The following is a 144179-nucleotide window of genomic DNA, read 5'->3' as shown; positions in this document are numbered from 1 at the left end:
ATGCCCTTAATGGGAAAGGAGGATTCCCGCCCCCTCCTCCCTTCCTGTCGTCCCAAGGCCAGGAGGTTAGGCATAGTCACAGCCATCTTTCATTATGAGATCTGTACCACATGGACAAGCTGACCCTAGAGGTGGCAAAACAGCAAGATAAAGTCACGCCCGTATCACTGCCCAGTCACCTTGACTTTGGTTAGCCTTCTGGATCTTGGGAGAGAGGCCAGGTACCACTCTGTCTAAACCACTGGAGTTTTGGACCTCATGTAACAGCAATCTTTTCTGTGTCCTAACCAACACCCTGTACTTGGAAATGACCTTCAGAGTTCATGCAGACAGCAGAGTGGTTTCAGTCTAGGACACATGTACTTCTGTTTTCCAGCCACACCCATCAAGGTAGATGCTGTTCCCCAAATAGTCTTGTGTCTCTGAAAGACAAAATATGGCTCAAAGTACCACTCGCTCACTCATTCATGACGTGGAACTACAGCTGTGGTCGCCATTTTACAAATGAAGAAGTAACAGCTTAGAGAAGTGAAGGAACTGGTCCCAAATCACATAGCTGATAACTTCAGTTTTTTAAAGTTGGTATTCTCAAGTGAAATAAGTTCACATCATGCCAAAAGGCTTGCTAGGTAACCAAATCTATCCAAGTAAAGCAGAAGAGAGAAGCCCAGAGTTCAAGTCTGATGATTTCACAGACAGTGATTATAAATTCTGTATTCCCCTTGCTCCTTGAGTAGGTATTAAATTAGGCTTATTTGGGTTGGACTTGTGATTCAAAGTTTCAGTGTATTTATAAAAATAATTTTTCTAATTTATTAAAAAAACTTACATTGAGATTGTTTTCTCTGGCCAATAACAGAAACCTTTAACTCAAACTGGCTTTATTTATGGGGCTTTATTGGCTGGTGTAACAGAAAATGCTACAGGCAGAACTTGTTTCGTTCTAGCTTATCCTAGGTTAGGAACAATGTCCCCAGGACATGATTTCTGCCATCTCTCAACATAGCTACTCTGCAAACTGGCTTCAGTCCCAGGTTCCATATGATACCAAAGTGGCTGCCAGCCTTTCCAGGTCTATATCCCATCCTGTTTAATTCCAACAGAAAGGAGTCCTAACTCCTTTGGTTGATTGCTTTATAGGCCGGTTTGTCAACTAATAACCATGTCCTAGAGGCTGCCGGGCTCTGATTTTCCAAGCCACTGGCTCTAAGAGTAGAATTATGGTTCCCAAGAGGACAACCCAAGTGCTGTTCCAAAAAGAACAGGAAATGGGCACAAGCACCAGCAGCCAATGCTCACTGCAAGGTTCTGTATACTCAGAGCGGCCCCATCACCAGAACTGCCCATGCTTTGCTCCTCGCCCACACTGGCATAGCTGTCATTATTTCTCCATGGAACCGTTTGCTGATTTCCAGTCCTAGACACCCACTCACAACATGGATACATAATCAGTACACACACACACACACACACACACACACACACACACACACCCCACTCCGATGTTGTTCTAATTTTCCTAAACAGTGCTCTTCCTTGGGACTCAGGGATCTCCTGGGGCAATACTGCCCCATGAGGCTGGATTCAGATCACCAGGATTTTGCAGCCCATGACTGCCAAAAACTGGTTGTGTAATCTTGAACAGAGAATTTAGCCTTTGTGAGCTTGCTATCTCCATATAATGATGGGATCACAATCATTCTTACCTCCTTGAGCTGTGTATGTTAAACAGAGGATGTGTCTAATACTCTAAACAAACCCAAAGCCTAAATTCACAACATGGGCTCCTAGTACAGGTCTCAGCTCATTGAGCTCCTCCTTCCTCTACTCCTAATTCCTCTGAACAGTCAGGCCTGAACTACCCTTCGTTCACCTTCCATACTACTTTAAATTGATAACCATGTTTACTGGCTCTGAGGTACACACTCTCTGCCCTGGTTATCTGTTCCTCAGTAGACCAACTCTAGCTAGAAGTTGTACCTATTCACACTCTGGGACTCTCTGCTTGAAGACTGAACCTCATAGTAGATCTGGAGTCAGCCAGACTGGGGTCCAGTCCCCAGCTTTGCCACGTGCTAGCTGTGAGATCATGTGCAAGCTGTTTAACTTATGAGAGCTTCACTTTTCTCCTTTGCAAAATAGTGGCAATGTCAAACACAGTTCTTCATTGTGGTTCCAGACACACAGTGGGTACTTAATAAATGGAAGCTGTTGTTTTATATGACAGAGGCTTTTATTTTTAATCTGCCTCAATGCTTTGATTTCCCAATGCTTAATCATCCTAAGAAATGGTCAAAAAAAAAGAGTTTTGACCCAAGTCCCACCTTTTCTCGGTTGGATCAATCCCCAGACATATTTTGCAAATATCATTAGACTTATCTCATTCAGTCTCCCGATAATTCTGATTAATGCACTACTTCCAATACAGCAAACGTGATCCCACAGGATTAACTGGAGAGCTTCTCTGCTTTAATTTGGGTTATTCATACACCTGCATTCAACCAAATGGACAGGTGTCTGTAATATTCAAAATGGCTTCATCAGCAGCTCCACAGTCACTTCAGGCTATTAGCTAAAGCAGCCTGGTTCTCCCAAATGTGGCATCTCAGATGAGCCAAACAGGTTTTATTACAGCATCTTAGTTCTCAGGGGAGAGTTCCAACAGGGCAGCATCAATGGGCTAGTGATTCTCAAGCCTCAGTTTGTACAGCTCTTCACAATGGACAGCTATGTTCCATATGCCACAGTAAGTCACATGGTCAAGCCCAGAGTTAATTTAGATAAGCACTTAGACTCTACCTCTGAAAGAGAGGTGTGACATGGAATTGAGGCCACATTTTTTTTTATTACAGAGAGTTTGAACACAGTAGCATGTGGCAACCAAGTGTCAGAGTTTTGAATCAAATTCAGATGCTCCTTTTAATACACCACAATGTCTCAGAATAGACCAAGGGTAATCATTTTACCCATCATTTATATTCGTGTTTCCTTCCTGTAACACCTATTAGAGTTCTGCAATGTAGCAGGCATCATCCCTAGGTGTGGAGATGGAGAAGTGTGCAAGGCAACTGAGAACCAGTCTTCAGAAGGCTAAGGACAGGTAATATGGACGGATGAATGAGACAAGAAGACTTCAGATGGACTGGTCACAAAAGGGGTCTCTGAGGAAACCTGACACAAGTATGAGGAAATGAAGGCAGGCCTGGGAAGACTGAGGAAGCAAATTTCTAGAAAAAGTGAAGTTCCCAAGGCAAGGAGAAGCATAGTATTGGAGGGACAGAAGTAAGCCCAAGTGTCTAGAGCAGAAGAATCAAGGAGGAGAGTAGGACAGAGTCCTAGAGGTGGGGGCTAGAGCTTAGTGTTAGAGGCCAGAGGTAGGTTTTGAAATATTACTCTAATTAAAATGGGAAGAAGTTGGAGCACACTGAGCAGGCAATTGGTCTATATTAATTTGCTTTAAGTAACACCTGCTAAGACACCATTGCTATGGCTTCCATGTGCTGTAAAGATTGCAGAGGATCAGAGGGTGACCAAACTCAACTGAAGGTCAAGTTCTGGCAGCAGCCATGGGAACAGAGAGAAGAGAGAATTCTGTGACACACTTTAGTCCAAGGGTTTATAAGACCTCATAATGAATTTCTCATGGGATGGAGGTTAGTGAGGACAGAACATGAGGGATTGAGTTGGGAATGTCAGCAAATGACCCTCACTGGGGCCACAGGAAACCAACAAAGGGTGAGTCCACATAATCATGAAAGTAGATGTCTTTGATTTACCTTGTTGTCAAAGAACATGAATTGGAAACGCTTTGATTCTGTCCAAATTCCTACACGTGGCAGGTGGAAAGGACCAAATCCTTTAATGAGGTGCGAAGAAAGAAACAGATTCTGAAAGTCATCCTCTCTGACTGCTGGTGGATGCCTTAGCACCATTACTCCCAAGAACCCCCTCTGATTAGAAAGTGGCCATTCACCTGTAAACTAAAAGGCAGTCTGATCTATAGAGAGAAAAAGAGATTCATCACCCGGGCTGTATTCCACTGTCTATACAGGCACTTTGTGGACCACATATCCAAATACAATGCAGTGATCATGGCAACAATATTTTTCAATGAAACTGAGACAGACATGTTAGCTGCTCCCTAACCAACTTCCCAATCCCTACGGCTCCCAGACCTCAATCCAGTCCTTTCCTAATTCACAAAGCCTAAAATTGCTCTTAGTGCTTAAGCAAATGTGAACGTCCAACATTTTACATACACCTGTGAGCCTCAAAATCCCTAAATCACTCCATATCATTCAGGAGGCAACTACACCTTGTCAGAAAAAAAGACCTGCATCTGTATCTTGTCTAATAAATTACATCCTGAGACTTAGTTCCCTGTTGTCTGCATATTTTTCTTGCATAAAACTCCCCAAACAATAAATCATCTTTCTGTCTTACCCATCAAGGATGAGCTCATTACTTCACACATCATAATTATAATCAAGGAACAAAACTCAAGAAAGAAAATCTGAACAATGAAATGCTGCTTTTTTTCTTAACATCAGTGCAACTTTGTATGATCAAAGCCTGTATAATATAGATGAGAGATTTGCCTGATATCTGTGTAGCTCTTTCACATTTTGTAGCAACTCTTAACAGGTCCAACTACCTAAGGGGGGAAAAAAGCTCTTTTCGCCTTTAAGACTTCTAAGTCTGATTTTTTAAGTGCACAGATAACTTTAATACCTAAATTGAAAAATGAGAAGAGTATCCGTGGGGAAATAGGAGCTTATTGCTGCCTCCCTGAAGTTCATCAAATGTTGTCACATATTTCTCTAACATTTTTGACTTGGTTAAGTGCAAATTTAGGTGAACATACTCTTTTTCCCAGGGTTCACGGCACGAGAAATATAATATGTATTTTCTGATTAATGAGTGCAGTTTCCATAGTCAGAGCGCTCTTAGACAAATGGCACTTCCCGGAATCAGACGGTTGGACAAAATGATCTCTAGTTTCCATTGTGCCATGACTTAGTTGAAATTAACTTTTTTACCAGTCACTTCTATCTCCTCCTCGGGAATGTTTCTGGGACATGAAACCCTAAAATCTCCATTCTCAGAATTTAAATCATATCCTACAGTGCATTTTAACTTCCCCCATAGCTCTGTAGAAAGTTGTTAATTAAACAAATGGGAGAAAGGTAGAAAGCTCACCTTAATCTCACCAATCATGCTATTGTATCATTTGAGAAATCAGTGAATTATAGTTCACATAACTCATGAAACACCTCCATGAACTAAGTCCAAACTCCCTTCCAATGTGTGACTTGGGGCAGCCATGCCTAACTTTTGGGAACAGACCTGATCATCTTGTCAATCTGGCTTTGTTTTTCATGGTTATCTTTTCATTTAGTAAATTTTTGGTTTTGCTTTTTGAGACAAAAGAACTGTGCAGCCCAGCCTCTTCTCAAACTCATGATGCTCTTACTTCAGCCTACCAAGTGGTATGTACCACCATGCCCTGCTCACCAAGTAAAGTTTATTTGTCCTTGCTTACCTGGCAGTTGAAGATCTCTGAAAGTTCAGCCCTTTCTTGACTCTTGACTCCCATAGGCAAAGCTACTCATTTCTTCTGAACTTCCATACTTCTTTGAGCCCTTAAAAAAAGATAATCATAACTATCTGCTCAGACACTTGTCTCCCCAACTCATCCCTGACTGCTCCTTTGGTTGGGGTCTCTCCAAAGTTAAGATAGTTTCTTCTGAGTATCTACCCCAGGTCTAGCATATCTCTTTGCACACGTGAACAAAGGAATAAATTTGCTCCTGGCAAGACTTTTGGTAAAGAATTTAGGCTGGTTTTACAAATAAATATAAATAATAATAAAGCATTTTCTTAGTCTTCAGATTTTTAGAGGTTCATTTGAATCAGAATATCATCATCTTGCATGAATAAAATAATTCAATTAATGACTGCAACACCAGAGAAAACAAATATGACCAGATATTTTGTGCCTCCTGATGGATGTACTACCCCTAAAATAGCCTCCCACTCCCTCTAAAAGAGCCCAAATCACAGCAAGCCTTGTCATCTACCAATCAACACACTGGAAATTTAGGGGAAAGAGAAGCATGCTACAGGATACCATGGTGATGAACTTAACAAAATCCAGGCTGCGACAAGTTCTCCAGAGCAAACTGTGTAAGATAAATGACCAAATAGACTTCAGGGGTTAAAAAGAAAAACAATTAAAAGATGTCAACTCATTGTAACATATAGACAGTATGCATTTGGCTCCTGATTCAAACAGTAGCCACATAATAAAACATTAAACAAATCAAACACTGGTTGGAGATTTGATACTCTTGTTTGCACAGGGATTAAAACTTTTTTGAGTAATTCACTAACACCTAAAACATAAGAGTTCATACAAAATCTGTATTCCTGGGTTTTTTTTAAAAGCAATCAGAAGATCTGGCCACTGTTACCTGTGTTATTACACTATTCCTAGAAGTTCTAAGGCAGGGGAGAGACATTCTGGAAGCAGCATTTTAGGGCATAGCATGGAGTTGCATTTAAGGGAGAAGAAGATGCTAGACTCTGAAATGCTTTTAAGATATAGTATGAAATAGTGAGGTTCTGACCAATTTGAGATGGAAAGGAGAGGATGCTCATGAGCAGAAGTGGCAAAAGGACTAAGTGAAAGACTGGACTTGAGAAAGGAGGTAGGGCTGGGCACTGTGACTCACTCCTGTAATCCTAGCTACTCAGGAGGCAGAGATCAGGAGGATCACAGTTCAAAGCCAGCCTGAGCAAATAGTTCATGAGACCCTATCTCAAAAAAACCCATTACAAATAAAGGGCTGGTGGAATGGCTTAAGGTGTAGACCCTGAGTTCAAACCCCAGCACCACAAAGTAAATGAAAATTAAGGAAAGAGGTAGGAGGGTATCATGATTGGCTCCAGGTGTCCACTCCCATAACTGGAAGAATGAGGGTGGAGCAGGGTGCCACAATCACGAGAAACTAGGAAAGATGGTGGCTTTGAGCTGGGATTTTTTGGAAGAAAATGAAACAAGAGATCAGTATACAAAATTATAAATCTTTTAAATAACAGCATAGCAGTCATGTTATATCTTGTGACACTTAGAATAAAGATGGAAACAGGATTTGTGTGAGAGGCAGGAAATGTATACCATAAAAAACTGTTTAGCTATCTACTGAGTACTTCAAAACATACAAGAATCAGATATAATTATCCCTCCACTCAAGACTGCTATGGTGAAATTTCAAATTTTTTCAATGTGAAGTCTTCTAGCACTTCCATTAATATGTACAATTTTTATGTTTCATGTTATCAGTTAAAAACAAATCTAATTTAATTTTTAAAATGTCATGTTGGATTGGACGAAAGAGATGGATTACCATCAGCAGATGCCTGTGTGAAGGAATGGTGAGGATGAGAAAAGGAATGACTGTGTTCTGGGGACATTTCCTGACTGGACCACCTCTTGTACCATGCTGTGAAGGAAGAGTAGTCACAGTATAGGAAAGTCAACTCACTGTAACAAAGTCTGCACTGAGTCAGCGGGTACTTGATGAGTGCCTACTAAGTGAACCACACATGCAACCTCCAGTAGCTTTGTTCTCCACATAACACTTAACCCCAGATCAATTATATATGTGTTACTGGCTCCATTCTTCCTGTCACCCCCCAGCAAAATGCAAGCCTCATGGGAACAGGGACTTTATCTCTTTGACTTACTAGAGTCTCCTCAAGTCTTAAAACAGTCGTGAAACACAATGAGTTCTGAGTGAATATCTTAGAAGCGTCCATAGTCACATTGTTCCAAGCTGAAGATCAGAGATGGAAAGCCAATCAGGCAATTACAACACAAGGTGACCAGAGCAGCCTCAGAGGGGACTGTGGGACCTGATCCCTTCCTCTTTCTCTTTCTCCTTGGCTCATGATGAGTTGAGTGGTTTTGCTCCACCATGCACTCCTTCAGTGAGGTCAACATGGACTGTGACGTCCACAACTCTGAGTCCAAATAAACCCTATCTCTTAATAAAAAAAAGAAAAAGTTCACAAGGGTAGGGAATCCCAGAGTGTCACTCAAAATAAAAGCTATCATCAAACCCTGAGATTCTTACCTCAGGGCAAGAAAGAAGAGCACTGATATTCTTTGTACATCTATTGCACAACTGGTACTCACAGTCACAGTCACACAACCCCAAGCTACAGGGTCGACAAAAATCATACCATTTTTGACTTTCATCTCTAGCAAACACACACCTTCTAAAAAAGAAAAGAATGCTGGGTATGATTTTTCTCACTAAATTTACCCATCCCTGATGCTATTTAAATGGAGGTAGAGAGACCCAAACTGAAGATGAGGGGTTTCTGTCACTTGTGAGATGCAGGAGATCAGGTTGGCCTTGTTGGAATTAATTTAGAGCACTGGAAGTGTGTGTGTGTGTGTGTGTGTGTGTGTGTGTGTGTGTGTGGTATTAGAGCAAATTTTGCCCCCCTAGAAGGAAGTCAGTGGACAGTTACCCTGCACCATCAGAGGCCTGGGACACAGACCCTACCCCTCTCACCTCTGCTAACATCAGGGGCACAGCCACCACCTATCTGATCAAAAGGCTTTCATTACAAAACAGCAAGAACATGTCAGATACAGATGGTGATGCCGACTTTTCAATAGGGGAAAAAAAGGACCTAAATTAGACTTCTATAAAAAGAATATTGCATATTTATTTCCACAATAACACCCAGGAAAAACGTTAGTCAAGAAGCAAGCAATTGGGTGAATAAATAAGCTTGTCTTTGTTCTCATCAATTAAGTTATTACAGCAGTTGGAAAACCGGTGAATTATAATACAGATGTTTAATGAAACACTGCTGAGCCTATAAGTCAAGCTCCCATTTTGTGGTGTGATTTTGGCTGCATAGTTTTGTGTGTGTTAAACTGTATTTATTAGCTGATACCCCTTATTATTTTGAGCAAGGTATAATTCAGTTGTCAGGTTCCATCGCAGGCAAGGAGATTTAATCAGTAAGAGCCGCTTTGCTGCCGAGTATAAAACAATGTGGGTTTCATGAAGCAATCACGCCAGTGTGAAAAAATGGGATTAATTAGTATTGTACAAGAACAGGCAGCGTGCTCATTAAAACCTTGTGAGGTGGCTCTTGATAAACTGCCACTTGATAGGACCATATTAATGTGACAAGGCAAGGACTTTATTTCCAAATCCTTTCTGATTGTATCTCGCTTTTAAGTTACCTGAAATGACCCGCCTTGGCGTTTGGAATGCAAAGATCAAAATGCATGCAGCCAGCCATTCCTGAGCCACCTGGACCAAGGAAGCCGAGCAGAGATAGGGATGCTTCAAAGACAGTGTTTTTGAACTCACAGTCACACATGAATCAATAGCTGCAAATGAGGCAGCACCAGGGGTGGCAGATTTGCATTCGCACTCAGCAGGCTGGGCAGAAACTAATTTGACAATTGGCAACCCACCTTAACGAAGGCCATGTACAAGCCCTGTCTGCTGGTTTCCCCCTTGCTGGTGCTGTTTGTAAATGTGTCCGGCCTGAGGAAGACACCAGGGGCTCAGAGTGTGGTGGGGAGACCCTTGGAGGGAAAGAGGGAGACAGAAAACCCAGGCTGCTTCTTTTCCTTCCCAGCCCCTTTCCATTAGTGCCCACTGGTCAGTTATGTGGATTTTCAAAATGCTTCCTGTAGCTCCTAAAATGAAGTTATTAATTACTTTGTTGGTCTGCACATGACAAAAGCTTCGTGAGAATGAGCTGCTTTGGAAGGAGCTCTGTTGGCGTGCTCTGGATGCCTTTTCCTCTTTGAGCACCCAATCTGATTCTCTTTCAGATGTGGAACGGTTTGGGATCTGTCTCGGTGCTGCAGTCATTTGCAGGTTGGGGTGAACGTCTGTGGAAATGCATTCAGAACAACTTACCAAATCCATGGTTTCCTCAGAGGGTCTTCTCTTGCCTGCATTCCCCTCCCAGCACCCTGCTTTCCTGGTGGCTTTGGCTAGCAGAGCATAGAAGGCAGCTGTGTGCATAGCAGCTATTTGTTGGAGGTATTTCTAGGGCTAAAACAATGCTGCTCAGAAGTCTCAAAGTCCAGGGTCTGCCCCACCCCACCAAACTATTTTACTTTTTAAAAAACTAAGCTTGTTAAAACTCACCAGCTTATTAAATTAATGCTTTCTGCCATCAAGCTCAAGTGCTCAGTTCACAATTACAGGTTGTTTGCCATTGAACTTGGGTAATTCCATGGCAGTCTGTAGAGCTGAGGCTCTGGGCAGTGTCAGGTTACCTGTGCAGGCTAGATAGGATTAAGCACACTGCTTTATCAAGCGATGTGTGGCAATATTTCTAATTTAAACTCTACCATCCCGTTGCTGTGATCCGAGCAGCATGAAGCAATGCAATGCGACAGCCATGGAACGAACTGAAAACGGAACTCATCTCTCAAAATTTCACACAAAATAAAGGCACGGAGACAGACAAAACTGAAGGGGGAAAGACAGACAGATAAATACCTTTAATAGACTTTCTGTGTTTGAATGAGTGTGCCTCTGTCTGGTTGTATTTTGGTGGATTGTACAACATTAACCTGTTTGCACAGAGCACCCACCTCGCATATCATATTTATTCCTCTGGGGTACAAAGTGGTGAATACACTCCAATTTTGTTTCTTTTATTTCAGCAAGTGAATTGCACCAAGGTATTATGCTATAAGTGGAGGTTTGAGTATTACCATTTATGCATGACACAGAAATAGGAAATTTTCTGCGCCTCTTAGCCTGATGAGAACCTTTTGCAAAGACCCTGCAGGTCTTCAGGTTAGTGGCCACCTACTTGATTTATAATCTTTCAGTGGTGGGAGAGGTTAGCTGGATAATTTAAATCTCCAGACTTCACTAATGAACTGGGGTGAGGGAGAAAGCACTTTACATGGGAAGGTTTCCATTTCACCTTCCTTAGGCTCCACGTACTCTGTCTCCGAATTTTTACATTATTTATAGAAAAGGGGAAATGGTTCTCTCAGAGGAAAATGAGTGAGTAAAGCCTCTTCGCTGATAGACTTTCTCCTATAAGCCACTGCGTATCAGACGCGCTCTCTAGGGTTGCATAATAGCATATAAAAATGCCAAATGTCCAGTTGAATTTGAATATCAGATCAACACAAATAATGTACTATTTGGGGCATACTTATGTTAAATGTTATTTGTCTCGGATCTAAAATTCGGGTATAACTCTGTTTCTGGAATCCTAAAGTAAAAGGAAGGTGGAAAGGGAGGGCTGCCTTACCCACTGAGGGCCTTACCTGAAATGTCAGGAGAACGGAGCACAGAGCAGTCCTCATGCTGCAGTGGGGACATTTACATTCGGCAGGTGACCACAGGCTTCATTGAGCTTTGAAAGAAACCATTGGTCACTTTCTTTCCCCCACATGGACAAATAAGTTTTAAATGATGTTTCTTTCATATTAAGCTCAAACAGACTTTCTCTCTATATTTTTATAAAGAAAATATGCACCGGTTAAAAACCAAGAATTTCTAGAACCTTCCACCATCACTATTACAAATGCCAGATACTTCCCTTCATCTCTACCATCTGAGGTTTCAAAAACATCAACCCTGTATATACCCCAAAGAACTGAGAACAGGTACTTAAACAAATGCACGGACATGATATCCATAGCAACACAACTCACAATAACCATCCGGCTCGTAGAAACGACCCAATGAAGGAATAGATAATCAAATTGTGTGTGGAAGGACGTTATTCAGCCAGAAAAAGGAGTGAGGTACTGATGCCGTGCTGCCACATGGCTGCACCCTGAAAAGTGCCAAGAGAAAGAAGCCAGACGCCAATAAAACACCCAGAAGAGGCCGCGGTAGGAGCAGAAAGGGCATCGGTGGCTGTCAGGAGGCAGGAAGGATGGGGATGACACAGCATTGTCAAGGCACTAAATGCCCCTGAAGCGTCCACTGGACCACAGCTGGCCTTGTTATGTGAATGTCACCTCAATAAAACTCAACCACTGATCTGTATTTGAAAATGGGATGCGATAGTCTGTCTTGAGACCAATTTTGAATTTGTTGCAATGACACAAAGACCTCACTTTCTGCAATGTCTACCAACTGAAGACATTGCTATGGAAAACATGAGTTCAACTGACACCACTGAGCACCTGTAAGAGGCACAGGTAGCAATGCAGACCCTTGATGCAAATTAGAAAAGGGACTGTGCAGGCCTGCTTTCAGAGCTGAGCCCCAGGCCCTGCCTTGGGAGCCCCTCTGTACAGCCTCAGCTATCACTGTCCTAGGCAGGCCTCAGGTGTGGTGACGACTCTGTCATCGGCAGCCAATGTAGAGGCTGAAGACATGGATGCCTGGGTTGCTTACAGGTTGTATGTCATGGGCAATTGCTTAAGCCCCAGGCATCACAGTTTCCTTATCTCTGACACACGGAGATGAGTTCAGTATCCTCTTCCAAAATGCTTGGGACTAACAGTGTTTCTCAGATTTTTTTTAAATTTTGGAATATTTGCATGAGCTTGATGGAGTAACTTTGGGATGGGAAACCAGTCCAAACCCGAAATTCATTAATGTTTCATACACACAGAAGATAATTTTATATAATATTCTTAATCATTTTGTGCATGAAATGAAAGTTTCGTGGTATGGAATTTCCTATTTGGAGCGACATGTCAGGGCTCAAAAAGTTTAGGATTTTGGAGCCATTTGGTTTTCGGATATTTGTATCAAGGATGTTCAACCTGTAATAACATCTACCTACAAGGACCACTGGGGGACCAAATAAGTGAGTTTAAAGCATTAATAACAGTGTTGGCACCCACCAGAACGGCTGAAATGAAAATCAGTGCAATTAAGCACTCGTGAGGTTGTACAGGGACTGATCTTTCACAGGTTTCTCATGCACAGCATCTCACCGTAGAAATCCATCTAATAGTGTCTCGTGAAGTTTAAACCCGCCCTCCTTCCGATGCAGCAATTCCACTCCTAGAACTTTGCTCCCCAGATAGAATCATGTTTACAGAAGACTTGTTCAAGAATGTTCACTGCAGCTTTAGTCATGCTAGCAAAAAAAAAAAAAAAACAGAAACAACCCCTGTCCTTCAGCATTAGAAAAGATAAATTGTTCATAAATGGAATAATACTCAGCAATGAAAAAGAGTGAATTGCAGATCCTACACAAGTGAATTTAGAAAACACTGCAGTCCATAACAGGATCCAGCCCCTAAAGAAGAAGGACATCCTACTGATCCATTCTTATGAACTTCAAAACCAGACAAACCAATCTCTGAGGATAGAAGTTAGAGGGAAATTTCTAGGGTAATGGTTGTACCCATAGTGATTGGATAAGGTTTTCTATAAAAGGCCAGATAGAAATCATTTTTAGATTTTGAGATCCACGTATAGTCTATGTTTTATATTCTTTATCTTTTAATTTAAAATAACCCTTTAAAAATGTAAAAAAACATTCTTTTCTCACAGGCCACACAAACACTGCACAGGCTGGATTTAGCCTCAGGTAGAAGTTTGCCAACTAGTACTGTGTGCCATGATTGTTGGTTACTCATATTTATACATTTGTCAAAACTCATTGAACAATAAACTTACTGCCTGTGCCTTGTAGTGTATGTATTTCTCAATTAAATAGAGAGTGGCACCTGATAATTGACTTACTGTTAGGTAATGTCATTTTGGCTTCACCTATTGATATACTTATTAATTTTTAATTATTACCAAGAAATTGTCATTCTTCCACATTATAAAATAAATCTGTGCAATACACTTTAAGGCCTCCACTGTGATTCCTCATCCTCACACTGCTAGCTACACACCCACACTTCCATTCCCTTCCCACAAAGGGAACAGACTTATTGGGACAGTATCTCAAACCTAGCGTCACTCCACATTAAGGAAAATATTCTTAGACTCCAGGGAGTGTTGAACCATAGTCAGAGAAACCCACGCCTGCAATGGGCCAAGATTCCAGTCTTACCTGGCACCTGTGTAAGATTCAACTCTCCTTCCACAGACCTCAGGCTTGTGGTTAGCCAGCCTCTTGTCTTCCTTTGGCAATGGGCCTCCAACCTACATCAGCACTGACAGAGAACATTTTGGTGAGGGAGGGTGCACCCCATTTAAATCTAGCCAGGTCACAATTGGAAACATTCCCAAAGGCTAAGACACCATTTGGAATATTTTTACTCATTCCTCTTTACTTCCTACAAGCTGACTTCACTTTTCACGCATGCTGAGGAACTCTCCATGGAACCTGGGCTGCAAAGCAAAATTAGAAAGAAATATGAGGAAATCTTGTGTGGGAGAGGGAAGTTCTTGGATTTCCAGCCATGGAGGCCCTGGTGTTGGTGGCAAAAGGAAATATGAAGTACTCAGCTAACTGAAGCTTAAGAGGACACTGAGCATGGTGATCACACTTCAATTATCCCACTTGTTCTTAAAATTCCCATGAAAACCCTGAAGTTGAGAGCTCAGAGAGTGTACCGCTCCTAGCTAGAATTCTCTGTGACTTAATTATCCATCTTTCTGTCTCTTCCTCTTTTAATTGGAATGGGGGAGAAATAAATTGCTTAATTGATGGAATTAATGGTAAAATATGTCTTATCAATTTTTATGTCTATTATTGCCATACACTATGTAGAAGGAAAGGAAAAGAACAAAGAGGTGCTGACTACTGTCCCTGGGGAGACTCCAGTCCTGTCGGGCAGATAATGTGGGCAGCCTCACACCATCGCTACAGTGGGTATAATGCCTGGCTCCGAGCTCAGCGCTGTAAAGTGCTCTGACTCACTTCATCACCACCATGATCTCAGGAAATAGATACCATTTTTATGTCCACCACACAGATACAACAACTGAACCTACCCAACCAACATGGTCAAGATCCAACCCCAGACAGTAAGGGATGAAGCTCGCATTAGAACACAGCTCCATCTGACTAAATCTACGCTTCTAACTTGGGTCTCTACAAATACAAATCGAAAATATAAGTTCCCAATATACAATCAAAAATATAAGTAACGATGAGCCAAGTCGTAGCCAAAATCCCGGGGCCGCACCCAAGAGGACTTCAGGACCAGAATGGAAAAACTCTAAATTATGTTAAGATGTGAGCTAAACCCCAAATAGGAGTAATTTCTGAGTTTGAGAGGATAGGAGAGAATGGCATCTCATAAGGAAATTTCAGACTTATCTGGGATGGATTCCTGGAAATGTCAATAAAAAAAACATTAAATTCTCACAAGGGAACTTCATTCCAATTAAAACAGCTTCAATTCATTTGCTGTCAAGCATTATCTTTTCATAGATATCCTGATCTGTTCAAATTGATCAGAGCATGATGAATATTTCAAAAAATCACTCTTCCCAACAGTCGGAACAGTGATCAGTCACAGAATTTTGGGCAAGGACTCACATTACAGTACTACAGGGAGTGCTACAAATTTGCCTGGTAAATAGAGTCAGACACCGTGTCTCAAATACAAGCTGATGCATATTTTATGTGCATGAAGTTGACAGGGAAAGAAAGGGGCAATGGGAATGAAGAAATGCAAAACACTTCCACAGTCTAGAAAAATCTAACCGGCTTCACTGCTGTCTTCTGTGCTCGGTACCTAAGGGCTGAGCTCACTTCCTGAGCTGTGGCAGTTGTGATGCAGGTGGCAAGCCAGCCAGAGCCTTGGGAAACGCCCCACGGGCCCCCCCCCCTCTGGGAACCTCTGTGAGGACCATCCTGTGGCCAAGGGGTCCCCAGGCCTCCCCCCTGGAGAGAAGATTCTGGAGAACTAGAGGAGGAGCTGTTCCCAGTGGCTCCTGATGGCCTGTGTTACTATGGCAACCATCCCCTTTGTTTCCCTGGATCCAGAGCTGCTGCCTCATTTAGTGACTGGCATTCAGGTGAGGCAGCTGTGAGGGCGTTAGGAAAATGGGGACCCGGGGAAACAAAGCAGTCTGCACAAACACACACGCACAGCCTGGCACCGTGCAGTCTCTGTTTGGGTGAATGTCCAACTCTTTCGCCATTTTCTCTTTAAGCCAGTCTGCATCACACAATTGTGACTGCTGTGGAAGAAGATGCAGGGGACTTTGGCTTTATACTGGCTGTCTTTCCAGTGATCGCCTTTCATCTGCTCTTCCATTTTTTGTCAGACTTTGCTCTTTCTCACCCCACACAGGGGTTGTTTTCCTACCAGGCTACCTCTCACCTCCTCCCTTCACTCTTCCAGAATTCTTCTCTTGCCATCTTGCTTGCTTTCTTCAAGGCTGTGAGCTAATTCATTGATTATTGCCTTGTGTCTGTCGCCTTTGGGTGGGTTTTCCCAGAGAGATTACAAGCTCCTGGAGGGCGGGGGTGCTGCACTCCTGTGCACTGTGTTCTGTGAAATGCAAGTGATGGCAATAAATAATATGGCTGTGAAACGTGGACAAGGGAGTGAGACACTGAGTGTTGGTCCAGCACCTAAGTACCTCAGTCTCACCCTCCCTTTCTCTCTCTCTCTTTCCGCCCCGCACACACCTCTCCACTTAAATGAACAACAAGCAAGAGTCATATTACAATGAAACAACCCAGACATCACTGCACCTTGCTCTCACTGCAGCGTTGGCTTCTTGCAGAACTTTCTCATACCCACCTCTGGTATGACTGAATGGTGAAAGTGTAAGGGAAGAGACAGAGTCCCTCAAGGAATGGTGCAGAGGACCACGTGGAGCACACCTGTACCAGCTGTAGACATGAGGAAGGGCGGACCTCAGGTCTTTTAGATTCCACAAGCCAGGTGGGCAGATCCAGGTGGAAATCTTCAGCACAGAGCAGGTGACTTCAATAGACAGGGGACAGAGGAAGTGCTAAAATGAACAGCACCCTTTTCCCACCTGCATCCCGCTCTTCAGAATCCCATGGTCTTACCTCCTATCTTGATCTCGCTGCATAAAAATCTAGGGGAACGGAATCCCCTACTCCATACAGGAATAGTTTTCCAAATTTATAATGGACGTACATGAGAACTTGGATATGTTTTATATAAAAGTATATTTCAAAGGACTTTGAAGGGACTTCCTGTTTCCAAGATACTGAAACTCTTGGCCAAGCACAATGTCTTTGTAAAAACGCGTATCATTCTCCTACATGTGCAAAAACAACAGTACCAAATAAAAACCCTCAACAAAAGCTAGCATGAAAAGATCTGTGGACTCCACAGCAGCGTCACGCCAGAAGGCAAAGTTAGAGCTGAACATTATGGCGTGGCAGAGTAGCCCACTTTCCTGCCTGTCACCATTCCTAGAAGAGAGAGCCAGGAGTCCTCAGATTCCTGAGAATCCCTCGGGGACCAAACCAAAATTACTGCAAGAGCTGAAGCCAATGCTAGGTCTCCTGAGAATCAAAACCTATTTCTTACAAGATTCTCTCCTCACTGGCTGAAGCAGCCAGGAATTTACCTTTTCCTTTCTCTGCAACATTTCAGGCTTAATGGTCTGAGATGGGTGTGATTGGCCAAGCCTAGGTTTTGAGTTTATATTGCATGTCTAGCTGGAAGGGAGCAAGGAAAGCAGATATCTGGCCTTTGGGGTTTATATGTGGCGTGTGGGCTCTACCTCCCACCAAGACACATGTTAGGGGAAATTCTTAAGCCTAAAGCCGAGGTTGAGATGGTGCTCAGTTAAGATTAAGTACAAATGACACTACGTCTGGAAATATAATAGGCTGTGCAAGAACTAATGAGTCTCTTGACTCAAAAATATTGTTTTAAAAAGTTTGACAAAAAGGATTGGCTTTTCTCTGTAAAAGTCCAGTAGTCAATATTTTATGCTTGGTGGTCTCTGTAACTACTAACCTTTGCCTTTGCTGCATGAAAACAGACATAGAAAATACATAAACAAATTAAAGTGACTATGTTCCAGTAAAACTTTATGTGGAAACACAAAGGGCCAGGGGTCATCTACAATTGTAGTCTGCTGACTCACCGTCTAGAGCAGGTGTCATAGAGTCTCGTTGCCTGAGTCTGATCTGAGCCACACCCATGACTGGCTGTGTGATCTGGGGCAGCCTCAATTAAACTGTTTTCTCATCTGTAATGTATTGATCTTAAGTACTTTCTTTACAGAGTTACTGTGAACATTACAACAATGTCTGTGCAACAAATGAGACAAAACCTGACCAATCCGTAGAGAGTCCTTGGAAAAGTTCACCACGGGCTGTTGCTCCACAGGGAATGGAAGCTTGTGAATTTTTGCCTTCCACATACCCCTTTCTTTGGACACAGCCACCCTCTACCCATAGATACTCCTGCTCAATTCATATTGGGGGCATATCACCTCTTTGTTCCAAAGATAGATAACTCAGGTCACACCAGATGGATCTTTCTTCCTCTCTGCCCGTAGTAAATATCTTTGAGGGGCACGTGACTCAAACTGGGTTCCCCTGAGACTTTGTTGATCAAAAAGACTTTAATAAAAATAATATATAAGGTTCAAGCCCATGAGCCAATAAAAATACCATTTGTTACAAATAATGAGTCACAGAACCTACATAGCTATATTTCAACCAGGCCTACCTGAGAAAAGGTATTTGGGTTTTTTTTCTTTGTTTGTTTTAAGCATATACTTGGTCTACACCAAATAAATCCAAAAAATCAGTATCACAAGAGCAGGGGACCATGGTATATCTCTCTAATGAAGAAGCAGTTTGCTAGAAATACTAGACTCTTATAGGTCATTTGAACTATGTTTTAATTTTTTTATTCAGATTCCCCCCAAAAAAATGAGTACAAAAAGTAAAATTACAGAGAATTCATTCAACTGCAATTCAAAAGGTATTTCTTGTAGTAAAAAATTTATACCATAGAGGTGAACAAATAAAAGTTAAGAATGATAGAAAAGGGATAGTCATACCAGCCAGGATTTTTTTTTTTCATAGAAAGTGACAGAAAATCCATACAGAGTGGTGAAGCTAACAAGGGGAGGATTGATTGACTCAGGCAGTTGGAACTCCAGGAATAGGTGTGCCTTCAGGTGAGGTTGTATCCGGAAGCTCAAACAATGGCCTCTAGGCATTCTCTTTTCCTCTTCTGCAGGCATTACTTGCCTATGCTTCGGCCTGTTTTTCTTTGGCATGGCAGAGGAAGCTCCACACCCCTCCTCCCTAGGATCATTGCCAAGATTCATCACCTCCAATGGGAGAGGATTTCTTCTCTTCAATGTCCACTTGCTCATTCCAGAGAAGACCAAACAGGTGATCTGGTCAGTAGTTCATGCCTGGACCAAGCACAGTGACAAAGACCATGGGTCCTATGATGGAGGCCCATCCAGAGCCCCATTTCATAGAGTGGAAGAGAATAATGAAAAACCTCACCAGAATCCCTAGGGATGGGCCTCCCTCCCCATCCCTTCAAAGGGCGATAGGAAGATTTCAATACACATGCCAGACTGAGTGCCGCTGAGCGCAGGTCTTCCTTCTTTGTGCCTATGACCTGCCAGACTCCCTCGTGGATTCAGTACTTACCATAACAGCAAAGTCCTGTTACTGCTGAAGCGTAGGTCCACCTGTAAGGTGCTGGCTTAGAGCCTTAGGACAAGTCCGGCTGCAAGAGCTTTCTTCAGTCAGAAGGGAGTCTCAGAGGGTGGCAGATCTAAGTGTTCCAGACCACAGAGGATTTCTAAAGTGCCCCCTTCCATTCTAGTAAGTTTAGTCTTCTTTGTGGTAAACTGAGTCCGGCCAAGGAGCATGACTAAGGACCATGTGACTTCCAGCAGAAAACCATTCAAAACTCTTGAGCAGCATTCTGTTTAGGAGTCTGGTAAACATACCATAGAAAGATGCCATATGCTGTTTCCAAACCATCCTCCACATGAAAATAACACAACTGATGCAAATAGGTGCATTTACATGAAGGCTTCCAGCCAAGGAGCTTCACAAGATGAACTTGACACATTCGTTCTGCTGGAATGATGCCCCTTCAAATCTCTCCTATTACTACTGCACTACCACCATACACACACCAGAAGAAACCTGACCAAAAAGCAGAGGATAAGCATTTCAAATGCACGATGACAGGGAAGAACGATGTCAGGAACTGGGAGGAATTCTAACATCTCACTGGGGCAGGAACCAGAACTGCCCATCAAGCCTTGCTACCTTGGGCCACACAGGTCCAATACATAACTGGCCAACAGGTTTCAAAGATGATGGATGACATTGTAATGGTGACTGGACCCATCAGAACTCATAACATTTAACAGTGCTGAGCGCCCTTTGATTGCAGGCTCAGAGGAGAGGAGACTCAGAAGAGAGAAAACTTGGTTCCAAGACCTGAAATAGTTGCTGGAAATTTGTCCAAAACACAGGATGTATTACGAAGATTTTAAATCAGATTCAGTCTAGCCTGAATAAAATCTGAATGAGACAGTTGAACCAAATCATCAGGAAAACCCCAAATTAACTCAAGGAAATTTAACTCCATCATTTTGTTTTACAAATAAACCACAGGTCTTTTTTTTAGATTAAATTACTTGATACTATTTTCCAAAGTTTCCATGGAAAGCATGGATTTGCTTGCTAATTCACACAGTAGAGTAAAATAACACAGCTGTGATTTCAGGAGGGGATCAGGCCCACCGAGTTGGCATGCATTTATTGGACGTACACCAGCCTTTACTTGCTGAGGGTGCGAAGGTAAGCTACTCATAAGATTACATCCCTGGCCTTGTGACTCTCACATTCTATTAGATACCCCCCGCCAAAAAGCTGGAAAATAAAAAAATGCACACAAAAATTTCAAATACAAAATTCTCTTGAAGAAGTTGGCAAACTATTGCCAGCAGCCTGTTTCTGTAAATAAAGTTTTATTAGTCCACAGCTGTGCACATGCGTTTGCACTTCGTCTGTGGCTGCTTTTGTGCTGTAGTGGAAAATCAAGTTGTTGCAACAGGCACTGGATAGACCAGAAAGCCTAAAATACTTTCTCTTCTGTCCTTTCAGGAAGTATGCTAACCTCCATAAAGAACCATGCTGGGAAGCCTTGTTAAAGGGCCGGCTGGTGGGGGCTTTGCCCTGGAAAGGGCCCACCAACCAAGCTGATAGCTTTTGCTCTAAACCCCAGGTATTAAGGAAACAGACATGGAAAACAAAGTACTTTAGACAAACAGAACACTGACAGCTTTCCTGGGTCTTATTTGTTTGTTTGTGATAAACAAGTTGCCAGGCTATTGCATTAAGCAATCCTCAAATAATGGAAGGAAAAAAAAAAAAAACCTAACCCTCCAGCTTGTTTTTGTGCAAGGTGATGCAAGCATTTAAAGTCGTGTTTGTATTTTCATTTAATAGAATAGGGTGAGCTCCACGTTGTTCAACCTGCAACTCAACAAAGAAGGAAGGGTGGCACACTCCCAGCCTCCAGCCTTGACTTTCAGGGTCAACAGCAGCAGCCAAATTCTACTTGCTTTAGGGAGTCTTTCTCCTTGCCTTGCCTGGGACGAACTCATTCTCATCCCAAGGGTAATTCTCTGTCTTTGCCTCATCCATGCCTTCGTACTGAGTTGGGACTCGTGTTTGCACATGTCTGGGGATATCTTTTCCTCGAAGAGGAATTGCAGTGCCATTTGAGAAGAAGCATAGGGCTCAGGAGCAGGAAATCTACGTGAATAAGACAATGAGGAAACGCAGACACCGGTGGGAAGGCTCTTGCTTACCTCTTCCCACTCCACAGTGGTCTTTGTTTTAAGCACGGTGAGGACTGCAATGCTGGCCAGAGAGCCCTGTTCTGTGATGCTGTCTGTCTCCAGGTCTGTCACTTTTTGTGTTGTATCTCCACCAATGTCCCTTTAACTTGTAAGTCTCATGTACACTCAGAACTATTTCAAGTGGAAATCCACACTCAGCAGCCATATCTGTACCTCTGTTGAAACCTTCACGCTTCTCTTCCAGGTATTTTCACAATACTTGCAGTGGTCTTGGGTGGATAAATTAAATTTGCTTGTTTCTGCTTGCTTTGCTGGGCCCCTTTGTACTTCACGTTGTATTCCTTTCTGTTCAATACTTTTCAAAGTACTGAGAGTTTAAAGAGGTACACTAAATCCCAGATCAGGTTTTAATGACCATGGTAAGTCTGCTTGTAATATGTCAGTGAGCTGAACCTAAAAGCCAATGGGGAATAGGCCATTTCTGCCTTAGTAATTGTCTCTACAGAAAGATTTATAATGTCGTTATCTGAATCTATAAGAAATAACTCATGGAGCTGAAATACCCTAAAAAAATATTACAATTCTCTTAAAATCTAGTCATTCATAAATGCTTAATCATAAAACTTTTTTTCAAGATGTTTTATGTTAAATGTAAAACCCAGTAAAAATATAAATGCTTGTTTCTTGATCAGATTCCTCGTTCTTTATGCATCTGTTTGTAGCTTTGCTGTTCTCTGGAATATATTTATAATCTTAACATCGGACTGCCTGATTTCCCGGATGACTGCGAGAAGCTATGGCGTCTGAAAGACATCTCTAGTCACCTTTTCATCTCTGCATGATGCCAAAGAGGGAACAGGAAAAGGCTAGTTAGTGTGGCAATAAAATTAATTTCAGCAATAAAAGTCACCTTTCCCCCTAATTTCTCCATGAAAAAAAAATGTTTAACTTCCTGCCAAATGTACCACAGAGCAATTTTAAGCCTTTTCTGCAGCTTTTCTTTCCTCTTCATATCCAAAAAAAAAGGAAAGAAAGAAAAGCTCAGGCATTTCTTTTAAATAGCAGAAAACTTCCTCCCCAATTTGTCCAGAGTTTAATAAAATCCCGGATTGCCATGTCTTCTCACCTCCCTATGCCATAAAATTGAGCAACATTTATATTTTCTGCAGCTAAAATGTTCTTGGGAGTAGAGACTATTACAGCTTTAACATGACACTCAAGATGTTTGTCATAATTTGGAAGATCGTATTTTCTCCCTTTAAATACAGTAATTTGCCACAAACTTGAACTCAGAATCTTTCCAAGATCCCTCCCTTCCTCCATTAGTCTGCCCAAAGTTGGGATTTTCTTCCACATTTTTAACATCTGGGGTTGCAGTTCAACCTTTGGGGAAAGAATGTGTACAGAGAGGGTTATAAGAAACATATTTGGGAAGGAAAACAACTCTCAGGTCCCCCACACGTTTTTTTGTTTTTTTTTTACCATTTTTATTGCCACTTCATTGAGCTGACTGCCATCCCTCTATTACTTATTTTTTACAGCTCTTTCAGTATTTAGTTTCACCATATGCAAAGCAAGCTAAAGTTCCTCCCGGGATCTTGCTTATCCCTGCCCCCCCATTTCCTAAAAACCAGAAACTAGGTAGAGAGGCAAAAGATCTTATTTCTCTTTCTTTTAACACTTGGATCCCAAGGATCACCAAGAAAAATTCTACCTGCAAATATCTATTACTACAATGTCATAATTTCTCACCTGGACTACTGCAACTACCTCCCAACTGATTGTGTCATATCTACATACAAAGCAGACAGAATTGCTAAGTGGAGATGTGTATAAATAAGTTAATTTCAGGTAGTGATGGGGGCCAAGCAGCAGAATCCTGCTATGGTGCTTTGCAGAAACGAAAAAAAGAAACTGAGTTCTGAATGCAGGGAAAGGAAGAAAGGCCCAAGTCAGAGGCTGAGTGAAGAGAGTGCTCCTATTGTACAAACAAGATGCACATGTTCAAGAGAGAAGACAGTATGGCTGGAGCATTGCAATTTTGGAGCAAAGATGCCTAAAGTGAGGCAAGGGTCAGATCCCACAGCCTATGTGTAACCACTGATTTTACAAATCAATTTGATTGGCACAGCTAACTGGTAAAACACTATGTTGGAGGTATCTGTGAGAGCGATTCCAGAAGAGATTAACATTGAAATCTGTGGACTGAGAAGAAAACCACCCTCACCAACATGAGCTAGCTAGCATCCTACAATCCATCCAGGGCCCAATGAGAACAAAAAGGGGCAGAAGCACCAACTTTCTTTTCTTGAGCCAGGACACCCATCTCCTTACTCTTTTGGGCATGGAGCTTCTGGTTCTTGGGTTTTGGACTTCCAGAACTCACGGCATCTTCTCGCCTGGTTTTTAGGCCTTCAGACTTCCACTAAAGGGCAACAACACTGTCTTGGTTGGGTCTCCGGGTTGTAGATGGCAGATGGTGAGACTTCTCAGTTTGGCTTCTGTAATTGTGTGAGCCAGTTCCCATAATAAATAAGCCAATACCTCTATATCTATATGCCTATACTTAAATCAATTATAATATCTGTTACTGTGCTAGTCTGTGGAGAAGCTTAACTATGCTTGCTACACAATAGGATGTGGACTTACATACAAAAGGAAAGCACATGAAGATTTTAAGTGAGGGAACAATGTGGTCAGACTTTTCTTTTGGGAAAGTCCGTCTGCCTTTTGGAGAGTGGATGCATGAGGGCACTGAATGAAGGCCCGGGTCAATAGGAAACTCTTATAATTTGGACATAAGCTTCAATGACTTCCCATTGCCCATGGAATAAAATTCAAATTCCATCCATGACATTTCAGGCCCCTGAATCCTGGCCCTCTTCGACTATTAGGCTCACATCAGAATATTTCTTGACAGTTCTTAAGCTACCAGTGATCCCATCTTAAAGCTCCCTGGCCCCAGCCGTCAACTACTTTTTCCATTTCCCCAAGAATACGTTCTGTCTTGCACATCCCCCTTTCTCGTGAAGACTTCTGAATACACCAGACCATTGCAACCTTTCTTCCCCCTTAACAGTGAATTGTACATTTTTAAGCAGATCTACCCCTCGCCACCTCTTGCAGTTCATGCTTCCTATAATCACTTACCTTATGCACTTATTTCATTTTCCATGTGTGTGCATCTGGCTATTTCCCCAACCACAGTGTGAAACTCCAGAGGGAAAGGCAACCCTGTGTTTCTACGGATTCCCAGCAATGCCCGACCCATGCTGTGCCCAGAGTTGGCACGCAGTACATGCTATTTGGCTACAGAGGCAGCATTAAAATGTTTTCAGAACTGAGAGAAACATCCAGTTCCTGATGGCTAGGTAAGCAAATGCGATGAAAAGTGGAGGAAGATTTTTAAAAGACACTGATTCTTAATAGCTTGGTTCCTGAAAGCATCTTCCTTATAAAAATCATGTTTGACTAGAATTAGATCGGATATGGGATGTGAATTAAGCTTGACTCCTGGTTGATTGTTAGCTCTGAAATTCTAGTCTGGATTGAGCTCAAAAATTTAGATCTGAAGCCCTCAGACATGCAGCTCAAAGATGCCCTCCAAGGAAAGTCTGCACGCTTGCTGCTGCCTGGGATAAACTCAGGCAAGGTGAAGTTTAAAAGCAGATTATGGATTACAGAACTGAAGGCAGAGAGATTCAAGCCCGGGTGAAGACAGACATGAACACAGTTTTCTTGCATTGATGTGAGACCATCTGTTGTCAGAGCACTAGTCAGGCTTGGGGGAGCTGGCTCTGGTGTCCCATTCTTCACTTTTGTGGACAGGAATTTGCATCGACAGTCTAAGGATAGGATAACCGAGGGGTACAGAAGTGGTCTGACTGAATCCCAGCCACGATTATTTCTGTTCTCTAATGGTACTTTCCTGTGTTTGCCACTTTCAAAGTCTATGAAAGGGATCATGAGGACCCACTCAGGGCCACCCAGGAGACTGAATATGAAACCTGTACTTGGTGGCTGTGGGAAGAATGACATTCCTCAGCTAAGACTTCTCAAAGGGAGAAAGGCAATTCAGGATGATGAGTGGATGGAATTGCAAACCGTTGCTCTGGGATTATGAAGAGTTTGGGATTGTTTCATGGATTAGGTGTGGAGATCAAGACCACAGTGGAGCACATTATAAGCACTCAACAAATACTGTCACTATTGTTGTCATTTTTATCTGCTGACCATGGCCACGCAGAAAATTCCACACTCTGAATATCACTTTTAACTCTTTTTAAACAATTTAAATAAGAAGCTATTTTTCTCCAAGTGATGTTTTTTCACCTCTCTGCCAAAGAAAAATTAAATAGCTCCAACCATGTGATGTCTTACAGGTGAGCTCAAAGCTCTGAATCCTCTTAACCTCACAATACAAATAACTTGGGTGTTAAGGAAATCTTCTGTAATTTGCTTTCCTTTAAAAAGGAGGTGGGAGAAGGAGGACGCTCACTTTTCCTCATCTTCAAGTCAGTTTTCAAATGAAACAGTGGAAGAATGTCACACACAGCAATTATCTAATCTCAAAGTGGTTTCTACTTAAAGACCAGTTTTTGGCAAAAATAGCTATGGAGTGGTGAGTTTTCAATGTGAATGTTAGATTGATTGCTGAGTGCCAGGTACCAGAGGCTGAAGAGGTTCTGGCCTAAAAAATTACTTCATCATCTTTTCAGCCAAGGAACAGTCACTTCAAATCAATTAAAATAAATTATTCCTCAATATGAGCCCTGCCTTTGGACTTTCATTGTAGTCCCTAACCTGTGTGTTAGAATTAGTGGTTTTATGGAAGTGCTGAAAGTAAGGAATTGTTTTCATTTTACTTCTTCCATGGCTGATTTTGTTTTGTTTTGCTTCACTTTTGGATTGAGAAAAAAAGCTATGAATGAAAGAATATGAACGGGTCTCTAACTTGTGGACAAACCTTTTCTCTTTCATGTGAACTTCGTGGTTAAGATTGTCTCACCAATAAATACAAAATCATGCAGGTAAGCCGAGCATTTCCATGTAAAATAAATAGACATATGGAAATCCTAAAATGTACACCAAAAAACATGTATCTCTTTGTTAATGAAGATTAGCAAGGCCAGGCGTGGTGATTCATATCCGTAATCCCAGCTACTCAGGAGGCAGAGATCAGGAAAATCAAGAGTCTAGGCCAGCCAGGATAAAAAGTTATTGAGATCCCACTTTAACCAATAAAACCAGCTGTGGTGGCACTGCAACTGTGATCCCAGTTTATTTGGGAGGTGTAGATAGGAGGATCACAGTCTGAGGCCAGCTCCAGGCAAAAACACAAGATTCTATCTGAAAATAAGTAAAGCAAAGAGGGCTAGGAGTCTAGTTTAAGTCAGAGAGTAACTGTCTAGCGAGCATGAGGTCCTGAGTTCAAAATCCATTGTCCCCTACCCCAACCCAGAGAGTGACAGAGAGAGAGAGAAAGAGATTGGCAAACTTCTTCCGTAAAGGGCCAGGACCAGATACTAAAGCTCTTAGCTTTGTTGTAGCTACTCAACTTGACTATTGTAGAATAAAAGTGGCCATTGGCTGTATGTGAACAACTAGATGTAGCTGAGTCTCAATAAAGCTTTATTTACAAAACAGGGAGCCAGCTGCATTTGGCCCAAAGCTCCACCTCACACTGATGGAGGTGGTATCCCTATGAATGGATTAGTCTCAGCATCTCTGGTCTCAATTATGTGTATCTGTCCTTTCAATGCATCTAGGACCCTTTTTGTTCAAGTACCCACAGGGAAATGATAAATACGTGGAGGCCTTTTCATTTTCATATGACCCGACAGGATGATGGAGAACTGGCTCATTTTAACAAAATTATTCCTGTTTTCACAGACTAAATAAGCCTAGTATGGAGCAGCACATTTAATTTAATTTTTCTCCTCCAAAAATAAAAAGCAGTCCTATTAAGAACGCCCATCACTCAAGGCTGAGAGGAAACTCCTTCAAGTCCTCTGTGCTGTGGTAATTACTGGCAAAGAACCCCTGATGAGAAACCCTTGAGAAATGGAAAATGTACCCAAAGAACTAATAAAAACCCAGTCAACTGCTGTTAGAAATCTCCAAATAAGATGCAGGAGGAGACAGGGGGAATTACAGGGCTGCAGTCCACACCCGGCTCAGAAGGAAAGTCAGAGGGAAGGACCTCAAGATGGAGTTTGTGGGCAAAGAGCCTTGGGAGTGCAGAGCGGCGTAACAGTGTCTCCCAGGGTGAGGGTTTGGAATAGAGTTCATGGTCATGTTCCATGGAATACAGGTTACGGCCCTCCTAGCCAGAGGTCAGGGCAGCAGGAAGGCAAAATAGGAGGAAAATGCTATACCCTTGAATCGGTCATACTCATTGAAATTCTACTTTCTAGAACTTCATGGGAAAGAAGAAGGGAGGGACAGAAGTGGGGAAGGGAAGAAGTAAGGAGATAAGGAAAGACGAGAATGAAAGGCAGACAATTTGATCTGTTGGGGAGAATGGCATCTTTTCATTCACCACCACTTCTCCAAGGTCTAGCAGGACACCTGGCACCCACCTTGTGGGGTCTTGTTCCTTCGTTAAAGGGGAATAACAGTGCTCCCTGAGCAAGGCTGTTGTAAGGAGTAGAGAATAATGGATGGCAAGAGCCTGGCTCAGCATCTGAGCAGTGTGGGTGCTCAGCAAGAATGAACTCTCCCTCGTTTTTCACGGGATCGTTATTTTGGAATATCACAAGCTCTCAGTGAGTAAACTAGCTTTTGTCACTGCCATTCTGCAAGTGTTTGCAAGATAGATAAAATAGTGAATGAAGAGAAGAAAGTGAAAAGAAGGAAGGGAGGGAGTGGGTTTCATTCATTTAATAATAATATGAAATATTATTACGTACCAGTCATTAATAAAACAGATTTAATCCCTCACCTTCTGAAGTTTGCAACACAGTAAGGGGAATACATAGAAATAAAACCATATGTAACGCTGAGATAAATATTAAGAAAGTTAAAGGGATGAAGTATCGGGTAACAACTTTGATATGCCTGGCAGATAGAATGATCAAGAACCTTCTCTAACCCAAGTGACAATTAACCCAATATCTAAAGCTTACATTGTACAGTTATTAATAGTACAGATAATATCACCCAAAAAATCCAGGGTGAAGTTATAAGTCCATCATTCAAAAACACTCACGAAATTCAACTATAGCCCTAATTATTTTGCACAAAAAATTAAACTAGGTAATATCCATGGATTCAGTAAACATTTACTAAGTACCCATGTAAATGAGTTCAGCCAGCTGACAGCCTTGCATTTTGAACTGAGCTTGAAAACTGTAGGGGCCAACCAAGTTGCAGTGGTCTTTACAAGTGTCCACAGCACAAAGAACAAACATGGAAACAAGCAGGGCAGCTCTTTCCTTTTCTACTACAAGTCTTCCAGGTTTGTTTCCACCATCTTCTTTGCCAACACGGAAGTCATTAGTGTCTATCAGTAAGTGGAAACAAAAGGTTGTCAGTGCTTACTCTGCGTTTTTTCTAGTTCCCTGCACTAGAACATAGCTCTAGTTCTAATAGCACTGCCTGTTTCCCCATGGTGTCTCGAGGCTGAGAGCACTTGACACAGGCTAGGCACTCACTGAATTGCTGCTGAATGAGTGAATTAATGCATGGATAAATGTATTTGCATTTCCCCAATGTATTTGCATTTCAGAGTTGTAATTTCACACTGGGTTTAGTCAATGTTTTTTAACACACTGACACTTATAATCAAGACTCAGAGTCTTACTTATGCTAACAAATGCTGATTCTCCCAAATACACAGTATTGCTCTTCCCAGCTCAGAATATTACTTTCTCATTCAATCTTTATGACATATATTTCTGAAAAAATAAATAGGGTCCCACATGTAGCCGTATCTATTGTAAAACTGTTCACTGTCATTGTATTTCATTTAGGAGCTGGATACAGGATTAGAAACCTTCTGTGAAGTAAAAAAAAAGCATTCAATTTTACAAATGACTCTGTACAAAACCATTTTCTGACAGCTACATGGGTCTTCATGTGGCCAAAGTCCCTGGAAAGATTAAGAAAAGAAGGAGGTCAGAGGTGGACAGTGCGAGGGCTGTGACTTGGATAAAGGACTTTGAACACTGAAAATGCTCTTAAAGAATCAGTCATAGCCCAACTGTCTAGTGGCATTTTTAAGATCGTTTGGCCACAGTCCTGCCACCATCTCCTAAGTAGGTTACTTATGCTACAGCAGAACAAAAGAACAATTACTGACTCAACGAGCCCATGTAATTCTCACTTTTACATCTATCACCTTCCACACACTGTATGTGATACTTTACGAGTTCCATTAATTGTTAACTTACACCTAAGTCAAGACCTTTTATTAAGGGAGGTCATCGTTCAATGATAGCAGAGATACTGATGAATTAGTCTCCTCATCAGAAGTTGAACAACATTTCCAAGCAAGATGATGCACAGACTTTTAAAACACGCTCAATAATGTTGAGTCTTGGTCTTGTGTGCTTTTCTCTGAATGTGCACATAGGCCTCTATGTATCTATTTATCCACTTGTTCATTCGCTAGACATTCAGCCTCAACTTTTCACTCTTAGGGCTAGGACCGTAAGAGTCTTACTCATGGCTGTATGCCTGACCCAAGGAATGAGAAGACAGGAGGAGCTCAGTAGATTCTTGGGATTCAAAATAAGTGAATGAGGAGATTGTGGGATGAGTCTTCACCTGGCCCCCATGATCGCCATCTGCAGTGTCACTCTGGAGAGGACATCACCTTACATGATGAAGGAATTTGCGGATGTGAAGAATCAGAGCACTTCCTGAGCTGGGAATGGAATGAGAAGAATTTCCAAGCACAGAGGTCCCTCTACTCCTGATGGGATTACATCACTAGAACCCCACTGTAAGATGAAAATACGTTTAATACACTTACCAAACATCACAGCTTAGCCTGCCCGCCCTGAAGTTCCCAGAACACACACCAGCCTACTGTTGGCTGGCATGCTCTAACACAAAGCCTGTTCTATCATAAAATATTGGTTATGTCATGTAATTTATTGAACATGGCACTGAAAGTGAAAAACAATGATTATATGGGTATGCTTTTATACCATTGTAAAATTGAAAACTCATAAATCAAACCATGATAAATTAGGGAACTCCTGTGCCAGGAGTAGTCAAAGCACCCTGACTGGCTTTGAAGATGGAGGCCACAGTGACACAGACAATAGCCAGTAAAAAAAAGCAGAGACCCCAGTCCTATCACCATAGGGTCTTCTGCTGTCTGCTTGAGCAAGTTCATAGGAAGATTCTTCTTCCAAGTCTCAAGGTAAGAGCCACACCTAGCCAACACCTCAATTCCAACCCGAGACTCTAGGTAGAACCCACGTGGACCTCTGACCTACAGAAGTGAAATATGGATGAAAGTTCATTTAAAACACTAAGTCCATGGTAATTTGTTAAGCAGCTTAGATGACTGATACTGGAGGTGGTTTGGGCAAAATGACATAATATTTTAATCTCTCAAAATCCTAATATAAAAGCAAATGTAATAACCAAATGGCAAAACCAAAGATAACTGGCAACATATAACAAAAAAGCAAGCTAACAAGGCCCCTCTACAAAATTCATATTCCAAGTAGGGGCTTGGGATCTCCCAGTTCTCAATGGGTCATATTGTATGCAAAGAAAACCAAGAATAAATAAGGTGTCAGTGGACTTGAAAATAAGAGAAATCCTAAATAGTCAATGGAAACTCACTGGAAGGCATGGAGGCCAAGACAGCAAGAGGTCAGTGCGAATTCTGAAGAGCAGGAACTGTTTGGGCTACATGAGCCCCCAGTGGTAACAGTCAAAGTCCCCTTTCACATTGAAGAGAAATAGCTGGGATGAGAATCAAAATTAAAAGTATGGGATAGGAGGTAGTAGAATAAAAGCTGGAAAAATCTCAGAAAGCAAGCTACCATATTTGTGAATACTACATGAAAACCAAAGATGAGGAACGTGAGATTAGAAAATGAGCCCATTTCCTTCTGGAAGTTCTACATACAAATGACAACAGTGAAGTATTGAGGTCAGATCCCTGGCAAGATGACAAGAGAAAAGAGAGAACTAAGAACCAATAACATGCTTATAGAGATGAAAGCATGCCAGGAAGGTGAGCCCTTAGACAGATCAAAACTGTGGCCTACTACATTGTATGATGAAATTATTCCACATCTGAAAACCTGGCACACATTGGAATCAGGTAACTTGAAAATGAGGTAATAGAGTACAATAAGTATTTAGAAACAAAAAGTGCAATGTAAAAAAATAAATCCAAACTAGGAAAATACAGAAGATTAAAAACATAATAAGTGGGAGAAGAATTACCACAATATGACTCCTTCATATAAATACAAGATTTAAAAATGACATTTTAAAAAGTAAGAAGAAACAAAAAAAAAGCAATAAAAATGTCAAGAGAAAGTGACAAGCGTTGAAGATAAGTAAGGAGATTACAAAATTGGATGGAAAACAGGAATCCCTAAAGAAGAAAAGCAATGAAAGGGAACAGAACTGATTCCAACATCAACAATTGAAGAAAACTTTCTTGAAATTGATGTAGGTATCTTGAAAGGACACACCATATCCCTAAGAATAGTAACCTGCTGTGATAATCTGCAGATATGCTCACATATCTACTGGACTCTAAAACAAAAGTGATGTCATTTGAACATTTAAGGCAAAGAGAGAAAATGATTTATAAAAGCAAAAATTATTGTCATTGGACTTTTTGCTCAGTGACACTTTATGCCAGAAGGAAATGAAAGCCCATAGGTGAGGTAGTCAATGAAAGAAAATGCAAGTCAAGCATTTTATATCTAGCAAAACTGACTCCTAAGAATAAAGGATGCAAAGTGAGATCAACATGCAAGAACTCAGAGCAAAATCAGAACCTTGGCTGCTATAGATTTCATGTGAGAGGCTGGAGCCATGAGACCCTGTGTGAAATCAACAGAGGAAAGAAAGTGGGCATTACTATGGCTTGAATGGGTGTGTCTCTCCAAAATCCATATGTGGAAACTGTACCAAGGTGATGGCATTAGAAGGTGGGGCATTTTGGGGAGGTAATGAGGCCTATGTGCCTAGGAATAGGATTAGTGCTTGCTGTCAGGTTTGGGTGCTGCTTATCCCCTAAGAGTTCACAAGTTCATAGCTCGATCTCCAGCGTGCAGGTGTTAGGAAGTGGTAAGGAGCCTTTAAGAGCTAGGGTCTAGCGGGAAATGGTTAGGTCACTGAGAGTGCTGCCCTCTCAGGGAACTGGCAGTTTTGGCAACATCCTGGTTAGCTCTTGTGAAGAGGTTGTAATGAAAGAGTGAACCTGACCCTCTTTGGCTTCCTGTCTTACCCTGTGACGCAACCACAGACCCCCTCACCATAGCCCTCACCATGGTATTTGGACTTTGCACCTCCAAAACTATGAGTTAAATAAACCTCCTTTCCTGATAAAGTATCCAGCCTTAGATATTTGGTGGGAACAATGGAAAACAGACTAAAAGGGAGTTCTTATGATCGATTGACTAGAGGGACCTTATAGTCACTTTTGTGACTATGAGAATACAGTGAAGGCACCAAGCCCTTACCTGACATGGAATTTGCCAGAGCCTCTCTCTTAGACCTCCCAGCCTCTAGAATTGTGAACAATCAATTTCCATGGAAGAATATACACCATTGGTTTCTACTGGGAGGAAGCCAGGAATGTTCTAAACATCCCACAATGCACAAGACAGCCCCTACAGAAGGGATATGAACAGTACCACAGTAGAGAAAACTTGAGCAAGAGGGAAAAATTCACAAGTGAGTCAAACATTTTGCACATGCATAAGCACAGATACAGTATATCTTTCTAGAAGCCCAGTTGATGAGGCACCATGTTGGATTCCAAGGAAAATTAGGCCTGAGGCCTCACAACCCTAAACTGTCTGCCTGGCAAAGGCCTAGCAAAGACACAAGTTTGGTGTCCTGAGAGGTAAGCAAAGCATTAAAATTAATAGCAGGCCAAACCAGAAATGAACCTTTCAGAGTGTTCAACAATAAATCTGCTGTTTTATTTTTTATTATTTTTACATTTACTCACATGTGTACACATTATTTGGGCCACCTCCCCTGCCCCCAGCTTCCAGGCAGAACCTTTTCCACCATCTTGTTCTCCACTTTGTTGAAGAGAAAACATAAGAAATAATAAGAAAGACATAGCATTTTTGCTAGTTTGAGATAACCTATACAGAGCGGTTCCTAGTGTTGTTACCATGCACATGTGAATTACAACCCACATTGGTTCATCTCTACCTCTTAGCTACTTCCGCGTCCCCTTCCCATAGGGGCCTCTGGCAGTTTAAGATTACTTTATTCTCTCCTCTACAGTGAGCACATCAACCACATTCAAGTTTTAGTTTTCCTTCCCTTTCCCTATTTCTCCCGTGCACAGTCTCCCCTTAGTGTGTGACCCATGTCCAATAATATTACTGCATTTTTTTTAGGTCTATAATCCACATATGAGGGAGAACATGTGATTTTTGGTCTTCTGAGCCTGGCTAACTTCACTTAAGATAATGTTCTCCAGTTCCATCCATTTACTTGCGAATGACAAAATTTCATTCTTCTTTATGGCTGAATAAAATTCCATTGTGTACAAATACCACATTTTCTTAATCCATTCGTCAGTAGTGGGGCATATGGGCTGTTTCCATAGCTTGGCTATTGTGAATAGTGCTGCAATAAATACATGGGTGTGCAGGTGCCTTTGGAATAACCTGAGTCACATTCCTTTGGGTATATCTCTAGGAGTGGGATTGCTGGTAAATCTACAGTTTTAGCCAAAATGCAATTATGAATAATTTTGTTATGAAATGTGGCTGTCATGGAGAAAATAAATTTATGTAGTATACAAATGATCCAATCTATGATACGATAGCACCTGAATGGACTAAGAAGGCTGTGAGAAACTTGTGAAACAAGGAAACCTTCAGGAGTCTTGAGGAACCCAGGACAGAATGAACTCCATACAGCCAAAACCCCTAGAGTCCACTCCATGAGGACAGGGTGGAGAGGAAGCACCTGCTCACTTACAGAATTAAGGGTAAAGAAGGTTAAAGGGGAGGGTCGAGCATGCAGTGATCACATGTTCAGACCACGTAGAGAGAGGAACGGGAAGGGATGGTGAAGGACAAAGTGTGTGAACTGGCCATCTCGTCTTCTGATGGTGGCATTCGCATTATCAGTCCCGTGCTGCTGTAGAAGATGACGTAGAGCAGACGAGTAAATATGACAGTCCAACTTTATCATTCCCCTGTCCTTCAGAACCGAAGGCCTAGCGAGGAAGAGAAGGAAATAGATGCATCCTGTGAAAGAGGGCCAGCAGATTCCTGTGGTCCTGAATTCGAGGTGGTAGCATCAGGAGGAACTCATACATTATTTTATACTCTTGGCTCTGTCTATTGCAAAATCATAAAAACAATGAGGCCACAAAATGAGCATTGTGGTTCATGTCGCACATAGCTTGTGGCCCTGAAATATATTTCTAAGTCAGGTGGAGAGGGAGACTTCTTCCAGATTAAGGGCACAAGAAGCAGATGAGTTTAGACATCCTGTGAGACCAGAAAGTGAAAGACCTCTCAGATGTCAGGTCATCTCCCAGGGTCTCAGGAGCCAATCTGAAAGGCTCCCACTGGCAAAACTGGGACAATTTGAGCTTCAATAGGATAATAATTGCAACAGATTAAAACCCACCATATAGCTCATTATGTTATAATGACACTAGTAATATTATTAATAAAATTAAGTAGTCTCCTTTGGAGGACGATAGAGAATCAATTAAATACCTCAAAAATTGATAAAAAAAAAATTGAGTATTCACCTGCTTTTCCTAGATGAGCTGCAGAGAGCCCAGATGGAAGATGAGGCAAAGAAACTCTAAAAGTATTAAAAGTTACCCATAAAAAAGAGTTGATCCAATCAGAATATCCACATTTTGCAAGTGAAAACAAACGGCCAGATGCAAGCATCATGCCTTAATAGCTGTCGCCTCACAGAAAGAGAGACAGGCGACATCCTCTGCCCTCCAATGCACGAGTGCACCCTCCAATTGCCAGAAACGTTGGACCCAAGTCTGATCACGGGGTTGGGTTTAGTGCCTGATCTGCAAGAGCACACGGACAGAGGAACTTGCTCGGCTGCACCAAGGGGGTGCAAACCCCAACTTCAGGCTTCAGGGACTACAGAGGGAATGGCCAGGATCTTTTACAAAGACATGGTAATGAAAATAAGGGGGTAGAGAGAGAACCTGCAGGTTAAGCAAGATCTAAAAGACACACACAAAAAGCCAAAGCTGAACTCTAGTGTCTAAGGCTGAACACTTTAGTGAAGAGAAATATTTTCCAAACTCAAGAAAATTATCATTATGAAAACCAAGTTTAAGAGTCAGAAAACATCTCCCATAGGTCAAACAGTCTCTGTCAAAATTATTTAACTCTGCCACAGTAGCACAAAAGCTGAATGGGTGTGACTGTGTGCCAATAAAACTTTATTTACAAAAATTGGTGTCAGATCCAGGTATGGTAGAACATATCTGTAATCCCAGCTACTCAGGAGGCAGAGACAGGAGGATCATGTTTGGAGGCCAGCCCAGGCAAAAGTAGGATCTCACGATCCTACTCAAAAACAAGCCAGGTGTTGTGGCACTTGCCTGTAGTCCTAGCTACTCAGGAGGCAGAGGTAGGAGGATCACAGATGAAAGCCAGGCCTGGCAAAGTGCAAGACCCTATCCAAAAAATAAAAACCAGAAACAAAAAGACTGGATGTATGACTCAAGTGTTAGAGAGCTTGCTAGTGAGGCCCTGTGTTCAATTCCCAGTACCGGGAAAGCAATCAATTCATCAATTAAAAATAAAATGGCGTCAGGCTAATCTCTGGCCAAGATCATGGTTACCATGCGGTAAAGGGAGTGGATTGGAATTGTGATAAAATATATAAAAGTGTCTCTGGTGTGGCCAGCAGAGTTTCATTTTTGAGCTGTGGCGGGGGGGTTTTATTAGAAGGGTATTCCACTTCTATTCTATATTAAGCTATGTAGTACTTTCATGTGGTTTTCAGTATCTGCTGTTTTATTGTAAAATAAAAATGTAAAATCAAGTAATTTGTGCAGGGATTGACAAAAGACCTCTATTGGTTTTCTGGTGAATGGTGTCAATGGCCTTCCCTGTATGCAATGATGCTTTTCCTTCAAAGGAGCCAGCCAGCCATATGAATGGAGGCCCAAGGTCTCTGGCTTAGAACTTGGTTCCCAGCCTCGCCAGTTACTGTGTGGTCCATTTCAGGTGTTAACTTGCCTGGACCTCAGTACCCAGATATCTGGTCAGCACCAGTCTTAGTGACTTGTGAAGATAATTTTTAGGTGGGGTAAGCAATTAAACCTGTAGACTTTGAGTAAAGCAAATCCTCATTTAATCTGAGGCCTTAAGAGAAAAAACACAGGTCCTGGGGGAAGAGGGAATTCTGCCTCCATGTGTCCTCAGGTCCCTCAGCAACGTCACCTCTTCCCTGGGTGTCCAGCTTGATGTCTGCTCTGCACATTTTGGGCTTTGCAGCCCCACAGTTTCATGAGTCAATTCCTTAAAATAAATGTGTGTTTGTTCTCTCTCTCTCTCTCTCTCTCTCCCCCACATTCACTCAGACACACACACACACACACATCCTCTTGGTTTCTGTTTCTCTGGAACTCCATATGTATAGATAGATTCTCTTGATAGATGGATAGGTAGATAGGTAGATAGATAGATACATGATTGATAGATACAGATATCTTTATATATACATATATATAAAGAGAGAGAGATCTATATAGCTAAATATAGACAAAGCTATAAAGGGATCTCTCTATATGTGTATAGGGAAAGAAAGTAAACACTCACATATACACGCAAACACACGGGAATTCCCTAGTACAATACTTACATAACACCTGAATGAGTTACCAACCCTATCTCTGCTCCAGTTGCTTCATTGGGGAAGTGGTGTAATAATTATAGTGATTACAAAATTATTCAATTACCCAGTGCAAGTTTCCTGAGTCCGAGACAGAGCTTCCCAGGAGAAGGCCATTTAGCTTCCCCCTTGATGTGATATCATACAAAGAACGCCTGGAAGTGCAGCAGCCACCATGTGACATGGGGATGAAACCTACATGCTGAGAATGGTGAATGAGCCACGGCAAAGGAGCCCAGGTTCCTGTTGTCACCACTTTGCTTCTGTCACTGGCTGTGACAGAAAACTGCTAAACTGAGTCAAAAAACGGCAATGGTTCGAGCTCATAAATCCAACCCTAACCTTCACCTCTGTAGCCAAGCAGAAGACTACAGACAGAATAATGAGCTTGGAACAGGACCTAGAACATAGGAAGTGCTCAATAAATCTTGTTATTAGCATTATCAGTGTGTGCCATCTTTCCCTGCTATCTCCCACCACGGCTCAAAGTGGCTGCGACAACTGCCTCACGTAACATCCTCAGCCCCGAATCCAAAGGGAGGACGGTGTATCTCTCCCACAGGCATCAACAAGAGTCCAAATCTTGGCTCCCAGTGGCCATGGGGAATGCTGATCTAGCTTAGACCAATGAGGGCCCTGGCACATTGAGGACTGGAGTTTGGGGTGCCCAACTTAGCAATGGATGCTCCTGAGCTGAATTTGAATTTCAGATAGATGGAGAATGGCTTTGAGTGTGATATGGCCCAGGTAATGCCTGGAATATGGTTGTTATATAAAAAGTCATCACTGTTTACCTAAAAATGAAATTTAACTGGGCGTGGCGTATTTTATCTGGAAACCTTAGCTGAGACCCATTACACTCAAATACTTGAGCTGAAAAGATGGGGCAGCCATGATCCTTAGGTGAAAATGTGTGACTGGCCTTCTGGAGTCAGGTGAGTGACTGCTTGGAGTGGCAATACATGCACACATGTGCACCTACACACACATGTGTGCACATCCCTCAAGCCATCTCATTTTTCAAAATAAAACAACACATAGAAACCGCAAGCTAAATATTTGTAACCAAAAGATAGGTGGAGACAAGAGAAATCTGAAACATGCAAGATTCCGAGTATGTCAGGAACATACCACTTGTACATAAGGTAGTTATCATCCAATCACACTAATGTTTATGACAGACAAAAAATTCCTATTTTTCCCCCCAGTCATTCAATTGCTGGATGAAACCCCCAATAAGACATAAAGGAAATCACAGCACGAAGGATAAAGATTCAGAAAGAATATAATTATATGATAGGTGCATGTGTGTGCTGTAAGCTTGCACATATCCATCTCTTTCTTAAAACTAGATTGTATAAAGAAAGTCTCTGATTTCATGGAAAACAATAATTATGTCAGTTACACTAAGAAAAGGATTATAATATTCAGAATTTAGAAGACTTGGTAACTTGCAGTCTAGTATTCTACATATTTGTTGCAAACTGGAATGTGCAGGCATGAGATGTACCACGGTGTGTCTGTGTGTGAGGATATATGCAAATACACACACAGTAAACTGCTTGGTCTTGGATGCAAATTAATCTTAGCAAAAATCCACTCTGGAGAAATGATAGAAATTAAAACTATTATATGAATCTCAATGATCTTCACTTGGACTACTCTTAGAATACCAAGATTTGAAATCCTTTGATTTTATATAACGGACAACTTCTGCAAAACAAGGTCATCAGGCAGACTGTACAATAATTAAATACAAACAAAAGGCTTCTAGGACCGACACTATTAAACACACACACACACACACACACACACACACACACACACACACACACACACGATGCTCAATAATTCCCTCCCCTAACGAATCCCACTCACAGCCTTAGTTCTCTTGAGGTCCTCTAAGGCAAACTCCTGCCTTAGTGGTAATGGAAGCCTTGGATTCAGCTCTTTATAAAAAATGGTATTACAAACTAGATAAATGGTCTCACATATAACAACTAAAAATTATTTTTGTTTTCATCAGAATCCAGTAAGAGATCAGTTTTTAAAAGTGCAGACACGGAATGTGAAATATTTCATTCATTCATTCACTTTTCATCCAGTCTCCCAGTTAACTGAGCAGCTATTTTGTGTCGGACACTAAACAGTGGTGACATAGACAGGAACAGGGCACACTGTCCACTCTCCCGGGCAAAGACCCTCCCTCTCTGATCATTAGGATTGTTCTGTTGCCACAACCTAAGCGTCTCGTGGTTTTGATCTCTTGTCCTCTGAGAAAATGCTAAGAAGAAAAAGTGTGACTGGAGGGAGATGGATGCATTTTATGCCTTTGTTGAGGTGAGAACTACGTCCCTCTTACACACTGTTTTCAGTGCTCCCCATTACAGGGGTATCCTCTAAATTTTCTTACCTGTATTTTCATTTTTCATCAATGCAGACCTTATACCTGAGTTAGCTATTGCTACTTTCTTTCAAAATAGATTTTTAAGTTAGTTAAGACAGAGTTAGCAAAACAAACAAAAAACCGTAAGTAAAAAATAATTTAGCAGGACATGCTTGGGCAATATTTACTGAAAGTGACTCATGGCAGGGAAGCAATGCTTTCTGCAGTGGCCAAGCCTGAATCCCTTCTGGCTTGAATCCTTGGAGTGAGATTCTTCTTATCTTTTGACAAATGTTGCAAGGTGAGATTTAACAACAAATACTCCTGGGAGAAAGGCCACAGTGGTGGACGTTTCGTTTGCAGGAAGGCGTATGGGAAGAATGTAGGTCGTCCTGAGTGCACACTGAAGACCTGAAGAGTTGGGAAAAGTGCAAAGGCAGAGAGAGGAAAGGTGGCAGGGACCGCACAAGGTTCTGGAACACACAGCATCAGCACTGAATGGCAGCGTCCTACAATCACAGGGGTAATTTGAGCAACAAAGATACTAAACCATTCTTGGCTCTCCTTAAAAAGCAAAGCACTTTACACACACCACTCAGTCATCCAAAGAAATAAAGCCACGAGGTGGTGGGTGGTGTCTCAAGCCACTGAGGTGACTGAGGACACATATGCTCAGTTAAGAAACTTGCTTGAAGTTGCTTAGCCACCCAGCGGGGACCCAAATCGAAGTCCCCTAACGGCCTGTTCTGTCCTCCCTTCTGTTTCTGTTGTTTTGCAGAAATAGAGCAAGAAGTACTCTGGAAGCAGGGATGAATTGATGAATTGCACCTTATAATTCTCCCCCAGTGCTCACTGTTGTTAACCATTTACTGTCATTTTTGTCAAGAGTGTTTTCCAAGCTAATGGAAGAAAGCTCAATAGACTGACAGACAGCTGGACAATCCAACTGCAGCACACAGTGTTTATTTTCATCTTTCCCCTCTTTTCTCTTTTCATACATAGCCGCATTTCTATTCAGGACACTGTTCCACGCTTGCTATACCTCAACTTAAGTTTCAGCAACAGAACATCCCACGTTGTGAGTGTCCCTTCAGGCATTGGGCCAGCCCTAGGAAGGGCATTTAGCATTTTTCAGATAATTCTCTATTCAAGCAATAAAGCAGTGACCGTCCTCCTATGTACCTCTTGTCCCACTTCCATGAGCATTTTGGTAGAATTCATTTCAATCACTAGATTGGCTAGGTAAATGGAGAAAATGCTCACTTTAAATTTTACTTTTGATGCAATATGCCAAATTGCAATGCAACTAATATGAATAGCATGAACCAGCAGCAACTGGAAAGGAGATGTATATGGAAATGTACACACACAGACAAACCCATGTGTCTCTGCTGATGGTGCTATTGTTTTGAGATAGGGTCTCACTGTGTAGCCCAGGCTGACCTCGAACTCAAGATCCTCCTGCCCCCACCTCCTAAGTGCTGGGATTACAGGTGTATGCCACACTGGGCTAAAAGGATAATTTTAAATTAAACAAAATATTAGAAAATGAGATCCAAATAGGAAAATAAAGCCAGCAAGTGGTACTTACCTAACATTCCATGGTTTGCAAAATTCCCTCAACACTTCCCAGGTAAACTTGTCACTTGATCTTACTGATGAAAGCATTTTCTTTTGCATCCTGGATCCCAAAGTGAGACAGGAGGTTATAGCATAGACTAGACTTCACAATGATGAAAAGAGGACCCAAGCCTCCCCATGGCAAAACTGTGATAAAGAGTTTCTGTGTACCCTAAGGGAAAATGACGAGGCCTTGCCAACATGGAAGAGGCGACTGGCAGCCTGTCACCAGGGCTTATGGTTTGTTACCAATTGAGTACAGGTAAGCAGTACTCAGGAGACTCTTACTTCAGAGAACAGGATTTTATTCAAAAAAATCCACATGGCACTCTGGCATGGATCCTAATGCCTGTCCTCTGCTACCCTAGCCAGCCAGGAACTCACTCCAGCCTTCCCCAAGCCTCGCTCACCGTGGGACATCTTCTCAGCTGATGAGGGGAGTCCAGCCGAGCTCTGGGGAATCCTTATGGCGGATCTCAGTTGCAGGTCCAGTCTCGCGGTCCACCAGTGACACCCAGTTGTCAGGAGAAAGGGTGCGCTCTGCAGCGGCAGCTGCCTCTGCGTCGGAGCTTCGGGATGGGCTCTGACAGCATGGTCTCCAGTGTTCGAAGGCCAGCGATGAGTGGTAGCAAGGCTCAGGTTTTTATGCTTGGTGGTGACCTCATAGTTGGTGTTATCAGTCTAATCACCTTAGGGTTGGCTTATTTGCATATCGCCCTGTCATTCTCTGGCTTGGTTTCTTAGTCCTAACACACACAAGCTAATAATTCTTATTACAACAGTTTTCCATACTTTAACACAATACAATTAATCAATACAACAGCAATCTTGTATGTGTTCACCACACAGCCTTTTAGAGCAGGTGCATGTGTGTTTCATATTTAGTGCCTTAAATACTGTTTTTTCTTGGACTTGCAACTGATTTGCCAAAACCCAAGTTGCATTCTAAAGACCTGACAAAGTTTGCATCACTTGTTCAAGCATCGGGATCATCAATCTGAGTTGGTGTGATTAACCAAGATGGTTATATTTGGGTGTATTCTAGGCATTTTGCTTGTTTTTATTTATTCTTCACTTTTGTTTTTGGTGGGACTGGGGTTTGAACTCAGGGCCTTGTGCTTGCTAGGCAGGTGCTGTAACTCCTAAGCCATGAACCCAGCCCTTTTCACTTTCAGTTAGTTTTCAGGTTGGAGCTTACTTTGCCTGGACTGGCCTCAGACTGCAATCCTCCCACCTACCTATGCCTCCAATGTAGCTGGGGTTACAAGTGCGAGCCACCTGCCGAGCTCTCTTCACCTTTGTTCTATCCCCACTTTTCCCTTAGTCAGCCTATCCTCTACCTCCATGTTCTTTGAACAAAATCTAATATCTAATTTACTTTATAAAATACAGCAGCTCTTGATACTCTAAAATGATCCATTGATCAACAGCATTGATAATGTTGGAAATGCAACATCTCAGGCTCCACCTAAGATATAAGGAACCGAATCAAACTATATGTTTACAAAACTCCCAGAGGATGTAAATGTGTGCATTAAAGTTCGGGAATCTTTGCTACAAACCCTTTCTCCATTCACCCAACCCCAAAAATTGATTGACAAAATATAGGAATAACAAAATAAGGATTGAAAGCATAGAAAGGACCCGTGTTAGCCTCCACTGACGAAGGAAGGAAAGGAAGGAGGGAGAGAGGGGGCAAAAGAAGAAATATTGAACAAGCTATTTTTTTTTTTTGCAATATGGAAATATAGACCTTATTTCAAAGAACACTGGGAGAATATCCTTTTCCTACTCTTGTTTAAAGCACCCATGGTCCGTGTGTCTTAGGGGCTAAAAGCTAGAACACCATTTATTTTGCATAGGTGAGAGATTACTACGCCATGGAACCCCCAGTGCTTAATGAAAGCCTTTTAAGTGAGTCTCACGAAGCTCTGATCTTGAACAGCCTCCCATGTTCTTCTCTGCTGTTCTTATTTAATTTTTAATAAGAACAATTCCACGCAGCTCAAAAGTGCGGCTCAATTAAGAAATATTCCTAGCAGGCATCTTTGAAATCTTGCAGCATTCTCTTCCTTCTGTTTCCTGATGACCCTCAATTTGGTTGTGTCGAGAGGTTGGTGGAGAGGAGGGGAAAATGAAGCTTATTTTTTTAATTGCAAGTTCAATTTCACACTGGGATGAGATGGCAAGTCCGGTTTTCAAAGACAGAAATGCAACTCAAGTATCAGCTGCCAGAAGGCTATAGTGGAGGATCTTAGGATCACATTTTGAAATTTCAAGTGGTGTCTTTGATCTGCTTCCTTAGGCAGTAGATGTCCTTGAAGTTATATCGAGGTCATGAGAAATAATTTTAAAAGAAACAACTGTCTGAGCCAAAGAACCTCAACCACAAGTGTTTTCAAGTAATTTGAACTTACAATACTGTGTGGTTTATAACAAAAGAATTACTGCTCGGCTTTTCCTAGTAAAATTTACCTTGCATTAGTGTGTCCTGTCTAAAGACCAGTTTCTAGAGATTTAAATTGAGTCACAAATTTTCACTTGCTGCTCCTATTTTTCAGCTGAAAATTTGTGTTTACACCCATATCTGCATATCTAATACTTCAAACACATGCACATGTGCGCCTGTATATGTATTTACGACAACCACTGACAACAACGATGCTACTCAGTTGGTTAATTTCAAAAGCACAAAAGTACAAATTGCAGATGTGCAAAATTATGCTTCATTATTTTTATTTGTAAACCTTCCATTGCCTAAAATGTGAGGAAGCTTACTAAATTAAGCCTAATGTAAATGGCACAATTATAGGGGAAACGATTGGGGAAAAGACAGACATTGCAATAAGACAGACATTACCAGGCATCACTGATACACTGACCATTGAATTTCACTTTGCCTGTCCTAGTGCCAGAGACAAAAGGCAAATAGAAACAGCGCACATGGGAAATGTGCGAGTGCACAGAAGTAGAACTTCCTGTGGCCTTGAAGGGTTCTTTGCATGAATCTTTATTTGAGGGACTTCAAACAACCTAACATCCATTGTCTTCCAACATGGCTATACAAAAGACAAAATACACATTCAGAATTTCCAGTTGAACAATCTTTGTAACAGTAACAGAGAGAGAGTTTCCACAAGTAGATGAAATAATATTGTGCAAAGTCTGTAACGTAGTTCACTAGAAGGATAGAGGTCAGAATATACATGGTCTTAAAATGCTCAACAATCCATTTCAAATATCAGGTGTTTCTAGCAAATTCAACAAGGTCACTATTCAGGTTGATGGAACTAGTGATACTCCATTTGACTTGACAGAGACACTACAAACCTATGTTCAAGGTAAGAATTAACATTTTGTCATGGAAATTTTGGATCTTGAAAGTTTGTTTAACTCTGAAGCATCCTGTTCTAATCATTTTTGAGGCATATGCTATATAACATAAATTTTACCCATTTTTACATATATGTACAAAGTTGTACATCATCATCACCATGGTCTAGAAGATCCTACCACCCCACAGATATCTCTCATGTCACTTCCCGGGAATTTCTCTTCCCAGCCTCAAGCCTAGGCCACCTCAGAGCTATTTTCTGTGGGCATGGTTTTGCCTTTTCTGGACATTTTGTAGAAACAGAATCCCACAACATGTAGCCCTTTGCATCTGACTTCTTTCACTTAACAGGGTGGTTTTGAGGTTTAATCCATGTTCTGTTATATATCAGAACACCATGCCTTTTATTGAAATTGGCATTCCAACATGCGGAAATGTCACATTTTATCTACCTGTTCACCAGCTGAGAAACATTTGGGTTGGGCTATGGTTTGGATAGGTGTCCTCTAACGGTCCATGTATTAAAGGCTTGGTCCCAGGGTGGCATTGGGAGGTGATGAGACCTTTACAAGGCAGGGCCTAGCGGGAGGTAGGTCACTGGGGGTGTGTCTGTAAAGGAGATGGCAGGACTCCGCTCTGTTCCTCTTTCTCTTCGCTTTAGTGGCCAAGTAATGCAGAGAAACTAAAGCAGATACCTTAAAAGCAACTGAGGCCAATAGGAAAAGGGGAACAGGTACTAGAGAAAAGGTTAGATCAAAAAGAATTAACCTAGAAGGTAACACCCATGCACAGGAAATCAATGTGAGTCAATGCCCTGTATAGCTATCCTTATCTCAACCAGCAAAACCCCTTGTTCCTTCCTATTATTGCTTATACTCTCTCTACAACAAAATTAGAGATAAGGGCAAAATAGTTTCTGCTGGGTATTGGGGGGGGAGCGGGAAGGGGGGAGTGGGTGGTAAGGGAGGGGGTGGGGGCAGGGGGGAGAAATGAACCAAGCCTTGTATGCACATATGAATAATAAAATAAAAAAAAAAAAAGAAAAAAAAAAAGAGTTGAGTGGATTTGCTCCACCATGAGCTTCTGCCATAGGCATTCCTCACCACGGGCCCAAAACAGCACGGCCAATCAATCATGACTGGAAATCCCAAAACTGTGAGGCAAAAAGATTCTTTTCTCTTTATTAATAAATTTTCTCAGTAATGGGAAGCAAACTAACACAGAATGTTTTTAATTTACCCACAAAGAAAGCTTACTGTTTGAAAGGGATATTCACTGATCCTAGGAAGAGGAACATATATTTTGATGAACTCATCTATGATATATGGTAAGAACTTTTGTAAATGTCACGATGTACTCCCAGTACAATAATTTAAAAAGAAAATACATTTGTGTAAGCACTTGGACAGACTAAGAATATCAAAGGCCCCTGCTTTCAGAGCCATAAAACATGCAAGAGATAGATGGAGCAAGAAGTTTTGACAAATCACAAGGTAGTTTTCTATATGCCCCCCTTTTTCTCCTTCTCCTAATTAAGTTTTCGTAGTTATAAAAGCAAACACTTGCAGGGTTGGGGATTTAGCTCAGTGGAAGAGCACTTGCCTGGCAAGTGCAAGGCCCTGAGTTCAGTCCCCAGCACCGATTAAAAAAAAAAAAAAAAAAAAAAAGCTAACACTTGAGGCTTTCAATATGTGAGGCTTTTTATAATTTTGTATGTATTTCCTCACTCAGTTCTCACAATATCCCTAGAAAGTTGCGATTATTTTTGCTTCCTTTTAATAAATGAAGGAGTCAAGCCTTTTGGCAGTTAATTACTCAAGGTCACACAGATAGGAGCTGGTGATGGCAGGATTCAAAACTCTTAATCTAACCTGCATGTGTGACCACTGTACTCTCCTGCCTCTTCACAGCTCAGTACAAACCTCCCTCCTCGGGAAGTGCTTTCCTGATCCTGAACTGCTCAGAGCTGCCTCGTCAGTGTCCTTGAGGCCTCTAATTCTTTGCGGCACTCACTGCCCTGGTGATGATCAGTTAATAACACCTGCCTTCCAGCCTCTTGGGTCCATGGCAGAGAACTGGGCGTAACTCTGTTTTGTTATACCCTGGTCCCTGCCCCCATCTCCAGCTTATTAGAGGAATTCAGCAAGCATATATAAAAAAAATGAGTAATTTTTATTAGGATAGCCTCCTAAAGTTTATACCAGGGTAAGTTTGTCACTTGCTAAGTACTTCCAAAACACGGTGGGATATTTCCACTTCAGTCAGGTCACCTAGTACCAGCAATTAATGATTAAAGCACACTTGCCCATTGCACCATTTTTATTTCAGCCTGTTCAGTGATGAGCAGAGCCCCTGGACGTGCACTGCCCAGCGGGGCTTCCCTTCATGTCATCAAGCTAAATGTGGAGCTTTTTCCTGGTTATCAGTCAGGAATGCTTTTGCCTACAGGATACACAAACTTGCCCAGTAGTGGCCTAACAAAGACAGGGTGACTTTTAATAGGACAGAACAGTGGCAGCAGTTAATGAAGGCCGCAGTGTCCACAGTCACCAGAGACCCAGATTCCTTTCGTGTTTTCTCTCTTCCATCAGCACATTGGGTGTCAGGGTGGCAAGTGGGTTTGGTAGCTCTCTGGAGACCAAGCAGAAAGAGACCAGAGAAGAATGGGGACAGTCACACATGCAAAGGTTTCCCCAAGTCATCCTCTCTAGGATTCATCCATCAAACATGTTGACTGAGCAACTACTGTGTGCCAAGCACTGATCCACACTCAAAGGGTTGAGCAGAAGGTATAAGCAGACAAGCCTCCCTCCCTCCTGAAGTTTATGGCCTAGATGAGACTGTCTCAAGCAGCTCCTGTTTTCTGAGTGTTTATGAAGGTCTGCGTCAGAATTTCCCAACTCTGTGCAGTTGACATTTGGGGCCAGATAATTCTTTGTTGTGAGAACTGTCCTATACATTGTAGAATGTGTAGCAATATATCACTGCCTCTGCACACCTATGCCAGAAGCTCCTTGCTCCACAGTTGTGACTTCCAAGACAGACATTGCTCAGTGTCCCCAGCGGGGCAGACTTGCCTCAGTTGACAGGCACTGGTCAGGGCATTGTCTTAGATATATCACACCTGACTTTCAAACCAACCCCTCAAGATAGGCATTGTTATCTTATTATCCCCATTTCAGAGATTGAGGGGGAAATTTTCTAAGTCACTGAAACATTAAGTACATTTTCCAAGGTTGCACTATTGTCACCAGACCCTACCTTCTTGCTTAGTCCACTGCTGCCCTGCCTCTCACTGAACAGAGGGGACATCGTGGCCACCTTTAGCTTTATGGAATTCAGGGGTGACAATAATATGACTGTCTGGTTCTAATCCCCCACACCATTGTCTACCTACATTCTGAGAGTAAAACTCATGTGACTGACATGGCACTGTACCCGGGGCATGGTAAGAAACACGTAAATTGTGGCTATTACAGTCATTATTGTTTCCTGACCTCAGCACATGACCACCCAAAACCAAACTGAGGTTTATTAGCAAGAGAGAAGCTTTGGCTGAGCATCATGAGAAAATATGACAAATGATGTTGCATTATATAACAGCACACAACAGTGTCAGACATATCCTGTTCCCTAAAGCTGAGGGATCAATTCACGTAACAGGTCAACTAAGATTTTGAAATGTAAGTAAAGTAGGAAGGAAGTGAAGACTGAGTCCTCTCATATCATTTGAAGCTGCAAATCCATCCATCATAAAAACTTGACTGCTTACCGCGAGTGAAGAAGTAATGTGTTATGGGCTTTAGGAAGCAGGAAAAGCTGTGTTTTGTTCAGACAATGTGCAGTTGTCTTCATCCACTGATTCTGTCCATGGGTTCAAAAGTAGATGAAAGAATCATATAGAGGCTGGCAAGGGGCACCATTTATTAGTCAAGAAAGAACTTGCAACTGAAAACTGTGCCCAAAGCAGCTGTTGCCCAAAAAGCCATTCTAAGAGTTCATTTATTCATCTAGCAGATGCATACGTACTTACGTGTATACATATCTACACATTTGAAGCCATCCTCTGAGTCAGACACAGATCAAAATACTGAGGATGCAGCACGGAGAAAGTCAGGCAGAATTCCCTGCTGTTCCACTGTGAGAGCCAGACAATGAACAAGAATAGAAGAGTCAGGATTCACACGAGGGGCATGACGCTCCATCACACTCTTGCCTCCATCTTTAAATGGTTTTGCTGTGCAGAAAGAAAGATTTCAGTGAGATTGATGAAGGCTGAACAATGTTTCAGATAACATCCAACCGAAGAACATTGATTATAAGCACCTGTTAGCCAGGAAGCTTTCTGATACTAAAAACAAAGAAAACTAGCAAAACTATTCAATTCAAACTCGACACTCCCAAATGGTGAGTTTGAGTCCTATTATGGGCATGTCGGTCCCATGGTTGGGAACCTGACATCCCGCATCTCTGAGTGCTATTTGCTTCTCTGTTGGCTTTGTGCTCAGCCAGCCCCACTCTATGAATTTACACGCATGGTGACCAGTAGCTCCAGGCTCACATTCTACGAGGCTGTATAACGATCTCCAAGAGCTCAGTCCTATGGCCCCATTGGTAGGCTCAAACCCCAGCTCTCCCATTGGCAAGCTGTGTGACTTCTGGCATATTCCTTTAACCTCTCTGTGCCTCAGATTGCTGTGATGACTAGAAGGGATAATTCATGTACAGGAATGTTCTTACCCAGTGCCCAGTACAGAGCAGACACGAGGTAAATACTAGATATTATTATTGACAACTAATCACTGAGTGCAAAGACCTCCCTTCCCTAATCCCTCAGACTACATGGGGACACAGTGCACCAGCCTGAGGCATGTGCAGGACAGGCATGTAGAGAGCCTAAAATTTAGGGAGGCCACGAAAGTGCCTCTTCCTCCGGATTGTGCAAACACAGTATTAACACATGCACAACTCTGAGCACGTATGTCCCTTTAAATGTTGTGCGCTGGCCACAGCTGGCAGCTGGGGAAGATGGCAAGTTTGTTACTAATGTCGCATTTAGAGTTCAAAACCCAGAGCTGCAAAAAAAAAAAAAAAAACAAAACACTAATGTCGTATTTACATGTTGCTGGCACCAGACAGGAACACAGAAGAATCTAGTAAAACGTCTTACTTTGGCAATTGGAGACAGAAAACTCAAAAAGGGAACACAAATAGCCCAGAGAGGAGCAGAGAAAAAAAGTCACGTGTTTGCCCCCAGCATGCTTGCCATTCAAGCTCCATCCCCTCTGTTCCAACTTGCCCATGGGGCCTGGAGTTGGAAGTGAATAATGGATCACGAAAGTCAACTTCTTTTTAAAAACTGCCTTTACCAATAAATATTATAAATGGCCTTTTTTTTTTTTTTTGGCAGTACTGGTGTTTGAACTCAGGGCCCGGTGCTTGTTTGGCAGGTGCTCATCACCTGAGCCACGCCCCCAGCTCTTCTTTGTTTTTCTGGGAGGGTCTTTGCTTTAGTTGTTTTTCCTGAGACCAAACTTAGACTGAAATTCCCTATTTTTGACTTCCCAAATAGCTGGATCTCAAGAGCATGCCACCATGCCTGCCTTATTGGTTGAGATAGGGTCTCATTAACTTTTTATTCAGACTGGAGTCAAATCATGACCCTCTTGATCTTTGCCTCAACAAATGGCCATTATTATAATAACTTGGTTGCTTATGTAAAGTGAATATACTTAAAGGAAGTTAAGGACATTTTCTTTCACTTGATGGCAAAACTAATCTTTAAAATAGCCAAAGGCAAATTTTTCTTATGTACAACACCCAAAACACAATTCATAGGGAAAAAATACATAGATTAGGGTTGGCCAATGTTAAGAGAATGAAGATGAACCACTGATAGAAAAAATATTTGTAAATCATACATCTGATAACACTGGTACCTAGATTATAAAAATAATACTCAAAATTCAATAAGAAAACAAACAGATCAATACACAAAGTGGACAAAGGACTTGAATGGACATTTCGTCACAGAAGCTGTGTGAGTGGTGAACAAGTTCATGGGAGTGTGTCAGCACTGCCAGTCACTAGGGAGGTTGAAACTATAGACAAATACCACTGTGCAGGTTTTAAGCAACTGAAATGACAAAGTTGAGCATGCCAGGTCCTGAAAACGACGTGAAGCAAGTAGAACTCTCTCACGCCTGGGTGGGGGGAGTATACAATGGTACAAACATTTTGGAAAAGAATTTGACAGCTCCTAAAGATGTTAAGCATGCATCCACCCTATGATCCAGCCATCCCAGTCCCAGGTTCTTAGCCAAGAGAAAGAAGGCACACACATCCACACTCTGACTGTAAGAGCACCAATCCCAAATGGTCCAGATATCCATTAACAAATGAATGGACATTTTGAAAGAATCTACACAAAGAAGGCACACAAGGCAATGAAAAGAAATGAGTTACTGATACATACAACATGGATGACTCAAAATTATCATGCAGAGTGAAGGAAGCCAGACCAAGAATGTATGACAGCTACCTGAGTCTGGTCCTATAAAATTCTGTAAAATGCACAGCAAGCTATAGTGAGGAGAAGCAGATCAGCAGTTGCCATGGGGCTGCGACTGAGTGGGGAAGGGTGGGAGGGAGGGATTGTAAAGAAACTTCTGGAAGTGATGGATCTGTTCATTATCCTGACGGGGAGGATGGTTTCATGGGTGTATGCATATGTCAAAACGTCTCAAATTGTGTACTTTAATATGTTCAATTAATTGAATGTCAACTATGTCTCATTTTTTAAAAAAGAAAAAAGTAAGAACAATAACACAAGAAGAATTAAACTTCTTATTTACTGGGCCTCCTCCTTAGTGTTCCTGAAACACAACAGCGCACATACATGCTGATCAGAGACTTAGCCTTTGCTGTTCTGTATGTCTAGAAATGCTCTTCCCATCTATTCAAAACACCTGTCCTTCATGTCTTTGTTCAAATATTGCCGGCTCTGTTGCAAGCTGAATCTCTGTGCCCTGGTCCTCTTTTCCCTTTCCAGCTCTATGTCACTGGCTCACACTTGCGCCCGATATACTACATATTTTGCTTACTTGTCTGCTCGAGCCCCTGCTCTGCCCACTGGACTGGAAGCTCTCTCAGAGCTCTTCACTGAGCTCCTCACTGCTGTCTTTGCAGCCCTTTAATAATGCCTGACACTAGTGTCCACAGAATGGATGGATCCAGTCAAATCTTTACTGCTAGTGTGTTTGCAGCCTTTCGTGGTGGCATTTGTGTGGCCACCCTGCAGATATAGACAAGAGACTCAACGATGAGTGAGGCAGTACTCATCAAAACTCCTCCTTCTTGAGCTATCAGTTCACACCACAGAAATGTTTGAAAACCAAAATCATAGATGAGATCATGGGTGCTCTAACACTTTATAAGCTGCAAACTACTGCATTCTTATTAATAATCAGACTTGTGAATACATACGAGATCATTTCCTGAGTCTGGGATAACTTAATTCCGAGCAAGTCACTTTGTAAAATATGAGCAGTTCCACATGCATGAAACAGGGCCCCTATGTCTCTTTGGATTTTTTTCTTTATTGCAGTACCTAGGATTGAACCCAGGGCCTTGTGCATGCTAGAAAAGTGCTCTACCACTTGAACCATGCCCCTAATCCTTTTGTTTGTGTTTTGTTTTTGAGATAGGGTCTCATTAACTTTGCCTAGGCTGATTCCAAACTCTCCTGCCTCTACCTCCTGAGTAGCTGGGACTACAGGCTTATACCACCACTCCTGGCTTGGAATTCTTCAAGAACAAAGATCAATCACACTTGAAAACTATCAAGCATACAGAGAGTACTCAGAAATGTTATGTATTATATCATTTTATCTTTCCTTTCTTAAGCTTTTGATCCATTTTTAACTGAGCATTGGTTTCATCTGATATTCCAGCGCTTTCTAACTTTCTAGAGGGATTTGATTTTAGTTTTGAGTCTAATGTGTATTAATCTTGAAAGTGAATGAATTAAAGCTGCTAGCCAATAAAAGTTAATTAATAAGTGCTCACAGGTAGAAAGTTTCAAAAAAAAAAAATGAGTTCCTCCCACCCATCTGGGCCTGGAGAGTCAGAAAGTTTAACCACATTACACATGGCTCTGTTTTAATGCCACAGTGAACAGCACAGACTTAAATGCAATTAAATAGTCCCCCCTGACCACTGAATATACAGTACATTATGTCAAGAGAGGCAAAACTGTCAGATTAGTGGAAATTCATTTTGGGATTGCTGGGTAATTTCAAGAGCTGACAGCCAAAGAAAAATCTGTGCTCCCTTGTGTGTGCCAGCATCCATCACTCTCCAAGAGTGGTTGTTTGGGAACTCACAATGCAAAGAATTCAGACACCAAAGTTCACTTCTAGAGTGAAGTTGGGAAAAGATATAAGTGAGGAGAGCATTGTGTTAAATACTGCAAAAATGGAAAGAGGTCCTCCTCAAGCCAGCCCGAGCTAAGGGAGGTGGGCTGGCAAGGTTGGAACACGCACTGTGAGCTGGTAACTTCCAAGCTTAGGACTGGGGACGTCTTATCCAGATAAGGGCTGCACATTGGCTCCAGGGCTGTACATTGGCTCCAGGTGCTGGAGAGGTCTTTGGATTCCTTTGCCTGAATGGACATTTTGTGACTGTTATCTGGCAGTTTCTTGATCCTAGCTGAGGGTCTTCAAACCCTCCACTCCAACTAGCAGCCAAACAGACGCTTTCAATGTGAAGACTTTTTTTGCTTTTAAGATAAGTTCTCACAAGGTAGCCCAGGCTGGCTTTGAACTTGTGATCCACCTGCCTCAGCATCTAGACTGCTGAGATTACAGGCATGTGCCACCATGCTCTATGTGACATTTTCAGAGGGGAAAAGCCATTTCACAAAGTAGATCAGATATGGAGAACTTAAAAGCAATAACTAGCCATCTAGTCAATGTTTACCACATTCCGTGTGGCACATAAACATGTTAAACATGTAAGTATCACCTTGCAATCCCTACTTGGACCTTCTGAGGCCAGCAATTCTGTACTCCTTACGTGGATGAAGAAGGCAGAGATACAGTAATATGACAGTGGTTGTGTCCCTCTGAGTGACTATGATTGAATTCTAAACCACCACACTCAAGGAGTTCTCAACCAGGAGCAAATGTACCTTATAGAGAGCATTAGGCCATGTCTGGAGACACTTTTGGTTGTTCCAGCTGCTACTGGTATTGAATGAGTAAGGCCCAAGATGCACTTCTTCAACATTGCCCAGCCCCACTTATCAGCAATACTGAAGTCAAGAAACGCTGCCTTCGGACAGCCATTCTGAAGTGTGGTGCTGGGATCTCGGTGGAAACACGAACCATGGGACTCTACCCAGCCTCCCTGAGGGATGGGGCCAGCCACTTGTGCTTTCCCAAGCCCCCGCGCCCCCAGGTGATCCTGATGCAGGTGAGTTTGAGAACCACTGGTCTAGGTCAATCAGAACACGTGGATGAGCTCCCCTCCTTACCTTGGGAAGCTCACAAATCCTCCGAGTCTGACATAAAACTAGCATCAGGCCCTTTGGCTCACAGAATTCTACTCCTCTCAGAACTCTGTATAGCCAGGTGGCCTTTGTTTCTGAAGCGACAGGAGCGTGTCACTAGGCTGTTCTGGACCTCCCCTGTGATGTCCAGGAATCAGAGTATGTGATGACAAATTCCTCAGGAGGTCTCAGCATTCCTGCCAATGATTCTAAGGACACCAGCGTTTGTTATCAGCCGCATAGGAGTGATTAAATCTAAGCCTCCCATTGACGTCAGATTCGGAAAGGGATGCTGGTGTCTGCATTGTACCTAGTGATAATCGCTCACAAGACTGCTGCTGATTATGATCTCAGGAGCATTTTTCACATGCCAAGTGAGCCTGCCAAACACTTGACCTGCCAGTCTCCTTTCTCATCCTCCCTTGGGTCGTAGGTTTTGCCATCATTCCCACTTTAAAGGCAAAGAAACTGAGGCTTCCAACTGTATGTCAGAGATGCTTCGCTCGATGCAGGCTCCAGCTAGGTCAACTCCTGCTGAGCACAAAGGCCACAGACTGGGGTTCATGGAGGCTTGGTCTCTAAAACGCATCCCTCGCTTTTTCTAGAATGGAAGGTTTGAACTGTTGCTTCCACATCTAACCAACTATAATTGCAATGTGTAATGACTTTTATTTTCTTAGGATTAGCACAATAAACACCAACTGTTTACATTGATGCTTACACCCACTGCATCACATTGCATTGATGGAGCATTTTTATAATCTCCACGTTTTCAGACCCATGCTATCATTTCAGTTCACATCCAATGACTTCCTTTGATCCTTGGAAAGCAGAAAGAGGCATTGTTAGCAAACCCCTATTAGATTCTTGTCTCCTTTATCCTGACAGTGACCCTATGAGGCAAGTAGACCATCCCCACTGGTTCCATGAGAGCACCAAGGTTCAGAGAGAAGTCAAGCCAGAGAAGACACAGTGCAACTTCTAGTCCTGCATTCCTCAGCCCAGGCTATTGGCCCCAATGTGCACAGGTCTTCTGAGAAACTGAGGCACACAACAGCCAGGACTGCCCCAATGGCATTTGTCAAGTTCGAGCATGTACTGAGTAACATCTGGCCACCAGCCTCCTCCTGTGGTCCTGTTAACTAGAACACACTTCGACTTGACCCTCCTGATGGGGTAGGGGTGGGGGTGGGCAGCAAATCAATGCTTGGTCTTTCTTTTCTCCCTGTGACTAAAACCCTGCCTTCCTTCCTCCTGGGCTGGCCATGGGGGCAGGTGGGGCGGATTTGCACAGCGCCTGCTCCTTTTAAACAGATGCGCTGGCCTCTTGGGAGATGAAGCTCGTTGGTTCTGTCACTCGTGAGTAATGCACCATAGCTCCCTAGTGGGGAAAATGCCAGATTATACAATAGCATGCTTTGCTGTGCAACTGTCTTTAGAATAACAAATCTCCTTTCTGCTTGTGAGCATTACGCTTTAATAAAAACCGAGAGTGGTCACAAATCCCAGCTCTAGCCAAAGGGCACGTCGTGTAAATTCATGTTTGTTACACCCCTCGCCGTACCCTGCCTCCAATGCACACCTTTCATACCTCGCAGGGAAGGCCAGGCCCGGGGCAGGGAAGGGGGCACAGATTTCGAGCATTGGCTCTATGAACTATGGGCATTTTGGGTGAGATAAGTCTTTATCTTGGGGTGTGGGGGTAAGGAAAGGATGCACTGGCCAGTGCGTTATAGGGCGTTTAGCACATCCTGACCTCTGTCTGCCATCCACTACCCAATGATCTGTGTTGTTTTCCTCAAAGCTTCAGCCGTAATCAGCCTGTATGCCAGCTGTGACAACCCCAAATATCTCCAGCTCTTGCCAAATGTCCCTTGAGTGGCAAAATCACCCCCCAGTTGAGAATCACTGCATTCATAATAACAAGAAACAAACAAAATCAGACAACCAGGCTATGGGTGGAGTCTATAGAAATGATGCCTTACTGTATTAACTTGTTTTCCCAAAAGAAACAACAAATATATTCCTCTATTAGAAGCATTTATTCCCAAAAGTGAGAACATGAAATAGATTCAGCAGCATGGCCTTAGACAGCTGGGGGTCGCCCATTTATCTCCCCCAGGGCTCTTTAGGCAAGAGAGCTGGGGTGCTGCAAACTCCGGCCTGGAAGGAAGGCTGGGACAGGGAAAGCTGCTGGCTCTGCACAGCGCTCACACCTTCACCTTTACCTTCACACCTTCCAGACTTAGAAGTGAGAGCTCAGCTTGCAGGTGAGAGGCTCAGCCACCCAGCAGGCTGCAGGTTGAAAATCGTAGCTCTACTCCTGGGGTGCTGGGGCCGTGGAGAGGATGGGTTCCCCGCCCCCCCCCCCCGCATCCAGAGCAATGTGTAGGAGTAACTCTGTGCCTTCTTGTTGTAAATGGATGCCCATCAGCGCTCCCTCCGCACACTTGGATTAGTTCTGAAACCTGGTATGTGCCCTAAAGGGACTGTACCCATACAGAGTTTTCAAATTTTGAAATCACTGCCAACATTTGGAAATTGGGATATTACTTATAAAAGTGTAGGTATCTGGCTTGTTAAGAATAATTGGAGCTTCTGGATGCACTGGGCAGCTGCCCTGGCAGTGACCTGAGCTGGGGCCAGGTGGGGCATCCTCTGTAGGTGGGGCAGGTACTGCATGGCCCACCCAGCCCACATCCCTGTGTACACTGCAGGGATTCTACAGGTGCTTGATTTTGGCACCTCCTCGTATGTGTTGCTAAAATGTGTTGCATTATGCAATGCTGATGTATCCAAAAATACGTGTAACATATATGCAAATTAGGAACCATAATAAACTAGCACCCATGAACCTACCATCTAACTTTAAATCTAGAACATCATACGGAATATACTCCTGTTATTTTCATCCTTTTCCCCTAGTTACACACTATTCTGAATTTTGTGTTTATCATTTTTCTGCTTTTTTTGAAATGAGTGTTATCTCCCACATTCCCACATGTATGCATCTTGAAATGAGAGCCTGCTTAGATTTGCTTCCATTTGATTTTATAAAAATGATAACTTAGGTGATTTGATTTCACTCAACTGTATGCTTCTAAGATTCACACTGTTGCATGCAGCTGTGACTCCTTTTTCCCTGCTGTCTAATATTCCAACAGCCATTGAATTTCATTTGCCTCAGACCCTCCCAGTCTTGGCAGCCATCTTTCTGGAGGACATGCTTTCCACTTGCTTTCTATATAAACATGTAGATGTTTTCTTGCAAAACACTGACCACAATTTGCCCCCATTTAAAAAATTTGTTCATTGCTGTTTCTCTAGGCTGTAAGTTCCTTGAGGGAGGCTCTGCCTGCTTATCTGTAGCTGTCACCTCAGCACTCAACAATGGCCTTCACAGGTAACAATAAAATGCACAACAGTGAATATGCTTTTCTCAGAATTTGATAAATATTCATGAACAAGGAAATGAGATCACTGCCTCTGAAAAATTCTAGTTGGCCTTCTACACTGGAGATAGAAACCCAGCAAGTCTTGTTAATGGAGTCTGGTAAATGCACGTAGGACAGTGAATGGACAAGTTGTGTCAAATTCTGGGTCATGAAATATCCTAACCTTGCCCACCCCTCCCATCACCTCTTCCCCCTGGCAGAAATGTGAACCATTCAGAGCCAGACAAGCAAGGAAGTTGCCCCACAATGGAGCAGCCATGAAAAAGATGGCTGGTGCTGAGCCTGTGGGCCCATGGTACCAGCCTGGGGCATCCCGAGGGAATGAACTCCTCTTGTGTCAGCTAAGGGCACATTGGGTTATATTGGGTCCCTACAATAGCAGCCAAACCTCTCTGCTGAAAAACGCGGGCCAGTTGTAGTCATCACTGGGAGCAGACGGAAGATTTTCCCTGAGGAGATGGCCCCACCACTGGGCAGTCCTCCGACTCCCCTACTTTTTGCCGCCCACACGCTGTGGTTTCAGCATTTCCCCCAAAGTGTATGTGTTAAGATTCAATAGCTAGCATTTGTTGCCCTTAACGCAGAGAAAATAAAGCAGATACCTTAAAAGCAACTGAGGCCAATAGGAAAAGGGGACCAGGAACTAGAGAAAAGGTTAGATGAAAAAGAATTAACCTAGGGGCTGGTGGAGTAGCTCAAGTGGTAGAGCGCCTGCCTAGCAAGCACAAGGCCCTGAGTTCAAACCCCAGTACCACAAAAAAAAAAAAAAAGAATTAACCTAGAAGGTAACACACACGCACAGGAAATCAATATGAGTCAACTCCCTGTATAGCTATCCTTATCTCAACCAGCAAAACCCCTTGTTCCTTCCTATTATTGCTTATACTCTCTCTTCAACAAAATTAGAGATAAGGGCAAAATAGTTTCTGCCGGGTATTGAGGGGGTGGGGGGGAGAGGGAGGGGACAGAGTGGGTGGTAAGGGTGGGGGGGGGGAGAAATGACCCAAGCCTTATATGCACATATGAATAATAAAACAATAAAAATTTTTAAAAAAAGATTCAATACCAAATTTCTTATGTCAATGGAATTTGGAGGTAGGCTCTGGGAAGCGATTAGGACTAGATGAAGACATGAGGGTAGCACATTCATGACGCCATTAGTGGCTTGATAAGAAGAAGAACAGAGACCTAAGCTGGCTGGCTTGTCCTGTGTCACCATGACCCTCCACCATGTTGGGATGCAGCAGGAAGGCCCTCACCAGAGCACAAGATGACGCTAGCTCCATACTCCTAGACATTCCAGACTCCAGAACTACGAGTTAAACCAACTTCCATTTCTTATAAATTACTTTGTCTTGGGTGTTTTGTTATAGCAACAGAAAATGGACTCGTATACCCCATAAAAGTAATACATGGTGCCCATGACTCAAGGTCCCTCCCCCAGGAATTGCCTCCTTCCCTTTCTCCAAGCTGAGTTTCTGTCCAGTACATCTTTCATCATTGTTCACACGTTCAAATTCTATCGCTCCCGGTGATCAAACTGTCCCCTTGGAACAGGAAGACAGCCTCAGAAGCTGAGAACGCCAACTTGGTTCTTAAGGCCAGAATCCCAGATTGTACCCCAAATCCTATTCTGAATCTGCCCAAAGACACAGAACACCCAGTTAAGACCAAAGAGGATCTAACAGTTCCCTAAGACTTATGGCTCACAGATCCTTACAGCAGGCATAACTGGGCACCCTCCTGACCAAACAAAATCTGAATAAACCACCTGTAGCTATGACAGTGTGACTTCCCAGAGAATTGGCCAAAGTAAATCCCTTGTGAAATGACACCAAGGAAACGAAAGCAAGTGACTTCTTGTATCAGATCATTATTTATATACCAGAACATCTGCCAAAAACAATAGTTTTAGAAGACTTGCTCATCTGCCAATCCATCTAACAACAATTAGCCAGCAAAGAGCTGTTGTCTATTCAGGTCACTTCAAAATTGACAGAATGAAGCCAGAGTATTGGAGAATAGGGGAGGCTTTATTTTCCAGTTTTCGTGTATTATTGCCAGTGTTTGTCTATAGCCTGTCTAACAGAGGCATCCACTCATGAGGAAATAAGACATAATAATAACAACGAATGGTGACCATGTTTTGAGCACCCCCTACAGGCCAGGCAATAAACCAAGTGTTTATTAAAATTCCATGACAAACTACGGTGTTCAGACTACCCTCACTTCCATCTGGGAAGAACCAAGGCTTAGAAAAGCAAACAATGTGCTGTGGCCCACCTTACTAGTGAGGTAAGGCCCACTACTTACTACTTACTACTAACTACTTACTTTCAGGAGTGAAAATCATTTCCATCTTTGTTCTTAACAGTGATGACAATATTTCTCAAACTCTGTCCATTTGTGTATCTTATAAATAATTTTTGACTTGTTAGTGTAACAACTGTTAGAAAAATATGAAATACTTTTCTTATAATTCATTCTCCTTTTTTTGTTTAGCTAAAGGGAAATATTATAGGGGAACCATAAATGTGAAATATCCAGTAGCCTTTGCCTTAAGTAGATGACCACCTTGCCTATGTCACAGGATAGACATAAAAATGATATTAGATTCTATCTAGACCTGTCCATCAAATCACCTCAACCTGAGGGCTGCACTTGTTTTGCTGACAAGAGATTAAAGTCATGGAAATGATGGCCCTTGGGACACTTGGCTCGTATCCCAACCCAACCCAAGCAGAAAGATCTAAAGAGAGTTCAGTGGGGGACCCTTGTTAGTAAGAGTGCCAGGGATGTTTAGTGGTGCCTCCAAATCAAACTGAGTCTCATTTCTTGGCAGACCATTATCACATTGTGCCCTCATCCTACAGACACTGGCAATACCTGTTCAATCTCCTAGGCATTTTTGAGATTCTACAACAATAATCTAGAAACTTCATTAACTTACTCATCTTGAAATCCATCACTAATTCCTGCTTATGAGCTAAAAATCTGAGAAATGAAAGCCAAAATTCATCTACTCCTTTTCAAGATGGATTTATCCATCAATTCCCAGATTTCCTTCATTCAGTGGTTACTCAGTGAGAGCCCGACATCCTGAGAATAAAGTGACAAACAATGCAGACATGGCCCTGCCCTCACATAGCCTATAAAATGAAATAATGGTGGGATTGTAGGTAAGTGGTGTGACCATGGTTACAACAGCAATGGAGTCATCTTGTATAAGGATTTTCTGCCTCTTAGTAGACTACAAGGTAAAGAAATTAGATAGGCAGGTACAAGTGGGGTGAGAGGATCATTATCTGCCTCTCTAGGCCATTTCTCTGGAGTGACAGCAATCAGGACAACTGTCCATGGTTCGCTAGATGGAGAGGAGCGAATGCATCATCCAGGATCTCAGTTCTCACCATTTATTCCACTGGCCTCATTTCCAAGTGGGAGAGTCACAGACCCCTCTGATCACTAGAGAAGGAATGATTAGTCAATCAGTGCCTTGCCTGAATCCTTGGCTCTCACCACTTACAGGACCTGGACTTCTGACTTTCCTCTCTAAGTGTCTTCAGTTATAAAACAGGATTATAATACAACCCGTCTTGTGAAGCCACTGGAAAGGCTGGATGAGCCCATGAAACACACTAGGACCACCCAATAACCAGGTAAGATTCCACTGAAATTCCACTTGTGCAGAGATAAATGTGCTCAGACCTGAGCTCCCAAAGGCATAAGATGTGAAAGGGCATTAGGAAGAAAGCACACACAGAACTTTGTCTTGGAAGCCCCACACTGCCTACTTCCTGGAAGAGAGTCAATCAGTTACCACTGAGCAAGCTCCAGGGAAGCTTTGTGGGTAGGAATGTGCAGATAGTAAGACCTTAAGTCTTGCTGCCACTGCTGAACTTCCTGCATGATGCAGACCCCACCTGTCACTCACTACACTGGAGGATCTGAAGCAGGGACTATTTTGGCCTCAGGGAACACTTGACAATTGCCACCCAGTAGCAATGGCTACCAGCTTTCAATGGTCTTAGGATGGTCCACCATAGGAAGTTATCAGATCCAAGATGTCAATAGCATTCATGTCAGAAGGTGGCATAAATAACCAGTGCCTGCTGGAGAACTAAGTCCCTAGGAAGTATAAGTCAGGGCCCCTGTGTCCTGATGAAACCAGCTGATGTGGGTGAGAACAAGGACATTTCAAAGGGAAAGAAGAAGCCAACATGGCACAGAGGGAAAAAGAGGAGCATGGAGTAAGATCTCTGCTAACTCAAGTGTCTACTCCAGCCCTTTGAGTATAAGCTAATAGGACACAGTATGATAAGCACAAAAGGAGTTGTGGGTATCAGGTAGAGAAGCGGCCTGGAGTTAGACTTCACCATTTACATCCAGATGACTAGAGAGGGCTTGGAAGGCAGAAGGTGCCTTGGCAAAGCATCTGGGCTGCAAAGGAAGTACTGTCTCCACCATTCAGCTGTGGGCTTCTTTCCTCTCACTAAGCCTCAGTTTGTCCATCTGTAAAGTGGGGATGTGAAGAGCACTTCCCTCTTGGTACTGTAGGAGACCCCAGGAGAGAAAAGACCGGCAAAATTTACAGTAAGTACACCACTAACAATAGCTATGACAATGGGTAGAGCTCACACTATCTGGGTTGGTCTTGACATGGCACTAAACCCAGCAATGGAACCATGCTAAAATAAAGGCTGTCACTTACAGTGTGGCCTGCTACTAGACTATAAGAGATGTGGGTTTGGGGGGGGGGCTTCTGCTCCATATTTAAGCACTCTAATGGGGGAATAAGGTACAATCCAAGCTAGATCACAGAGATGTAAAATTTCTATTTTCTGTATCATTCACAAGCCCAAATTTCCAGTGAAACTTTGGAACTATCTTGTCTTTCTTTAGGATAGAAATATTCTTCAAACAGATGAAACTGTAGACAGCTCTCATTGCCTTCTGGGTAATCATGTCTTTAAAGTAAACTCCTGAGGCTTATTATGAAACAAATTGCATTTTACCCGTGTCCTTGGAGAGAAGTTTTAGATGGATGGGTGTTGGAGTGCAAGTTTCCAGGAGCCAACCTCATTTCAAAGGGAAAGAATCTGCTTTCAATTTTTGATGGTGTACAGTGGATTATTTTTATACCCATTCCAGAGTCTTTCATTGGAACCCATCATGGCTATCTCTTGCCACAAGAGTGAAGGAATTTTTCCACTCTAATAACTGTGATTCTGCCTCATCTTTATAATGTGCAAAGGAAATGAGTGTTGCCTGAAATTAGCAACTTCTGACCCATCTTCTCCTGGGAGCTCAAAATTTAACAGTAGCATTTAGCCAATGTTTGCTGGACCCCCTTTTTCTGTGTGATGCCCTGTGCTAAGATCTAGGGCTACCATGGTTTAGATGATGTGGCTATAACTGAAGTGACCCCCAAGGAAGGAGCAGGGCCTGGGATGGGTCCAAACTAACAGGGACTCAAAGATGCACATTTAGATCAAATATGAAAGAAACATTTAATAAAGAGACTGCTTCTGCAGACTGAGGCGGTCTTAAGAAAAGCAACAAGACACAGATGTATGTCTGAAGTAGTGACCATGGAGCCATTAATAATCCCAGGCCTGAAATAACAAGGACAAGTGACACTAGAACCCAGACAGGAGACAGCAGGAAGGGGTTGCTAGAGTGATGCAACCAGCCTATATGCATGTAGTACATCTCTCCATCACCCTCAGTCTTTGACACCCCAATGAGCAAGTCCAACAGGAAGCTGAATGGCAAAAAGCCCATGGATGACATCCGTGGTCAGCTTCCTGGCGCACTGAGCAGGGTGGCTGGAGAGATCCCACACGTGACCCAAGAAGACTACATCCCTTATCCATGGTGTTTGGATTTTGTACGAGAACACATTAAAATGAAGAAGGAGAAGGATAAAGAGATGAAGAAGAAAGAGGAAAAGGAAAAAAGGAAGAAAAAGTAGTAAAAGGGAAAAGGAATATAAGTAAACAGGCAATTAAATTCAGAAGAAGAGTCCCTGTGGCAAGCACTAGTTGCTACAGTAACGCCAAAGAGAAATCCCTCTCTCCACCATGGAGGAGTCAAGTTAGGTCACCTGAAGAAGGAACAGCCAAGTTGAAACCTGAAAGGAAGGGAGGAATCAGCCAGGTGAGAGGGTGGATTGCAGCACTGACAAAGGCCCGAAAGGGAACCAAGGCACAGCTTGTTCTTAGAGGTCAAGGGTAAGTTTGGGGAGAGATAAGAAGTAAGACTAGTGATCGAAGTAGAAAGAAGACCAAAAGGAACCTTGGTTGTGACAACAAAGAGCTCAGATTTCACCCCATAGAAAAGGAGGAGACACTGAAGACAGTGACAAGAATAAATTGATACTTTCATGTTTTCCTCCAACTCCACTCCCAGGAAGTACATTTGATGCTGTCAACCTTTCAGCAAACACATACCTGTTTGTCCCTGTGCTTGACAACAAGAAAGTGTGTGGGAGACTGCTTTGTCTCTTTAATCCACGGCAGAGATCCAAATGGCCAAAAAAAACATAGGTGGCTCCAAATGTTTCCATGAGAAAGGAAATTGCTGATATGTACTTCTGCACTAACCACTACACGCCTGAATAGAGACACCAACATTTCAAAAAGCAATCTGACACACCTTTGGCATTTAAGAAATAGAAACCTTAAGCCTCAGTACCATGAGCTGAGCACAGATTAATGACCTTTCAGACTATAGGCTCAAGGAATTAGAAATAGGTCAGCCATGCAAGGAATTTTAAGAAATCACTGAACCAAGCAACTTCTCGCTGGTTGTCCCCACCTTTAGGAAACTGACCCTCCCACATCCTCCTTGCCTTCAATTCAGCTACTTACTCCACATCAGGTGTTGGGAGAACAAACACAGTCTTCTAGCAAAAACACTACCTTTGATGCAAAACCAGGACGTATAAGTATGCTGATTCGTTACCAGGTTTATCTTTCGCAGGCCACCAGCTCGCAGAGGAGGGCTGACTTTTATCAACTGTGTCTGCATGCTTGCCTTGTCACGAGATGTGTTTATGTAATAAATAAATCACAGAATAGAGTGATCTGACTCATGAAATTTCCAGGTCATGGTTTTTTATATCTTTGTTTTGATAAAAATTTGTTCTGAAATTGTGAGTTTGGAAATAGAAACTGTCCATAGCCTGGCACTGATAACCACTGGGTGGATTTCAAAACCCCTAAAAATGAGCACCAACAGGATTCACCAGATGGCTTCATATGTCTTTCATAGGGTACCAGGGCTCTGCTGATGTTTCCCTACCTTTTTCTGGAGTCCCGAATTTAGTTATTGACATGAAAACATTGGCACTTACCTGATGTCAAACTCAGTCCCCTCCTCTTAAATCCTGTTATGTTAAATGTCTACATCTCTGCAAAGGGTTATTTGGGGAACCATGACTTTGGCAGGAGGGTTTTATCTAGAGTAGTCACCCATTCTTGGGCAAATAGCTGTGCCCATCTTGTTCTTGGGGTAGATGTTGCTCACAATACTCCCTCTCATTTCCTGGCCACACGAGTAGCCCCAACCTGGGTCAAAGATTCCACTATATGTCTTGGTCACAGGTGGGTCCGGGGATGCTTCTGAGTCTAAACCCAAAGCCAGTCAGAGACACAGGGATGACACTTTAATGGTGAGAGTCTAGACTGGTCAAGACCCTGGAGCTGCTTATGGCTAAAACCAGTCTGCTCCATCCTTCTTCTCATGGTTTGGTGATAAATATCCCTCTTTGGTTTAAGATGGTTTGACTTCTCTACAACCTGAAAGAGTCCTGGTTCTCATTCTTGTTGGCACATAAAATTCTTCATGCTGTCTACATATCAGGTTTTTTTGCCAGTGTTTGAGGAAGAGGTCTTACGTTTTCATTTTTCTCTGGGCCCTGAATACTAGGTAGCCTGTCTTGATAGGACCCAGCACTTACAGTACACAAAGCATCATCGATCACATGTGCATAAACTTCAACTGTCTTGTAACCAACAGACACCAAATGAGGGCGAAAAAGAGGCAAGAACACAGCATGCCTGAGGGTGGAACTGGGTGTGGACCCATGGAGGTACTCTCTGGAGGTTTCTAGAAAGTACTGGGGAGACTTGCGTGGGCTGAGTGGGGGGAATGAACTCTAGTGAACACTCAGAGCTTCTAAGTGGAGGAATAACATACACACAAGTCACATGCATAGGAAGAAAGTCATTCGTGGAGGGATCTCTAAAACCAGTCTCCTACAGTCTGAGTTCTGCCCCTTCATAGCTGTGTGACCTTGTTCAAATCACCTGACCTTTCTGTACCTTGTATTGTCTTCTCTATAAAATAAAGCTAACAGTTGTACTGATCTGACCATATTTTGTCAAAATTATATTAGGTAATGCATGCAAAGCAAATAACACAATGTCTGGCACACAGCAAATCTTCAGTAAATGCTAGCTAATTGAGTTAACTATTAATTAAAATGATATATAATTAAGGAACGAGTAGCTGTAGGTGTATGAATAACTAGATAATAAAAGAGCCTCAGGATTACATACCTTTTACTGTGTGTCATGATGCTCTTAACCTGCAGTCCTTAAACTTCCAGTTCCCAAGATACCTATACCCTCTTAAAAACTAATGAGCTCCCCAAAGAGTTTTTATTTACATGTCATATATATAGTTATAAACATGATCAATAGTTACCATATTAGAAAAAATTAAATATGTATGTTAATGTATTCATAATAAGTTAATAATAATAAATAATGGTAGATCCAAATCACATTAACAGAAATAGTGTGTGCTTACATAACTATGACTAGAGTTCCCAAGCAAAAAATGGCATAGAGAAATACATTTTTTTTGTTGGTATTGTGGTTTGAACTCAGGGCCTCATGCTTGGTAGGCAGCAGCTCTGCCAGCCCTCCTTTGTGTTGGGTTTTTTCAAGATAGGGCCTCATGAACTATTTGCCCAGGTTGGCTTCAAACAGCAACTGTGCTGCTCTCTAACTCTCGAGTAGCTAGGATTGCAGGCGTGAGCCACTGGCACCCTGCTGAGCTATGCATTTCTGATGTCTGGTTGTATAAAATAGCTACATTCTCATACCTTGTCCCATACTCAGTCTGTTGGGTATGCTTTCTGGTTGGAGTGGGTGTATGAGGACAATCCAGTCTCACACACTTGTGGAGATGGAAAACAGAAGAATATTTTGGTTTTCCAGATAAGTTTTATACAAGACACCAAGACTTTCGTTCTGTAATACTATACCAAAACTTAACAAGTAATAATTTTTTAAAGATTGGCCGCAATGTGGAATCAGAAATTACATCAATAAATTCTTCATACTCTGCTGCACTAAAATATATAATCATCTATTATACTGACTTACCAAGATATGGAGATATATTAGTCAGCTTTACACTACTACATTGAAATACCTGAGTCAATTAACTTAAAAGGAACAAAAGTTTATAAAACCCACTGTTTGGAGGTTCAAATCCAAGATTAGGTGACCTAAATACACTAGTCAGAAGTCAGAAAGGAGGAAAACAGAGAGACATAGAGAGAAAGAGATCAAGAGCAGATTCGCACAAGCCCCAATGACCTAAAGACCTCCAGGCAGGCCCAACTATCTCCCGCCACCCTGAGATCCAAGCCTTTACATGTGGACCTTTGGAAGACATGCATCCAAACTACAGCAGAAGAAGTTCAGAGTGGGGAATTCAAGTTTCCCAAAATTCTAATCTTTTGTATGACAGTGAGGATGTTAGGCATGACTGGAGTGTCAGATCTTATGCCCTATAATGAAAGAAGGTGTGCATTGCCTGCATATTTTCAAACATGTATTCCCACCTTTTTGATGAGAAAAAAATATTGAAAAGACCTAAAGTGAAACAGACCAAGGAATAAGACAAAAGGAAATTCTGTCTGATGAAAGATTACCATTCATCCATGAGCTTAGGAAACTTCCAGACACAGAGCACTTAGCATCACACTCATGTAAAATGCAATTTAGATTTTAAAAAATCAGGTGATATGGTAATGACAAGTGTAAACCCAAAGCCTTGGATGATAAACATCCAAGTTCAAGGCAAATGTGCTTAGGAGAGAGTCAGATTCTCAGCATGCAGTGAGCTCCTTTCTCTTTAAAGGCAATTTATCAGGACTTATCCAAGCCTATAAAAGCAATCCCCTAAGATCTTCCAATTTCCTTTCTTTCTAATTCCATACTTAGCAGAGCAACCTTCTGATAATTAATTTGGTTTTTCAGGTAAGTCAATACCAGGAAAGAGACTGGCTGAGTTATTGTCCCAGCTATATATTACCTGTTGTAAATTAATAATTTGGTTTGCGGATTTATCAATCTACCTCCAAAGAGTCCGGGTTGCTAACACCACTTTTCCCAGGGTGTAGTGTCATTTGACTTGTGCTCCAGTGCTACATGACTAACCTTAGCAGGGCACTTTTTAAGACTTTATTAACACAATGCACTCATGTAGCAAAGCCACACATGACACCCCATAAATACATGCAAATTTTATGTGTTTAAACAGACTTTCTCAGACAGGCACTGTCTAAGAAACAGGCTCATGCCTGTAATCTTAGCTACTTAGGAGCCTGAGATCTGGAGGATCACAGTTCAAGGCCAGATCAAGAAAAAGAGTTTGCAAGACCCCATCTCAGTGTAAAAAAGCTGGGTGTGGTGGCATGAACCTGTCATCCCAGTGATGGTGGGAAGCATAAAATAGTAGGACTGTGGTCCAGGCTGACCTTGGCAGAAAGCAAGACCCTATCTCCAAAATAACTAAAGCAAAAAGGAATAAAAGTGTGACTCACGCAGTAGGGCATCTGCCTAGCAAGTGCAAAGCCAAAAAAAAAAAAAGGCTTTCTTCATCTGGCTCCTTGTACTGTATCAATTTCATTCAAACACACACTTTCCCAGGGTTACCATGTTGCACAAGCCCAGCCGTGGATGGACCTTCCTGAAATTGTGTGATGCATAGCCCTCTTTCTGCTGCGTATCATACAAAATTTATTTTGTTAAAAAATAAGTGAAATGACTGCTTATAACACTGCTTATTTTCTTCTGAGTCAGTCACTTAATTTTCTTTTGGCCAGAAGTTCCCAGCAATCGTTATGCATAGCAGAGAATGCTAATTGGACCCCAGAATTCATTCTCCACTTCTTCATTTTAATAGTAGGACTTACTTTCCACCCCCAAGATCTAGAAGGACAAAGCCATTAAGCTGGACACTTTCTCCAGACTTCTATACAGGGCTGTGTGTATTCCACGTGTTCTCCAGAGAAACCCAACCAACAGGGACGAGAGAGACACACAGAGCCTTTGTACAAGGGACTGGCCATTGTACAAGAGAAGCCCTGTGATCTGCTGTCTGAAGTCTGGAGGCCCAGGAAAGCTGGTGGCTTAGTTCCAGCCCCAGATCACAGACTTGAGAAGCAGAGATGCCAATGGGATAAGTACTGCTCTGAGTCCAAAGGCCTGAGGACAAGGAGCAGGACCAGTGTTCAAGGGCAGGAGAAGAAGGTTGTCCCAGCTCAAGAAGAGGAAAGGCATTCAGTGGATGAGATGACGACCACCCACATTGGTAAAGTCAATCTTCACTCAGTCTAACCCTCACAGACACAGTCAGAAACCATGTTTTACCAGCTACATGGGCATCACCTAGACCAGTTAAGTTGACATATAAAATTAACTGTCACACCATACTAAGTCTGGATAAGTGGATATGAGCAGGCATGACATGGCTTCTAGATCACATTCCTTGATGTCTTTTATCCCCATTCCTTCTCTCTTGGAGCTGGTTAGTCAAGATCAGTAATGCAGACCAGGAGATGCCTGAGAGGCTGGCAGAGCAATGAGGTGGAAGGAACCTGGGCTCCCAGATGGCGTCATGGAGCAGAACAACCTTCTCCACCAACTTCACACTGGTATGTAAGAGGGAAAAAAGCTACTATGCTGACTTTTCTTTCAGGGTGACTCTCTTACATGGCTTGTCCTATGCGCTAATAGCAAGGATTGTGGTGAAGTAAGAAAATCAAAATATGTATTTATGAAAATATTTTAATGGTTTTATTATTTTGTTATTGTTGATACTCGGATTTGAACTCCGGACTCCACGCTTGTGAGTAGAGCACGGAAACGCTCTACTGCTTGAGCCACACCTCAATCCTTTTGGCTTTGGTTATTTTGGAGATAAGGTCTTGTTTTTTGCCCAGACTGAGCTGGACCATGACCCTCCTATTTTATGCTGCTGCTGGGATGACAGGCATGTGCCACCATGCCTCGCTTTTTCTGTCAAGATGAGGTCTCACAAACTTTTTTGCCTGCACTGGCCTAGAACCACAATACTACTGATAGCAGCAGCCTTCTGTACAACTATGGGTTGGGATAAGGTCTTGTGAACTTTTTGCCCAGACTGGCCTCTAACTACAATCCTCCTAATCTCAGCCTCCCAAGTAGCTAGATTACAGTAGTGAGCCACTGGCACCTGGCTAGATTTTAAGTATTGTTAAATTAAGCAAAACCCTCATGGCAGTAGCCTGGCACTAGTGAGCCTGCACTCCTGTCTGTCTTCACTTCCCATCACTCTTTGAATCACAAACTGAGCCAGACTAGTCTCCTTGTTTCTGACCACATTAGCCATCCTCCTGCCCTGAGGTCTTTGCACTTGCTACACCTTCTCTGTGACTACTCTTCCTTTTGGCAAGTTCTCTCACTGCTTTCAGACCTTTGTTCAAATGCTTCCTCCTCAGGGAAGCTACCACTAACCATTCTATTCAACAGTACACCGTATAACCATCCACACTACCGTGTGCCCAGTTCCTTCTCCATTGCCTTATTTCTTTATGGCACAATGAACAGAACATCCATATATCTTATTTATCATCTTTCTAGTCTTACCACAAGGGAAAGTATCTTTCTGTTTTGTTCGCTGCCGTAACCCCAGCTCCTAGGACAGAATGGAACCTCATAGGTACCTAATTACTGTTAGTTGAATAAATTTATTGATTTCTAGTTATTGTTTTCTTTATATATTAAACTGGTAGTTAAACCATCTTAGGTCTCAATTTTTGTAGAGGTCCTTAAAAACTACACATTGTAGGTCTTCTGCAGAGCGCCTGATACATGCAGTATTGCCAAGTGTGTGGGTGACAGGAAGGTCCTCCTCGCCCAGCTTGGACTGTGCAGGCACAGAGCACATGAAAACAGCATGGCCCTCTCACAACACCATGAATCCCTCTTCAGTCTCTGTGTCTCCTCCATCCTCCCACTTCCTGTGAGGTTTTGCCCAGGCACATCTCCTTGATTTGCAGTGGGGTCATGTCCCAAGAAACGATCAAAAACTGAAGCATGGTTAAGTCAGAAATGCATTGGACACACTTTATCTCCTGAGTGCTGTCTGTTTCCCTCACAGTCTAGAAGCTGTGTCTCACTGCTCAGCATCACAAGGGAGCATGGCTACCCCAGAAAAGCTTAGATCACTTTCATATCACTGGAAGGTAAAAAATTTCTAAGTCAAGCCATCATCAATCGGAAGTGTCTCTGCCTCAGATTCTTTTGAAACAGCTGCTGCAGGCAACCCACAGAGAAGGAACCAGGAATGCCTGGAGTTTGTGTCCTTCCCAAGTGGCTCTCAGCCAGGAACCACGCAGAGGGGGAGAGTGACAGTCCAACTCTGTTGCCACCGTTGGTGGAAAAAGTCTGAGGTGTGATTTACACTCAGAGCTCCCAGGAGACCAAGCTGAGGCTGGGACTTGCTTGGCTGCCTGCCCTGCATCTCCCATCTCCTCACACAGTTCTTCCTGAGAACATTCTCCATAAATCCCTCGCACAGGAACCCTCATCTTAGGCTCTGCCTCAGGAAACCTGACCTAAGACACCCATGGCATCCTCTTTCTCCAAGTTTGTCCAGGATTCTTAAGAGATGGCAGCCACTGTGACCGCTCTGTACTGTCTTCCCCACGAGGTCGAAAGTGAGACTGAACCCATGCTGGCTTGCTCTTCATGGTTCCAGCAACACTCTGTATGCCCAGCCATCTCCAGGAAGATACCTGAGAGAAGGGAGAATTACTGCAGGAAGCAGGTGAAGAAAATGACCTGAGCATGGTGCTCAGAAGCACGAAGGTTGAAAAATATTGCCAAAATACTGAGAAATGGGTTTGAGCTCAAATCACCTCCAGATTTGTTTCCTGACCCAAGCTGAGCCTCCATCTGATAAATTCAAGGTGTCTTGTCCTCTCAGAGCCTGTGCTGAGCTTTTGACTCTTGCAAAGAAAATTGTACCACTGCCTCTCCCTTGTTTCCAGCCTGCTTGCTTGAATTAAAGCTTCGCAACATTTTAGTTTACTGTATCTCTAGGGAGGAGTGAATATGTCAGTGTAATTAACTCATCTGATGAGAGAGGTCTTGTTTATTTCCCCTACAAAATACAGGTGGTAGTGGAGCTCTGATGCATTATGGTGATATGAAATGCATTTAGAATGAATCAGATTAAATAAATAAGGAGGCGAAATGATTTCAAGGTACATTCTTTATTGTCTTAAATTAAGTTCTGAAAGCGAGCATCTGTAAACCAAAAAGCCATGAGATGCTGTGTGCTTCCAGCCTGCGCCTCTGAGAAAGGGTTAATAGCACTCTCAAGTTCAACCAACTAGGACTAGCAGAGACTTGAGCACGGTTTCCAAATTATTATCTACAAACTCACTGGGTTTCTATGCACCCTCCTGGTGCATGGGACATGGCCGTCTAATCAATTTACATAATCAGTTAAAACAACCATATGTAATTCATTCCACATGACATGCATTTTATAAACATGTAAGAGCAACACCATGTGCAGGGCATTCAGTAAACAAAAACAAATATGGCAGAGTTTTGCCACTGGGAGTTCACAGTCTAAAGAAATATGGCAGATAAAGAGCTAATCCCACTCATTAAAGTTGTAAAAGACAATTTCTGTAAAAACTTAATGAAATTTCAGAAATTGATTTATGATTAAATGAATCAAGATACTAGAAAGCAAGAACAAAAGGTGAAACCGGAAGCTGACGATTTCCTGATGTAGTAGGGGGCGGTGATTGGAAATATGGCAGAATTGGACTAGAGGAAGACTTAGAGAAGGAGAAAGTGGTGGAAAGGAAGAGGAAGACACCAAGAGAAGGAAAAAGCAAGAATGAGACAGGGGAAGGCGAAGTAGAAGGGGAGGCGAAGGGAAGATGAAGAAAGGAGATGTAAAAAGAAGTGGAAGAGGAAAAGAGAATGAGAAAAAGGAGGGTGGCCATAGACAGTGAAGAACTGGGGAGGGGAGAGGAGAGGAGTGGGAAAGAAGAGAACAAAAGAGGTAAATGCTGGGGCAGTTAGAGAGGGCTGAAGAGGAAGGAAATGGGGAAAAAGTGAGAAGCTGAGTGAGATGGAGAAGGACAGTGGCCATGATTATGGGCACAATAACAGAACTCTAGCCCCACTGTCTGAGTGAGCAGCTTGGGCCCTGAAGAAGGCTCAAAAGGGTCTTCGAAGATGTTGGGTCCTAGACCCTGGAACTTGTAAATGTTTCCTTGTATGGAAAAAAATGATCTTTGCAGACATGGTTAAGATGGGAAGATGGTCCTGTCCCAAAATTATGTAAAACCAGAGGCATAACGTGTAAGTCCACAGTTTCCATCATCCCTAAAGAAGAACTTAGAGAAGGAAGCAAGGAAACAGGTAACAAAAATGTAGGAAAATCTTTTAGAGTTGAAGAATGAAAAGTATCTTTAACTCGAATAGGGTGTTTGACTATCAATAATAACAAAATAAAAGACTTAAAGACCATCCCTATATAAAGGTTATAATAAAATGTCACAATTAAAAAAGGACAAAAATCTAAAAATACATCAAAAAGCTAAAATAGTTTATGTGAAAAGATAAAAATTCTGATTGTCACTAGGTCTTATTGACAACATTGTAGGCTAAAAAAAAGAGAATCTAGCAGGATTTTAATACAAATTTAGAGCCTAATTAAACAAGACTCAAATATTTCCCCTAACATGTAGGAAATCATAGCTTCTCTTTGAATGCCTTGAAGATACATCACGGAAAAATTACCAAAGGGTCTGTGATGGAGGGAATGATATGCAAGAAAGAGTGGGAAACGAGAAACCAGTACAATATACAAAAGGTCAACCCGAGGAAGAAGACATAAACAGAGAACAGCAGAGGCCAGGGACAGAGAGGGGACAGAGACGAGGTGACGTGGGACACAGCACATTAGCAAGCAGTTACAGGATGAACAAGTTCAGAGGCCTGATGCCAGCATGGGGAGTGGAGTTAATAGAGCTGTATTTTACACTGAAAATTTTCTAAGAGAGTAGATTTCAGGTGCTCTTAGCACACACAGAAAGGACCAATATGGAAGGTGATAGAGGAGCTAATTCACTCATCCACAGCAATCATTTCACTAAGCACATCAAAGCACTGTGCTATGTACCTCTAGTAGATACAGTGAAGAGTAAATCAGAAGCTGAAAACTTTACAAAAGGAAAAACCGGAAAGTGAAATGTAACTGTAAAAGACGGCCAAATTAATACAGCTTCTTTGCCCAGCCTTTTGTACTTCCATAGCCAAGAACCAAAAGCTTCTGAAGTGTGGCAAATGGTCATTCTAACTTAAACTGATCAAACACTCAAAAAACTAAATTAGTTATCTAAATATTTTGATGATATTCTGGGACTGAACACCATTGCACAGTGGATTAGCAAGTAAGACTGGAAGACAGAAATGAGATATGATAAAGTTCCCGTGCTGTCAGGAATGCTGATTGACTCAAGATGCAGCTAGAAAAAGATCTCCACACGTGTGATTTACAATAACAGACAAGGGGGATGAGACAGGAGGACTGCATTCCAGATCAGCCCAGACAAAGTTAGCATGGGAGCACTCCTGAAACACAAAAGAAAAAGGACTAAAGGAATAGCTCAAGTGGTAGAGTGCCTGCTTAGCCAGAACAAGGCCCTGAGTTCAATCCCCAATGCTGCAAAACTTCAGATAAAAATACAAAAAAAAGTGCTAAGCATGGTGGTGCACACCAGAAATTTCAGCACAAGGGAAGCAGAGGCAATGACAATCCACAGTTCAAGTCTGGGGTACATACATATCTCAAATCTGGGTACATAGTGGGACCCTGTCTCAAAAGAACATATATATATGTGTGTGTGTGTGTATACATATATATATATATATGAAAAATGGATTTGGGCTATAGTTCAGTAGCAGAGGGCTTGCTGAGCATGTGTAAGTTTCTGGGCTTAATCCCCAGCACCATATAAAAAAAAAAAGAAGAAAGAGATAGAGAAAGGAAGGAAAGAAAGAAGGAAGGAAGGAAGGAAGGAGAAAAGAAGATTTATAATTGTGACATTACTATAAAAACAGAAAATAAGTAAACCCAATTCAATAATAAAAGTCAGAGATCAAAAAGGGAAAACAAAAACATATCATAAGGGATGAGCATGAATAAATACAAATAAATACTCAATTAGTAAATATGATTGAACTAAATCCATTTACAGAATGGCAGGTGAGTTTAAAATAATAAATAATATTTAGTGTGGGTGAAAATAAGGCAATACAGGCAAGCATAGGACCAAGAGAAGTATTTTCAGATGGCAGAGATCTAGGTCAAGTTCAGAGGCTGATGAGAGGAAATAGAGCAGAATGGGATGAGAAGGAGATGATGGATCAATGTCTCTAAATGGTAGGAGAGACTGGTCTGGATTCTAATGAAAGGATTTACCTCAAAAAACAGAAAAGACGCCTGAGATTACTCAGGTTTTTCTGCGTATCATTTACCATTGGGAGTCTCTGGCCAAGGTTTCTCCATTGTCACCATAGTGAGAAGGTTCTTCACAATAATATATTTTTTCATGAATATATAGTGAATATTTATTAAGAAGTTTAAAAAGACAAATATTTTTTAAAACTTCCCAAAACACCATCTTCCAACTTTCATCCACTGTTAAGTAAAAATGAACCCAAGTCAACTGTTGATTTGTAAGACCAGAGTTGCTAAACAACTCCCCATTGTTTGCTTTTTTCATGTATGATCTTTCCATTGAATAATTAAGAATATGGCAGCTCTGATGGAAGAGCTGATACCATCATTCAATTTTAATAAATCTTAATTCTGCTTGATTTATTCATGAGTATTGCAAAGTACAACCCTGCTTTGCCCACATGGTCTTTCCCAATCTCCACAAACAACTCACCTCCTGATATAAGATGACTGTCCTTCCAAAGAGCAAGAGCCCCTCTACCATGGAGGTCAGGGTTGGTCTGAAGAGGTGCAAGTTGGGAGCCAAATTCCCCTACCCTGGAAGTCTCTTGCAAGAATACTTGTCTCTTCATGGCGGTATAAAATTCCATTGTGTATAGATACCACATTTTCTTGATCCATTCATCAGTAGTGGGGCATCTTGACTGTTTCCATAACTTGGCTATTGTGAATAGTGCCTCAATAAACATGGGCGTTCAGGAGCCTCATGAAGAAGAACAAAATGTTATCATTCACTGGTAAATGGATGGAATTGGAGAACATCATTCTGAGTGAGGTTAGCCTGGCCCAAAAGACCAAAAATCATATGTTCTCCCTCATATGTGGACATTAGATCAAGGGCAAACACAACAATGGGATTAGACTATGAGCACATGATAAAAGCGAGAGCACACAAGGAGGGGTGAGGATAGGTAAGACACCTAAAAAATTAGTTAGCATTTGTTGCCCTCAACACAGAGAAATTAAAGCAGATACCTTAAAAGCAACTGAGGCCAATAGGAGAAGGGGACCAGGAACTACAGAAAAGGTTAAATCAAAAAGAATTAACCTAGAAGGTAACACCCACGCACAGGAAATCAATGTGAGTCAACTCCCTGTATAGCTATCCTTATCTCAACTAGCAAAAACCCTTGGTCCTTCCTATTATTGCTTATACTCTCTCTTCAACAAAATTAGAGATAAGGGCAAAATAGTTTCTGCCCGGTATTGATGGGGTGGGGGGGAGAGGGAGGGGGCGGGGTGAATGGTAAAGGAGGGGGTGGGGGCAGGGAGGGGAAATGACCCAAGCATTGTATGCACATATGAATAATAAAAAAATAAAAAGAATACTTGTCTCAAGGAAAAGTCAGTATTAAACAAGGAACAGAGGTGAATGGTGAACGGGGGTATGGATTCTGGTGTCAATCCCCTGGCTTTAAACCCAAATTGTACCATCTATTACCTCTATGGCCTTAAGCAAGATAAATGTCTGCTCTATGCCTCATTATTCCCGTCCACAAATTGGGGCAGAGGTGACAAAAATACCGTGGGCCTCTTAAGGTTGTCTGAAGAGTTAAGCATGTTGATGAATGTAAAGCACTTTGTTACAGGAGTGTCTGGGCCAGAATGAGCTATTGGTTAACTAGCATAATGGCAATGTCTCCTTAGTGCTGGGATTCCCCAAAAGTCCCCAGGCTTGAGTCTTCTTCATGTGTAAAATTTCCTGCGCATACTAGCAAAGATCTTAGTCCTTACTCTATGCCAAGCCCTGTATTAAGTGTTGTATGTATGAACACACTTCATGTGTTCATTCATGTAGGAAGTATTTCTTCAGTTCCTTCTTTATATGATGAATCACTAGGTTTGGGAATATTGGGGTGAACAAAACCAAGGATGATCTCTACTTTACTAACAATAATCAAATGATCCCTCATTTAATTTTCACAGTAGCCCTATGAGGAAGGTACCATTATATCACTTTGCAAATGAAAAATTTGATCCTCAGATATGCCTAAGAGCTCAGGTGAGTTAACATGGAGTCTGGCTCCAAAACCCACTTCTGTACCATTTCTCTGCACTGTTAATAGTAGTGTGCCCTCGGGCTGGTTACCGGTGTGAGAGCCTCATGTCTCTTTCACACCTGGTTGGTATGGGATCTTTTAGTTGCTTCCCTAAATGTCCTGCCCTTTGGGTCCCCTGGGTCCTCACTGCCCACACTATTGATGGGACACTACTCTGGAGACTGCTCGATTCACTACAAGTCCATTCTAATGGTCATAGCTTCAACCCAGGTCGGGTCAGATTTTCTCTTCAATCCCTATCTTACTCATTTAGAAGAATTTGAAAAATTGGACCATATTTCAGTAGTATTTTGCATGCTTTGCAAGATTCAGAATAAGGAAATACCATTTCATTCATTTTTCTTTTGATTCATCTATGACTTTTAAGTACCCCCCTCTTTTTTAATGGCTCAGTTTCTTTCCTCTGTACAGGTAACATTCACCCAGTGTATCCTGTTGTGGTCCCTTCTTGCTCTGAGATACCTGTCGTAATACTCCAGAGAACCTGGTGAAACTGGACACCCTCTGGGAAATCCAGCAGCAGGAAAACAATGAGCCTCAGGGTAGATAGTGACAAATCTCTTCTGCCTGTCATTTTCACTCAGAACACAGTAAGTCCCCCAGTTCTGTGGGACTTCAAGTTTTGAAGGCTCCCAATCTTGCCTCTACCTTGTATGGCTCTATAACCCTGGGCCAGTTTCTTAGAGTCTCTTATCTTCTGTTTGTCATGTACAAAGCTGAGATCCTAGTAACAGTCCCCAGCCCGGATGGTTGTCACGAGCAGACCAAGGGAGGCACTGAATTAAATGCCCACGTGGTTCTTGACAAGGAAGATGCTCAATAGACATTATCGTCACCATGATAATATCAATATTTATAAGTACTGGAACATGAAAACACAGTCATCCTTTGGTAGCTGCAAGGGATCAATTCCAGGAGCTTCCTGTGGATATCCAAATCTGTGAGTATACAAAGGGCATAGTATCTGCATATGTCCTGTGCACACGCTCCTATGTATTTTCAATCATCTCTAGATCACTTGTAATACCCAATTCAGTACAAAAACTGTGCAAGTGATTGTTGGTCCATATTGGTAAGGGAATAATGACAAGAAAAAATATCTTACAATATTTTCCCTCAGCATTTTTGATCCAAGTTGTTTGAATCTGCAGATGCTACACCTGTGAATATGAAGAGTGTAATAATCTCCATGGCAGTTTGGTTCCTAGAAAACCCCCCACACATACACTCACACACACACACACACACACCCTTTGTATCTCATAATTTAGCTGAAAAGTGGTTACTTTTAGCAAAAAAGAAAAGTAAGTCTATTGAATAAAACATAAATTCTCACATATTCTGAATGTTGGTATTTGAAGAAAAATGGATATTGTTTGAGGATGAAGGGAGGGGGAGAGGAAGATGAATAGCTGCTGGCTAAGGCCTTCCTACTCCAGTGTGAGCCACATCCCTGCGGTAGCACCATCACCTGGGGATTATAGAAGCATCCTTCTAGTCCCCACCTGTTCTACGGAATCTGCATTTCAAAAGATCCAGGTCCTGCCTCCCTGCTTTAAAGGGTACCCTTTGGAACATTCCCAAGGCTCAAAGCTCATGGTGATGACTCTTCATGAAGTTAAATTTACGCTTCTGAAATTCTAGAGTCCCTGGTCCTGGATCTGTCTCTAATTAGCACAGCTTTTATAGTTACCAGCAATAATGAAGACATGTTTAAAAACTCACAAGGGAAATAAAAGTGGAATCAAGACCAGTGAGAAAAAAGAGAGGGACAGAGATAGAAAGGGACAGACAGAGACAGATTTTTTTGAATTGCTGGAACTCAAGTCTCAGACCAATATGCATTGGCCTGGTTGCAGAGCAGAAGAGCTGTGGGATTTGGACCAGACTGGTTTTAATCCAGACCCTGTGTTTTTCCTTCTAAATCCCATGGTGGCTTTTTCCATGTGGCCGAGAAAAGATGACCCAACAAAGTTGATTCCTCATGAATTGGGAAGGGTCCCTGACCAGATACAGCCAGATTTCTTTTATTGGACTTTAAAGGAAAGTAGAACCAGGACTACAGTCTAAATCCTTAGCCAGTTTCTCCTGTATGTCTCACTGTCAAAAAGATTTTGAGGCAAATTGATACCTGTCATAGACTATTTGTAAGAGGAGCTCTCAATGCATAAAGACACATGTTGATGTTTGAAGAAAAATGAATATTGTTTGAGGATGAAGGGAGGGGGAGAGGAAGATGAATAGCTGCTGGCTACGACCTTCCTACTCCTGTTCTCCTGCAAAAGAACTATGAACTAACTAATGAGCATGAATTTTATGACAAGCACTATTCAGGTAGATATATATGTAGATATATATGTATATAAATATATATATATATATATATATATATATATATATATATATATATATATATATATATACCTTCATTTAGTCCTCTAGATTCCCTCAGAGGTGAGTCTTACTATTCATCTGCTATATAAATAAGAAACCAGAGCTCATGGATGCTGAATAAATTGTCTAAACTGGCACAGACAGTAAGTGGACATTGTAGAATTGGTGACCAAGTCTGGGCTCATATATCTTCTGCTTATCGAGTGTTCCCTTCACAACAGGACTTGGGGCAACAAGGGAAAGAATATGGGGTGTAGAGTCAGAGGCTTGAATATTACTAGCTGGTGAGCAGTGCAGCATAGAATCAAGAACGTTACTTCAGGCCAAGTTCCTTGCACAGCCCATCCAGAGCCAGCTGTTCAAAATTTAATAGGGTGTGGTTGTTGCTATGGTCTGAAAATGTGTGCTTCCCCAAAATTCTTATGTTGAGACCCTATCCTCCATGAAGATGGTGTTAGGAGGTAGGGACTTGTGAGAGGTGATTTGGTCATAAGGGCAGAGCCCCCATGAATGGTAGTTGTGTCCTGATAAAATAGACCCATGGGAGCTTGTTCACCCTTCCACCATGTGAGACAAAGGAAGAAGGGGCCATCCATCTATGAGCAGGAATTGGCCCTCACCAGATGCCAAATCTACTGGCCATTTGATCTTGGACTTCCCAGTCTCCAGAACTGTGAGAAATAAATTTCTGTTGATAAGCTATGTAGTCTGTAGTGTTTTGTTATAGCAGCCCAAACAGACTAAGACACTCCCTGAGTAAGATTCTTTGCTGTTAGTTCTGACAAGAGTCAACTGTACAGAATTCCACATGGTTGTCTACCTGTGAGCATAACACAGAAAATACAAAGGTAGCTTTGCGAAACACAGGTTACAAAATAGGCAACTTGGAGTTGGCCTGAGTTAAACACCTATTTTTGTTGCTCTGAAAGTGGAAAGAAATCTTAAAAATCAGAATGTCTACCAAAAGATTTCCTGCTTCTCTTAAGGAAATTTGTCAATACTGAGATCACATTCCAACAGAAGAAGAAGTAAATGATGCAGCTCTGGTTTGTCATGGTATCCCCAAAGTGGCATATCCCCCTCCCCTCTCTCTGTGTTCTTATACCTGCCTGGTTCACCCACTTGCATTAGCTGACCCTAAAAGGTACTTGAGTTTGAAACCCCTACCATGAACAGGAAACTTCCATTAGGTAATCTGGGTATAGCTACAAGGAAATCTCTCTTCCCCATCCAGTCTGAAACCCAGGCTTAAGAGACCAAGGTCCTCAGTCCATCAGAAGCACTCTGCGGGATCACAATGCAGCACAGTTATCATTCCATTTAAAAGTGGTGACTGCTGGAATTACATTTCCCATGTAAAACAACAACACAATTCCCAGCTGATGGCAAATAAATAACAGCAAACAGCTTCGTAATTATTTTGACAGTGGTCGGGCTCAAAGAAACCCATCAAATCCCATTTCATGAGAGAGAGCACTGAGCAGAATTGAGCAAACATTTTACCTGCATCTAGTCCAACCCGTCCTGCTCCACAGATGACTCTTGTAATGAAAATCTGTCATTTGCAAATGACTCATCATGTGAAAACTCTGCTGAAGATGTTGGAAATGCGGTTGATGCACGCGAAAATGAAATTAATCAATATGACGATGGAGCTCAGCAGTCTCTCACAGCCGAGCTGTTTGATAATAATGAAACCAGGGGAACAGACAGGGCTCACAAAACTCATGAAAGTGCAGGAAATGTCAGTAGTAATCATGAATTAGCAACTATTGCTAACAACAGAGAGACAAGAGTAAGCAGACAAAAGAAAAATAGTGTGTGAGGAAGCTGTGCCATCTTGGACCCTCTAGTCCAACTCACAAACAGCTCTCCCTGTACTATGATTATGGATTCCTTTCTGGTCTTCTCCCACATCATGCTATCCACACAACAGCAAAACTAATTCTTTCAAAACACAAGTCACATCAAGGGACCCCTCACCTCAGAACCCTCTGCTGGCTTCCACACCACTTGTCATAACAATCAACATTCCCACAGTGACCTATGAAACTGCATGACCAGGGCCTCCCTCCCCCGCCCCATTACCTACTCATCACTTCTTCACTTACTCCAGGCACGTCAATCAGGCACACAAGGTTTCCAAAATATCAGCTGTGGTTCCTTCTCAGAGCACTGATGTCTGCTGTTCCATCTTTCTGAACTTTGCCTCATCTAGGCAGTCTTGCAGATTATTCTCTCACCTTCTTCCAGTCTTCTCTCAAGATCACCTCTCAGCACCACCCTCTTTAGCAAAGTCACCTGAAATGACAGTCTTCTTCCCATCCCATCCCATCCCAACATTTCTGCTCCACTGTCCTTCACTTTGTTCCACAGAATATCAGTATCTCCAATGCAAGTATTTTAGTCAAGCATCTGATTTCTTTTTTATTTATATATTTATTTATTTTTTTTTTTGCAGTGTGTCCCTCCCCTGACACACTGCAAACTCTAGATCAGAGAATTTTGCTTATTTTGTTCTCTGCTGTGTCTCCAGTACCTAGTAGGGTGACCAGAAGGCAGTAGGTGCTCAATAAATATTTGCTGAACACATGACTAGAATTCTGAGATGAGTGATGGGAGGATGTTGTAAAAAGGATTTGTAATATTCGTGCAAAATATGTCCAGGTAACAGCCTCCAGTCCCTCCAGGAGGATTTTCTGAGGCAATGCCAGTCTTTTCTGATGTGAGGAACAAGCAGAGGCTATAGGACCAGGAGAGCTGAGAAGTTTTGCCTACATAGGGATGTCCTCAACTGCCACCATTACCTCTCCTCTGTATGAAATCAGATCAGAGAGCCTAAGACCAGGCTCTCACTCTCTCTCTTCTTTACCAAGAGTCAAAATGGATTGATTTGCAATTCAACAAACATTTATTTACTGAGTCAAATTTGCAAAGACCTTAATGCTTCAATGTGAAGAAAGGGAAAATTTTAAGTTAATTTTGCAAAGAGTTTTTCTTCCACTCATTTATGAAGATTAATGATAATTGTTGGGCACTCATCTGATCGTTTTTCTTATTTGCATGTTTTTTCTGTAAAAACCACTGGCAGTAACTTGGCAATATTTGATGCTTACCTTCAAACCCATAGCAAGGGATGAGAACTAGGAAGTTCTATTTGCAAGATATTCATTCTCAAATTATATCATCTGAATCTAAGTGGGTCCTCCATCTAAATCCAGGAACTGATCCTCACAGCACCAACCACTGCTGCCTGATAGACACATGGGCCAGAGAGTCAAGGCCACCTCCACTGACTCTCCTATATAGCCACATATCTGAGTAGGTAAGTGTATTTTTTATTATCCTTTCTCCTTCCTTTGACTCAGAGGGGATACCTTGAAGGTCAAGGAAGCCCTCCTGGTAAATAATCATGCTTGTGTATTTTCACAATTCTTTAGAACAGTGTTTCAGTGCTATTGACATTTAAGGTTTAGACAGTTCTTCGTGGTGGGGGTCTGTCCTGTGCATTATGGGACTTTTAGCAGCATCCTTGTCCTCTATCCACGAGTTGCCAGGAGTACCTCCCAGTGAAAAATGTCACCAGACATAGCCAAACATCCCTGGGAGGTTAAACTCATCCTCTGCTGAGAGCTATGGTTGTAGAACATGTCTTTCCATATGTTGAATTACATTTTCACTGCCTATGGTTAAAAATAATACATACTTAACACTCAGCATGGCATGGTTTCATAGCTATCTCCTCCTCCCTATGTGTTCCTTCCTGTATGTCATGCTCTTAGGAGCTGTCCCAATCAGGGGGACATTTTGCTGCAAAAAATATATATAAAAAATAGAAGTCTACTCAGTTTGATCAACAGACAAGTAGACATTCTAAGTAGGTATAAGAACTTCCAACCAAAGAAAACAAGTGAGAACTTTTAAGACTTTTAGAGTATGCAAGCAGCCAATCTCTCTCCTCTCTCTCTCCCCTCTGTACGTCTTATCCCCACCCCCAGACAATATTTGCCCTCCACATAGCAGCAGGGGTGATCCCTTTAAAACATAAACTTGGTCATGATATTCCATGGGTTTCTGCTATGCTTAGAATAAAACCTGAAGTCCTCACTAGGACCATAGGGGCCTCATGACCTGGCCATAGCCTATGTCTCAGACCCCATAACTTCCTCCTGTTTCCCTCTCCTCCAGCCACACCAACCTTCTTGCCATTCTATATCTGCTCACATCTCTGCACTCTCGCAGTTACTCCCTCTGCCTGCCACATATCCGTGTGGCCTCCCCCACGCTCCCTTCGTTCCTGCTCAAATACCACCTTCTCTGAGATGCCTTCTGCGGCGTCCTATCTAAAGTAGTACTGTGCACATGCCCATTATTCCCTATCTGTTTCACTCACTCCAATGTTTGTCCATTGCCCTTTTTCTACCTTTATAAAGAAAATTGCAGCAGATGAAGTTACTTTGCTGTCATAGTCCTAAAGCCTAGAACAGAGGCTGGTATACTGGTAGGTTCTCAGTCAGTATTTGTCAAGTGAGTGACTCCACAGCTCATTCTTCATCTCGTGCTCAACACCCCTACAAGATGGCGGCCTCAGCTCCTAAGACTATGACTCTCCACATTGGGCCTCACTGTAGTTAGCTCATCCACTTTCTGTATCATTCTAAATTTCTATCTAACAAATCATGGCTGGGCATCTGTGCCTTGTCCAATAAGCTAAGGTCAGAGAGCAGGTTTCTAGGGCTAAATGTTCTAAATCATAAATAGAGCAGATTCTGGAAGTAAAGGGTGTGGAATTGTCTAAGATTCTGGAAACTTGTGTACTGAGTATTTGGATCCCCCATTGTCATTATTCTAGATTTCATATTCTAGATATCTAGAATATCTAGCAGGCTAATATTTTTCAGGGATCTAGGAAATGAAACTTGTTCACAGAGTCATGTTGGCAGATTGGACTGGTTAAGGAAACACATATGCAGAGACCATGGCAAGTGGGGCTACCTCTCTCCCCATGATTGGCCAACTACTAGGAGTTTTGACTTTGAGATCAAAGCCAGATGGTGAGATCAAAGCCAAAGGAGCCCAACCAAGGAAAACAATGAAAAGTAGTCACCAAGACCAATAAGGCAAGGAGAAGACAGTAAGTCTAAACTGAAGTCAGACATGGTCCATGCTGATCATATGTTTGGGATAGAAGGCAGTTACAACACTTAGAGAGCCAAAACAGACTGGAAGAAATAAACATTTGAATTGAGCAGGAGGACCAAGCAAGAAATGGAATCTTTCTATAAGGAAGTCTTTCAAAGGGAGTTAGTTGCAATGAGAGCTCTGAGTGGTAACTCAGCTAAGATCAAACTCTGGTCATATACTGCCTTAGTCATACGCACCTTTCTGGTGTGAGATGTGTGATGTGACCTGAACCAAGGCAGAGCTCAGCAAGAAGCAGCAATTGTAGCCGGGTAACAAGCCAGGAGGTTTCTACCGGTCCCAATAATCCACTTCCATCAGGATCCAATTCATCAGCTAAACTATTTCCAGGTTAATGTTATTAAAATGACACTAATAACATTGTCACTCCTTTGTTCAGAAGCCGTCAATGACTCATTCATGCCTAGTGGATGAAGTACAGGCATCTCAATCCTGCACTTACAACCTGATTTATGCTAACAAGTTCATTGTACAAGAGCCAGGATGTGAGATCAGGTGCTAGGGCTTCAACTGTGTCCTTCAAAAAGGAAAAATAGAAATTCTAACCTTCAGTTCCTCAGAATGTGATGTCATTTGGGAATAGGGTCTTTGCAACTTTAACCAAGTTAATATGAGGTCTTACTGCAATATGACCGCTACCCTTATAAGAAGAAGCTTATACACAGCCACTGCTTGGCAGGAAGACGACAAAGACACAGGAAGAAGACTGCACGTGACAACAGAGGCAAAGATTGAGAAAAGGCATCTATGGAGCCGAGGAAGAGAAAGGATTGTTGGTTTTGGCACTGAAAGCTAGAAGAGGCAAGGGAGGAATCTCTACTGAAGCTGGAGAGAAAGTCTCTCTGTTGAAGCCTTAATTTCACACGTCAAGCCTCCCAACATGTGATATTGTTTTAAGCAACCTGTTTGTGAAACTTTGGTATGGCAGCCCTAGAAAATAAACGTACTGGAGAAAGGACCCAACAAGATATTTACCTAATTTCACACAGCACTAAGGTGACCATTTGTCTCAGTTTTCTCAAGACTAAGAATTACTCAGGTACCTTCAGCATTCAAAGTGGGAAAACCCCAGCAAACAGGGACAGCTTGTCACTCTGTATGGCCACATCTTAGCATCACAGGCAGAACTCCAATCACAGGCAGGAGGAAGGAGACCCTTTTACATAAAGAAACAGGACCCTCCTCTTTTTGAGAACAAAGTTAAAGAAACTGTCGGCATGAACACATGGCCTCACCAATGCATGGTGTCAAGAAGGGCAAATGAGACTCAAAAGGCAAATTTTAAGCTCAAAGTTCCTAGAAACTCAGCTTGATGTACCAATTCCCACTAAATCAGGAGAGAAATAAAGCCAACAGTAATTCTATCTCAGGAAGATGGCGTCCACCTGGCGATGGCTGACCACCCTTTACCAGCAATTTCTAATGTGTTTTTTTTTTTAATTTGTGTTTCTTTATAGGATAGGTAAGAAGATAGCTTGTTTCAATAGGAGTCACTTTTTTATTAGAGTTCAACACATTCAAATGTTTATCATCATTTGTATTTTTTCAGGTATGAGTGGAGTATTTGGTCATTTATTCATTTTTTTCTCCGTAGGTCTTAGTTTTTTAAAAAATCAATTTGCATGAGCACTGCAGTAGCAAATATTTTGTACATATGCTTCTATCTGAGTCTGCCTTTTAATGTAATTTATCTTGCTTTGATTGCTTTCTTTCCTTCTTTTTTTTTTGCGGGGGAGAGACTGGGGTTTGAAATCAGAGCCTTGTGCTTGCTAGACGAGTGCTCTACCACTGGAGCCACTCCTCCAAACTTTCTTTGCTTTAATTATTTTCTGATAGAGTCTTGCACTTTTTGCTCAGGGCCCACTTCAGACCATGATCCTCCTACCTCTGCCTCCCAAATAGCTGGGATTACAGATGTGTCCAGACACACCCAGCCTATGTTGGTTTTCAAAGCATATAAAATTTGTTAAATTGTTGATATTTCTTTTGTGATTTTCACATTGCTTTTTAAGTTAGTCAGTCCTTACCCAAAACAAAAACTCATTTTTAATTTTTTCTGCAGAAAATGTTAATATTTTATCATGGAAAAGAGAGGATTATCAAATTAAAATTCTCATGTCATCTGTACTTGTTATATTAAAAGACTTTAGTTCTTCCTCCTTAGGACTGGCCCTGCATAAGCCAGTTGCCAGGATAGGATGAAGGGAGCAAGGTAGCCAGGGCACTAAATGGAAGAACAGAAAGATTAAGAGCAATTAACTAATTAGCATGTTTGAAAACATGAATATGACACTAAAAACCTCAAGAATCACAGAGGAGCCTAGAAAAAACAAGGGAGGGAGTAAGAAAGAGAATAAACCAATTTTCAAAAGCAGTATTGGAGATCAAACAGGAACCTCTTAGGAAAGTGGGTCTGGGAAGTTTGCCCTGTCTTTGGTAAGGATGCTGCAGGTTCTGGAAACCCACATCAGTAGTGCTTATTTGGACATCAGATTGTGCTCATGGAACTTACTTATCAAAGCTACATTTCACACTCTTGGCTTGTGATATCTTTGGCTAGAACAGGTATAGTGGCTGGAATGCCAAAACCAAAGTTCACAATGGAACACTGTTCATGCTTTACTCCTCTTTTACTGACGGGAAGAATAACAAAGAGGCAGTGGAAATGCAGTGCTGCGGTGCCCATCCCTCTGTCCTTCCCACTCACTTTCCACATGTCCACATGGAGCTGGCTGTGTGTCTGTTCCACTCTCTCCTCCCTACTGCTATTATCATAGACAGAAAGCTGCTCTTTATTCTAGCTCCTAAAATATCCCTTAAAATTTCCGGAATGATAGGAATAATATGAGCATCTTTTTCTTGGGGCCCCTAGAGAGCTTTGGGATGAGAACTGGCTGCCAAGGAGACCAAACCTTGATTAGAAGTTTGGAAGTTAAAGAGCTACCCCCCACTTCCAAGATAAGCAGAGGAGCTTGAGATTGAGTTAATTGCCAGTGGCTGATGATTTAACTAACATGCCTACATAAGCAGGTCTCCATTAAACAAAATGGCCAAACAGTCAGGTTTTGGGTGGCCAAACACAGCCACGTGGCAGAAGAATGGTACACCCCCAACACCACACAGACAGACGCTTCTGTACTTGGGATTCTCTGGACCATGCCCTGTGAACCTCCTCATCTGGTTGTTCTTTTTTGTTTTCTAAAAGAAAATCAGTAAATGAAAGTAAAGTGATTCCCCAAGTTCAGCAAGCATTCCAGCAATTCATGAAGCCTTAATTGTCAGAACTTCCTGAGTTGTTTGGATGGACTGGTGGGACCAAACCCTTTCACTTGTGCTATCTCCTACTGACTCCGAATAGATAGTGTCCACATTTGATTGAAGTATTGGCCACACAGTTGGTGTCCAGAAAATTGGTGTGAGCAGCAAGCTCCCATTTGGTGTCAGAAGTATTGTGAGCATGAAGAGCTCAGCTGCCTGATCCCTACTTCTGGAGAATTCTCTTGCAGGGTTTCTGTCTTTGATGCTGGAGCTCAAATGATAACAGGCTTCCACCAGATGCTCAGAGTAACCTTTCAAAGGAGAAATGACTATATATAACCTTTTATTACATATGTAATTTATCTAAGTGTAATTCAATATACATGGGGCAATATTGACAGATTAATGTGTTATGTATTCAGAAATCAGGGAAGGTAGCTCATCTTATTTTATTTTATATTAAATTTCCCTCAGAATAATTCTTGTGTATAAATTCTTTCTTCATAAGTTATATTATTGTCTTTATATGTACCCTCCACATTTATCAAAAACCAAATACCCATAGATGAGGGAATTCTTTTTTATTATAGATTGCATCTTCCTGTAACATAACTAACACACAGGAGAGACCAAATTACTCCCTCTGCGTTTTTCTAGGACATAACCTTGACCTATATTGAAATCTTCTATATTTAAGAGTACTCTGGACAAGTACTATCCTAGGTGCTGGGAATTTGGGTTAACCTTTGAAAGGTGTGTTATGGAATGACTTCCCTCTCTGGCCTAGAAGTTCTTTCTATCTGCACTGTAGCACTATGGGGACAGGAATGGTCCAGAAGCCCTTAGAAAATTTGTTGTGGATCAAGACTCCCCCTGCCCCATTGTTTCCTGGTAGGAAGCTGTGGCATGGCAGGGACTGGGCAACTGTAAGCAGTAATGTCCAAGGGACATGCAAGGCACTGCTCACACTGTCAGCACCTTGTTGATTAATTTCTTTGAAGAGCATGTATAGCAACTGATCAATAGCAGGTCTGACTCTTCTCAACTCTTACCACAGACTCTGGTTGACGGAGGTCAAAACAAAGCTATGTTTATGTAATTTTAACCAACTACTAGAACAAATCCTGAGTTTAGTGTTTGACAATGCAAATCCCTTTAAAGGCTTCCTAGGGATTGCAAGCTGTTTATTGAGCAAATCCTCATACTTGGCAAATGAATTCCTCTATGAAGTTGGGAGAAGAAAGTCTAGCAGTATGAATGAGATGGTCTTTTCTTCCAAGGCCAATAGAAGATAATTTATAGAGAAGAATTACATGTGAATCACCAAGTGGACACTGGGAGTTATCTTCAGAGGAGAAAATCTAAATATTTGTCCAAATGAAAATAGTCACGCTTATATCCTGCCTGTCAAAGGAAATAGTAAACAAGACACATAGTATATTAATCCTCAGGAGAGTGGATTAAATTTTGAAATTTTACCCTAGAAAAGGAATGAAATAAGAAGAGTTTTTTTTTTTTTCATCTATTTTTCCTTCAAACTGATCACATGTTGAAATCTGTTGAAGTAGTACATTTATAGACATTTACAACCTGGGCAGTGAAGTGGTTTGTTATGACATTTTGTTTATTAAATATTACTTTGGGGCAGGAACAAACCAAAATAAACAACTACATACCATTATAATTGAACCAGTGAATCAGACTAGACACTCACACATGGTTAACACTTTAGCTGCTTGATCACTAAAAAGTACTAGGGTAAGGATGAGATTCCAAGATGGCGGCTAGAGGGAGAAAGCAGAAAGCGTGCCTCCTAAAGTAAAATCTTGGAGAGACGCTGGAGATACACCTTACAGGAAAAACCACCGAGAAGAGGCAAAACTTTGACTCCTCCACACCTCCAGCCTGTGCATAGCATCCCCACTTCACGTTAAACAGAGAAACCAGGAGAGCCTCAGGGCTGCCGCCAGATGGCAGCACCCAGACAGCTTGGAAAGACCCGGACCACAGGTGAGCTAAGTGGCACATGGTACTCCCACAGACAACCCTGGGCCAGATCAGCATAGCCCCCTGGACAGACCAACCCCCATCCAGAGAAAAAAAAAAACTGAATAATAAGCAATAACAACAAAAAAGACACATAGCAAAGAGGGTGGGGCTTCCTGAGTGCCAAAGAGATGGGGAGGGGAAATCCCTCACAAGAAGAAGGCAGGAGCGGCGGCACACACCCAGCAACCAGGAGCGGGAAAGCTTGTAAAAGTGGCTGTGAGAGGAAAATTCCACAGGAGAGGGGGGAAGGCCCACTTCCCACGTGAACTGTAAATAAACACACAGGCCTGAGAAAGCTGGTGCAGTGTCACCTCCCCCAGTGTGCTTGGAAAGGGGAAAGCTTGTAGCAGTGGCTCATGCCCAGAAGAAATCTAAGTAAACTAAGCCTGTGGGGCCAGGTGAGTGCTAAGCTCACCCCTGAGATCTGCATAAATAACGCCTCCAGCAACAGCAGGCTGACAGCAGTGGGCAGGTGAGCCACAGCCTCAGATAGCCATTCACAGAACTATCCCCAGACTCTTTTATTTTTTCTCTCTTCCTTTGTTGAGACAACAACCGAACTACATCTACACGCTGAAAAACTTACTGAAACTGTATTGCATTTGAACATGGGACAATTTGTGGGGTTTTTTGGGGGTTTTTTGTTTTATACTGTTTTGTTTTGTTTTGTTTTAGTTTTTTTCCCCTTTGATGAGACAATGACAGAACTACTTCTGAGACACCATCTCCAAAATTGGAGGTTGAGGAACTAACACCAAAATTATTAAGACTGAAACCTTATTGCATTTGAACTTGGAGGTTTTTGTTTTTCATTTATTTATTTTTTATTTTTATGTATTTTTTATTTTTTATTTTCAATCCTCTCTTTGTCTCACTAATGCCTGTTCAGCTTACTGTTGATTAGTACACTATCTCTCCCTGTTTATCTTTGAAACTTTTATTTGTTTGTTTTGGTTTTTCCTACTTGGTTGTTTATTTGTTTTTCCCTTTTTCTTTGCTTTCCATCTCCTCTTACCCTTCCATTCTAAATATCACCATTGTTATTATTACAAGCTAGAAAATACTTAATTACACACAGTACAGAGACAGTAACAACACCAAAGACAATGATGGGAAGACAGAAAAAACAGGAAAACCAGTTTCACCACAGCAAAAAATTAGTACAGGAACCAGAGGGAAATGAAGAAAACAGATACTCAGATCCAGGCTCCAACAAAATGAAGATAAACTATTCCAAAGAACCCAATGAAGCCCACAAGAACAATCTAAAAGAAGAAATACTACAGGTAATCAGTGAGAATTTTATAGAGATGATACTGGATAGGGTCAACCAAAATGTACAGGAGACACTCACGAAATTCCAAGACAACAAAAATAGAGAATTTGAAAAAGCACAAGAAGAAATAAAAGAAACCATAGAAGCACCGTATAAACACCAAAGTGAAACAAAGAACACGATTAATAAAGAGATAAATGAACTCAGGACAAAAATAGACGACATTAAAGAGGAAACCACTCAGGATATGGAAAACCTCAGAAAAAAGAACAAAACAGAATTGCAAAACAAAATGGAAGGCCAATCCAGCAGAATAGAACAAACAGAACACAGAATCTCAGAACTCGAAGATGAAATGGTAATTAAAGGAAAAACCAAAGAACTATTAAACAACTCAAGGCCTGTGAAAAGAAAATGCAAGAACTCACCAACTCCATCAAAAGACCAAACTTAAGAATCATGGACATTGAAGAAGGAGAAAAGGTGCAAGCAAAGGGAATGCATAATATATTCAACAAAATAATAACAGAAAATTTCCCAAATCTAGACAAATCTATTCCCATACAAATGCAAGAGGCCTCCAGAACACCAAACGGACCAGATCAAACTAGAACTACCCCACGGCATATCATCATTAGAACAACAAGTTCAGAAACTAGGGAAAGAATATTGAAGGCTGTAAGAGAGAAAAAACAAGTAACATACAAAGGTAGACCCATCAAAATCACAGCAGACTTCTCAACAGAAACATTAAAAGCAAGAAGAGCTTGGGGTGAGATCTTCCGGGCACTGAATGAAAATAACTTCAACCCCCAGGATACTCTACCCAGCAAAACTATCATTCAAAATAGATGGAGCAATAAAAGTCTTCCATGATAAGTACAAACTAAAACAATATGTGACCACAAAGCCACCACTACAAAAGATTCTTCAAGGGATTCTGCACACAGAAAGTGAAACCCAACTTAACCATGAAAAGACAGGCAGCACCAAACCACAGGAAAAGAAAAAGCAAGACAGTAGAGAGTAACCTCAACTTAGGTACACACAATCAAACCTTCAAACAACTAAGACAACTAAATGACAGGAATCACCACATACCTATCAGTACTAATGCTTAATGTTAACGGACATAATTCACCCATCAAAAGGCACCACTTGACTAAATGGATTGAAAAGGAAGATCCAACAATTTGTTGCTTACAGGAGACCCATCTCACCAACAGAAATAAGCATAGGCTTAAGATGAAAGGCTGGAAGAAGAATTACCAAGCCAATGGCCCCTGAAAACAGGCAGGAGTAGCAATACTTATCTCTGACAAAGTAGACTTCAAACCTACATTGATCAAACGAGATAAAGAAGGACATTCCATACTAATAAAAGGGGAAATACACCAAAAGGAAATAACAATTATCAACCTGTATGCACCCAATGTCAACGCAGCCAATTTCATCAAACATACCCTGAAGGAAAAGCATATATTAACTCCAACACAGTGGTTGTGGGAGACTTTAACACTCCATTATCATCAATAGATAGGTCATCCAAACAAAAAATCAATAAAGAAATCGAAGATCTAAAATATACAATAGATCAAATGGACCTAGTAGATGCCTACAGAACATTTCATCCAACTTCTACACAATATACATTCTTCTCAGCAGCCCATGGAACCTTCTCCAAAATAGATCATATCCTAGGGTACAAAGCAAGCCTCAGCAAATACAAGAAAATAGAAATTATACCATGCATTCTATCTAATCACAATGCAATAAAACTGGAACTCAACAACAAAAGTAAAGACAAAAAACATGCAAACAGCTGGAAACTAAATAACTCATTACTTAATGAAGAATGCATCATCGGTGAAATAAAAGAGGAACTTAAAAAGTTCCTGGAAGTCAATGAAAATGAAAACACAACCTACCGGAACCTATAGGACACAGCAAAGGCAGTCCTGAGAGGAAAGTTTATAGCCATGAGTGCATATATTAAAAAGACTGAAAGATCCCAAATCAATGACCTAATGATACATCTCTAACTCCTAGAAAAACAAGAACAAGCAAATCCCAAAACAAATAGAAGGAGAGAAATAATAAAAATAAGAGCTGAAATCAATGAAATAGAAACCAAAAAAAAACATACAAAGAATTAATGAACCAAAAAGTTGGTCCTTTGAAAAAATAAACAAGATCAACAAACCCCTGGCAAACCTGACTAAAATGAGGAGAGAAAAAACCCAACTTAGTAGAATCAGGAATGCAAAAGGGGAGATAACAAACACCATGGAAGTCCAGGAAATCATCAAAGACTACTTTGAGAACTTATATTCAAATAAATTTGAAAATCTTAAAAAATGGACAGATTTCTAGATAAACATGATCATCCAAAACTGAACCAAAAGGAAATTAATCACCTGAATAGATCTATAACACAAAATGAAATTGAAGCAGCAATCAAGAGTCTCCCTAAAAAGAGAAGTCCAGGACCTGATGGGTTCTTTGCTGAATTCTATAGACCTTTAAAGAAGAACTGATACCCAAACCTCCTTAAACTGTTCCACGAAATAGAAAGGGAAGGAAAACTGCCAAACACCTTTTATGAAGCCAGTATTACACTTATCCCAAAACCAGGCAAAGACACCTCCAAAAGGGAGAACTATAGGCCAATCTCCTTAATGAACATTGATGCAAAAATCCTCAACAAAATAATGGCAAACCGAATTCAGCAACACATCAAAAAGATTATTCACCATGACCAAGTAGGCTTCATCCCAGGAATGCAGGGGTGGTTCAACATACGAAAATCAATAAATGTAATAAACCACATTAACAGAAGCAAAGACAAAAACCACTTGATCATCTCAATAGATGCAGAAAAAGCCTTTGATAAGATCCAACATCATTTCATGATAAAAGCTCTAAGAAAACTAGGAATAGAAGGAAAGTACCTCAACATTATAAAAGCTATATATGACAAACCTACACCCAGCATTATACTTAACGGAGAAAAACTGAAACCATTCCTTCTAAAATCAGGAACCAGATAAGGATGCCCACTATCTCCACTCCTATTCAACATAGTACTGGAATTCCTAGCCAGAGCAATTAGGCAAGAAGAAGGAATAAAAGGAATACAAATAGGTAAAGAAACTGTTAAAATATCCCTATTTGCAGATGACATGATCCTATACCTTAAAGACCCAAAAAACTCTACTCAGAAGCTCCTAGACACCATCAATAGCTATAGCAAAGTAGCAGGATATAAAATCAACATAGAAAAATCATTAGCATTTTTATACACTAACAATGAGCAAACTGAAAAAGAATGTATGAAAACAATTCCATTTACAATAGCCTCAAAAAATCAAATACCTAGGTGTAAACCTAACAAAAGATGTGAAAGACCTCTACAAGGAAAACTATACACTTCTTAAGAAAGAGATTGAGGAAGACTATAGAAAGTGGAGAGATCTCCCATGCTCATGGATTGGTAGAATCAACATAGTAAAAATGTCTATCCTCCCAAAAGTAATCTACATGTTTAATGCAATTCCCATCAAAATTCCAATGACATTCATTAGAGAGATTGAAAAATCTACCGTTAAATTTATATGGAAACACAAGAGGCCACGAATAACCAAGGCAATACTCAGTCAAAAGAACAATGCTGGAGGTATCACAATACCTGACTTCAAACTCTATTACAAAGCAATAACGATAAAAACAGCATGGTACTGGCACAAAAACAGACATGAAGACCAGTGGAACAGAATAGAGGACCCAGATATGAAGCCACACAGCTATAACCAACTTGTCTTTGACAAAGGAGCTAAAAATATACGATGGAGAAATAGCAGCCTCTTCAACAAAAACTGCTGGGAAAACTGGTTAGCAGTCTGCAAAAAACTGAAACTAGGTCCATGTATATCACCCTATACCAATATTAACTCAAAATGGATCAAGGATCTTAATATCAAAACTCAAACTCTAAACGTGATACAGGAAAGAGTAGGAAATACTCTGGAGTTAGTAGGTATAGGTAAGAACTTTCTCAACGAAACCCCAGCAGCACAGCAACTAAGAGATAGCATAGATAGATGGGACCTCATAAAGCTAAAAAGCTCTGCTCAACAAAAGAAATGGTCTCTAAACTGAAGAGAACACCCACAGAGTGGGAGAAAATATTTGCCAGCTACACATCAGACAAAGGACTGACAACCAGAATATATAGGGAACTTAAAAAACTAAATTCTCCCAAAACTAATGAACCAATAAAGAAATGGGCAAGTGAACTAAACAGAACTTTCTCAAAAGAAGAAATTCAAATGGCCAAAAAACACATGAAAAAATGCTCACCATCCCTAGCAATAAAGGAAATGCAAATTAAAACCACACTGATTCCACCTCACCCCTGTTAGAATAGCCATAATTAGCAACACCACCAACAACAGGTGTTGGCGAGGATGCGGGGAAAAAGGAACCCTCTTACACTGCTGGTGGGAATGTAAACTAGTACAACCACTCTGGAAAAAAATTGATCTACCATTGATCCAGCAATACCACTCTTGGGGATATACCCAAAAGACTGTGACACAGGTTACTCCAGAGGCACCTGCACACCCATGTTTATTGAGGCACTATTCACAATAGCCAAGTTATGGAAATAGCCAAGATGCCACCACTGACGAATGGATTAAGAAAATGTGGTATTTATACACAATGGAATTTTATGCAGCCATGAAGAAGAATGAAATGTTATCATTCGCTGGTAAATGGATGGAATTGGAGAACATCATTCTGAGTGAGTTTAGCCTGGTCCAAAAGACCAAAAATCATATGTTCTCCCTCATATGCGGACATTAGATCAAGGGCAAACACAACAAGGGGATTGGACTTTGATCACATGATAAAGCAAGAGCACACAAGGAAGGTATGAGAATATGTAAGACACCTAAAAAACTAGATAGCATTTGTTGCACTCAACGCAGAGAAACTAAAGCAGATACCTTAGAGCAACTGAGGCCAATAGTAGAAGGGGACCAGGAACTAGAGAAAAGGTTAGATCAAGAAGAATTAACCTAGAAGGTAACACCCACTCACAGGAAATCAATGTGAGTCAACTCCCTGCATAGCTATCCTTATCTCAACCAGCAAAAACCCTTGGTCCTTCCTATTATTGCTTATACTCTCTCTTCAACAAAATTAGAGATAAGGGCAAAATAGTTTCTGCCGGGTATCAAGGGGGTGGGGGGAGAGGGAGGGGTGGGGGGGGAACAGAGGAGGTGGGGGAAGGGGGGAGAAATGACCCAAACATTGTATGGACGTATGAATAAAAATAAATAAATAAATAGATAAAAAGTACTAGGGTAAGGTCTTGTGTAACCAAGACAGGGTAGGGAACATTCAGAAGGACCTAGAGAAAGAGTGACAGAGGAGTGAACTGGTATGCCAGTACCAGTGATCCTTGCCAAATATCAGTAGTTGTAAGTTCAAGGTCAAATCCCAGTATGTAGAACATCACAGAACCACCTCAAACTCTGCTTATGATATTTTGTCTTGAGTGACTGTGTTGTTACCATAATCCTAATTACATGCTTTTTCTGTAAATGTGAAGAAAACAACTGAGGCACAATTCTTTTACATGTCAACAAGGAAATGCAAAGCTCTTAGCAAGACAAAGAAAGTTTGAATATTATGGCTTGCATCACCATCTCTCTTTTCCAAGCTTTTAAATGTTTTGCTGTACCATGTTTGGTTTTGTAGTTTATTGGTCAGCATCCATCAGAGAGACAGAACCAAGGGATAGAGAGAGAAGAAAAGAAAGCGGTTTATTTTAAGAGATTTGCTCATGCAAATCCAAAGTCTGGCAAGTCCAAATCTGTAGGGAAGACCAACAGGCTGGAAATTCAGGGGGAGATGAGACTGTAGTCTTTTTGAGTCTGAATTTGCAGGGATGGCTAGCAGGCAGATGTTTTCCTGTCTTGAGACAGAATAACATCCTCCTCTGGAAACATCAGTCTTTCCTCTTAAAGTCTTCAACAGATTGGAGGATATTCTGCTTTACCATTGTGTTAAGCACATCCACAAATACCATTGCAGCAACCTCTAGATGAATATTTGACAAATAAAGGACACCATTGCCTAGCCAAGTTGAGGCAAAAAAATTAACCGTCACAGATGGGTGTTTAAAAACTTATTAGTAGACAGAACAGTGGAGCTACTCCTAGACAGGAAAATCAAAATCTCGTGACTAATTCAGAATCTTTGAGGTACTTGGTATCACTCACTCTCCCCTTTATACCTCATAATAGTCCAAGGAGATAAACATTACTTCTCTACTTTGTACATGATCAGACAATGGTTGAGAGAGATGAGACAGATGGCAGTGCTTGCCATATTAGTTTCCTACTGCTGCTACAACAAATTACACAAACTCAAAATAATACAAATTTATTACGCTACAACTCTAGAGATCAAAAGTCCAAAGAAGGACATTTGGCTCTAGTATCAAGTTGTTAACAGGCCTGCATTTCTGGGGACAAATCCATTTCCTTATCTTTTCTAGCTCTAGAGGTGACTTGTATTCCTTGGTTATGGGCTCTTCCTTCATTTTCAAAGCCAACAGTATAACATTTTCTCATCTCTCTATCAGACTTTTACCTTCTTCTTGGATGACATTGGGCCCACACAGATCATTCAGGATATATTTCTACCTCAGATCCTTAACTCAATCATATTCGCAAAGTCCCTTTGCCCAAGGTAAAGGACTAAGATATGGAGACCCCTTTGGGAAGTCAAAATTCTGTCTGTCACACTTGCTCACCACAACTAGTTATGGTAGAGCCAGGACTCACCTCTTCCATCTGATTCTAGAGCCTTCACTCAACCTTGGTGGCACGTCATCTCCAAGAAACAGCACTAAAACAATCTTGGTGTTTTCAGGACTGAAGACATCAGAATGGCTATTTATTTCTTAAGCATCTGCCATAGACAACTAAAGCACTGGCCATAGACAACTAAAGGCAGATTAGCAAAGTATGTCCTGAAAGTCATCCAAGGGCATGTGGAATGCTGTGTCATAATGATGATTTAAATGTCATGGGATTTTACTTTCATGGCCAACCAAAAAAATTAATTCCTCACACTTCCAACAACAAAAAAATGAAACTTTCCTGATCACATGGATTAACACAAAGCCCAATTCGGAGGTGATTGAATTAAAGAGTATTTGGGTCATAGAAAAAGAAAACAGACTAATAAGGCCATTCTAACGCCAAAGTTACAGCTATTGTCCTCACACAGAACACCCCAAATCTCAAGGATCATTTTTTCAAACTAATCCAAGAAGCCCCATGGATACTATGGGGTTTGGAGGATTTGAGAAATAAACCCTGAACTCTCCAGGCTTATGACAGAAAGAAAAAAAGAGATTTATTTACTTGGATTAGGGTAGGTAAAACTCTGGAAAAAATCACAAATTATAATAGCCCAAGGATAATGGAAAGCAATAAAACAAAGTCCTGTATGAACTCACTGTCCATTCTCATCTAATGTTCTCACTAATTTCTCATTTGATCATTTACAAGACAACAATTAAATAAATGACCCCAAAAAGAGTGTGGTTGAAGGGCACGTAGCAGAGTCCAGTCACAACTCAGATGCACAAAAACTTAACTTGGTTTTTCAATAACTTGATTTCTGCTTCCATTCTCTCTGCACTGGAAGATGTTTGCCCATGAATTTGCAGATGTGATCAGCTCCAAAATATTCACTTTTCTTCTTGTGTTGTAGGAAAGAAGATTGATCATGCAAGAAAGTTTTCATCTGCATCCTATGAGTTGCTTCTCAGAGAAACCTGACCGTGTCCTAGTAGACAGCAGTGGTTCTCAGCTGTGGCCAAAAATTGACCTTGCCTGGAGACCTGTTGGCTGTTACAGCTAGGGTCAGGTGGGTCAGGAGGTGGCAGCAAAGGGAATCCTGTCTTCTTCTAGTGGGCACAGTCCAGAGTTGCCACAAAGCATCCTCTAAAATGCACAGGACAGTCCTCACAAAGAATTATTCAGCTCAGAATAGTAGTAGTACCAATGTTAAGAAGACCTGACCCACAGTGTAATACAGGACAGGGCTCCTTTTTTTAAAATTATTTTAATTTTTATTATTGTTTATTATATTCTTATACTGAGGGTACATTGTGGAATTTACAAAAGTGTTTACAATATATCATAGTTGAATTCACTCCCTCCATCATTTTCCTTTATCCCCCTCCCCCCATTTTTAGAATAGTTTCAACAGGTCACATTTTTCCTTTTTCATACACGAATACATAATATTCCACCACATTCACCCTCCTACACCCTTTTGAAGCAGAGAGCCCTGACCACTGAACAGCTCAGTATAGCTATATTTCCATTTCCTTATCTCTAAAATAGAAAATAAAACACCAACATCACAGGGCTCCTGAGAGGATCAAATGGGTTGACTTAGGTAAGTGCTCAGAGCACAGCAGGCACATGTTATGTGTATCAAAAGTCACGCATAGATGTTGACATAGAATACTCACCTCGCTAAGCTTGAGATTTTTACCTGAGATTTTTCTTTAAGTTCATCACTAAATTGCAATCGGTCTCAAGAAAGAGCTGGACCCAGTCATATGTGCCACCTCAGCACCAAGCACAGAGGCTAAACAGACTCATAAAAAATAAAAGCCAGAGATATGATTCATCAAGAGCACCGGTACCGATTACCATTGGCGCACACCCATATCTGTGGGGCACAGTGGCCTGATGGTCTTTTTGACACTGGGCTCTTTCTGACCTCCAGTCCACCCTCTCCACACCAAGTCAAGTCTGAAGTGCCAGGGAATCACTGCCCTCAGTAGTAATCTTCAACCAATAACCAGTGGAGATCGATGTACAAAGACCCAGCCTCCTCACCCCACAGAGGCATCACTGTGCTGTGTGCTCCACACCGTGCCTCATGGATTCAGCTCTAGCTGCCCAGGGCAGTAGCAGGCTTGATGTCACACACTTCATTGCCTCCTTCCCATCTTTGCCTCACTCTTCTCCTCCTCTACCAGTGTTTTTATGGCTTTACCTCTCCCATAAACTACAACTAGCCTTGGTGTCTGTAGATTCAAGCAATCGTGGGTCAAAAATACTTGAAATAAAATGCATCTGTACTGACCACATACAGAATTGTCATCGTTCCCTAAAAATATAATATTATAAGTACTTACATAGCACTTGAATTTTATTATTCATTTTAAATAACATAGGGATGGTTTAAAATATATCACATGATGGGCACGCGTTGCATGCAATTACCACCCAATTAATATAAAAGATTTGAGCATCCTGAGATTTTTTACCTTCTCAGGGGTCCTGGAACCAATCTGTTCTTATATGCAGGGGCTGCCACAACTGCAAAACGCCAGCTGTGCTCAGGAGATGCCATCACAGTGAGAGAGCCAACTCTGGTCTCAGTCTTAGCACACGCGGGAACTGCAGGCAACACAGCAGAGTAAGCCGGACCACATTTTCCCATAGGGTGATGCCCCCAATATAAATATTGTCGCACACTAGTGGGAGAGAAGAAATCACACCCAGAGAGTTCTTGTGCTCATGCTTCCTTCCTGTTCATTTCCACTCCCTTGAGGATGCGGCATTGGGTGTCCCCATCCACAAGATGGTGGAGGCGGAGGTGGGAAGAGAAAGGAAGAAAAACTGCCCTGAGTGAGGGGCTGACTAATCTTCTTCCTGGTTTTGAGGCTGGTATTAAATGAAACTTGAGGTAATCTTTGGAGCTGAGCTGCAGGGCACCTGTGACTTTCAAATGGAGCTCTTCTGTTCTAGGGAAATACATACTTTTAGAAATTAAGCTGGTGGCTAAGAGCCTCCAACAATCACTGTCCCTGAGGCGTCCTCTTCTAGGGACAAACACACTGGGAAATCTTCAAAGGAGGAGCTTGATTTATCAGTCCGTGTCTCTTTTCCACTGAGGAAGGAAGTCTCTGTCTCCACTGAGAAATCAGCCAATCTGAACCTGCAGGAAAGTTGTAGAATTCTTCAGCTCTCCCAATGACCACTGGGTCACTTCATTCTGGAAATCACCCTTCGGAGCACGCATATTAGCTATCAGTGCTATTCCACTTGACCTCAAAAAGAAAAAAATCTACCATATAACAAGAACCCATCCTGCTCTGTGACTAAGACAGCCTCAAATCTGTCCCTTTGGCCTTCGAGTGAAGCTATAAAGGATATCAATAACAATTTATTGAGCACTTACTGCACACCAGGCACTTAAATTCATCACCTCACTTAACAACCCCATGAGATAAGAAATACCACACCCACTTACAGGTGGACAGTTTAAGCAAAGCTTTAACAAATGACCTAGGTCATGTCAACTAGCTTAGAAACAGGAAACCTGGTATTTTTAACCCTGGAGAATCAGACTTCAGAATCTTATGCTTGGTGGTTGCCTTAAGTGAAATTTAAGTGCAAGTAAAGCTGACCATTCTTTCTCTCAACATCAGACATGGAGACACAAGAGTCATCAGAGAGAAAAGGCCAATGAATAGGGAAGAATTACTGAGCTTGCCAGTGAGGTCTCCCACCCGAGATTGTGGAATTGTACACTTTATTTCTCATATATATGTCAGACATACATGCACCCACAGCACAATGGTTGTGAAATCGAATCTAGAGAAAATGAAATTACAGTGAAGAAGATTGACTTGATAGATAGGTGAGACTGGGACATGAATTTACCCTCATTGCAGAAAGTGAGGGAGAGAGACCTGAGCTCCACGAAGCTGGAGCCGAGACAAACACAGCAATTATAAAACTTCGCAGTTTCCTCCAAAGTGGATGTGTGAACTTCCGCACATGTCCCCATCTGCCTCACACTTGGAGCCTGGTGTCAGACTGCCCTGCTTCAGCTATGAGCTCCAAACCTCGCTAGCTAGCTGTGGGGGCTGGAGAACTTCCCTCATCCTCTGAGCCTGTTCTCTCACTAAAATATGGCCAGGGATAAACCCTCATTCAAAGTTGTGAAGAGAATGTGAAAACTGCACATAAAAGGCAGGAGTCAGTGGGCAGCCCATAATAAGCACTCAATAAATAATCCTGGATTTCCTTCTGTCCTTGCCTGGGACCTGAGAGCACCAGGCATGTGCATGCAGCCACCTGTGGCCTCCAGCTCTCCCCAGAAAACTTCATGCTTGGATTCCCTGGCAGACCAGAGCTAAGGAGAAAATCCTGGTTAGCTTTCTCACCAAGCTTCTGTCCTAATATTTCCAGGAGGGAGTCCTGCATGAATGATACAGCACCTGTCAGGGTCCCAGGGTCAGAGCTGTCCTTTCTTCATTCATGGGCCCTCTGGGATAGTATCTTAGAGTGAAAGACACAGAAGATGATCTAGCTATGAGTTCATGGAGTCTCAGGGTGCTTCAAGGTGTGCTGAGCAAAAAGCTGATGCTCACAACAAGGAGAGGCATGTTGAGGTGGGTGGTGGGAGAACGACGTGTGGCCCAGAACATGGTTTCTTTCTCCACAGGTTCACTAAAATGTCCTCTTCAACTGAGCATAGTAGTTCTCACCTGTAATCCCAGTTGTGCAGGAGGCAAACGTAGGAGGATCACTGTCCAAGTCCAGCCCGGGCAAAAACCCAAGACCTTATCTGAAAACTAAAATCTGAGTGAAGAGGAACATGGCTCAAGTGGTAGAGCACTTGCCTAGCAAATGTGAGGCCTTTATCTCAGCCCCAAGACTTACAAAAAGAGATGGCTCCTTTACAGAAATTAACCCTGCTCCTCATCATGAGTCAAAAAATGACCCCATGCCCCTTTTATGGATTGGATTGAATTCAAGTTCATCCAGCCTCCCACAATGCCCGAGCTGCTCAGAGATGGAATTAGAACATTGACTCAGACATCCTGGCCAGACTTCTACAATCCCTTTACTCCCCTTCTGTGTCTCCCTTGGGTGGTTAGTGTTTCTCTAGACATATCTGAAACTGGGTGCTGCATATGTAGAGTTGTGCCTGATTTCCAGTCAGGGAAGACATCTCTACCCAACTGCCGGGCGTGTCGTCAGCTGTCAGTCCCCAGCTTTGGTCTTGAATTAAAGTGCTGCCAACAACCTCAAAATGCCACCTGAGCCCAGGTGCTTCCTTCATGTTGACAGAGCGAGGTGGGGGCATAGAGGCTGGTCATTTCCCCCAGTGTAGAACTCTGGTGGGTAAGACCAGGTCCAGAGATCACCAAAAAGTTGGCCAAAGCCAACTGACTTCATATCAGATCAACTGTTATCTCTTCCTACTCTTGCTTTCTTTCTTTTTCATACATCTTGTTCCCTACATCTTGAACACCCCATTGTGCCTCAGGTCTGCTTTCAAAAAACCCAACCTGCATTACAAGTGAGGCACAGCCCAGCTTGCAGACCTGTTCTAATCCTAAGGGCTATCATGACCACTCCAAGTCAAGGAGTCCAGAGAGCTCAGGCCCTTTAAGGCACAGGAAGTTTAGCCCAGGTCATGAAACCAAGTTAGGATTGGGAATTGGAGGACCCAGTTAGGCTCTCTATCTCTTAAGTTGGGCAAGCTAGGTGACCTACTAAACTTTCTATGAAAGGTAAAACTAAATTACTTCCCAGGATCAATCATTGTCTTGATTTGCACCCCCCAAAAAAAGTCACAGAACATTTTATAATTCATCACTGTCAACCTGATAGGTCACCCTCACTCGATTGTACGTGAATGGGAATGGGAAAAACGTTCCTCTCTTCCTCAGTGACTCACTTCCCCTCTCTGCAAGACTAGCAAATGACACTCTTGTCCCCAAATCTCCAAAATCAGCAGTCCCAGCCAGCAGCAGGAAGGCAAGGAACATGGTGATTCTCCTAGAGTAGGCAGTAGCATATAATTAAATCATTAAGAGGAAATTAACTCCTCTAGCAATACTCTTCCAAGTATTTGTGGGCAAACCCATTAGTGTGGTACAGTCCCTCCAGAAATGCCTCTGCGGGCAGACTGAGTAACCGTGGCATCAAAGGTGAGGGTAGGATGGGAAGTACGCCATACAGGTGGTTTGACCTCCTACTGAGCTACATGGGAGGGTAGGGGAGAAAGGATGGTGAGGACACTAATGGCACGTTATGAATACATTTCCTAAGCCCTTGGAGAGTCTAGCTGCAAATTTCTCCAAGCAAGAGCCAACAATAAATCTGCTCTTTTCTTAGGAAAACCATTCAAGAGCTTTTGGGTTCCCATTCACTGTCCTCCTTAACTGTCTTCCATTTTGCTGAAGTTGTTTGATTTGGATTATTGGCTGTTGGAGGAGCCTGGCTGTGGCAGGGGAGGAGGGGATAATGGGTAAGTAGGATATGTATCCTCTAGTGGGACGTTTTGGAGCTTCTATTTAACCAGATTTCCAGAATAATGAATATAAAGTCAGCTTCGATTTTGTAGCCAAATATATATTTATGCTATTGACTCAAATTCAAGCTGACCAATCTGGTTGGCTGTCTGTGGCCTTCAATTCATCCAGGCTGAGTGTTTCGGTCAATATGTGATCATTTATGTGATGACCCTGCTTAAACCATTTAATAAAATGTAAACAACACAAAAGTGTATAGGAAGTCAACATAAGTCATTATTGCCGTTTATACGCTCATCAAAATCCTGAGGGGGTGTCTGACCTGACTGGAAGTTTCCTCCAGAGTCATACAATAATTTTAGCTGTGAAAGGAAATTTTATGGCATGTAAGATTAGACCACACTAATGCAAGGTCAAAAACAATAGAATCAATAGGTAAACTCAATACTGTTAACATTTTGAGAAAATTACTACCAGAAAACAATGTCAACAACAGATTGAAACCGGTCTCCAAAGTCGTCACATTGATTTCCTTTCACTTCAGTGGCAACCAAACTCTTTCTTTTATGCAATATGGAACTTTTTAGCCTTTTTTCAGTTTTTCGTTAAACACAGAATATTCCCTTTTTTTGACTAATGTCAAACGTTATAGGTGTCAAGAAACATATACAGTTGTCCATATCTAAGAGAACAGAATATGAAGATTCCTTTAATCATGTCCAGTCTTTAGTGAGTCTTTAATTTAGGGATCAGTTGATAAATTTTAGAACTACTTTAATTATAGCAAGGTTTTCAAGTACAAATGTAAACAGTACCATTAATAAACTATCAACTACATTAAAGCCTTATACTGGAAACACATGGCCTTGGAGTGGTTTCATTCAGCTTTATTGTCCTTGATATTTGAGGGTAAGACTTCTGCCTAACAGTATTGAGTGAGAGATCAGCAAGTAACCATATTAGTCATGGAATTAGCAAGCCCCGCCCACCCCAGACTTTTCTGCTCCAGTCTTCCCATTTTAGTCAAAAGCTCTGTCACCTCCACCAACCCTATCAACACCAACTTATTCAAGCCAAAACTTGAAGATTTATCGTTAATTTCTCTCTTTTTCTCTTTCCCAAAGCCAATCATCCATCAGCGAGTTCTGGCAGCTTTAACTCCAAGTTATATCCTGAATCCTCCCACTTAGCTTCATCTCTTTCTGAAATTGCCTCCTTCCTGTTCTCAATGTTTTCATTTTCTACCTAATAGGCCATAATTATCACTTTAAAACACAAATTCCATTATTCTTATCCCTAAAACTCTTTCATTGGTGGCATAGCCTTTGATATAAAAAGCACATCTCTTTGCCATGACCTTTCAGGCCCTCTACAATCTGATCCTTGCCTACCTCTCCTTCCTCATCCTCAATGTCTCCATCCCTGACTTTCTAAGCTCCAGCCCCATTGGCCTCCCTTTGGGCCAAAGTACTGCAAGCCCAATAATATTTCAGAATCTGTGCTCAGGCTGTTTTCTCTTCTTGACTTTTTCCTCCCAAACTGATGCATCATTGACTTCCCTCCCAAACTGATGCTTCTCTGGCTTCTCTGTAGCCAGGACTCCTTTCTCTGAACATCTCATCAAAGGGTGATTTGACCTGCCCCTCATATCTTAGTTTCTTTCATCATTTTCATCGTTTCTACAAGGAACATGACATTTATAACCATGATTCCTGCACATAAAAGAGATGGAGAGAGAAGACAGACTACATAAATCATGTGCCCTAGCATGAACTGTGATTGTTCACACCTCCAATCCCATGGTGAGCAGAAATCTCTTCATTTATTATGTAAGGGCATCAATACTTTTTTGTCAAACTTCCTTTTGGGTTATTTTCTGACCTTTCAGATGTTCTCAATCTCAGAGATTTTGTCTCTTCCCAGATACATTTGAGTAGCAGGGAAAGGTCAGTCCTGGTAGTGCCAGGCGGTCATGCCTGGCCTTAGGGTTCCCCTCCCAGCAGGTCTGCTCCTGAGCTTACTGCAACTCCAACCAGACAATGAGGCCTCCTAACCAATGGGCATTCCAGGCTATTGCCCACTAGGATTTCATGGAGTTCACCTAGTCTTTGTGGCTCTGTACCTGATGGTCCTCACCATTGCCTTTGGGCATGGAATCCCAGTCACTTAACCTCCCTTTTCCTGATCCCAGTCTTCTTCTAGATGGATGGTTCCTACAAACTAGCAACTTCTACATTCCCCTTGGTACAAGTGGCTTCTTTTTTCTCTCCCTGATAGGATATGTGGGGTACCTAGGGTGTTCAGGCAGAACCATGGTGTCCTCCTGCCCCAGCTATGACAGAAGTAAGCTTGTGCCCAGTGTGGAGCCTCTCCATGGGACTTACCTTCTCCCTGGTCTTCAAGCTGAAAAGTGTGTTCTAGTCCAAATGTTCTAGATGGCCTCAAACCCAGAACCAGGATTTTCCTGTCAGAGTTTCCTCCGTCCTCTCTCTTCTTCACATTTCTGGGTTCCTCTTTCTGGCACCCATGGACCTTCCCCTTCTTATGTGATCAGAAATTTCTTTGAACTCATCAAAAGAATATTCCCATTCTTAGTCACACTTTGTGAACTGTCCACCCAGCCCTGATTCCTGAGATATAAAAGTCTGGTTTGGGTTATACCCAGGATAATAATACATTCTTTAGAAACATGGTTTTTAGGTTGTCTTCCTACTAAATACCTATTTTAAAACACAAGGCTAAGAATTTCTAAGAAAATTAGATTTTAACAAATAGTAATAAATGTTGCCTGCAAATTTTTACATTATCATCATCTTTCTACCATCTCAAAATTTCAGGAAAGTTGCAGAGATAGGGTAAAAAAAAAAAAAAAAACCTCTTCCCCTGAGCTATAAGGACAATTGCTGACCTGGTGTCCAAGCACAGTAATGTATATTTCCTCCAAAGAAGAATTTCAATCAACCACCAAAATCAGGACCCTAACAGAATATATTCCTACTGTTTCATCTTCAAATCCCAGTGACATTTCACCAATTGTCCTAATGATGTCTTTTGTGGTAAAGGGTCAAGGCTAGCATCCCCCACTGCATTTAGTGCTCATTCTTCTATCCTCTTCAGTCCAGAATAGTTTCTTGGTCTTTCTTTGACTTCCACGACTGTGACATTTTAGAAAATCAGTCTGCAATTTTGTGTTCTACATTTTTTCTGCCACTCATCCTTAGCCTTTATGTGAGACTCTAGCATCTTCTGAAGTAATGGTGAAGCAGATAAACTAGGAATTCCAGGGTCACATTATGTCTCTACCATCCCTGATTATGTAGTCTCGGGCAATTTATTTAACCACACTGTGCTTCAGTTTTCTTGTCAATCAAATAAAAGCAGACAGAATAGTTCAGCTGCTTCTGGGGTGCCTAGACAGGAACCACACAGAGAAATGAGCATGCACCTGAAATGTTGGAAGAGTACAGGACTGGCTCCCAGTTAGGATCCAGAAAATAGAGGTAAACCGAGGACAACACAAGGTGTACACAAATCGTCCCACAGGAGAAGCAAAGAGCTCTTATGGAGATCTGCTATTCGTAGAGTCTCAGTGAATAACACTAAGCACCGTCAGTAACAAGGATGGTAAGCACACATAGAACTTAATCACTGGCACCACAGTCTCACAACAGGAAAGTACAATGACCCGGACTTAATAGATTTCATTTTTCAAAGTGAATTTTGCCTTCCCACTCTCTCATTGCCAAGCAGGCTCTTGGATTAGAACTGACTAGAGCCCTCTTTTATCTAGAAACAAGTCTCTTGTCTGTTTATACACATTTAGCTTTGTCCAACTGAAGCAAAATCCCCACATTCCTCTCCCTCCTTTAATGTCCCAGTGCCTTTGATTACCTCAGAAGGGGCTTCATTTCTGTCCATTTCAACAAGGCAGTCACATATAGGGACAGAAAGTATCAGGGTAGGTGTTGGAAGACCTGCATCCAACTCCACCAACCCAGCACCTGGATCATCTGATCTGTAGCTCCTCAACTGATGCAATCAATGCATTCCAGAAAGATTTGCAGAGTAGATCATTTTCCAGGCTCAGTTCTACACAGAGGTCATAAGATCAAATTCCCCATCCTCATCCCCACCTTCGTCCCCTCCACAAACAAAACATTTTGTAAAATGAACAGCACAAGCAAATGTACACATTACTAATATTTGCGTGATTTCTCTATCTGTAATCATTTTTAAATGTCTCCGCCTTCTAATATTATCAATTCCAGTTCACATGCCTTTCTTGTATAAGCTAAAGAAATGATCGTGTGCAATAGTAGAGTTTAGAATCCCCAATTTGCAACCCTTTAAGCCAAATATATTTGTGAATTCAGGTTTTACTTGGATCTTAGATAATTTGGTTCAGATACTTTAAGTAGCAATCCCAAAAGGGACTGGTACAGATTCTTGTAATCAACCCAATATTTTTTAATGAAATGCATGAGCACCCCCATTAAGCAGGATAATATATATATATATATATAATATATATATAGTATACATACGTGTGTATGTGTGTATACATGTAAATATGCATGTGTATATGTATGAATATATATGTGTGTATACTTGTGCAATTCATCAGTTTAGTTCAATTTTGGCTGATAAATGAAGCATAAAATATTAAAATAAGCCTACTTTGATCTTCAGGGCTGTTTTTTCCAAATAGCATTAAAGAAATTGTGGACCGATGGTTCATGTTGTTTAAAATTAACAGGACATGGGTTGGAGCTTAAAAACCAAATTTGTCCAAGATATTCTTCATAATTGCATTTGCTATAATGGTATTTGACCTATGGGTGACTCAGCTTTATAAAGAAATTCAAAGCACTTGTACTTCCATTAATGTTTCACTGATCCATAAAATATCCCCAACTATGTATATTTATCAGCCTCACAGAAAAACTCTATCTGGTATGGAAACCACACTGGTGTTCTAGATCATAATTCTTGTGAACATTACTAGTCTTCTATGATATAGTCCTTAAGACCCCAGGAGAGACCAAGGAAGTTGGCATGACAGAATTGGACCATGTCATATGGTGGGGCTGCTTTTCCCATGCTTCAGATGGCAGTATCTCAAGTGATCTCTTTGAAATGCACCTTGGAGCCAATGACTTCCACTGAAAACCCTCCAGTGACTTCCCACAGAACCTAGAAGAAAAGTCAAAGTCCTTTTCTTGATCTGCACCATCAGACCTTATCTGTCTCCATTTTTCCTGATACTTCAACCACCTGGCCTTCCAATTCATCCACTCCAACCCGCCTCCCACCAGATATTCCTCCTGCCTGAAATAATTCCCCAGGCCCCACCATTCATACAAACCATCTTTCATCATTCAGGCCTCAGCTTAAAGGCCACCAACCTAGAAAACAAATCCTTGATCCAACATTTATCAAGTTACTCTTTTTTACGTCACCCTGCTTATTTTCTTCAAATTATTATCATGTTCTAAAATAAGCTTTGGTTTTGTGTTATTATTGCTTATTGTCATTGCATTTCTTAGACTGCTATCATGACTGATTTGTGTCAGATCAGAATCTATAAGGTGACTAAGTAATGACATGGAGAGGTAAATGCCATTGAAAGAGAAGTTTAATGTTACTCTCCATTCCCCTAGAAATAAGAGGCATGTCCCATAAGGCCACAGGGAAAAGGAGGGTTTGTCGTGAAGGTGAAAGGAGCAAGAGGAAGGTATGGAGCTCAGCCTTTACTGGGGTTTCCATGGCAAAGGCAAGGAAGGGCAGAGTGACCAGTTTAGAACTGACTAGTATGCATAATTCTGATGGGTTCTGGAGCACAGAAGTTGTTCTTGGTTGTCTGGTTCCTGGCCCTGGGTTGACTTAGAGTTGGAGAAATACTGAGCTTGTATGTGAGAGTTAGATAAAGGGCACAGCGTGAGATATGACCATAGAAGAGATGCAAGTAACAGTGGTCTTAGTTTAGCCCTTTAATTAATGGATGTCAAGTACACAAATATCAAGTCTAAGAAAACCCAGAACAGGGCTTATAACACCAAAACCAAAATACAAGTGCTTTGGATAAAATGAAAGTTTATTTCTCTCTAGCATAAAATAAGTCAAAAAGTAGCAAATTCAGGGCTAGTGCGATGGTTCCATCTTATCACCAGAGAACCCATGCCTCTATCTTTCTGCTCCACTATCCCAGCTCAGAGTTGCCACGTCAAGATCAGTTTGCACTAGTTTCCTGTTGCTGCTATAACAAATGATCACTTACTTAATGGACTTAATCTGCACAAATTTATTATTGTACTCTTCTGGTGGTCATATCCAAAACAGGCCTTATAGGACTAAGAAAAAGTCACCAGAAAAACAGCATTTCTCCTTGAGGCTCTAGGGGAAAATTGGTTCCTCACCTTTTTTAGTTTGTACAGGCTACCTGCATTCCTTGACTTGTGGCCCCTCCCTCTAATTTCAAATCACATCACTCCAGTTCCTGCTTCCACCACCATGACTCCTTGCTCACTCTTTGACCCACTTTTCTTCCTCTTCTGATGATAGGGCCTCCTGAAAAGTCTTCCCATTTCAAGATCTCAACCACATCCATAACATTCCTTTTGCCATATAAGAGGCGTATTCACAGGTTTGGAGATCAAATCGTGCACGATTGGGGGACCATGATTCTGTCGATTCTCTGAGGAGGCAACCAGAGCTCCAGCCATCCAATATGCACCACGCTCCTTTCTCAGCAGTGAAAGCAGGAAGCCCTTCGAAACGTAACTGGGTTTTTCCTCTTTTTCCACAAGTATAACCATAGTGATGACAGGCAAAGCTATATGGCTGCCACAATTGTGAGCACAATGTACTTAAACACCTGCCTTCCTCTCTGAGTCTCTATGAACATGCACCATTTACAAAGAGTATTATGTTCAAAACATCCCTGCCACTCATTTTCTGCCATGCTAACGTCACCTGATGAGCAGATGTCGGTCAAAGAATATGTCAGCAGAAATTGGGTTCATCAGCTTCTGCCAACACATCATATAAAGGAGTTTGTGATTTTAATCAAAGTTTGTCATCCACCCAGAACATAAGAAGTGAATTTCCATCAAAAGGAAATTTAAACTTCTGAAAGTTATGTAGCCCAAAAGCAGCAAAGGTGAACTCTGGGTGCAAAAAAGAAAATAAAAATCAATCATGACAATTATTTTACTAAATTATTTTAAACTGTAGTGTATTAAGAAGGCTCAGGTAAATGTCGGCTGTCACGCCAACAAGCAGCGCTGTCCCCATCCCTGACCTTTCTCTTGTTAAAATGCAGGTCAGTATGCAAAGCAGAAGTGTTCCATATCAGAACTGAATGTGCCCTCCATTTCTAGAAGTTCTTAAAATAATCTGCAGAAAATGGAATTCAAGGGCTGATTTGGTTTCACCAGAATCCGAATTGTTCAGAGGCGTGAACAAACAACCTTTGAAAATTGCCTTTTTGGAGGTTTTCCTCCTTCATCACACAAGCTCCTGTTTCAGTGGATTCAGACCTGAGCGTGCTTCAGGGCAAGATGCAGTGGAGTGAGATGTCCTGACAGCAAAACATCCCAAAATGCCTTTGTGATCAGAGGTCACTTGTCTGCCCACTTCATCACCCAGAATCTGAGCTAAACCTAGTGAAAGCCGAAGGAACGTCCTCTGAGATGCACAAGTAGATGTGACCAAGCCTAGGCACTGTGCTAAGCAGAGAGTGACAGTGGGAACCTGTGGACTCATTCTTAGTCTTCACACAAAAATCCAACACTCCAGGTGGTTTTTCAAAGGTCCACAAGAAGCCAGAGGGTCCACTCAACCTGGCACAACTCCAGGCAAGTTTAGTGAAAGCAGCCTCTAGAAGGAGATGGTAGAGGACTGGCAAAGGAGCTATTAAAACACCTCTGGACCTGAAGGGACCAGGAAGGGGGTACTTTCCAGAATCGGGAATAAGGAAGAGCCTGTGGAAAAGGCCACTGGAGGAGGAATGGTGGCCATTGAGAAAACAACCAGTCAAGGCAATCCCATGGGAATGGAGCCTGAGAACTACACATCCCAGCATCCTCTCTCCTCCCTAATTTCTTACTTGCCCCACTGGGCCTGCAGGGCAAACAGAAGAAAGACACCTCGCACACTGGATGGTCACTATGGGTCTGTCAGCCCCAGCAAGTCGGAGGTGACTGTTGCTCTGTTGCTGGGTGCAGTATGTCGCCAGGCCCAGAAAGGAACACCTGACAACAATAAAGAAGGAATGGATCCTTACCACAAACACCATGTTATTCTAATATCTGGACAAAAACTTTTACAAGATTCATTCAAACAGTACTAATTCTCTTCCTATAGGATTTAAAAATTCAGATGGAAAGGGATCATTCAGAGTTGAGCCACAGGCTCCATGGTGCCAAAAGATATCCCTGTATGAAACTGGGCCTGGTGGCTCACACTCATAATGCCAGTACATGGGAGGCAGAGGAGAAGAACCAAGAACTTGAGGCCACCCTGCACTACAGCAAAAGTTCAAGTCCAGTCTGAGATACATAATGAGGCTATACCAAAGGAAAAAAAAAAGATATCCCACTCCCCCTGTAAGAATATATAAAACCCCCATAATGGAATAACAAGTAGCTCAGAAAAGCTTAAAAAGAATTCCACAAACTCATTTTAGACAGGTAAGGACATGTTTGGGGTATTTTACAAGGTTTCTTTTCAGGATGGTTAATTTTCACTAGCTAATTCATGAAACTCCAATAATAACTGACATGCTACTGAGCTATCGCTAAGCGTCAGGCACTCACGCACAAATGTCACTTTGTCCTCACTCCAGCCTCGGGAGCCATAGGATCTTTCACCTACTTGCCAAAACTTCCACAGGCAGTAAGACCCATGCCTGCCCGGTGTGGCTCAGGCAGGCCAACTGGGGCCTGGGCTCTTAACCAGACGCACAGCCTCTGTCACCCACATTCGACGCACCTACTCTGTGTAAGCACAATGTCCAGGTATTTTATTAAAAAAAGAAATAAGTACTTTTGTGGCACTTTGGTGATTGTATGGGACCCGATAGGCACATGGTCACACATGCTTTATTAGTTGTCTATTGTCGTATAACAAATGCCATCCATGGGCTGTGTGTTTAGTAGGTCAGGAGTCGGGCATAGAATAACTGGGTTCTCTGCTTAGGCGCTTACGAGGCTGAAAGCAGTTGTTGGCTGAGAAACCTGAGAAAGATCCATTTCCAAATTCATTCAAATTGTTGACAGAATTCAGTTCCATAGGTTGTAAGACTGAAGTCCCTATTTTCTTGTTGGCTGTTGCCCAGGGGCCACAAGGAGATCACAGAGGCTGCCCCCACACTCTTTGCCACATGGCTCCTGCCATCTTCAAAGCCATGTTGAAACATCCCTTTTGTTCTTTGGATCTCTCTCCAAGAAAGAGCACAATCTTGCTCAAGTGCTCACCTGACTAGTTCAGGCCCACCCCAAATAATCTTCCCATCTGGAGGTCAACTAATTACTCATCATATTTACAAAAGCAAAGTCTTTTTTTTTTTTTCTATAGGGGCCATATCTCATGTGGTCACAGATTCCTCCCACACTCATTGAGGGCCACTTTAAGAATTCTGCCTACAAACCTGGCAATTCTTGACATGAGGCATTGACATAAGATGATCACAAAGCCACAGAACTGGCCACTGTGACCTTCTAATAAATTATGTATACACAGGAGTCATTAATTAACCTTGCAACTCTGAAATCAGGCTATGGAGAGTCTCTCCAGAGCTCAGCCTCTGTTACCCAACTTGCTTAATTTCCCTGCACCTTGGAGCTGTTTCTTGCTGTGGTGTCAGATGAATGATATTATATATTTCATAGAGTGCTGTGAACAGTGACAATTAAATCCACATGGCCACCAAGCACCTACCTGACAAGGAATAGGCACTGAGCAACTCTTTGCTACTAGAGATAATATTAACATTGCTGTTCATATCTGTATTTAGCCACAATTGAGATAAGCCTAGACTGAGCTCATAGTGCAGCTGAGAAAATTTCACTTGTGCCATTTAACAAGACAATAACCCTGGTCACTGAGACAGCAGCTCAGGAATAAATGCCAGTGGCCCCTGGCAGAAAGAAACAAGAACACCACACGTGCCAGCTCCATTTGCAAGATGGCTTATCACTCTTTATAGATTCCTCAGGCAACAGAGCAAAGGCTTACAGAGAGGAAGCCTGAGATGCTCTCACGTATGGGCAGAAAGATTTATACAATTCTTCAAAGCAAGCAGTCTCCACCCAAAACAAACTGAGGGTAGGGAAGCTTCCCTATGTGTAGTTAAGCTATAACAAGATTTTCTTGTGTATTTGCTTTAATTTAAGCATCATACGTCAGGCTACTTTGAGCAAGACATGACTCATTTCAACTCCTTTTCCTTCATCACTCAGAAGATGGAACTGAAGAAGACAAGGTATGGGGCAAGTCCCATTACTGAGGATGGTACCCTTTCTAGAAGCATGACCCTCTTTTACTGGTGAGAGACAAAGAAAAGTTTTCAGATTTTTGTCTACAGCAGTGACTTCTAAAGTAGAAAGTAAGCAGGAAAAAAATCAGACTTTCTATTCATGCTTATTTCTATACTAAAAATAAGAAAGAAATTAAGCCGTGTTATATTTTAATAGGCAGCTTGACACTTGCCTCACTCACTCTGCTTTGGCTGCTGATGGTCTTATAGGAATTCTGAGAAAAGATGGGGATTCTGCAACTTAGAGGGGTGCAGGGTGTGGTGGGGAGACAGTGAGGCCTTGCTCTAGCCTGCAGCAAATTGAGGGTTCTTCAGTAATCTGAATCCACAGACTACATCATCCACACTAAGCCACAGCAGCTCTCACAAAGGAAATAGTGGCCTAAACAGCCCTGCACAGACCCCTGAATTGAAGGTAATCCCAGCAACATCTGTGAGCAACAAGAAAAGGGCACTGATGTATATTTCCCCACTCCTGGCAGGAGTTTTCCTCAGTTATGTTGTGATGTAAAACATAGTTGTAATCAACTCAAATCTGTCAAGAAAACTAACAAACAAAAATGATATTATTGAAGACATAGATTTACATTTAGATGGAGAGTCCCATGTTCTCTGGAATACAGGCTTCAGAAGGGCAAGAACCGTGTGTCTATCAATGCCATTTCCTCAGTTCTTAGCAAGACATGTATTAGGTTTCCACTCGGTCGCTTATACCTACTAACAAATGACTAAATCAGTAATGATGATGGTGACAGATTATATTTTCTAAAGGTGGCCTTACAAATCTGTCTCATATCCCCCCATTCCATATGCTGACTTAAAATGCCCTCTTCCTGTCTCCTATCAAAAGCTGTAGTCTAACTCCCCAGCTTTTGGATATGAATGGGTTATCACTGCTTTGTCAGACAGGGTACAACAGAGGAATGCCAAGTGACTTCTGAGACTAAGCCAGGAAGACCCATACTTCTTCTCCACCTGTTTCTCTTGGATGCTTGTTCAAGGGGAAATAAACTACACTGAGGTCACCATAGACTAAGTTCCCAAGGCTACCAGCCATGCAAATGGAAAACTTGGAATATCCAGTGGTCAAGCCTTCAGATGACAGCAGCCTCTGTCAATAGCAGAACACATCACGTAAGAAACTTCAAGTGAGAATCAGCCATCTGAGCCTTTCCATCCCTACCCAGAAATCATGAGCAAAACAATTTAGTCATGAGTTTAAACCACTAAATTTAGGGATAATTTGTTATATAACACCAGGTAACTGGAACAATGAACCTCATCCCATATAGCTATACATAGCTATATGTATATATAATCAAGCTAGCCTTTGATTATAGACTTTTAGCTTCCAAAACTGTGAGAGCTACCCTCCCGAATCTATGGTGATTTGCTTACATCTACCAAAAGAGACTAAGATATTATTTTAAAATCCCAACCGTCTATTGGTGCTTTCTTCAAATACTCATCATCAATTTTATGTCACTTCAGCCTCCTCTTCTGCAATGCCCCATATTTTCTCAAGTTTTGGATTAGGGTTTTATATTTGATGAATAGCTATCAAGCCCCTGTATTTTTTCAGGAGCTATCTACCCTCTGAAAACAGAGCAGGTGACAGGACAGGCATGGAGAGGAGAGGGGATTGTACCTTGGGTGATGAGAAGGTCTAAGAAAGCAATGAAGGACCATGATGTACTTCACAAAAAGCATGTGGTTCAAAGCTTTCTCAGGGAAGCTTCCTGAGATAGTGGCTTTAGAGCTGAGCGTGAAACAACAGAAAGGAGCCAGCCATTGAAAGGACAAATAGAAGGGAGCTAATGATTCTACTGAGGTAGTAGCTAGGTCAAATTTTGTCGTCCAAAAAGGTGCGATGAAGTCCTACGCTGGGACCTGGGAGTATGACCTTATTTGGACGTGGGACCTTTGTAGATGTGATGGAGTTAAGACGAGGTCATACTCAATCAAGGTGAGAGAATGTGTTTCTGTTGTGTTGGCCACCCAAGCTTGGCACATTCAAGGGACAGAAAAGGAAGAGCCACATGGTAGACTGCAAGGGAGAGTCAAAAACTGGAAGCAGAGAGCGTTAAGGAGAGGCAGGCTGAGCAGGACCTGCTCAGTCAAAGCAAGAAGGCTGCCTGCCACTAGGCCTGCAATAGTAGCTGGGGTAGGAAAGGTCATCAGGGGAGGATGTAATCTGATGTACAGTTCTTAAAAGCACTTGGGCTAGGACATGAGGACACACAAGCAGGCAGAGATAGTGGCTGCTAAGAGCACAGGGTAGTTTATTGTCTGGCAGAAGCAGAGTCAACATGCAGAAAAGCCAGACCATCCACCAGGTAAGCAAACCAAGAGCATCCGGCAGAAGCATGGCTTGCTCACATTCCTGAGGCTGCAGACTTTCCTACCACAAACCATAATCCACCATCTTTCTCCCATCCTAAATTCAGTCAGTCTTCCAGAGTGGAGGCATGTATTTTCTGTGACTGTCGATTGACATCACCATGCACACATATGTGTGATGCAAGTTGTCCTAAATGAATAAGCCCCTTAAAGGGGGAGCAAATATCATGTCCTACTTTGTATGCTCAGCCTGTGTTTTCTCTTGCTCTTTCTGAGTATGAAAGCACTGCATTTTGTATTTTTTCTCCCACTGTGATCATTCTGTTTTTGTGACTGTGTATTGGTTACCCTGGCAACATGGTAGACTTGGATCTGATTGGCCAGGCTGTCAGGCTCATTGTGAGAGCCAGGGGCCCAGTTTTGAGTGGTGAATGTGTGCCTGTTAACTAGAGCATGTACACAGAGCAGCTTGGTCAGGAAAACCTGATTGAGGAGAACATCTGCACCCTTCTGCCTGCCCAGAGACCCTCCCTCAACCCGTAGTGCAAATGGCCTTTACATTGCTTTTAAGAAGAGGCAAGAGCTCAACAATGGTTTGAAATATCTGTTAGGAGATGCACTTAGCATTGGTATGTCAGGCCTAGGCTGCAGAGTGTTTATTTATGATGAAGAATTAATTCACAAAGAAGCTAAGACAGAATGGGCCAATCATTGGGCAATGGGATTAGAATTCCACACAGATTTACTTCGGACTCTTGACTCAAGTCACAAACTCAGCCAAAAGCTTCGCTTTCTGTAAATAAATTTCATTGATAAAGAACTTTGTCTCAAGAATGAGGTTCTGGGAGCTTAGTACCCTGAAGCTTTCTAGTGGAGCAAAATTACAGTCCAGTTCTGTAAACAACATTGAATCATTTATTCATTTTATCAGGTGTATCCTTCACTTATTAGTGTAGCTCTATTTGCCAGTTACTTAAGGGAAAAAGCAAACCTTTATCTATAGTTATTAACCAGTGACTGACTAATCTTTACATAAAGTCAGATACAGATTGATATCTAAACAAGTGGTGACTACTTTTCTTATTTAAATTTCTAAGTAGCCGTACCTGGCCTACCTTTTGGAATTCTTGTGTTTTCGAAGGAGGCATATAGTTGACTCCTCTCTGCATTTGAGCATGTTATATTTAACTGTGCTGTGCAGCTAGCACAGTCTTATAGATATAAGAGTCATTGGCAAGCAGACATTTTCCACCTGGGTTAAGTGTTATAGGATGTTCAGCTTGAGTAAAGCTAACATTTAGGCTGTCCAAAGAAGGAAAAATATCGGAAGGGGAAAGAAATAAGAACCATTCCAAATATTCTTCCAAAAAAGATGATTGCAGAGTAATAATGAATTCTTCTCCTAAAGTCATTAGAAAAAATGTAAGCCTTCTAAAATTCCTACTGCCACTCCCCATCCTCCTTTTGAGGACAAATGCTTTATTAATCATGCACAGAGCAACAAGAAATTGGTCTGGTTGGGGGATGTACCAACTCCTTTGGGCTTTAGCCAATAAACCCAGAGTTACCAGCTTCTAAACACTGTATGCTTCCTGAGATGTCTGTGTGGTTGGATTTGGTAGCGAGTCTCCTTTGCAAGGCTGCAGTATTAAATACAGATTAAATGCTATTGATAGATCTTTATTCTGTGTCCGGAATAATGACATAGACTTGAATTTGTGCCAAGCATTAATTTAAGTGTAAATACTTTAAATATGCCACAATTATTCTAACCTCCCTTTGCTCTGTGTTCATGGCCCCCCAAAATAGAAGTGGCCTAGGATTCAACCCCTGGTAAGTCTGCTTGCTGTAGGATCTGTGTGCAAGGAAAGTTCTCCAAAAATGACCCTCACTTGTCCAGGAGGCTTTGGGCAAGAAGTGTACCCTAGTGGAGCCCCAGCTTCAAGTTCCCTAACTGGTCACCTAGTCTACCCCCCTGAAAGCCACCTCCTTGAATTCCTCCTTGCTAGGACTCTTGGTCCTACACAAGTGTCCAGAGCATCACACTCAAAATTTCAGAGAAGACATGGCAAACAAGGACATTAAAAATGCAATGTAAGTCTGTGGGGATGGAATTAGTGGAAAGGAAAAAATAGTAACAATAAGGTCAAGGTGAGGAAGGGGGTGGGAATCAGCACAAACCCTCATCCAGAGCTGATAGAGACCATGCGAGGGAGAGGAAAGAATGGAACCCAATTGAAAGATTCCGTGCACATCTAGGGAGTGGACTTGGTGGCGTGCAGGAGACAAAAAAGCACAGGCATTAATAAAACAGGGGAAAATGGAGACACAACACAAAGCCCTGCAGTTCTACATACAAGCCAAGGTACACATGCATGCCAGTAAAAGCAGGGACATGGGGAACAAAGGATGTCATAGCAACCTCAGCGAGCCCTGTTGTGCTACGGACTGCAGCACACATGGCCATACACCGAGGAGCTTTCCACACCCAAACGCTGTGTCTGCAGAGAGACAGCTGTGGCCCCCAACAAAAGGGTCCGGAACCCTGCAACGCATTGCCTCTCTTCCTTTCTTCCTCCTTCCTTCCTCCCAAAAATCCAAGCCAGATCAGTGCCAAGTTGCCCCTCCTTTTCCCGACAGCTGTCTCTGAAAAGCAGGGAAATACCCCAATCCACTTGCATCCCCCAGATTACGTTTCCGAGTGGTTTCAGATCCGTGCCCTCAAAACCCTCTTCCCCTTTGAAAACAAAGACAATGATAATAGCAAAGGAAAATCCACATAAACATGTTTTGCTTGCTGTTGCAGAAGCAAGTATCCCACTGTTCGGATTCATCAGAGATTGCGGATTTCCAGTGGGATCTGAAACTCATTTACCTGCACCTAATTCAAAAGAGAAATGCTCATTTCCTTTCATCTCTATCTCCTCCTTAAATTATAGGGCTTTTCGGTATTAACAGACCATCATTTCTTTCTACTTTCTGGTAGTTGGAGTGGAGGAAATACTGTGACACTGGAAAAAAAAAAAAAAAAGGATGAGTGTTTCACCCAAGCCTTGGAATGCAGTGGGATATAAAAGAGAACTTTTACAGGGACCTAATGGAGATATTGACATGTGTGTCTGGAAATCTAAACTTAGCAAAGTATAAGGCAAGAACAGGCTTTCTCACTTTATTTCTGTATCTGGAAAGTATCCGCGGCTGGTACAGTATGAATATTTATTAATGCATTGTGAATCAGAACCTGTGATTATTGCTCAAACTATCTTTTTACCTTACAAGCTTCAACTCAGAAGAATAAAAACACATCTGCTTTTGCTCTTCCCACATTTTATTCAACGTTTTAACAGCTTTGCTGTAAATATCTCATCCATTACGATTCAGTTGTGACTATATCGGCTTCACGTCTCCTGTTTTATTACTGTCATCACAGTGAAACAACACACTGTTAATTCTGTTAACTAACAAGTTCATTGTTCGAGCTAGTCAGTGATCTCCCATTTGTTGGGTCCACATGTTCAAAGAGAATTGGTTATAAATCAAAGAAGGGCCTGAGTGAGGCGTGCACCCTTTGTTCAGATGAGTGGGTCTTTATTTGAGATTGTCATTTAATATGCTGTCATAAAAGAAATGAGTAAATCCAAAGACAATTGTATCAGATGAAAAGGTTGTGTGACCCTCAAGCAATTCAGCTCTGGCATGTGCAAGCATTCATGGAGTTTCAGATTCTCAGAATGGACCCAGGACACCCTGCCTTCCCCGCATCCAATGTAGACTTTGCACACCTGTCTTTTCGATTCTTTCCAGAGGTGATGGCTGCTTTCCCCAACATGTGGAAACTGAGTCAGTGAATGTGGGTTTTTCACATGAACAGTACTGGTTCACTTTCCAGCCTTGCCATTTCCTAGATGTATGAACTTGGATGATTAGTCACCAGCTAAGAGCCTCATCCCTACAAAGGGAGCATCAAGGACACCCACCTTGTTAGGTGTTTGTGACAATCAAATGAGCAGATTGTGTAATGTTCTTCCATATCAGTCAGGATTCAGAACCAACAAGAAACCTCTCTGGGTATTTTAAGCATTCACAGAGCCCCTTTTACCTGCTGGAGGTATGGTCTATAAAGCAAGATTGCACTGACCCTAACATATGCCACGCTTGCTCCCATGCACACATACCTGTGACAAAGTTGGCACAGGAAGATTATTAATGGCAATAACTAGTAACAAGATAGAAGAATTCTAATCATACAGTAATAAAAGTTGTTTGTTATCTCTCTTGCTCTTAAAATGTCTTATGTTCCATTTAATACTTTTGGGTGGTGATTGAACACAGAAAGTGAAACTGTGCATAAGACTGGATGATTTTTTATTGTCATATTATTGTTGAACTGGGGACACATTGTGACAATTACAAAAATTCTTACTTCATAGTTGAATTCACTCCCTCTATTATTCTTTATCCCCCCCCTCCTCCCATTCCTAGAACCGTTTCAATAGGTCGCATTTTTCCATTTTCATATATGAGTACGTAATATTTCCACCATATTTACCTCACTACACCCTTTCCTTATATCCAAGAGGGGACAATTGTGACAAGTTAATTTGGGTACTAGATAAGTACCAGTTATTTAGGACCATGCTGATGCTGGAAAATGCATACACAATGACTTAGAACAAAGATATTTATTTAAATATCAGCTCAAATATTGGGGTTGGATTGGGCAGTTCTGGTCATGCTAGGCTCCCTCTAGACCTTGTTGGCTGATGGCTGATGCATCTGGGCTAAATGTGGAATCTTCAGCAAGCTACATGGGCATTTTCCCTGCAGAGACAGAAGTGCCCAAGGGCCTCTCCTTGCATGATGTTTGCTAACCTACTACTGAGCAAAGGAAGTTGCATCTTGGGTCCACAGGCAAGGGTTGGGATATACAAATAAGTGGCTGGCTTTGGGTGACCATGTTAATCCTGGATATCTGGGGCCTGAAGGATTTTTCCAGGAAGAAGGACTTTCAGTGCTAACATGGGGAATGTCCTGGAAAAACCATGCAAGTTGGTCATCCTGATGGCACTGCAAACTATGCTGCAAGGGCAGGGATGAAAGGGGAGTTGAAGAATTGAGGCCTTCCAAAATGGGCTGAGAAATTGCCTATCAAATTGTGGAACTATAGGAAGAGAGACTATTAATTGGAAGGTCATGGAAATGTTGTTAGCACTAGCACCACCTCTACTGTCATCCCCTCTGACAAATCCACACAACTCAACCAGACCCTGGGATATGGTGTCACCCTGAACACTTGTTCATAGGCCATCAGTCACAACGAGGCACTTTGCTCCACTCCCACCTCCCCAAATCCTCTGAGAGCAACTGATAAGTAGGGCCTGACTCTAGCTTTCAACTCTGGCTAGAAGGGAATCTGGGACACACAATACTGAGCTTTTTAACATATTGAAAGAGAAGGGAGAGGCAGTGTGTGAGAGACAGGGATTTGCGTATCTAACACCAAGTCTTCGGAAACATTTGGCTTGAGGAAATGCTAATGACCACGGCTCAGAGTCACTGTTACAACCAGCTGCTAGTCCCCCAGTTCTGTAACCCAATCCCTAGTTTAGCTAAAATTACAGGTGTGCCTTCTAAGACATTTGATTCCTGAAAATCTACCCTCAAAAGGGCAGAAGTCATTGTAAAGAGAATGATTTCTGTAGCATCTCAACTCTGAAGAACAAGTGGGAATTTTAAAGGAGGCAGAAGCCTTTGCCACCTTGTTTTGCTTTAGTGATTATTGGGTTTTTTTCTTTTCTTTCTTTTTTTTTTTTAAATTCCACTTCCTGGTTATTCTCAACCTCTGAATGGCTTTGTTCAAATTCTGGGTAAGGATTTATACCAGCTCCCACAACTTTTGCCCAGCTGACTTCTTCGCAATTGCACAGTTATGAAATAAATAAGACTAAAGAATGACCTCTGAAGGCCTGAAAAGGAACAGTGAATCTTGGTCTGCAGCTGACCCAGTCTTAAGATTAAAAAAAACCCTATCATAAGAAGGTCATCGGAGTCTACTAAAAGCAAAGCACAGATGAGCTGAAATTATTAGGAAAAATTCTGGTTCGTTAGAGCTAATTTTTCTAAGGTACAGTTCCTGCAGGAAAACATACCTTAGTTGTGACTCCAAATCTGTCTCCTGAGAAATCCCAGAGGGCTGCTGGTCTCTCTGAATTCCTTGACGCTCTAAACTTCCTTGGCTGCTCGTTAGAATTCATTTTAAATGAATCGAATAGAATTCACAAGTGTTAAATGCCAGCATTGATGAACTCACAGGAAAAACGACTCAAATCCACTTTTTTCATTTGTTTTTTTTTCCCCCTGTAATAAATAGAAATGAACAAATGTGGCCTTAACGATGTCTTGGAGTGACAGCTTTTATTGATATATTATCAGTCAGAAGCATGTAATGCTTTGATGAAATGAACTCCATGCTGCGTATTTATAGCTAGATTGAAAAGGTATGTTTGTTATTTTGTATGACACTTCCTAATGATAGTGAATCTTCATATATATGAAGATATACATGCACTATCATAAAAACGAACAATATTTCAGCCTACAAAATGTTTCTTTGATTGAAGAGGTTTTTGTACTTACTTAGTTTCCAATTACTTTTTTAACCTGTACTCACAAACTTACAAATATCTTTTCTCCCTTCCTGTAAAGCTATTAACATGTTCCATGTGTCATTTGAGACCAAATTTGGAACAAAGTCCTTCTTTGCACAGCTGAGGCTCTGGTCATTAGCTAGTTATAATTTGTATCAGATCAAAGTCTTTGGGTTACAAAAGAAATTTAAATGCAAAATAGCTTAAGAAAAAAAAAAGGAATCCATTGAATCCCTGAAGGAAAGGCCTGGCTTCAGATACTAAGAGATGAGGTACTCAATGTCATAGAACCTGGAATCTGCCCAAACTTTAGCATTGTTTTCTGATTTGTGTTAGCTTTCTTTTAAGATAGGTCCTCACACAAAGTCACAAGATGACAACTCCAGAGCAGGAAATAGTCTCTCATCTCCACCCCCACTTCCCTCCTTCCTCCTACCAGTGGGATGATGGTAGGGCCAACCTACCATCAACTCAATCACTCATGTGACAACACTTGAACCAACTGTTGTGATCAAGAGTGAACCAGTTATCTACCGCTGCATAAAAAATTGTCCCCCAAACTAACAGCTTAAAAAACATACATTCATTGTCACACAGTTTTTATGGATCAGAGACTCAAGTATGCCTTCACTAGATGGTCCAGCTCAGAGTCTTTTGAAAGTTGCAATCAAAGTGTTGACCAGGGTTCCAGTCATCTTCCATTCAATGGAGGCAGGGTCCTCTTCCAAACTTGCCCAGTGGTTGCTTGCAGGGTTCAGTTCCTTGTGAGAAGTTGGAATGAGAGCCTTGGTTCCTCATGGGCTGTTAGACAGAGGCCACAACCAGCTCTTTGTCATGAGGGCCTCTCCATAGGCATCTGGCCTCATCAGAACAAGCAAGCAAACAATAAAAAGAGAGACAGAGAGACAAAGATGGAAGTCACAGTTTTTAATAACCTATCACTTTTATCATATTTGATTCATTAGTAGCAAGTCCTAAGTCCACCCTATATTCAAGGGGCAGAGATTACACAAGGATATGAATATCAGGAAGTAGGAATCAAGGAAGCCAGCCATATCAGTAGCTGCCCACCATCAAAGATAATTAAATATGCAGATTACTTTAAATAAATATGGGCTACCCCATCCCTGGGAGCTGGGGGAGAATCAGTCACAGCATTTCCTGAACTATGAATGGAGGTGACTGTTTCAGAGGGAAATTTGCATGTGGTTAGGAAATTAGCATATGGTTTGCATGTGGTTGAGGGAACCTTTATGAGTACTGTTCTTGACACATAGTCTAGGGCTAGTGTATGACCATGTCAAGTCACTTTTTCCTGACTGATACTTGTAACATTGTGTCACGAGTCAGTCACAAGACAATGTCTTCAGCAGCAGCAAGTGGAAACTACAGAAATAACACTTGCTTAATCAACATAGGTTTGTGCGGAGCAGACTCGTGTCACGGTGACTTCAGGTTCTTGTAGGGGTCTGACGTGGAGATCCCTCAACATTTGGCTAAGCCACGCTGTACTATTTTTCAGAACTTGAAAATATTAAGTGTTTATTTTCACTTGTGCTGAGAAGGGAAAATTTTAAGACAACTGACTGTAGTCCTTTTACTATGCTGGGGTAACTACCTTGTTCATAGTGGTGATGGTGGAAACTCCTTGCTTAAGGAACCTGCTGGATGGGACAGCTACGAAGGTGACACAAGAGAACCAAACTGGTCTGTGTAACAAGGACAGAGATTTTCAGACGTCCAATAGGGAGGGAGATGAGAGTTCTTCGATGGAATGAGGGCCCAGAGAGTACTACATGAGCTTTAAAAAAAAGGATCACCCCAGAGGCTGAGGGATTTAGGTGAGATGCCATCCCCTGGCATTTTGTGCATTAAGAACAACGACTTGTTTTTCGCAGTACAGAAATGTTTAGGGAAAGATTCCCTTTCATGGGGTCCCTTTTGGCCAGGCAGAGCCATGTGCACCAGCGTGGCCATGAGATGACCTGAGCCTGCCAGTGACCTTCCAAAAGCATATTTGCTATCCTGATAAAAGAGAAAAGATCCATTTTGCACAAGTAGCCGATCCTTTTTTGTTATTGTTGCCTTAAATGCATATAAGGATATTGATTGGTGCTGAAGAAACTGTCTTGTTGACCATGATAAAAAAGCCAAAAAACAATAATAAGTAGTGGCCCTGTTACTGCACCGTCATTTAAACACCTCTGGATTTATTATTATGTAAGGAAAATAAACCTCTGCTATTTTTACTTACAGCTCAACACAGTCCTAACATGTAATAGTTATCAAATTTATTCAGATAGGAAGCAAATTTCTAGCATCCCTGACCGTCTGGATTCTTTGGCCATTTTATTTCCCCATTTCATTTTTTTTCCAAACAATGTCAATCTTCATGCTCAGCCAGAGCTCCCATCATGTCAGAAGAGTTGTCTCTAAAGCTAGAACTGTTACCAGTGGGTGGTCTCAGAAAACCCTGAACTCAGGCTCTTGGCATTGCAAATAAAAAATTGGACAGAGACACACAGATTGCAACATTTTACTGAAAGTGAAAGTGAAAAAAGTACACTCCATGAGACGGAAGTAGAGTGGGTTCTAAGCGAGGTGGTTCAAGAGCCCAGACGCCACCAGGCACCTGTGACTCACGCCTGTAATCCTAGCTACTCAGGAGGCAGAGATCAGGAGGTTCAAAGCCAGCCCAGGTAAATAGTTTTTGAGACTCTATCTCACAAATACTCAACACAAAGGAAAGGACTGATGGAGTGGCTCAAGTGGTAGAGTGTCTGCTTAAAAAGCATGAGGCCCTGAGTTCAAGCCCCAGTGCCACCAAAAAAAAAAAAAAGAGCCCTGATGCCTTGGTTTAGGTGAGAATTTACACACTAGCGGGGGAAGGGGGAGGATTGGGGTGATGTGCATGAATTATTTCTGCTACAATTATATGCATAAAATAGAGTTTCTTTGTGATCAGTCATCCTGTTCATTCACTCTGGGTGGTGTGGGTAGTGGATACCACGAGGGGCATTTTCAAGCAAAGTTCTGTGTGGAGCTAGCCCACCTGTTCCCTGCCAGACAATCTGTGAGGAAGCCAGCTATTCCATGGGCCTGGTTTGAGTACTTTCCTTGAATTTTCCTGCCTCAGAACTGCTGTGAGAAAATAGACCCAGGAGCGCAGCACTGAGACCCTCCGAAGTTTCTCTCCTGGAATGTGACATCTGTTGTCAAAGCATATTAATAGAACAGAGCAGATCAGAAACATGATCTGTGGGTGACCTTGTACGAACAAACCTTTGCCATTCTTTCACACCTGCTCATCACTTAGAGTTCAATCTTGATTCCTTGTGCGGAAGCCACTGTCATGTCACATCCTAATGTGTTTGTTTGGAACTTAACTTCCCTCCACCTCTCCTTTGTACTGGGTTGTCAGAATGGGAGACTTCCATTTCTTCTTTCAAATGTGGCTTGTACACATACTTCAGCCCTAAGCCTTGGGGAGACCAAATTATCTGGCAAATCAAAGTGTTTTGGAGAGCATCTTGTAGGCACAAGCTTTAAGTAAAACAAAATTGCCCTCATGGGTCTTGTCAAGGAGATGAGTCACCTACCCAACACCTAAATTATAAAATGATGAAGTAGCCAAGGCCATAGCAGAGGCAAAAATAAAGGCAATGACATTCACAGGACTGTGAAAGAAGAAATGACATTTGAAATGGACCTTTAACCTAGCTAGGATTAAGGTGCTAACAGATGGGAGCTGGAGGGTTATTCAGTGGGTGGAGTCAGAGTGGGAGGAGCCTTCCCAAGGCTCTTGTAGGGGCTGTAGGGAGCCCCTGAAGGTGGGGGAGCAGGACAATAGTACACTTTCATATAAGCTGCCAGAAATATGTCTCACACATCCATATACCAGTTTTCCAAGACATCTTAAATTCCTTTGAAACAATGTGGGCTGTCAATAAAAATGTAAGCAGCAAATAACACTGTGACTTGTCCTTCAAAATCATTTGCTAGTCGTATCTAGTGAAAATCAGACACAAACATTCAGTGGGGATGGGAGTGCTATCCCTTTAAAGCGTCAGTAGCCGCCCAGGTCCAGCTTCCTGCTGATGTGTGCCAACACCTGCTGTCAACACATCTCCTGATGTTTTTCAAGAAGAGAAAGAAATTCACATTCGTTGTGAACTGTCCTAACTTGACTCCATTAAAAACAAAATGTACTAAATAAAGTAAGTGTGCTTCCTGAACAAAACTGGATTCTATACCCTGGCTACAGCTTGAGACGTCAGACTGATGGCTGTACTTTGGAACTCAACCTTAGGAAAAGAACATAAAATACCAAAGAAAATGTGAAGGTCTGTAAACAACTCACTTTAATAAACTGAAAAAGTTAAATAAGCTACGACATATTCGTTCTGTGGATTGCAGTGCACATTCAAACAACTGTTAATAAAGCTTCTGATATTGACATGAAGATTCATATTAAAAAGGTAACAGCAAAGCTATGGAGACAGGAAAAAAGATCACTGGATCACGGGAGGAAGGACTGGATGAAGAGGTGAGCAGAGTCGTTTAGGGCAGTAAGGCTATTCTGCACGACACTGTCAGGGTGACTACATGTCATCACACATTCGCTAAAAGCACAGATGCACAACACCAAGAGTGAGTCCACTATGGACTATGGTAATGATGATGGGTTCATTGACTGTAACAAGTGTACCACTCGACTGCAGGGTGCTGATTTTGTTTTTTGTTTTTGTGTGTGTGTGTTTGTTTTGTTTTTCTGAAAGAAGATCTTGCTGTATAGCTCAGGGTGGTCTCTTGTGATCTTCCTGGCTCAGCCTCCTGAGTGCTGGGATTACAGGTGTATACTACTGGGCCCAGTGTAGGATCCTGATGATGGGAAGGCCATGTCCCTGTGAGGACAGAGGCTTATTGGACCTCTGTACTCTTCACTCAATTTTACTGTGAACTTAAAGCCACACCAAAAAAATTTTTTTAAAGTATTAAAATTCTTTAAGTACACAATCACAAGTACATAACACACACACACACACACACACATATATATAATTATACCCACTGATAACTTTGGGAGAAATGCATTTATACTAACAAGTACCTTTCAGGGTTAAAGTTATATGCAAATTATTTCTCTTGCTCTATCTTCCAAATCTTTTTCAGTGAGCAAATTACACAGGTTGTTCTCACTTTGGAGAACAGTGTGGGGCCATAAAGTGACCAGGCAGCCTGCTGCTGTGCAGAGCCATCTTCATCAGCAGCAAAGATTCACTTGCTCTGTAACCTTTAAAAATGCTCGTCAGTGGGGGAAGGATGGAGAAAGACTGATCAACATTAGACAGCAGCAAGAGGTGCCAGTGTCCTGAAACACAGTGGGGATGACCAAAAACAAAAATGTGATGTGGGTGTTCAAAAATTAAAAGGAAGAACCTTGAAAGTTTCTTAATAACAGTTTGAGAAGATAGATATGTTTAACCTGATTTAAACATTACACAGTGTACAGATGTATCAAAACACCACATGCCACCCTCCTTATATGGGTATGATTTGTATGTTTTTATGTATCTCTTAAATATAAATGTTTGTGAAAACATTAAAAAGTGTTCTAATGTCCCTATAAATGCATAAGAAAATGGAAAAATAATAAAACCAATATTTATCTAATGTACTACTGTTTAAAACACAAGAGACGCTGATAACTAAAGTGCTTACTTCTTTGTGGAAAACCTATCAGCAGTGGTTTTCATAGTGCTGTCTTCTCTCCTTGTGTGAATTATAGAGAGGCCAGCAGCTCCTCCCCTCCACCAGCTTCCTCTGCAGAGTGCCACAGTTAGCTATGTCTTCATAACTCCAGTGGGATTTCACTCCCAGCCTTACATTTCTCATTTCTCTGAGGCACTTGAATCCTTGATGCCTGCTGTCTCTTGGGATTATTCATTTTTATAAAGCAGAATATGGGTTAATCACCAGGAGACAATGAAGGAACACAGTGGCATGTTTTGTTGGCTGTGTATGACTGGGACCCCATACCGACACAGTGATCTTACTGACAGACTCTGAAGAAGTGACATGATGTGATCAGGTCAGGCACTGGTGGTTCACACTTGTAATCCTAACTACCTGAGAGGCTGAGATCAGGAGGATCAAAGCCTGAGCTCAATCCTGGAAAAATGTTCACAAAACTCCATCTCAACCAATTGCTGTGGGTGCTGGTACACCCAGCCAGCTACACAGGAGGCTGAGATCAGGAGGATCCCCATTCTAGGCCAGCCCAGGCCAAAAAAAAAAAGTTCAGGAGACTCCATCGCTAAAGAAAAAATCTGGGCCTGTCATCCCAGCATGGGAAAAAAAAAACAAAAAACAAAAAAACCAACCAAGACCCTGTCTCAAAAATAACCAGAGCAAAAAGAGCTGGTGTTGTGGCTCAAATGGTAGAGCACCTGCCTAGCAAATGCAAAACTGTGAGATCAAGCCCCAGTACCACCAAAAAAGAAGTGACCTGATGATTGCTGTGCGCACCTGTTACTTACAGAAAGACTGGTGTGCTGAAGAGCTAGCATGAAGTTGGGACTCTGCAATTACTCTCACTTAACACACCATAGTAACTGACATTGAACCATTTGTTGGGGGTTACGATTATCTGGTTAGAACATAGCACACTTGCACATATTGGGACCATTCAAAGCGATGGAACTTCAATATTGAAACATAAACTTTACGGTAAAGTAATGTCATTCCTTGTTTTTTCACCTTTGGTCATAGACAGACTCAGAGACTAAAGATAGACTATTGAAGAAGACATACGGCTGGTGGAGTTCACTTGATTTACGGCCCTGGAGACTCGTGGAACATTCCGTAATGCTATTTTGCTTCGACTCCCTGTGAATAGGTACATCTGGAGACACATATATTTATGGAAAATGCTAAATATTTTTTCTCTCCTACCTTATGTCTAAGTAGGTCATGTTGGTGATATTTTGAGTAGTTATTACACTAAAGCCATGCATCTCCAGGAGCGTATTCAATGTGGCTGCAGGGTGTATGTGGGCATGACAGTGAGTGACCCCCATCAAAGTCCTTTAAACTTGTTTTCTGGGAAACTAGAACCCTATGGATCAAAGCAGAGAAATGTAAAGTCAACTTAGACTGAAAAAGTTCATAGCCATCTGATTTCTTTAATAGGCGCAAATGAATAAAATTCAATCATTTTAAATAACTTTAGAATAATAGGAAAGTAGCAACATAGCAGCAGAAAAGGAATCCTTAAGAGGACAAACCTAGCAAACACCATTCTTAACGGTTGTCTATAGCCGTGCTTAGAGGTTTCCATAACAGTACTATTCACAATAGCTAAGCTATGGAAACAGCCAAGATGCCCCATTACTGACGAACGGGTCAAGAAAATGTGTATTTCCACACAATGGAATTATGTTCGGTCACAAAGAAGAATGAAATATGTCGTTTACAGGTAAATGGATGGAACTGGAGAACATCATCTTAAGTGAAGTTAGCCAGGCTCAGAAGACCAAAAGCTGCTTGTTTTCTCTCATCTGTGGAATATAAACCTAACACAAATACAGAAATTCTGTGAGAAAAGGTCACGTGAAGGGAGGTCACATATGAGAGGGGGTAAAAGAAGGAAGTGAAGGAGATGAGTATGGTTGATGTACTCTGCATATAAGAATGAATGTAGAATTTGTAAAGCATTTGAAGCCACCATAAGAAGGGGACTAAGGTAGAAAGAAGAAAAATAGAGGAGATGAACCAAATCGGGCTATAATCCATATAAACGTGGAAGTGCCACAAGGAAACCCCCCATGTAGCTATCTGGAGCAACCAAAAATGCCTTTTTCTTCTTCTTCTTCTTTTCTTATACAAAATCAGCGAACAGGAGCTCCAAACAGGTCCTGCTGGGGGTGGAGGGGTAGAACCTGTGGGAGAAGGGAGGAGGTGGGGAAAGGGTGAAGGAGGGTGAATATGGTACAAATACTGTGTACACATGTGTAAATGGAAAAATGACACCTGTTGAAACTATTCCAGGAATTGGGGAGGGGAGATAAAGGAGAATGGTGGAGGGGGGTAAATTCAAGTACTATATATTTAACATATTATAAGAACTTTTGTAAATGCCAAAATGTATACCCAGCACGGCAATTTAAAAAAATGTAGAACAATGTCATGGCTGGGGGAGTGGGAATGAAGCACTATTGTTTAATAGATACAGAGTTTTGATCTTGCAAGAGATACAAAGCTCTGTGGTCCATGGTGGTTACGGTAACACAGCATTGCTACTGAACTATACACTTAAAAATGGTTCTGATGGGAGATTTTATGTTCTTTGTATCTTACCACAATTAACATTTTTGGATAAATATAAAGAAAATTTTCCTGAGAATGAAAAACGAAATGGTTGCTATAACAAACTATGCTAGAGACCAGGCATGGTGGTACACACCTGTAATCACAGCAATTTGGGGGACTGAGGCAGGGGGATTATGAATTCAAATCCAGTCTGGGCTACATTGGAAGACCCTGCCTCAAATAAACAATCAAAAAAACCCTACTAAGTCACCCTACATTGAGTGACTTATAAGCAACATTTATTTCTCACAATTCTGAAGGCTGGAAAATTGAAAGACCTTGGCATAAAATGATTTGGTGGTGGTGAGATCTAACTTTCAGATTCACAGATGGTCAGCTGCTCACTAACCCTCACGTGGTGGAAGGGCTAAAGGAACACCTGAGTCTCTTTAGGAAGGACATGGATCTCATTCTTGAGGGCTCTGTCCTCATGACTGATTGCCTCTTAAGTCTCCACCTGCAAATGCATATTAGGATTTTACCCATTCACAACACACGAATTTACATAGGGCATAAATATTCACTCTACAACAATTGTGTAACCTTAGAAGGATTGCTACCAACTATACAAGTCATTTTACAATGTTCTTCTGAAGGTCCCAGCCAATACATTAAGAAAAGCAGAAAAACAAAGAAGAGGCATAAATATTTGAAAAGAGACAAATATGTTAACCTGGCAACTGAAAAAAAAAATCACCATAAGATAAAGAGAGTCCACAAATGATTACAACCAAGGGGGTGTTAATCCAAGTTGATAGGCATTGAACATGTCTAGACACTACAGATAATGAACCAGAGAAAGGAAAGATTCATCAGCGTGGTTCCCAAACCAACAAAGCTGGAGGTGACCAGACTGAAGACATGAACACAGATAAGTACATGCATAACTGAGGGACCAGATGAGCCATGATTCAGGGACTAGGAGAGTCACGGAGGAGATCAGAGCTGTCTTGTGACATGAGTGTGCCCACACTGTGAGGCCAGTTACTGTGTGAAGTCACTACTTTTACTAAACACTGACTAAATCACCTGAGATCATCCGATCCTTAAGGTTTTATTCATTTGATTTGTGCCCTTTGTTTAACAGTCCTTGGAAGGTCAAGGCTGCTCTATGATTTATCAAGTTCAACCAGTGTTCATCCAGAAAGCAAGCCAGAGTTCTTACACCCATTGGAAGTGTCACATCTTTCCTTTCCAGGAAGGCCACCCAAGTTCCAGGAACATGGGTTTTCAAGGACCCAAGATCTCTCTTCCTGAGGGCCAAGAAGAAGACGCTGCCAGGCTCCTGCCTGCAATCCCAGCTACTCAGGAGGCAGAGATCAGGAGGATGATGGTTCGAAGCCAACCCAGGAAAATAGCTCACGAGACCTTATCTCAAAAAACCCCATCATAAAAAAGGGCTGGAGGAATTACTCAAGGTGAAGGCCCTGAGTTCAAACCCCAGTACCGCAAAAAAAAAAAAAAATTCTTACGATTTTTCATGTCTGACTGTTGCAAATTTCTTTGAGAGATTCTGACCATTTGAGCCATATCCCCTGCCCAGAAAGATATACATAAATGAAAATATGCTATGTGTTTCTAGGGGGTTCAAAAACCTCTCCAAACTTATCCAAGAGACCTCAGTTTGTGCCCTTCCTCTGCTGTGTAGGGCACATCTCGTCCTCATCTGTGCTCATCGTGCATTGATTCAAAACAGAGCATCCTTCCCGTGGGCTGCCTGGAACTGTGGCTCCGCTTGGCCCTCAGTGGGATGGGTGACATTGGCTGTATTACATAAACTATTTGGTTCCCAGTATTACCATTTGCAATTTGGATCATAAAAGTACTCACCTCATCCGCTAATTATGAGATCAAATGACACAGTGGAGGGAAAGCTGTTGCCATGGTGATTATCACCTAACAAATGATCAGCAATGTTAGTTATTATTGCTTTATTATGAACTATCTCTATGACTACCTCGTCTTTTAATTATTGTTTCATTTCAGCTTTTTCAGTTTATAATTTATGTCAGAGCTTCTGAACCTCAGCATTATCGACATTTATGACCAGATAATTCCTCGTCATGGGGGTGCTATCCTGGGCTTTGGAGGATGGCCCCTTCCCCCCCACCCCCAAGTGCTGGAAGCTCCCCCAACACCTGTGACACCCAAAAATGTCTCCAGGCATTAAGAAACGTCCTTTTGGGACTAAACCACCCTTGATCAGGAATCACTGCTCTATACTGATCACGTGGCTGGCGGAGGAAAAAGTAATCCTGATATTTCTCATTATTGTTGCTGATGAAAACAGTGGAATCAAGAAGTTTGTGCTCCACATGGAGAAAAAAGGGCTCAGAGTGAGGAAGAGGGTATGATATGTGACTGGGGACAGAGAGTTTCAAGGATCAATACATGCATATGGGAAGAGGTAATTGATGTGAAACAGAAGGGTTGTGAAAGATTCAGGGAGAAAAAGCAATTCTGTCAGTAGAAGGAAAAAATTGGAAACTCTTTCCATGAATAAACAACGGTTCAGCCTAGAGAATACACGACATAAACAACACCTGGAAGGAGCCACCAGACACTGCACAAGAAAAATAGAGGGGAAATGAGGGGGTGTGTCTGCGGATGAGGTCCACAGCAGGAGGCAGGACAAGACCACTGCTGAGAACCATTGGATATAGGATTAAAGGGTAGAGCCAAGAGATAAAAGAGACTGAGAAACCCTGGGATTAGGACCAGAGCTGGTGTGGGCCAGAGACCACAGTGTCAGTCTTTCAAAAGCTAACACAGGACACTCATTCTGCAACATATACAATGGATGCCTTGTGACTATGTACTCCACGTCTGTACACATGTGCACATGTAGTAATGGTGTTTTATACTCTGAATAAATAAGTTTATTTGGGGCACAAGTGGGGTCTATTTGGAAAGTTCCATCATTTCTTTTTTTTTAATTTCTTTTATTCATATGTGCATACAATGTTTGGGTCATTTCTCACCCCTACTCCTCGCCCCCTCCCTCCTTCCCCCACCCCCTGGATACCAGGCAGAAATTATTTTGCCCTTATCTCTAATTTTGTTGAAGAGAGAGTATAAGTCATAATAGGAAGGACCAAGGGTTTTTGCTGGTTGAGATAAGGATAGCTATACAGGGAGTTGACTCACATTAATTTCCTGTGCGTGTGTGTTAACTTCTAGGTTAATTCTTTTTTATCTAACCTTTTCTCTAGTTCCTGGTCCCCTTCTCCTATTGGCCTCAGTTGCTTTAAAGTTTCTGCATTAATTTCTCTGCACTGAGGACGTCAAATGCTATCTAGTTTTTTGGGTGTCTTACCTATCCTCACACCTCCCTTGTATGCTCTCGCTTTTATCATGTGATCAAAGTCCAGTCCCCTTGTTGTGTTTGCCCTTGATCTAAAGCATTTCTAATGAATGGCAACTCAGAGAAGTTAAAAGAAAAAAGGCCAGTCCCAATCATAGTCGTGGGGGCAGCAGAGACGTGTCATTTCACTGCTGATGGTATTACGAGTCTCCTGAGCGGTTTTCATAAGTCAGGCTAAGTTATTCACCTGTCCAATCTCCTGTCAGCTCACAGTTTCCTGAGGCAGCGGTTATTACGATCCCCACTTCACCGATGAGGACACTGAGAATCTGTGTGGCTCAATGCCTGCCCTGAGCCTACACAGTGGCACAGTGAGGATTGAAACCCTGCTGTCAATCCCAAAGACTGACTCTCTTGGCTGCTGGTTGTGCTTTCTTGGTGCTTCCACTACATGACAGGGTTGGGGAGCCCAGTTCACCCTGCCCCAAAGTGCTCGCTGTAGGCCTAAACAGCTCGGGAACCCTTGAGTTATGTGTAGCGTTTAATTTTATCTCACTAATATGTCACTTTGCAATTGAATGATGGCACTAAGGTGTTAGTTGTGTCACTGAAAATGATAGGGGTCGAGAGAAGGAAAAATACAAGTGGGGGGAAGTGCAGTGGTTTTCTCCATGATCAGAAAACCATGATGATTTAAGACAACCTATAGAAGACTATTTATTGAATGACTACCACCTGCTACTCTGTACACCAGGTGTTCCCTTGTAAATTATTTTTCTTATACTGACACTTAAAACATTCTTCCAAGATTGGCATTATAACCCACATTGTTCAGAAGTCAGCCATCACAAGAAGGAGCTAAGACTCAAACAGAACTAGGTATTACCCAGAGTCTAGGAGGTTTTTTTGTTTTGTTTTGTTTTTTCCCATCAGATCAAAACAAGCACATTAAAACCAGGAATCCTATCCTCCGACATCTTTTCTGTGCCTCCAAATTTTTTGCCATGTGTGACCAATTAGTACACTTGGCTAGAACATGGTGCTAATGAGACCAAGGTCAAGGGTTCAATTCCCTCGTGGGCTGAAATTCAATGCTTCCTTCCCACAGTCATGGGCTGTGGCCTGGACAACAGCTGGACCCCTCCCAGGAGCATCACAGCAATCATAAGCACAGTTAAGAAAGTCTTGCTACATCACAGTACCCATCCACAGTGTCAGATCAACTCCATACACATGCCAAACTGACAGTGTGACTGCAGACATAAATAAAAGCCAACATTGTTATTAGTTGAATGAATTAACAACTTTTGCTTACATTCTATAAATTTTAAATGCAGTCTTTATGGCTTGATGGAACTGGGACTGTATTTTTTAAAACTCAAGTATACTAGCAGAGATGCTAAAAATTTCGAGATGCTGACTGGCATGTGTGGTAGAACCTCAATTACTTAAACTCATCAGGAAATGAATTATTTTGTATATGTAAATTATGTTCACATAATGGACGTGTCTCTTTAGCACCAATATTATACATTAGGAATGTGGATGGAAATCTTTCTAAATGGAATTCACATGTTTTTGCCTGCTCAAATATGACAAGTAGGGAATAATTTATCCTAGATGGCTATTATTTATAAGAAACACAATTTAAACAAAGTGATTTTTAATTGGAAATAAAGGTATGAACAAAGGTATAACAAACAGAAACAGCAACGTTAATAGCAGACAAGGTGAAATTGAAGGTTAAGATAATAATAGGGTTAAATGATTAAAGATGCATTTTCCAAGGTAAATACAATAATGATAAGCCATGTGCACCAAGTAATGTAAGATCTTCACTGATTCCTGGTATTTGGGACCTTCTAGTAATTCTTTAAACAAGTCAAAGAAGTTCCTAACTCACAGTTTTTGTGACTACGGTTTCCTCTGGCAAAAACTTACATCTTACAAGAGTCTATCCTCACTTACCCTACTCTCTGTTCGAATATCATCCCCCAATGCCTACTAGTGAAGACTTGTCTGTTTTATCACCAATGAGCCTAAGATTTGGAGTGGTTCCAATAACTGACCCCCCAATGTACAGGAGATCTCATTGTTGTGGGAAAAATTAAAGATACCAGAGCCCTGAATCCACCTACTAAATTTCATTAGGTTCCAAGTAGTATATTTCAGTCTCAGAGTTCTCTGAGTAACTAACCAAGAACTTAGTTCTCTGAGTAACTAACCAAGACTTCTGTCTTTTTCCAAGTAAGAACATTTGCAGGTTCCAGGAATTAGGACCCCAAGCTCCATAGGAAAAAAAAAAAGTTCATGGGGCTGTCTGTCTCTTTCCTTAATATCTGTTCTCACCAGCTTAAGAGTGAGAAGAGTCACAGAAAAATGAACACAATAAAAAATACAGTAATAGTTCACTGTGACTTCTCTAACAACTCATCACAAACTTGGTAGTTTAAACCAGCATGAATTCATTCTCACAGTTCTGGAAATGATGGAAAGCCACACTCTCTAGAGATTCTCGGTGAGACCACCTTCCTTACCTCTTGGAGCTTCTAGTGGCTGCTGACAATTTCACAACTTAAACCTGTGCCTCCATTTTCACATTGCCTTTGTGTGTGTGTGTGTGTGTGTGAAATATCTTCTATCTCTCTCACATGAGAACAGTTGTGATATCATTTGGGACCCACCTGAGTGTGCAATCAGGTAATCCAGGATTATCTCATACTTCTTTGCAGTGGGCTGCAAAGAAGCCCACTGTAGGATGTTTACCAGTATCCCTGGCTTCTAGCCACTAAACGTCAATAACACCCCCTCTTCCTCCCCAAGACTGACATCCAAAATATCTCCAGACATGGCCAAATGTCCCCCTGCTGAAAACCACTGCTCTGGCTCAGAGAGTAAATAATTCATTTATATAGTGAGCATTAATTGGACACCTACTATGCTTGAAGCCCTAGGGAAGGTCACTTTGCACAAGACCACGGTGTACCTGGAAAGGTAGGCAGCCAATAGTGAACTTCAGTTAGTGCCACATGAATCTGTCAAAGACACGGGGAGTCCAACACAAACCCCTTTCTGTTTCACTAGGCTACTGGGGGACAGAAGTGATGAAAATTGTGACAGGTGTGATGTGACAGGTGTGATGATTCCCACCACAGCATTTCTTTAACTTGGCTCCTTATGAGCCAAACACATCCAGAGAATTGTAGGAAATACTTAAATGCGCCATGATGGTTGCTGTTTACAAACCTTGGCCTAACAAGACTAAGAAAGTGTGAGTCATGACTTCTTTCCTTTGCACTTGGGCAGTTACTTGTATCTGAAGTCTACAAATGCATAGATTCTCTGGTTCCTAGGAGAGGCTGACAATTTTATTCATGGAAGATTGGTCACAGGGGCTTTTCCCAGCTGAAGGGAAAGGAGAGGTTAAATCACTGAGAATTTAGCTTGTGAACAACACTGTACGTAATTTTTTTAAAAATCACCTAATTTGACAAAAATCATCCCTCTAGAACTCTCGAGATAACCCTGGCGTTGCTATGACTCTATTGTGTTTCCCCCCACATCAATTATTAAATCTATTGACAGCAAAATAAAAGGATTCAAGGGTACATTGAAAACCAGGCCTATCTCACTCCGAGTGTTGTCTCAACTATCAAATGTATTTGTTCACAGAAAGCCTTGGAACAGACAATATGTCCCTTTGCTGAGCTGTTTGCGTTTCTGTAAAATTAGTAATTGAAGAGGGAGTGCTACGAATTCCCAGTTCTCCATTTGAAAGTTACTGCGGGGTCCTTTATCAAATTGAACACCATGCAGCCGTGCTCTCCTGTGATTGCATTTAATCACAGGCGCCCCTTAAAAGCATTTTCCTTTAATCGTCTTCTTTATCATCACTCTTCATTTTGCTGATCTCACCTTAATTTGGCCATTCAGGACTTCTTCTACAGTGTGCTCTGTGGCCCTCACATGGAGTAGCTAATCAATTAGTATGAACATTTTCACTTGTATGCTGCTTAATCGTGGCAGGCTCATTGTGGTCTAGGCTAGGAGCAGCTTAACAGTACAGCTTTAAAGCGAGGACTCCTCACACGTAGTAGAAAAAGAACGCATGCAAAGGCTAGTGTGCTGAACCTGTGATTCCAGGCCTTTGCTATTGGTGGCAGCAGGGGGTGGGCAGGGGGCTGAATCCATTTAAAATTGTAAAGAATGAAGCAAGTAAATGTCTCTTGAATAGAGCAAATATCCTTGGAGTGTGGAAAAAGTGGTACTTCAGTGATCGTAGCGAGGATGGGGCGTTAGGGTTAAGAAAGACCCAGAGGACCATCTGCCACTCTCACCTACCAGGGCACATTGTCACTGACAAGTTGCTGGTCTCCAAGCCGTGGGTTATCATCTCTGAGGGGGGCAACCCACTCACTTTTGAACCGAGCACCACTCAATGCTATGAAACCTGATCCTGCAGGAAATTCAGAGTAAGGGGGTGTAATTACTTTGTCACACGGTATCACTGTACACACACTCACGCACCTGCTATTAATTCATAGAGGCCAATTCTATACCTAGACTTACAAGCTTTGTCCACCTCCAAATGTATCAGTTACTAATTGGGAAAAAAAATGGATCATATCAGTCAAAAGAGTTCGGTGCTGTTAGCTGGTTGGCTAACTGATTAGTTGTTCAGGCAACTGGCTGATTAATTACTTGGTCTAAGGCTTGTTTCTCTAGTGCCTGGTGTCTGAGGTATAAAAACCTCCACACTCTTGACATCTTGAATTGGACCCTTCTCTGTTGGGGCCTGTCCTGTGCATTGCACAATGTTTAGCGGCACCCCTGGTCACTATCCACAGGATGATAGCAGCATCCGCCACCCCTAGTATGACAGCCCAGATGTCTCCACACATTGCCATGTGTCCCCTGGGTTGACAACCACTGGGCTCACATGCTGGATGCTTGCAACGACACTGATGGAACTTCCCCACCTGCTCATTGGCCCAAAATCCCCACTCTCATTAATTCCAGAGGCTTCGCCCAAACCTAATGTCTGCACTGAGCTTTGCTCTCAGCCTTCTATTTTAAATAGAATTGCCAATTTTTCCTCATTCTGTTGTTATTTTAAAAGTACTATCTCAAGTTCAAAATATTTGGTGGAGGAAGGGTCTCAATTATGCCAGAAATTGCAAAACTGTAAATTATCCCCATCCATCAAGAAGCTTAGAGTCTAGTTTGGGAAATAATACATAAAAGTGCAGGGGGGAATCATTTTTTTGGTGGTACTGGGGTTTGAACTCAAGGCCATGTGATTTCTAGGCAGGTATTCTAATACTTGAGCCACCTCCAGTCCTTTCTGTTTCAGTTATTTTGTTTATAGATAGAGGTCCACTAGCTAACTGTCTGCTAGCCTCAGACAGTTATCCTCCTACAGACCCCTTTTGCATAACTGGGATTTCAGGGGAGCACCACCACACCTGGCTTGTTTATTGAGATGGGGGTCTCACTAACTTTTTGCCCAGGCTGGCCTCCAACTGGGATCCTCCTCATCGCCACCTCCCAAATAGCTGGGATTATAGGTATGCACCACCATGCCTGGCCTTAAAAGTGTGAAATTTTAAAAGAGAGTAACAAAGCAGAGAATTTAACCCCACAGAAGTGTGCATGTCTGTGTAGATAAGATTGTGGTGAATTCCAATTATGCTCATAAAATATTCATACTAGAAAACAGCCTGCACTAGTTTAGGGTCTGTATGATGTTGGGGGGGAGGCTTGGGGGGTTTGGAGAGGTTAAGGCAAGGTTCAGAGGTCATCTAAGAGCACCTGAGTACTGAGGGTGGTGGTAGGTTCAGAGGAAGTGATACTGACACATGGGTGACAGGGCTTTTAGGAATTTCTGTAAGGCAATTTTTGTTAATCCACCTGCTAGATCGGCCCCTTCAAAGAAACCTGCAACAAGAATTTTCGTAATGTTTCAAGGTTGCTTTCAGACTTCTGTTGTTTTTATTTGACTTGGTCTACTTATTGATGGTGATGATGGCCTCAAAGCATTTCAGTGGCACAAGAATCCAGAGTTCCAGGATCCCTACCAACACAGGCTCATGAAGGCTCACAAACCAAACGAGCTTAAGTTCCAGGGTGTGTCATTCACATGGGCCCCTGCCTGGCCCAGAATCTGATTTTGTACATGTCATTTCAGGTCCATTTCCTAGAAGACCCCCCTTGAGAGTTTGGGCCCCATGAACTCTAGTTCCCTTCTTGTCTTACTGGAGACCGTTCCTCTTCAGTGCCCCTCACAGTTCCTGGAATACAACAGACCACAAAGTTGTGTTTGCTGAGTGACAGAATGACTGAGTCAGTGAATGAACAAAGGCAATAGTGTTTTAAATGCTTCAGGAACCCGTGGGAGGCCATCATTGACTAGAGGACATGATTTACTGACAGACAGTGGAAGCCACTTGAGTTCAATAACAAGAAAGAGAGAGACATCCCTTCCAGTGCGATGACAAGGAATGAGATTTCAAGCCAATCATAGACTCGCAGAGTTTGAGAATAACAAGAGTATCTGGTGCATTTGCTGACTGACTCAGAGCTGGGACTCTGAACTTGAACTCCAGCCCCACTGCTTACCCATTGGGAACCACCCAGCTACTCTCTAAAACAAGGGTAACTACAGTAGCCATGGCATAGGGTAGTGGTGAGGATTAGAGAGACACTGCCTGCAAGGCTTACCACATGGACCTGAGCACCCAGTAGGCACTCAATAAATGTTAGCTAATATTATTACCTAGTGGTTTCTTTGGTCAGGCTTCGTGCTCATGCTTCCCAGCCCTGGGGAGAAGCATTCCCTGCAGTTAGTGGGGGAAGTGACATTTTGTTGAGCACCACTGTGGTTATTGGTGTTCAAGGCACTTCACCATTCTCCCTATTTAGGATCCACCACAATGCAGTAAGCTGGGTGTCCTCGTTCCAGTCTCATAAGTGTAGACTTGAGTGGAGAGAGGTGTGATGCATGTTAAGATGTTAAGTGAGAGAACAGAGATGAACCTCAAGCTGGTGACACCAATGGCCACTGATGGCATTTCTGCCAAGGGCTCTCTGACCCACTCTATGGCAGAGAGCTTGGTTCAGGAGTTAGGCAAAGGAGTTCAAATCTTAGCTTAGTCTTGCTTGGATCTAAGAAATTTATTTAACTTTTTAAATGTCAGTTCCCCTAATCTCCAAAGCTGAGATGACAATAGAACGCATATCACATGGTCATGGGGAGGACGATGTGAGATAATGTTTGGGAATGACTTGATTCAACTCTGGTATGTGACAAATGCCCAATACATTTTCATGCTTCCCTTGTCCAAAACTATGGAAAAGTAGAAGGTGCT

This window comes from Castor canadensis, chromosome 5 (assembly GCF_047511655.1).
Source record: "Castor canadensis chromosome 5, mCasCan1.hap1v2, whole genome shotgun sequence".
NCBI lineage: Eukaryota > Metazoa > Chordata > Mammalia > Rodentia > Castoridae > Castor > Castor canadensis.
The sequence above is the reverse complement of the archived record's forward strand: the minus strand, read 5'-3'. Positions refer to the sequence as shown.